The 105807-nt window shown below is 41.6% G+C and overlaps 9 protein-coding genes, 1 long non-coding RNA gene and 1 other non-coding gene across 20 annotated transcripts; 5 read left to right on the top strand and 6 right to left on the bottom strand.

The window, feature by feature from the left end:
- Positions 1-2266: 2266 nt before the first annotated feature.
- On the bottom strand, positions 2267-6918 carry LOC115159551 (interleukin-21 receptor). Its single transcript, XM_029709388.1, has 8 exons — positions 6733-6918; positions 5545-5689; positions 4999-5201; positions 3484-3644; positions 3230-3398; positions 3031-3118; positions 2843-2921; positions 2267-2749 (listed from the first exon to the last, which is right to left on the bottom strand). The coding sequence occupies exons 1-8, from the start codon at positions 6800-6802 to the stop codon at positions 2330-2332; spliced, it is 1335 nt and encodes a 444-aa protein (XP_029565248.1). The 5' UTR covers positions 6803-6918; the 3' UTR covers positions 2267-2329.
- An 8539-nt stretch (positions 6919-15457) lies between these two features.
- On the bottom strand, positions 15458-21965 carry si:dkey-220f10.4 (tubby protein). Its single transcript, XM_029709375.1, has 12 exons — positions 21684-21965; positions 21092-21248; positions 20584-20826; positions 20009-20161; positions 19234-19380; positions 17636-17805; positions 17237-17398; positions 16905-17017; positions 16611-16725; positions 16388-16486; positions 16035-16206; positions 15458-15774 (listed from the first exon to the last, which is right to left on the bottom strand). Exons 1-12 carry the CDS (start codon positions 21723-21725, stop codon positions 15641-15643), a joined length of 1707 nt encoding a protein of 568 aa, XP_029565235.1. The 5' UTR covers positions 21726-21965; the 3' UTR covers positions 15458-15640.
- LOC115163495 (small nucleolar RNA SNORA17) lies at positions 19700-19828 on the bottom strand. Its single transcript, XR_003869754.1, has one exon. It is a non-coding gene; the product is annotated as a small nucleolar RNA SNORA17 (small nucleolar RNA).
- A 422-nt stretch (positions 21966-22387) lies between the features above and the next one.
- On the top strand, positions 22388-36234 carry cfap119 (cilia and flagella associated protein 119). Of its 2 annotated transcripts, none has more exons than XM_029709351.1 (10): positions 22388-22614; positions 22830-22864; positions 22963-23028; positions 23103-23266; positions 23378-23448; positions 23604-23720; positions 23825-23903; positions 23994-24083; positions 24221-24377; positions 36034-36234. In XM_029709351.1, the coding sequence occupies exons 1-10, from the start codon at positions 22591-22593 to the stop codon at positions 36071-36073; spliced, it is 843 nt and encodes a 280-aa protein (XP_029565211.1). In that variant the 5' UTR covers positions 22388-22590; the 3' UTR covers positions 36074-36234. The 2 variants fall into 2 exon arrangements, with proteins under 2 accessions (XP_029565211.1, XP_029565219.1); XM_029709359.1 differs by lacking the exon at positions 36034-36234 and adding an exon at positions 26670-27196 and having other exon boundaries at positions 22393-22614.
- Positions 24552-45805, bottom strand: phkg2 (phosphorylase kinase, gamma 2 (testis)). 2 transcript variants are annotated; one of them, XM_029709338.1, is made up of 10 exons: positions 45591-45805; positions 42212-42320; positions 27271-27446; positions 27107-27161; positions 26910-26975; positions 26663-26826; positions 26430-26520; positions 26137-26290; positions 25831-25956; positions 24552-25643 (listed from the first exon to the last, which is right to left on the bottom strand). In XM_029709338.1, the coding sequence occupies exons 2-10, from the start codon at positions 42304-42306 to the stop codon at positions 25398-25400; spliced, it is 1173 nt and encodes a 390-aa protein (XP_029565198.1). In that variant the 5' UTR covers positions 42307-42320; positions 45591-45805; the 3' UTR covers positions 24552-25397. The 2 variants fall into 2 exon arrangements, with proteins under 2 accessions (XP_029565198.1, XP_029565188.1); XM_029709328.1 differs by having other exon boundaries at positions 45433-45604.
- A 239-nt stretch (positions 45806-46044) lies between these two features.
- On the top strand, positions 46045-59173 carry rnf40 (ring finger protein 40). 3 transcript variants are annotated; one of them, XM_029709316.1, is made up of 20 exons: positions 46045-46135; positions 48104-48252; positions 48348-48515; positions 48629-48854; positions 49130-49327; positions 49986-50107; positions 50280-50426; positions 50740-50814; positions 51040-51159; positions 52982-53161; positions 53829-53964; positions 54299-54420; positions 55321-55580; positions 56591-56708; positions 56899-57048; positions 57490-57702; positions 57985-58110; positions 58294-58434; positions 58673-58774; positions 58921-59173. In XM_029709316.1, the coding sequence occupies exons 2-20, from the start codon at positions 48115-48117 to the stop codon at positions 59095-59097; spliced, it is 2919 nt and encodes a 972-aa protein (XP_029565176.1). In that variant the 5' UTR covers positions 46045-46135; positions 48104-48114; the 3' UTR covers positions 59098-59173. The 3 variants fall into 3 exon arrangements, with proteins under 3 accessions (XP_029565176.1, XP_029565159.1, XP_029565168.1); XM_029709299.1 differs by having other exon boundaries at positions 46073-46178; positions 58921-59097; XM_029709308.1 differs by having other exon boundaries at positions 46134-46243; positions 58921-59097.
- Positions 59174-60423: 1250 nt separating this feature from the next.
- LOC115159502 (uncharacterized) lies at positions 60424-72327 on the top strand. Its single transcript, XR_003868899.1, has 5 exons — positions 60424-64626; positions 69247-69345; positions 69455-69598; positions 69769-69817; positions 70007-72327. It is a non-coding gene; the product is annotated as an uncharacterized LOC115159502 (long non-coding RNA).
- Positions 72328-72788: 461 nt separating this feature from the next.
- On the bottom strand, positions 72789-82734 carry znf646 (zinc finger protein 646). 4 transcript variants are annotated; one of them, XM_029709251.1, is made up of 4 exons: positions 82681-82734; positions 78290-81078; positions 76787-77914; positions 72789-76526 (listed from the first exon to the last, which is right to left on the bottom strand). In XM_029709251.1, the coding sequence occupies exons 2-4, from the start codon at positions 80872-80874 to the stop codon at positions 75626-75628; spliced, it is 4614 nt and encodes a 1537-aa protein (XP_029565111.1). In that variant the 5' UTR covers positions 80875-81078; positions 82681-82734; the 3' UTR covers positions 72789-75625. The 4 variants fall into 4 exon arrangements, with proteins under 4 accessions (XP_029565111.1, XP_029565094.1, XP_029565085.1 ...); XM_029709234.1 differs by lacking the exon at positions 82681-82734 and adding an exon at positions 81429-82626; XM_029709225.1 differs by lacking the exon at positions 82681-82734 and adding an exon at positions 82190-82626.
- On the top strand, positions 82672-86659 carry znf668 (zinc finger protein 668). Its single transcript, XM_029709266.1, has 2 exons — positions 82672-82978; positions 83597-86659. Exon 2 carries the CDS (start codon positions 83621-83623, stop codon positions 85592-85594), a length of 1974 nt encoding a protein of 657 aa, XP_029565126.1. The 5' UTR covers positions 82672-82978; positions 83597-83620; the 3' UTR covers positions 85595-86659.
- Positions 86660-87045: 386 nt separating this feature from the next.
- On the top strand, positions 87046-88235 carry gjz1 (gap junction protein zeta 1). The gene is made up of 2 exons (XM_029709279.1): positions 87046-87129; positions 87359-88235. The coding sequence occupies exon 2, from the start codon at positions 87401-87403 to the stop codon at positions 88106-88108; it is 708 nt and encodes a 235-aa protein (XP_029565139.1). The 5' UTR covers positions 87046-87129; positions 87359-87400; the 3' UTR covers positions 88109-88235.
- Positions 88236-90935: 2700 nt separating this feature from the next.
- Positions 90936-101557, bottom strand: LOC115159463 (circularly permutated Ras protein 1). 3 transcript variants are annotated; one of them, XM_029709194.1, is made up of 21 exons: positions 101453-101557; positions 97696-97801; positions 97103-97234; positions 96594-96830; positions 96296-96400; positions 96074-96148; positions 95836-95909; positions 95444-95623; positions 95140-95181; positions 94861-94950; positions 94472-94623; positions 94232-94313; positions 94007-94137; positions 93723-93807; positions 93465-93571; positions 93031-93149; positions 92806-92923; positions 92414-92554; positions 91891-91984; positions 91736-91765; positions 90936-91513 (listed from the first exon to the last, which is right to left on the bottom strand). In XM_029709194.1, exons 1-21 carry the CDS (start codon positions 101540-101542, stop codon positions 91424-91426), a joined length of 2280 nt encoding a protein of 759 aa, XP_029565054.1. In that variant the 5' UTR covers positions 101543-101557; the 3' UTR covers positions 90936-91423. The 3 variants fall into 3 exon arrangements, with proteins under 3 accessions (XP_029565054.1, XP_029565064.1, XP_029565073.1); XM_029709204.1 differs by lacking the exon at positions 101453-101557 and adding an exon at positions 97955-98027; XM_029709213.1 differs by lacking the exons at positions 90936-91513; positions 91736-91765 and having other exon boundaries at positions 91901-91984; positions 92414-92525.
- Positions 101558-105807: the final 4250 nt, after the last annotated feature.

Raw genomic sequence — 105807 nt, 5'->3', positions numbered from 1 at the left:
TTTAACACTTTTTTGGTTGCTACATGATTCCATATGTGTTATTACATAGTTTTGATGTCTTCACTATTATTCTACAATGTAGAAAATAGTAAAAATAAAGAAAAACCCTTGAATGAGTAAGTGTGTCAAAACGTTTGACTGGTTATATATATGTATATTTTTAGAGATGACTAATGTTACTGTCCCCACTACAACAAAAATATATATATTTTTTCCTTTAAACATCTAATTGAAATACTGTAGAAATCCATTAATTCCTATGGAGGACTGCTCTTATTAGGGAGTGGCAATATGGCCGACTGGTGGCTTCCAAGCCTCTCAATGACCAATACATGGCATCTGCTATCCAGGGTTTATATACATCATCGATTGAATTAGAGAAGTGTCTTGACCTGGGTTTTCGGTCCCAAACTCGGTCCCATCATGAAGCTTTGATTATTTTAATCAGGTGTGTAGTGCTGGGGCAAAAAGGTGCTGTGGGGGTTGGGTCATACATGGATCATTTATAGTACTAAAGGCCAAATTCAATATTTTAACAAATACATAGAAAAATATATATTATATATATATTTTTTTATTATATATATATATATATATATCTTTTTTTATGTATTTGTTAAAATATTGAATTTGGCCTTTACTACTATAGCCCATAGAAACGCATCAAATAACACATTCATAAATGGAAAAAAAGACAGTCAAAAAATGTATCATAAGGAATAGGGTTTTGAAGTGTCTGTCCTATATCTAGGAGATATAAGAAAGCTCAGGAAATATATATATATATATACTGAACAAAAATGTAAACACAACATGCAACAATTTCAATGATTTTACTGAGTTACAGTTCATATAAGGAAATCAGTCTTTTTAAATATATTCATTAGGCCCTAATCTATGGATTTCACATGACTGGGAAGGGGCACAGCCATGGGTGGGCCTCGGAAGGCATAGGCCCACCCACTGGGGAGCCAGGACCAGCTAATCAGAATGAGTTTTTCCTAACAAGACAGAAATTCTCCTCTTCATCAACTGTCCGGGTGGCTGGCCACAGACAATCCCACAGGTGAAGAAGCCAGATGTGAAGGTCCTGGGCTGGCGTGGTTACACATGGTCTGCGCATGTAACTCAAGGTTGGACATGCTGCCAAATTCTCTAAAATGACATTGGAGGCGGCTTATTGTAGAGAAATGAACATTAAATTCTCTAGCAACAGCTCTGGTGGACATTCCTACAGCCAGCATGCCAATTGCATGCTCCCTCAAAACTTGAGACATCTGTGGCAAAACAATTGTGTTGTGTGACAAAACTGCACATTTTAGAGTGGCCTTTTATTGTCCCAAGCACAAGGTGCACCTGTGTAATGATCATGCAGTTTAATCAGCTTCTTGATATGCCACACCTGTCAGGTGGGTGGATTATCTTGGCAAAGGAGGAATGCTAACAGGGATGTAAACAAATTTGTGCACAAATTTTGAGAGAAATAAGCTTTTTGTGCGTAAGGAAAATTTCTGGGATCCTTTATTTCAGCTCATGAAACATGGGATCAACACTTTATATGTGTCATTGTCATGTGTTTAGGTGGCAGGGAAGTCAGGCGCAGGAGAAACTAGCTTGGTGTAACTGGAGTAGTTTCATTATTATACAGCAAACTCCAAGAAACCAACGTACATAAAAATAAACATGGGTAAACATACCCGTCGCACACCTATACAAAATTCACGAACACATAACCACAAACAATCTCCGACAAGGACATGAGGGGAAACAGAGGGTTAAATACACAGCATGTAATTAATGGGATTGGAACCAGATGAGTAGGAAGACAAGACAAAACCAATGGAAAATGAAAAATGGATCAATGATGGCTAGAAGACCGGTGACGTCGACCGCCGAGCACCACCCGAACAAGGTGGGGCATCGACTTCGGTAGAAGTCGTGACAATATGTTGCATTTATATTTTTGTTCATTATATATAATATATGTTTGTTTTTTTTTACACATATTTAACCCCTTAATTTTGTTGGCACAAAACTACCTCCATATTTCCGTTCATTTGTATGGATTACCTTTAGATGAGTCTTGTGTCACTTGTGGGGGTAAACCATTCGCTTGCTACAGACGTTTTCGTGAGACGACTGATTTTCGGGATGTCTCCTGGTCTAACAGTGCTGTAGCTCTGCCAATTTCCACCGCAGATGTGGAAGGGAGACATGGGCGGATCTGGTGGATTGAGACGCAGCCCATACAAAAACATATCTCTAGCTTAAAGTGACGGATTTTGATGGGGATTTTGTATTATGTTGCTTAGATTGACGCACCGGTGCGTCAATAGATTCTAGGTGTAACTTCCTGACAATTCCCAGTGTCTGATAGGGTGCAGTAGTCACTGCAGCTGTACACGTTGCTGTACCAGGCACTCTCCCGCTCCAGAGATGTGGTGCTGTGCAGCCAACACCCCGAGTCTGCTTCGATGGTGCTCTCTGGCTCACTCAGAGACACACTTTTCAGTGGGCCTCTGGGTGCCAGGAGTGGTGACCCCAGAGATACAGCATAAGGAATGCCCAGGAAAAGCGCATCAGACGCTGGGTTAGACAGGTTGTCGCTGGGGCCCTCCTGGATCATGTGATGGGGCACCAGTGAGGAGTGGTCATCCAGGACCGGTATGGTCTCAGTCAGGGTGTCGATTCGCAAGGTTTCCTCTGTCTTGAGTAAGTCTGCCCCAGAGCCTGGGGTCACAACCCAGCTCTACAACCACAATAACCACAGAGTGTGTTAGTGTAATGTTCACGTCTCGTTGAGAAGTATTAATACATCAAGGGTGACATAAGACTTCCTTACCCTGAAGTCCCCCTCACAGTCAGCATAAAGGGACTGGAAGTATGGTGCTGGAGTTGGGATGAAGGTGGATTTATTCAACCTGCAATATATGAGAAGTTTCCACACCCCATGAATTACGTGATAAAACACATGCATCTGTTCTTCCACCCACTGTAAATGTCACCAAAGGTAAGGTAATCCAAACGTACCTTACAATTGGAATGTAGCACAGAATTAGCAGTACTGGAACCAGCACACATAAGATGGCAGTAAATGTGTTTGTTGGAAGTTCTCCGACTAAGGGGACAAAGAACATTGGAACAGCATTAGCCTGAAGAAACACAAAACAGGCAAGTAGTGGGCTCAAATTGTTCTGGTAAAGTTCCTAATGTCTTGACAGAACCATACCTTTTTGTGGGGGATCAGTCCTCCAATGAACCTCCGATGCCCATTCACTCCACTGGCCTTGAAACGGTTGTTGGTTGGGGATAGACCTCACGTTTACAGTGTACTCTGTGTCTGGCTCAAAATTTTCATTGTTCACTGAGATGTTAGTTGAGTGGCGAACTTCGACAACCTGTGGGGAAAAATACGAGGAAATAGAACCATTTATTCTCCGGCTTTATTTTAGAAACATCTTTAGCAGTATTTGAGTGTCTTACGTTGCCTTGGTGGCCACTTCTGTAGAACCAGAGTTGGTACTTCAGGTTGTCAGTCAGAAGATTGCCAAATTGTAAATACTTCTCATAGCTACTCATCCAGGTAACACGGTATTGACTTGACATCCGGTTGACGGTGAGATTGAATGGTGGATTGGGTTTGACTGGGGAGAGAAAGACACTTATGTCAAAGATTTGGGAGGAATTAAAGTGTCCACAAAAATAAAAGCTTCCCACGGCCGGTCTGCTCATTAGGCAGTATTAAGCGGTCGTCTACGGCAGCAGATTGACGAGGGCGGCATTTTCTGAGCTAAACTGACCAAGACGCACCTCCAACAACAACACATAAAATCTCACATAATTCTGCCCAAAAACAATAACAATTTATCTTATCCAGTGGCATATGGGCTTTTTAGGTGAGCGCTGATGCCGCCCTGTGATAAGCAGTGTCCATTCCTAGTGCGCCTATCCAGGGTGCTGTTGGAGAGACGCATCGCTGCGCCGCTCCACCAACGTTCCGCAAAAAAATTATCTAACATAAATCATGTAGCAGATATGGGATATGGTTGAAATAGTATGAAGCCTTTCCTTTAGCCTACAGGCTGGAGATAAAATGTATGACAATGTAATGAGATGGACACTTTTTACATCATGCAGGTTTCTCTGATCAAATAGCCTAACCTAAATGGTGCTCAATCAAATAAAAAAATGCGCTGTTATGTTAACAAACATCATATCCTACAAACAGGACAGGTCAAGGTAAAATGGACAATATGGAATGGACAACCACAACTGTTGTCCAAGAGTTTCACCCCATTGTCATGATCAGTGGTTTCAAGTTTGTATCCGTATCCAAACATAGACGTCTATAAATTACTTATTTTCAACTTTCATTCAGAACAAAAAATGAGCCTGATTCCAACATCCGGAAAATACATATTTTCAACGTCTGGAAAATAGTAATTTTCAACATCCGGAAAATAAGTATTTTCTACTTTTATTCAGAACCACAAAATTAACCTGATGTCATCAACGTGGAAAATATGTATTTTAAACATATGGAAAATACCTTTTCACTTTTCATTCAGAACCTAAAATGAACCTAACTTCAACGTCTGGAAAATACATCTTCATGACGTCTTTTCAACTTAATTTTGCTTACTGGGACCATTCTAGTTTTGGTGGGCAGCATTTTTTGGTCTAGCCTAGGGCGGCAGAATGGCAAGGACTGGCCGGTTATGATTTACTTTACAGTGCCATTATTACTGTGTAATGATTCCTGTACTTACAGTGTACCATGTACTGTAATTACTCATTATTATGCTGTAATTACAATACTTGTTATACTGTAATTACATTAGTAATTGCACAGTAATAATGGCACTGTAAAGTAAAGTGTTACCTAGCTTCCCAAACCAACAACTTCAGCAAGTAGCTATGCTTGTCAATTGAAGTTTGCATGTGAGTAGGCGTATCACAAAGTCCTGTTTGTATTGTAATACTGTAATAAGCACTTACTATGCTTTACTGGCATGTATTCCTTATCCAGCAAGGTGGCGGTTATATGTCCATTGCTTCTGTTGTGATAGAGAGTGATCTTAAAACTTGAAGTGTCAAAAAAAAATTCTGGCTCCTCATCAGGATCTGGATCAACAGCAGAATCTGGATGTGAAGTGTCCAATGAACAGGAGTAATAGCCATCGGTTTTCCTCAGCTTCCCACTGTGTAATGAGTGGAAGTGAACAGGAAAAAAATAAAGCAGGAATCAATATAAAGTTATAACATATCATTTACACACATTGCCTCAGTGTGTACTGTGTATACAGTGGTTCTTAACCTGGGGTACATGGCCAATCCACAGGGGGTCCTTGGGAAGACTAATAAGAGCATAGCCCACTGCTAAAATGCACATGAGGGGTTACTTAGTCAGTACTCCAGGCAGAGCAAATGTGGTAGGGGGGTAGACTAGGGGTACATTAACCAAAAAAGGTTGAGAACCACTATACTAATACATTTCAATTACTGTACTCAAATTTTAGCAATATGAAATAGTGGGGGTCTCACCCATCAAATACTGTCCCGAAAGTGAGGTCCTCAATGCGCAGCCAGTAAGATGACTGGTCTGTATGAGAAACCTCTGGCAGGATGCTCAGGGAACAGTTAATGGTGAACAGGTAATCACTTACACAGTCAAGGCTATGTTCATGACCTGGAAGAGTCCACATGAAATAAGCACTGAAAACACACAATGGTGCTTTACACCTGGGTTTCCCAAACTCAGTCCTGAGGCTCCCCCCTTGGTGCACGTTTAGTTTTTTGCCCTAGCACTATACAGCTGATTCAAATAATCAAAGCTTAATGATGACTTGGTTATTTGAGTAAGATGTGTAGTGCCAGGGCAAAAACCAAAACGTGCACCAAGGGGGGAGCCTCAGGACAGAGTTTGGGAAACCCTGCTACACTAACCACAATATCCTTATCTCGCACACCACAGAGAAATACGCCATTCACACATAAATTCAACATAATATGTCAAATATATAAATTCTATGTTTTGATGCATTGTAGGATTAAACAGAGATGTGATCAAATTAATACACCTCCTTATAAAGAAATACAAAATGTATTTAGCAAAGAATGAATTACATGTACGTTATATCGCATTTATTTCACACAGAATCCGTAATGGCTTGCAAACCATTACAGACTACACACAGACACCCTCAACTTACAATAGTCATCAGTCAATATGACATTTATTTGATAACCGAGCAAATTATGGTAATGTTTTGTTTCTCATATTTAAAGTTGATCATTTATTCTCCAAATTGTTTAACCGTAAACCCATGCCATTTATTGTTATATGCATTTTTTTTTTTAAACGACTTGCTCTTGTTCTTGATCAGTGGAACTAAACCTGACACAGGTGATGGTGATAAGTGAGTTAATTAACACAAAGTTTATAAAAAAGAAGCGAGTTCAGCAGGACACAACATTTTGGAATGTTCAGATAGAAATATGTTACGTAGAACAAACGTGCGTCTCTGACATGTAGAACAAAGGAATCATGTCTGCTCTATTCATGGCATTTCTGTCTGCGACATTCAACAACGTTCAGCAACTGAACGTGGCCCAGGTGTGTGCCAGTTTTTCAAAAGGGTATGTCTTGTAGTCTTCTGCTAATGTGGTGTTATACAAGCGTAGAACTGTTTATTAACTTAGATAAATGTTAATTGTAAATTAGGTGTTTACCTGTTGTGGTATAATTCCCATTCAGGCAGACGATACTGTAAGACAGGACACTGGTGAGGAGCAGCCACATACTTCTGTATTCCCTGGGACACGTCTGTTGTTAACATAGATCAGGTATGGCATTACGTTGCTCTACTTTGACCTGACCTGGTCTTGTACCAAATGAGCTTGACTAAGGTCTCTATGACAAAATAACTTGATGCCTGAAACTGAAAGTGGGAGGAGGATCCAGATTGTGACGTTATTCTGATAGCTATCACCCTCCGCTGTCATATGAGGTGGCGGAGTTTTTTTTTATATAAGAGCAGTTTGTGGGGGACTTGAAGAGTTGATTAAGTGGGTGGTGTGCTGTGTAACCGTCATTCAACTTTAAATAGATTCAACACTAACATACAGTGTAAAATGTGTAGAGCAAAAAGCTATTAGGTTGTCAGATGATTGACAGTTGCCTGCTTTAATTAAGAGTTTATCATCCACTTTGTTTAAATAATATCCATATTTAATTACATAAAAAAATGTTCTGTTGACCTTTGACATTTAGTTTGGTTATAATGATAATTAACTGTGCGATCTTTTTTTGTAGACAAGCCTGATATTCCTCTACTCTTGGTGGGAATTACGTAAGCAATAATAACATTGGTCATACTGTCTGTACTACTATATACTTACATTCAGTCTCTTACCAATAAACAAACTTCTGTAACTATCCATGGTAATTGCAGTGAGGGGAGTGTTCCTGTTCGAATGACTGTGATCTGTATCTTTAATCTATTCTTGTCACCACAGTATATTCAGTCTCTTCTTGCCGCTTCACTATCTCAGCCATCGTGCCACGCCAAGGCTGCTTGTTTGTGAAGATACAAAGATGATATTGGATAAAAAAAGCTTCACAAACCCGATGTGCCTTCTTAATAAGTGTACCATGATGGCACGCATGACGGTATCATCGGACATCTGACATCAGTTACATTGTACTAATGAGGACATAGTCATTAGTATAATCATCAAGGTTTCAGCCAAAAACTCATAATTGTGTATTTATATATTTTCATATGTATATGGCACTGGATAAGAGGAACGAGCACATATTGTAGTAGAAAGAAAGCTATAGAATAAGAAGGAGATGTTTGCGCTCTGTAGAGAGCGGGGATGTGTGAGTGAAATAGTGTGAGTAAATGGGTTTTTGAGGTGGTGCATGATTCTACACTGAACAAAAATATGAACCCAACATGTAAAGTGTTGGTCTCACGTTTCACGAGCTGAAATAAAAAATAAATATTTATTTTTATTTCACCTTAATTAAACCAGGTAGGCCAGTTGATAACAAGTTCTCATTTACAACTGCGACCTGGCCAAGGTAAAGCAAAGTAGTGCGACAAAAACAACAACACAGAGTTACACATGGAATAAACAAACGTACAGTCAATAACACAATATAAAAAAAAGATCTCCCTCGCCCTCCAGTTGGCAAATGTGACCATAATTCCATCCTCCTGATTCCTGCTTACAAGCAAAAATTAAAGCAGGATGCACCAGTGACTAGATCAATAAAAAAAAGTGGTCAGATGAAGCAGATGCTAAGCTACTGGACTGTTTTGCTAGCACAGACTGGAATATGTTCCGAGATTCCTCCGATGGCATTGAGGAGTAAACCACATCAGGCATTGGCTTCATCAATAAGTGCATCGATGACGTCATCCCCACAGTGACCGTACGTACATACCCCAACCAGAAGCCATGGGTTACAGGCAACATCCGCACTGAGCTAAAGGCTAGAGCTGCTGCTTTCAAGGAGCGGGACTCTAAACCTGAAGCTTATAAGAAATTCCGCTATGCCCTCCGACGAACCATCAAACAGGAAAAGCGTCAATACAAGACTAAGATCGAATTGTACTACACCGGCTCTGACGCTCGTCTTATGTGGCAGGGCTTGCAAACCATTACAGACTACAAAGGGAAGCACAGCCGAGAACTGCCCAGTGACACAAGCCTACCAGACAAGCTAAACAACGTTATATGCTCACTTCGAGGCAAATAACACTGAAACATGCATGAGAGCACCAGCTGTTCTGGAAGACGGTGTGATCACGCTCTCGGCAGCCGATGTGAGTAAGACCTTTAAACAGGTCAACATTCACAATGCCGCAGGGCCAGACGGATTACCAGGACGTGCACTGCGAGGATGCACTGACCAAATGGCAAGTGTCTTCACTGACATTTTCAACCTCTCCCTGTCTGAGTCTGTAATACCAACATGTTTTAAGCAGACCACCATAGTGCCTGTGCCAAAGAACACTAAAGTAACCTGCCTAAACGACTACCAACCCGTAGCACTCACGTCTGTAGCCATGAAGTGCTTTGAAAGGCTGGTCACGGCACACATCAACACCATTATCCCAGAAACCCGAGACCCAATCCAATTTGCATACCGCTCCAACAGATCCACAAAAGATGGAATCTCTATTGCACTCCACACGGCCCTTTCCCCCCTGGACAAAAGGAACACCTATGTGAGAATGCAATTCATTGACTACAGCTCAGCGTTCAACACCATTGTGCCCTCAAAGTTCATCAATAAGCTAAGGACTCTGGGACTAAACACCTCCCTCTGCAACTGGATCCTGGACTTCCTGACAGGTGGCCCCCAGGTGGTAAGGGTAGGTAATAACACATCCGCCACACTGATCCTCAACACAGGGGCCCCTCAGGGGTGCATGCTCAGTCCCCTCCTGTACTCCCTGTTCACTCATCACTGCATGGCCAGGCACGACTCTAACACCATCATTAAGTTTGCCGATGACACAACAGTGGTAGGCCTGATCAACAACAACGACAAGATAGCCTATAGGGAGGAGGTCAGAGACCTGGCCATGTGGTGCCAGGACAACAACCTCTTCCTCAACGTATTCAAGACAAAGGAGATTATTGTGGACTACAAGAAAAAGAGGACCTAGCACGCCCCCATTCTCATCGACAGGGCTGCAGTGGAGCAGGTTGAGAGCTTCAGGTTCCTTGGTGTCCACATCACCAACAAACTAACATGGTCAAAGCACATTAAGACAGTCGTGAAGAGGGCACGACAAAAGATATTCCCCCTCAGGAGACTGAAAAGATTTGGCATGGGTCCTCAGATCTTCAAAAGGTTCTACAGCTGTAACATTGAGAGTATCCTGACTGGTTGCATCACTGCCTGGTATGGCAACTGCTCAGCCTTCGACCGCAAGGCACTACAGAGTGTAGTGTGAATGGCCCAGTACATCACTGGGGCCAAGCTTCCTGCCATCCAGGACCTCTATACCAGGCAGTGTCAGAGGAAGGCCCTAAAAAGTTTCGAAGACTCCTGCCCACCTAGTTCTCTCTGCTACAGCACGGAAACGGTACCGGAGCGCCAAGTCTAGGTCCAGGAGGCTTCTAAACAGCTTCTACCCTCAAGCCATAAGACTCCTGAACACCTAATCAAATGGCTACCCAGACTATTTTAATTACTTGTTACTTTTATTTATTTTTCTTATCTGTATTTTTTTTAAACTGCATTACTGGTTAGGGGCTCGTAAGGAAGCATTTCACTGTAAGGTCTACACCTGTGGTATTCGGCCCATGTGACTAATAACATTTGATTTGATTATTTCTGGCACTCTCTTAGGTTCTTTCCCCAGTCAGTATTGTTACTGTGTTTATGCGTAGACTCTACTGTTATGCTGTCTCGTTCCATGTTTGTTGTTTTATTAAATGTTTCACCTGCACCTGCTTCTCGACTCTCAGCGTCTCCGTTACATTCATGATTAGAGCGCTTCTAAATGATTCAAATGTAAAAAATTTAAAATGACCCAGTTCTTCCATGACCTGCATACTCACCAGACATGTCCCCCATTGAGCATGTTTGGGGTGCTCTGGATCAACATGTAAGTTCCCGTTCCCGCCAATATCCAGCAACTTCGCACAGCCATTGAGGAGTAGTGGGACAACATTCCACAGGCCACAATCAACAGCCTGATCAACTCTATGCAAAGAAGATGTATCGTGCTGCATGAGGAAAATGGTAGTCATACCAGACACTGACTGGTTTCTGATTCATGCCCCTACTTTTTTTTTTACGGTATCTGTGACCAACAGATGCATATCTGTATTCCCAGTCATGTGAAATCAATAGATTAGGGCCTAATGAATTTATTTCCTTATATGAACTCAGTAAAATCTTTGAAATAGTTGCATGTTGCATAATTGATTTAGTTCAGTGTATATAGAAGATAAGTGCAGATACAGAGCTCCTGGTCATGTGGCTGAGTGACCTTTCTTCTGTGTCAAAGTTGGTCATATCTGACTATCATCGAGTTTGTATATACATATTGACACACATAGTGAACACATAATGACAGTGTTGTGCTAGTTCACCTGTTACATCACTGAGCTATCTAAAGAGTCATACTGTGTATATATAGAGTTGGGCCAATGCGGTTTCTGTCTGAGAGTTGCGAGCGAGCAACTTTCTCTTACACAGATGTTGCTAAGTGATAATTGATGCTTCCGCTTTGTGCTGTTTATTTCTGATCGTTTTTCAAAACCTATGAAGATGTCCAGTAAAGACAGATTTGTTGACACCACAACATAGTACAGACTTAGATACACATTATCCTGAATGCTAATCAATAACCTCATCTGCTAAATTCGCTGCTCGGTTTTGCTTGTTTACAACAGGTCATTTCATATGAAATGATCAGAGACGCTCTCGTATTGTTACGTCACCAACATTTTGTGAATAAAGACATTAACATGGCAGCCATTCTAAAACCTGGCCAAACTCTCTCCATATATGGCTGTGATCTAAACATGCGAATTGACTCCTTATTTTTAGGGACAAGAGTTTTTCCTGACCATGTGACCTCACCAGGAAAAACTCCTGTCCTAAAGTGTGAGAGATTAGTAATTGGCAATAATAGGTAATACACATTTTTATATTTATTTACAGGGAGGCAAGAAAAATAAACTAATATCCTCACTATACAGCAAGCAAACTGGGATAACTAATATTACTTGGGCCTAAATCATGGTAACCTAAGTTTGTGAGCAACTTTCACTAATCATGTGACAAGTTTGTGGCAGAAGAACAGTAGAGGTTATTAGGAAACACTTTTATCTCTCAAGAAGATGCTTATAAATGTCTTCAGTCATCATTGCCAATATTATTGTCAGTTCAGACTGAACATCATTGAGACAGGAAGTGTGTTTCTTTATTGAGAGGAAAGGCATCTTTTTACTGCGCAGACAACATCTAAAGTTAGTTTTGGTATAAGGTTTCACTCAGAAACAGAATAGATAGGCTACATCAGAAAACGTGTTTTGTGGTCAAATGAATTTACCACAGGGCTTAACTGTGGCCTATTCTTATATCTGTGAAACTCAATCGCTCTCTGCGTTCAGCAATACAGTAAGTGCTGAAAGCTTGACTGTTATCAGTATCGAAATTACTTTTGTAACTGTTGTGCAAGAGGAGAAATCGTGAGTCATTGGTTTTATCTACATCTGAATCTGTTGGATGTAGTGTTTTCATATCAGCAGTGAAGATTGGTATAATCATTAAGTTCTTTGACTAAAAGTATTTCCATCCTTGACTGCGATAAAGAGACCAAAAGGAGATAGTGGGGAGAGAAGATACTCACTTGCTGTACAAAAAACATCAACACAGAGTAATGGGTTTACAAGACGTTTTATACCATGGCTATAATTTAACACATTTAACACATTTGTCCCTAGAAATGTGTTCATTTACAGGTAGAAATGCATTCAACATCCACTGAAGTAGCTAGCAAGTTTACTAGATAGCTACAGTAGTTGCCTTGGTAACCAAACAAAACAGACTTGCTTGTTTAGCTCATTGGTTCCCAAACTGTGGGGCGCGCCCTGCCTTTTTTTAACGGAACTCATTCTGGCTTTAAATTTACTCTTGAAAGTTGTAATAGTAGAATGCACAAGGTGTAATTTTGAAATTGGGTAATGCATCATCAGTTTTCCTCTTGTCAAACCAGTCATTGCATACCTTAGAGAGCTATAATGTGTCAGAAATGTCCAGATCAACTAGCCCATGTCAGCTAACGTTTTTTAGCTAGGTTTTTTTAGACCATACATTTTGTTGTAATGTTTGAGTCAGTCAAATATCACATGAATGCACATTAGACATGGCAAAATATATAGAATTGCATGAAAATTAGCTTTAAAACTGCTAAATGTTCTCTGCATCCCATGAGAACATTTTTATAATTTCAGGAAATAGACTTCAAACTTGCAAAATGTTCTCTCCAACAACAAGAGGGGTGTGAATAGTTTGTGTCATGAACAGTGCTTGTGCCCATAGAAATAGACGTAGCGTGAAAATCGAATTCATCAATGCCAATAATGTTTTCAATTCGACTTTTGCTTTCAAAAGCTGCTCAAACATAGAACATGTAAGGATTAACTATAGCCATTGAACTCTACCGTGCTGATATTCCATGCATTACAGGAAAATAATGCACGCTCTAAATTGTACTTCAAGCCAATTAGAAACAAGTATTCAACAATGCCATAGTATAAAAAATATTAATCAACATGACAGTTTTATACATAAGTAAACATTCTATCAATAACAATTTATGGCAAATTTCACATCATTATCTTAAATATAGGCTCTGCAGCTTCAGGAATCCATACTAATTCCCCCCTGGTGGCACCGGTGCTACTTACATTTTCAGTTGCTGGCACCAGCCCATAATTTGGTCGTACCAAACTTTTGTTGCAGCATCACGCAATAGGAAACCAGCCATTTTAAAAAGACGTTCACAGTGCTACTGAGATGATATGATTCAGAAAATAACTTATTTCATCCAACATAAATGATTTAAAAAGCCTTTTGTGAACTAACGCTCGCACTTGACTCTTGTCCCTCATACTAGCTCTGACTTTGCTGATAGCTACTTTATTGAGGAAAAATGTATTTACTTACTATGACTGTGATACAGTATGTGGTTGTCCCACCTAGCTGTTTTAAGATGAATGCACTATCTGTAAGTCGCTCTGGATAAGAGCGTCTGCTAAATTACTAAAATGTCAACGGAAAATGGAACGTGATCAAGATATTTTGATGTGCACCCTAACCAGTGATTTTCATGAATGGGTTGACAATTCGTCTATTGTTGCTATATTTTACTCTCAAAATAGGGCTCCAGAACTGCAGATTTCTTTTGTTAAATAGATATACATTTGCTTACATCTATTGTGTGTACAAATATCACATAGGCTAATTAATTTGTAAACTCAAAATGCATTAGTTAGATAGCTAAATATAATATGCTGGTAGTTAGTTGTGTAATTGATTAATCTAACAGTAATTGTAATTTCCTAAAAACTTTGCAGCATACCCAATAATTTATATATAGGCCTATTCAATCACCGCCAATGGCAGATGCGTGCTTCCCGCACTCCACTCCGTATATCTCAAAGATATAGCCTACCAGATAGTTTGGTTAAAAAATGTGTTTAAACAGTCAATATTGAGAGTTGAGAAATAAATGTAATACCTTTCAGAAAGCTTAGACCCTCCTCTCTCCAACAGTCCCAACAGCTTCTAAACTTTTATTTTCCCGCAATTGAATTTTGAAATGTTACAAACAGAATGCATTTTGCTCTCCAACTAACCTACTTGGGAGCAGCAAGGGAGAAACAAGCACAGGGCAGAGCAGACAATTTCATTCAGGGATCAGAAAAATAGTGCAATTTAGATTTGACCAAATCATGGTTTTTGCCGCCCCCAAATATAACCTTTTGAGAGAAGTGAAGTGACCAGCTAGAAATGGCAGCTCGCACTGATGCAACCAATTAAAATGTAACTCGCAAAGCCAAGTCAAAACCCAGATAACAAATGTTGTTTCTGGGAACGTTTTGGGAAGGTTATTATTCTAAGAACCAAAGGAGAACCTTTAGGGAACGTTATGGAAACGTTCGCTGAGAAGATCTCAAAATGCGACTAAATGGTTGCAGTCTAGAGCCCTACTGCTGCCATGATACACTGAGTGTACAAAACATTAAGGACACCTGCTCTTTTCATGACATAGACTAACCATTTGAATCCAGGTGAAAGCTATAATTCCTTATTAATGTCACTTGTTAAATCCACTTCAATCAGTGTAGATGATTCCTGTGTGTATCAAGAATGGTCCACCACCCAAAGTTCATCCAGACAACTTGACACAACTGTGGGAAGCACTGGAGTCAGCATGGGCCAGCATCCCTGTTGAATGCTTTCGACACCTTGTAGAGTCCATGCCCCGACGAATTGAGGCTGTTCTGAGGGCAAAGGGGGTGGTGTTCCTAATGTTTGGTATACTCAGTGTATATTGCACATATGAGATTATGTGGAATGTAGAAGAAAATGAAATAAAATTGAATACGTTACACTTTTGATAATGTGGAGCGGAGCCTTCAGACTGCAATCAATATTAGATACATGAATTGGACATATTTCTTATACATATTTCTTATAAAAATGTTTCAGTTCAAATATGATCAAACAGCCTGCACAAAACAGGTATGCTGTGCAACACTGTCATTCTAGTGAAGTTACATCTACCAGACATCTAAGCACAATATATAATTCAGAGGAGCTAGTTGCTGTTTTTCCATTGTTTTTCAGATAACATTTAGGAATATGTGTTCCTTACTGAGGCTGAATCATAACCTATACTCAATGACGTTGATTAGTCGTTACATTTATTTCCCAAAATCTAAAAAATACTTTTTGTGATCTCAGATGTTGGAAAAATATCAAACACTTAACCAATACTACCTGGAATGCACATTGACAATTAATACTGTGATAGAACTGTAATGGTAAGCCGTTAAGGCTCTGCTTCTGCTTGATTGAGTTGTCCACATGGTATCACTCACAAGCCAGTTTGCCATCGAAGGAGGAGAGCGTGATGGCGAAGGCCTGCAGGGGACACATAGGGAAGCTATAGTCCATGGAGAATACGTCCTCTGCCACCCGACCAAACTGCATCACAATGTAGTCCTCTGGAAGGGAGTGTGGGGAGTTGGATAGCAGTACATTATAAAAGGGTTAGTTGGCATTGGAAGCGGGTGAATGAAGTGAATGATGAGCTATCATAGCTATGATATCATAGCTACACTATGCAACTTCTAACTTTATTCAAAGTAAGGCATTTTTAAGCCACTACATGCAGAAATATAAAAAGGGTATTCTAAGACAGTTTATAGCCAATCAGGCGGCCTAAAGCACCTCTATTTCTCAGCAAACAATGGCTCTATCTTACCGTTGTCAGGGTGAACGATTTGGAAGTTTTTGACGGAGGCCTGTGTGACGCGGCCGTGGAAATTGAGCACGTAGGACTGTGTCTGTTCGTTCCAGCTGGGGGACTTGTTCATGAGGCACACTAGGTTGTCAGTGTTACCATTCTCATAGCGGGAGAGCAGAGACTCTATATCCTGAGAGATAACAGTAGATGAAGGAGAAAGTGGTAAACAGACTGTCCGTACCATATCTTTATTTATATAGGTACTCATTCTATTCTCTTATTCTATTCTGCATCATATTTATTGGTTTAGTGGCCTGATGAATTTAGCCTTAGGTCTCAATCTCAGGAGTCTTAGGTCTCCATAAACATACACTTTTTGGGCGAATGCACACTCTCTCATCATTCTCCATCATGCCAGGAATAACCACCGTCATTTTCCTGGGGCCTTTGAAACCTAGAACATTCTTCTCCTGAAAGACAAAAATACAGAAGAGAAGGTCATCGTTATTGGTCGGATTTATTTTTCTCAGGAGGCAAAGGCCTGAAGTAAATTAAGGAAGTCGTTGTAAAGATGTAAAATTAAGTTTGACTCACATAACAGATTGCGGCAAGCTCTTGCCGAACTGACTCACACTCTTTGACGAAAGGCTTCTTCTCTGGGTTATCCCCGCCGTCAAACACTGTGAATTTGGTGCCTAGCACATTTGATCTGAAAGAGATTGATCGTACGATTTACATAGTACTGTGAAGTTAAGCAGAAGAACAGGACCGATGGACACAATAAATAAACAGACAGAATGGAAAAAAATACTAAACTAAATTATAAGTTGGTCACAATTTTTTTTTTTTTAAGTATGGTTGAACATAGATCGGCTGGGGGTTAGTTACCTTAGTTTGCCTATATAACTGTCTGTGTCTCTGGAAAGTTCTGTTGGATCAATGGAAATGAGATAATTGGAGGTTTTGCACTTCTTCCTCTTCCTGCCTGCCATTAAAAACACCTGAGAGAGGTAGAGAGAAAGAGGGGTATAAAGGGAGGATGAAGGGAGGAATCAAGAATGGACAATGAGAAAACAGCAGTTACATGAGTGCAATTATTCTGATGATCAAACTGCCATAAAGGCTGGCCAATCATATACAGCACAAGGAAAGACTTGCAACAAGAGCATTCACATTGGCCAGCCATATATTCCATTGAACATTTTCTTTAGTACCCTTACCCTCTTCCCATCCTCCTTCTCCATATGGAGATAATAAGTGGGGTACATTCCTTTCTCCACACCCCGCCTGTCCCGAGTGATTCTGCACTGGATTGTTGTATCTCTAGGGGCTGGATGCAGGGCAAATTTTTCAAGATCTTCAACTGAGACAGGAGTTGTCACCTGAGAGACAGAGACAGGAAGGAAATGGGAAGGGTAGGGAGAGGAAAGGAGAGAGAAGAAAGAGGAAGAGATAGGAGGAAAGATGTTGATCAAGGATTTTTTTCAGACATAAATCATCTGAATGAAAGAGACATTCATAAGGTAATGGCTACCATATCTAGATTAAAGGGAAAATGGTTCATTTCTAAAAGGGACAAACACTGGTCTTTTAGAGTGCTGTTTTTATCACACTCTTACTCTTCCAATGTTGTCGTCACTGTCTGAGGTGTCCTGCTGCCTGTAGTTGGAGTTAAGCAGTGCGAGATTGGCTTTGTCAGCTTTTTTTGTCTTTTTTGGAGTTTTCTCTTTTTTCTCTCTTTCAAGAATTTCATCTTCCTCCCTCTCATTGTCACTTATTTGGCACCTTGCTGTAGCAGTGGAAACAACATATTCAAAGTTATTTCATGTAAACAAAAATGAAACTCTTTGCAGTATACCGGTAGGTTAGTTTAGTTTATACCGGTAATTGTACACTGAACAAAAATATAAACACAACATTTGCTTCATGCAGCACGACACATCTCCTTTGCATAGAGTTGATCAGGCTGTTGATCGTGGCCTGTGGAATGTTGTCCCACTCCTCTTCAATGGCTGTGGGAAAATGCTGGATATTGGCAGGAACTGGAACACGCTGTCGTACACTTCAATCCAGAGCATCCCAAACATGCTCAATCGGTTACATGTCTAGTGAGTATGCAGGCCATGGAAGAACTGGGAAATATTCAGCTTACAGGAATCGTGTACAGATCCTTGAGACATGGGGCCATGCATTATCATGCTGAAACATGAGGTGATGGCGGAGGATGAATGGCACGACAATGGGCCTCAGAATCTCGTCACGATATCTCTGTGCATTCAAATTGCCATCGATAAAATGTAATTGTGTTCGTTGTATGTAGCTTATTGCTGCTCATACCATAACCCCACCACCACCATGGGGCACTCTGTTCACAACATTGACATCAGCAAACTGCTCGCCCACACAATGCCTTGCACCCTGTCTGCCATCTGCCCGGTACAGTTGAAACCAGGATTTATCCGTGAAGAACACACTTCTCCAGCGTGCCAGTGGCCATCGAAGGTGAGCGTTTGCCCACTGAAGTCGGTTACGACCCCAAACTGCAATCAGGTCAAGACCCTGGTGAGGACGACGAGCACGCAGATGAGCTTCCCTGAGACGGTTGCTGACAGTTTCTGCAGAAATTCTCGGTTGTGCAAACCCACAGTTTCATCAGCTGTCCGGGTGGCTGGTCTCAGCCGATCCGGCAGGTGAAGAAGCTGGATGTGGAGGTTCTGGTCTGGCGTGGTTACATGTAGTCTGCGGTTGTGAGGCTGGTTGGACGTACTGCCAAATTCTCTAAAATGACGTTGGAGGCGGCTTATGGTAGAGAAATGAACATTCAATTCTCTGGCAACAGCTGTTGTGGACATTCCTGCAGTCAGCATGCCAATTGTACTCTCTCTCAAAACTTAAGACATCTGTGGCATTGTGTTGTGTGAAAAAACTGCACATTTTAGAGTGGCTTTTTATTGTCCACAACACAAGGTGCACCTGTGTAATGATCATGCTATTTAATCAGCTTCTTGATATGCCACACCTGTCAGGTGGATGGATTATCTTGGCAAAGGAGAAATGCTCACTAACAGGGATGTAAACCAAATTTGAGAGAAATAAGCTTTTTGTGCGTATGGAACATTTCTGGGATCTTTTATTTCAGCTCATGAAACACGGGACCAAACCTTTACATGTTGCGTTTATATTTTTGTTCAGTATACCTTGCAAACGTATGACTCACATGTGTTGAGGTGTTGTTTTTTCTTGGGTGTTCCTGGGATGGGGCTTTTTGACCAATCCTTTCTCTCGCCATCACTGTCCCATTCTGGCGTCTCAAACTCTACTACTGAATCTATCTGAATGGCCGGAGACTTAGTGATAGTGTTTGCTGGAAATTGAGAGAAATATAAAAATATGGTAATGCTGAAAGGTAGTAATGAAATGTGTTATAAAATATTTTGTGTTGCTCTCATGTCTACTAGTTATTCACAGGAAACAGATAAAAGCAGCCAGATCTCTTATGCATTTACAGAACATGAAGAGAATGAGTTATACAGTACATGACTGCGGGTACTTTTTAAGGTTAGTCCAAGTGCATTGCTGCTAGTTCTAGAGTACATCAGTTTGACAGGATGACAACAAACGTGCTTGATCAATGGGTTATAGACATACACCTTGCCCTCCTGAAGAGGATCTGAATACCTGGGTCTATCTGGCTCGGTTCCGTACCCGATGCCCACTGAACAGGGCAGTCAGGCTATCGTGAGCCATTTACTGTTTGCCCTTTCATAGCACAACAGTGGCATTGGAGCCAAAGTTACGTCTCAAGGGGCAAGGCCTACAGATGCCTTTAGCTGTAACTCATATTCTTCTATAAAACACAAACCAATGATAAAGCCTTTAAAACCAAGCCTTCTGAGCAATCATTTGTAACCATGTCTGTGCAAATCTCAGATACGGTGGCAGAGGTTATCCATCACACAGTCAGCATGGTGTATGACATTTGTATCTCTTACCCTCTTGTTCATCAGTCTTGATTTTTCTCTCTTTACTTGGGGTGGGTCCTTTCAATTTGTCCTTCTTTGTTTTTTTCTCTCGCTTCTCCTTCTCTTTCTCCTTCTCTTTCTCCTTCTCTTTCTCCTCTCCCTTATCCTCATTCTGTTCCAACTCTAAAAGATTATAGACAGAATATATTTGTTTACTACATTTTGAGGAGGACCATCTTCCTCTTCCTCCTTGAGGAAGCCTCCTCTGACAAACACACACACACACACACACACACACACACACACACACACACACACACACACACACACACACACACACACACACACACACACACACACACACACACACACACACACACACACACACAGCAAACACACAGCAAAAATACACAACACACACACACGCACACGTGCGCGCACACACACACACACGTGCGCACACACATACACACACACACACACACACACGATATCCTGTGTGTGTGTGTGTGTGTGTGTGTGTGCGTTGTGTGTTTTTGCTGTGTGTGTGTGTGTGTATGTGTCTGTGTGTGTGTGTCGTATCTCATAGGATAAAATGATCTCACGTTTTGCTTGAGCCTTCTCCTTTTTCACACCTTTCTCTTTCTTCTCCTTCTCTTGCTTTTTCACTTCTGCTGGGCCTTCATTTTCTGTACTAAGTTTAGGCTTTGGCTGGCTGTCAATTTCCACGTCCATAGTTTTGGTGATGATGGGTTTCTCGGGGGGCATCTCATCTGTAACATCAGTGGTTTTTAGGCTGAGCTCTCCCAGAGTAATTTCCTCCAGTGGGTTATCATGGGCCTCTTCAGCTGAAGAGTATAACATGGCCATTACAAGTCAGACATACAGTACTAGATGGTTATTGGTTATTTTATGTACAACTAATAGTTCTCGCCTACATCTTGACAGAGGTTGTAACCATTCAACAATATTTTATTCTTGATACGAATGGTGTCAATATGGGGGCATGCATTTGGAAGGCTGATAATGTAGCCAACACAGTTGTATGACTGTTCTGTGGTTCAGTATACTGTATTGTGAGAGTACTATACATTGAGTGTTCATATCACCAACCATTTAATGAGTTGTTGCTCTGGGATTGAGTAATCAACAGGTCTGTGTCATCTGCTCCAGTCTTCTGCTTGCTTTTCTTGGGTCGAACGTCCCTATTGGCTGTGACCATTTGGGTATCGGCCCTCCTTCTCTGCTGCTTCTTCATCAAAAGGGAACGCTGAGGGAGATTCTGGGCTTAATCTTAATTCCAAGATTGCATCAAGGTTCTACCTCTCCATCAGGTTCAAAAACACAACAACCACTTGCATCACTTTTAAAAGAAGTTGACCCATTTCTTTGATTAGCCCATATGAAAGTGTAACTAAGAGTTAATTCTTATTGTAAGATTGTCATGTTTCATCTATTCTGCTAAATGTAACATATTACATTGTTTCAATATTCACAATTTAAACTACACATGATTTTCTTTCGAATAGGTTAAATTGAGGTTTATATAGACTAGTATCTAGAGAGACCTGTTGCTTTTATTTGGCATATACACTGGATCTGTACACCACACTTTTTTTGCCATTTGTCTTTATTACACAATATTGTCATGAATGTCAGTTTAGAGGAAGTCATCTGAATTATAGTATCATTTTGATTTCCTTACCTGATTGTCCAGCTTTAGTTGACGCAATTCTGGGTCCTCCATGGCTAAAGTAATTGTACTTAAATAAGACTCCAATAAGACCGCTAATGGCCGTCTGCTGAGGAGAAGATACCACACTATCTAATTAGATTTACCTGGACAAATGTGCAGCCTGCAGACAAATAATACAACTAATACGCACAGACAGATTCTCAACGTAAAAACACGAAACGTGTTTCATTCTATCTCTATCTCTCTCCGTCTGACATAAGCATATGCACCTGCATGCAACAGAAGGTAAAGTGGATTAAGAGGGATAATGTTCTTAAACTCCATGGCATAGCACATGCAGTATGGACTGGTGAGTGGTGACAGAGCTGACCAGTGACAAATAACATTGAGTCATTGAAAGAGTCATGTTTAATGTGTAAGAAGAAACATATATCCATAAAAAAAAACTTTTATAATGTGTCATGCATTTTATATATTATTTATTTCACATACATCTGCACGAAAAGTAGGCATATTAATTGATTGTATAGCCTATTATTAATTTGCTATAATGAAGCAAAGACATCCCTGTAGGCTATTGGTCTTCTATTTCTATGAGACTTCAAACAAATTACATTTTATTATTGAGAAACGAATTGTCAAACAAATTGCTACAGCACAGATGCAGCGAAAAGTATTTATTTCAAAGCTTTTGTGCTTGAATGTATTATAAGGGGGCTCATTATACTGTGCGCGCAACGCATTGGGAAATCTTTACTGTTGGTGCGCCACCAGAAAAATAAAAAAACGCTGTTGCTAGGACACGTTCGAGTAAACAAAAAAGTGTCATCTAGCATTTCTTTGCTGATGCAAATTAGTTTCAAATCGATTCATTCATCTACAATTTAGCTAATTGCAGTTATATTTAACCGGAGAAATGAAATTGGCTGGGAAAATAAAGGTAAGAGAGTGTCTGACCAACTAATGTTAGCTTTGCTAGCTAGCTAGCTGTCAACTGAAAGAGCTTGGACATTTAGCTTTCTAGGTACAGTAGCAAGCTAGCTAACTGTTAATGTAGCTGTATGCCCCGAATTCATTGCTATTCAATTGGGGGCATTTTTATTTCATTGCTATATTGTAGATACATTTTAATTAATTGAGTACTTTCTTTTATAGGAACCTGACCCCCTGAACCCCAAAGTCTTGCTATGGTAGGGGGGGCACATACAGCCGTATTCAAGATTTTTCTCCAAACTAACGTTATAGGCTTACACTTGGATTGAAATCCTCTATTTATGTGTGTTCACAGGGCAGATGTAAGTTACAGTAACATGGAGGAAATTGAAAACACCAAGGACATACCAGAGCTAGAGAGGTCTCTATCCTTGTTTGTGGCCACACACACACAGAATCCCTGACATTGTGGTTAACTGGTTACTTTTTACTCAGAACTCTATGCTGTGTGCTGGGAGTAAACATTGCTGAGCCGAGGAGGGGAGTCCTGCTGGAGCTCTATGTCCACACGGTGCTGTTCTGTAGAGAGAGCAACTTCAACAGGGAGCAGACGTCTGTCCTCCTCTCCATCGTCAAGAGCATGCATCAGGCTAACACTGGTAATTGGTTACTGCTCATAGTTTGGTCTTGTGCTGTTTTAGTAAGAGGAAGACAATTTTGTCAGCAGCATTGACTCTGCAATGTTAATAACTTTGCATTACTTTGTTCAGAAACTCCACTCAACAACATGGGCCATTGCTATGCATACTGCAGTGAACTTCTGCTCTGTCACTCTGTCAGGGTGAGTTTGTGTATCCGAAGAGGCAATACTGTTTATTCCCACATGTTCTATTTACTTCACAATCTCACCAATGTATGAATTGTAATTCAGTCTTGTGTTTTGGACATTTTCCATTTAAATTTCACCATTATTCTAATGTTTTCTACCTGCCACAGAGACCTCCCTTCAGTATCAGCCTGTTCAGCTCTGAGGAAGTGACCCAGATCTTGAAGTATCTCCTTAACACCTATTTTAGACATTACAATCTGTACAAGTACATATTCACCCCTCAGGTAATCTCCACACATTAGATATCTGGGAGGCATATATTTTTCTAAATAACACACACATTGATAAACTGTGACTTGAAGTTAGTGTTTTGCTCCTTGTCTCTTAGGTTAGATTGGATCTGTCTTTTTCCTACTCTGGCATGCCAGATGAAGACCCTGTCACTGAGACTGACGCAGTATCATCAGGTCAGTGTTATTGCGCAAGCTCTGAAATATCCACCGCACCCATGTGATCAGGGGAACAGTATGAATTCATGTTTTATCTGCGTGCACCAGATGGATACTGCAAGGAAAACAAGCCAGAGACTGCAGAAGGGGAGCAGCCCGTTGAAGCAATGAACACAGGGCCAGAGGTGGCTAATACAGGTATTACAAGGTTGCTCATGCAAGGCACCCATATAGACTAGAGAAATTGTGTTGTAACACGCCTGGTTCTAAATATGGACACTTCAGTTGCAACTTGTGAAATTTCCTGTTTGTAAAGTGTGTCTCTTCTCTATTAGATCCATCGCCCAAGTCAGAGTTGAGGACGATAATACAACAGGAAATGAGAGAGGAGATGATACATATGTCAAGGCAACTAGAGCAACGATTGAAGGAAAGTGCAGATCGGCTAAATAGCGCTCTGACTTCACTGGAGACCAATCTCCAAGGCAAAAAGTAAACATCAAAGCCTGATTTTTATCTATGCATTTCATTCTGTTCTTTTGCACTAAAACACGTTAGTCAAATTTGAGATCTAGGTTATTTGTGGGTGGGTGTCTGTCAGTAAAGAGGTTGATTGCGTAACCATGCTTTTGTTAACTCCTTTAACACAAAATCAACACACAAATATGACAAAGTAAATAGGTTACTTTTATTATCAATAAAACATTGGTCTTTCACAGTTGTACAATTATTGTACACCACTTATTGAGGAATACCATTTTAATTCAGGCAAAGGAACACTTACTTGAGTAAATCTCTAACTGGACTGAAAAGGAATGCTATTGGTTACATTAATTGTCGTATTGCACTAAACACCAAACACAGAAAGGAAACTAATCTGACTGGGGTAACAGTTATTTCATCATTTCCTATACCCTTAACTCAAACTATCAGTGGAAATTCTAAAACTATATTTGGAATGTTTAATGTTTCTTCTGCAATCACTAACTTTCCGCTATGTTATTTTAGATTCAGTAAGAATACATGATTGCTAAAATACAGGTTTAGGTAGCAAATAGAAGTAAACAATGAAAAAAGAATGTTATGTCAACTCAATAGAGAATGTCATAGCAATAAAAATGTTTACTTTTTCAAGCATTAACTGCACCATCGGTATGGATATATGTTCACCTTTTTTGCCCTATGTACACAATATAGTGCATTGAAGTGGCTTTGTCACTTTTGCTTCCTAAAACCATTGCCAGCTGATTTGAGTACTCTCAAAAAGCATTCACTTGGACCCTAGAATTAACATAAAATTCTCATCTCTGGATCCACATCGATCTCAAATCCACTTAACCATAAATAATAATGAGCCATTATTCGCATTAAGGCTAACATGTCACTGGATCATGAATTCCTCATCCTATGTAACGAGACATAGCATTCACAAGGACAAAATATGCACACCAAAATGTCAAACCTGTTAAACTACATAAAGCTAAGGCAGTTATTAGAACAAGTATGACCTTTTTAAGTTTCAAAGTCCTCTAAACCAAGAAGCATTATTTTAGCCGTATTCTGGAAGAGGGCAGCCCTGTTTTGCTGCTCCCCTTTCTTAACCCAGTGTCCATAGATCCTGAAGGCGCAGCCATCGATTAGTTTGCGCACTCCCTTCAAGGAGTAGGGGTCTCTGGCCAGGACCTCCCGCGTCAGTGGCCTGGCTCTGCGGTAGCGACAGTACATGCGGATACAGGCCAGCACACTCAGGATCAGTACCTACAGGAACAGGGAAAGGGATGTGTATTAAAACACACACACATTAATACTTCACAACATCCCAGAAGAGCCCCCATCTTCCAGTCAAAGCACGAATCCAATTGGATGCGACAGAAATCTAATTCTGTCTCAGCGGTTCATTTTACGGTCACTGGAGCCAAATAACACAAAATACATCGAAACTTACCCTGAATGTCTTCCGGGGACTGAAGTGACGCACCTCGTCCCTTTGGTACTGCCTAAAGAAGGAATGAGCCAAGGCTTGTTCAGCGTTGAGACGGACAATTGGGTCCACCACCAGCAACCTGGTAATCTAACAGTTGTGAAAGAGAGAACAAGAGAGAAGACCTAAAACAATGCCAGTCGGAGAAAGTGTATCAATGTTCATATTCAACATATTCTTTGATGACATATGGTATTAAAATCGACCTTGAAATATACAAAATCAGTCCATGAGTCATAGATAGGAACTAGAGACAGGATGAGGTCTCACCAGATCTTTGACGGTGTCAGACCTGTCATCCCACTCTGGGGAGCTGAACTGGTAACGGCCCTCCATGATCATTCTGAGCATCAGCAGCTGTTTGCGGTGCCAGAAGGGTGGAGAGCCAGCCAGCAGGGTGAACAGAATCACCCCACACGCCCAGCTAACACACAGAAAACCAGATGCACTTTCAGGAACAGAATCTTCACTGATTCATAAAATAGTTTGGTGCTCTTATATTATAAATAACAAAATGTTCTTAGGACTATCTGAATACTGATAGTGATCATTTTAAGACTTACAGGTCAACTTCCTTCCCATATCCCTGATGCGTCTCATCCATGGAGCATTTCAGGATTTCAGGTGCCAAATAACCTGGCGTCCCACAAAGCTCTAGCCGTTTGGAGAGAACAAAGAAAGCAATTACACATTTGAGCTATGTGGGCAATTAATGGATTATGTCTTCAACTTTTTATTTTGTTGATGAGAGTGTAAATCCAAAATACAGCGAGTTCATTTCATTCTTCCCTCTCACCTCTCAGATTCTTGCCTGGCTGAAGCTGGACAGAGAAGCCAAAGTCAGAGAGTTTGATGTGTCCCTGGTCATCCAGCAGAATGTTTTCAGGTTTCAGGTCCCGGTGAACTATGTTGAGGGAATGGAGGTACTGGACAGCTTCCAGAAGACATCGCATCATACACCTGAGAGAGAGAGAGAGAGAATTGAGAAGATCTGGAGTGCATTTCTGGCTTGGGTTATAACGGACCAAAACTTAGACACTCACCTAGTTTCCTTCTCACTGAGAGTGACCTTCTCTGTCAGATAGTCGAAAAGCTCTCCACTCCTCATGCTGCAAAAGGAACAATAACGATAGAAAACTCTGAGTAGGCGAAGACTACGAAAAGACAGGATAGTTAAAACTCAACACAAAACACAGTCACACATTTAATAATAAATGAGGCTATATAAATGCATACTTACAGGTCAAATACCAAAAATATGAAGGTTGTTGACTCATAGGAATCAATGAGAGTGACTTGGAGAAAGATAAATAAAAGTTTATCATTAGCATATTGCATTTCAAGAGACATGAGTAAGCTATTTTAATGCCCTTCGGTACATTGGTGATGGTAGTACAAACTCACTGATAGAGGAGTGTCCTTTGACCATGTTGAGAACCTGGATCTCCTTCAGTGTGGAGCTCTTCACCTCTTCCAGCTGCTGTGCGGTCATCTTCTCAGCTGTGATCTCTATAATCTTCACTGCCAACTCCTGCCCTGTGTGCTTGTGCACACATCTGCGCACCACACTACTCACACCTCTGCAAGGACAAAGAAATAGGTATGGTATGTAAATTCAAATTGGCTGAGTAGTCAGGCCAGTTGAGCCTGATCTGTGGTTGCCCCATGGGGCAATTATTATCATAATTTGTTACTGAAAACAACCAAATTGCACAACAAATGCTGTATTTTCAAGTAAAAGACAGACAAGTTATGGCATTGCTGTGTGTAAACAGCTACATTTTCTGGGCGAGTGATCATAATCTTCGGGCAACCAAAAAGTACTCCTGACTAAGGGGGGAGGAGGGAAATTGGCTTTTGTGATAGAGGCACCAAATTTCACACACAGCTAGGGCATGTCTAAATAAGTATTTTTGGCTATAGTCCCATCACAGATTTTGTCCATTCCCCCCTAGCAGCCATTTCCAAAATGGCTGCAAACCAGCTCCATAGATGGGTTGATAGTTTAGCAACAGAACCGACGCATGCACAACTACGGGGCAAAACAGACAGGGTTGGCTAAGAATGTTGACAACATGTAAACAATATTTAGTCTCCAACATTATTTGAAAACATAAATACATTTGCACAACGAGCATTTGTTGTCTATCAAATACATCTTAACAGGTTAGCTAGTAACTGAATTTTAGTCACCTTAGCATTGACATGAAATCAGTCAACACCTAAAAACAAGACATGGTATCATGAACAAGATTAAACTACAGTGCCTTCAGAAAGTATTCATACCCCCTGACTTACTCCACTACTCCACATTTTGTTGTGTTACAGCCTGAAATCAAAATGTATTAAATATATTTTTCCCCCCGTCACCCATCTACACACAATAGCCCATAATGACAAAGTGAAAACATGTTTTTAGAAATTGTTGTTAATTTATTGAAAATGAAATACAGAAATATCTAATATACATAAATATTCACACCCCTCAGTCAATACTTTGTAGAAGCACCTTTGGCAGCGATTACAGCTGTGAGTCTTTCTGGGTACGTCTCTAAGAGCTTTCCACACCTGGATTGTGCAACATTTGACCACTATTCTTTTCAAAATTCTTCAAGCTCTGTCAAATTGGTTGCAAGACAACCATTTTCAGGTCTTGCCATAGATTTTCAAGTAGATTTATGTCAAAAGTGTAACTCGGCCACTCAGAAACAACAACCTTCTTGGTAAGCAACTCCAGTGTAGATTTGGTGTTGTGTTTTAGGTTATTGTTCTGCTGAAAGGTGAATTCATCTCCCAGTGTCTGGTGGAAAGCAGACTGAACCAGGTTTTTCTCTAGGATTTTGACTGTGCTTAGCCATTAGTTTTTTTTTATCCTGAAAAACTCCCCAGTCCCTTTTTGATTTATTTTGATTTATTTAACTAGGCAAGTCAGTTAAGAACAAATTCTTATTTACAATGACGGCCTAACCCGGACAACGCTGGGCCAATTGTGCGCCACCCTATGGGACTCTCAATCACGGCCGGATGTTAAACAGCCTGGATTTGAACCAGGGACTGTAGTGACGCCTCTTGCACTGAGATGCAGTGCCTTAGGGCTCCCGAGTGGCGCAGTAGTCTAATGATTACAAGAATAGCCATAACATGATGCAGCCACCACTATGCTTCAAAATATGGAGAGTGGTACTCGGTAATGTGTTGGATTTTCCCCAAACATAACACTTTGTATTCAGAACAAAAAGTGAATTGCTTTGTTACATTCTTTTTTTTTTTTTTGTCATTTAGCAGACGCTCTTATCCAGAGCGACTTACAGTAGTGAATACATACATTTCATTTCATTTAATGGATTTTATTTTTATGTACTGGCCCCCCGTGGGAATTGAACCCACAACCCTGGCGTTGCACACACCATGCTGGCGTTGCAAACACCATGCTCTACCAACTGAGCCACAGGGATGGCTTAGTGCCTTGTTGCAAACAGGATGGATGTTTTTTATTCTGTACAAGCTTCCTTCTTTTCACTCTATCAATTACAGTGGCAAGAAAAAGTATATGAACCCTTTGGAATTACCTGGATTTCTGCATATAATTGGTCATAGATGAAAATCAGATCAAATTTTACGTCAGAACAATAGACAAACAGTCTGTTTAAACTAATAACACAAACAATTATACTTTTCATGTCTTTATTGAACACACCGTGTAAACATTCACAGTGCAGGGTGGGAAAAGTATGTGAACCCTTGGATTTAATAACTGGTTGACCCTCCTTTGGCAGCAATAACCCCAACCAAACGTTTTCTGTAGTTTCGGATCAGACCTGCACAACGGTCAGAAAGAATTTTGGACCATTCCTCTTTACAAAACTGATTCAGTTCAGCAATATTCTTGGGATGTCTGGTGTGATCTGTTCTCTTGAGGTCATGCCACAGCATCTCAATTGGGTTGAAGTCAGGACTCTGACTGGGACACTCCAGAAGGCGTATTTTCTTCTGTTGAAGCCGTTCTGTTGTTGATTTACTTCTGTGTTTTGGGTCGTTGTCCTGTTGCGTCACCCAACTTCTGTTGAGCTTCAATTGGCAGACAGCCTTACATTCTCCTGCAAAATGTCTTGATAAACTTGGAAATTCGTTTTTCCGCCGATGATAGCAAGTTATCCAGGTCCTGAGGCAGTAAAGCAGCCCCAAACCATGATGCTCCCTCCACCATACTTTACAGTGGGATAAGTTTTTGATGTTGGTGTGCTGTGCCTTTTTTTCTCCACACATAGTGTTGTGTGTTCCTTGCAAAGAACTCAACTGTAGTTTCATCTGTCCACAGAATATTTTGCCAGTAGCGCTGTGGAAAATCCAGGTGCACTTTTGTGAACTTCAGACGTGCAGCAATTTTTTTTGTACAGCAGTGGCTTATTCCGTGGTGTCCTCCCCCGAACACCATTCTTGTTTAGTGTTTTACATATCGTGAACTCGTCAGAGATGTTAACATGTTCCAGAGATTTCTGTAAGTCTTTAGCTGACACTCTAGGATTCTTCTTAACCTCATTGGGCATTCTGCGCTGTATTCTTGCAGTCATCTTTCCCTTACGGCCACTCCTAGGGAGAGTAGCAACAGTGCTGAACTTTCTCCATTTATAGACAATTTGTCTTACCGTGGACTGATGAACATCAACGCTTTTAGAGATACTTTTGTAACCCTTTCCTGCTATATGCAAGTCAACAATTCTTACTCTTACGTCTTCTGAGATCTCTTTTGTTCGAGGCATGGTTCACATCAGGCAATGCTTCTTGTGAATAGCAAACTCAAATTTTGTGAGTGTTATTTATAGGGCTAGGCAGCTCTAAACAACATATCCAATCTTGTCTCATTGATTGGACTCCAGGTTATCTGACTCCAATTAGTTTTTGGAGAAGTCATTAGCCTAGGGGTTCACATACTTTTTCCAACCTACACTGTGATTGTTTAAATGATGTATTCAATACAGACAACAAAAATACAATCATTTGTGTGTTATTAGTTTAAGCAGGCTGTGTTTGTCTATTGTTGTGACTTAGATGAAGATCAGATTACATTTTATGCAGAAATCCAAGTAATTCCAAAGGGTTCACATACTTTTTCTTGCTACTGTAGGTTAGTATTGTGGAGTAACTACAATGTTGTTGATCCAGCCTCAGCTTTCTCCCATCACAGCCATCCAACTCTGTAACTGTTTTAGTCACCATTGGCCTCATGGTGAAATCCCAGAGCGGTTTCCTTCCTCTCTGGCAACTGAGTTAAGAAGGACGCCTGTGACTTTGTAGTGATTGATTGATACACCATCCGAAGTGTAATTATAAACTTCACCATGCTCAAAGGGATATTCAATGTCTGCTTTTCTTTTTACCAATAGGTGCCCTTCTTTGCGAGCCATTGGAAAAAACCCCTGGTCTTTGTGGTTGAAACTGTGTTTGAAATTCACTGCTCGACTCAGGGTCCTTACAGATAATTGTATTTGTGGGGTGTTAGTCATTAAAAAAAAAAAAATCACATTAAACACTATTATTTAGCCTTGCCATAACAAAGGGGTTGAATAATTATTGACTCAACACATTTCAGCTTTTCATTTTTTATTCATTTGTAAAAATAAGAAAAACGGAATTTCACTTTGACATTATGGGGTATTGCGTGTAGGCCAGTGACAAAAAAAAAATCGAAATTGAATCCATTTTAAATTAAGGCTGTAATACAACAAAATGTGGACAAAGTCAAGGGGTGTGAATACTTTCTGAAGGCACTGTAGCTGAAACGAGCCACTTACGATTCCCCACATGGCAGTTTCTTGTCATTGTTACTAGCCATCTGGCCATCCAGAATCACAACTCACAGACTTATGCCCCACATTGTTTTCCTGACGTTGTCAGCTAACCTATCTATAGGTCCATATCGGACAGGAGTCATATGGCGCATCTCCATAAATAGCTACTTACAGCCCAATGATGGTTTCAAATGTGCAATATATGCATTCTTAAAATTTCAGTAAAAAAATGACTTTGAAATAGAAAAGGTGCCACAATTTACTGTTTTTTTGTAATGTTTTCATGCCTAGTTCCAATATTATACATGTAAAACAGTCTAAAAATGGTATAAGTGTTTCCTGAAGTCTGCTGATTACAATAATACATATGATTTTATGTACGGTTTTACATTTTGAAGAAATGTGACAGGAAAACGGTCCTGTACACATCACCAGGTAAAATCCCATAGGAATGCATTATATTCAGCAGTGAGATATGTAACTATGGGTTACAGTTTGTAACCCCAGTTGTCTGAAGGAGACATCGGACTTTGGGACACGCCCTTCTGCGTGTCATTCGCTGAAGCCTTATTCAATCATACCTAGGGCTGTTATGGTGACCTTAGTACCGCCACACCGGCAGTCACAAGTCATGACCGCAGTCAAATTCCACCTGACCGTTTAGTCACGCTAACTAGGCTTCTCGAAGTTCTGATGCTGCTGCTCATGGTCATTAGTAGCCTACCAAACTTGCTTACTGCCTGGTACTCAGCACTCTACTGTCCGTCTAATCACTCTGACGTCAATGCAAATGTTTTAGAAAATCTAATCAAACACTTCATGAGAGCCCATCAGCTCATGTTGCGCAACATTTCTATAGGCTATGCAATTGCGTGAGAAAAAAAAGTTGGCCTCTTCTAAAAAGAGCAGGATCCCATCAGCTTTCTATAGACTAGGCCTAGTATATTTATCTATTTACAACTTTTTCAAATCATAGTAACACACCTCATGTAGCCTAGCCCATAGGCCTATATGTTGATACGGTTTGTATCACAACTAAAGTGGCCAAATAACTTCTTAAAATTGAGTACTTTACAACCGTTGTAGAGCATACTGGCATACATAGGTGGTGCGCGAGTTTCAAGTTTGGGGAAGATACATTTTTATTAAATTATCTTTATAATAAAACATTAAATGCATAATTTAATTTGCGGTCCGTTTTGAGAATGGCGTTTTCCCCGCTAATTGATTGCATTTTGTAACATTCGCACTTAGTCTACGGTCATGTGCGCATTGCTGCGCTAATGTGAAAAAAATAGCCTAATAGTTTATCATTTTTAGCTAACGTTCTGATCAATGACCACTTTAACCGCAAAAGGCATGGATTTTTTTTTAGGGTGCATTACGGCCACACAAGGGGGATACCGCTGGGAAATTAATTGTCTTTAGGACCGCTGTTTTATTTTATTTATGACGTGTTTCAATTATTATTATAATAAAAAAATATGTAATTGTTGTACTGTATGCGTGTCTATAATTTTGTTCAATGTATGTAAGTTGTTTTGTCTAAAACTTTGTTCCCCCTGCTGCACTTGGACCAGGTCCCTCTTAAAAAAATAGATTTTATCTCAATGAGAAAAACCTGTATAAATAAGGTTAAATAAAAATAATAGCTTCATGCCACATTGGCTTCAGAAACCGCCAGAAGCTTCTGTTTACCACAGAAAGCATTTGATTATATCCGTTCTCCTCTACCTTTCCTGGCTGGCAAAGTATCAGGATGTTGAAAACTGAATCTGAATGCATCTGAGAAGTTGAATATGTGAAACTTTGAATCACCTGAAATTATGATTTGTAAACTTGATACACAGACAATAAATGCAATATCTACCATATTGAAACTGAATATACAGTACCGGTCCAAGGTTTGGACACATCTACTAATTCAAGGGGTTTACTTTATTTTTGACTATTTTCGACATTGTAAAATAATAGTGAAGCATCAAAACTATGAAATAACACATATGAAATCATGTAGTAACAAAAAAAGTGTTAAACAAATCAAAATATATTTTCCCAAGTAGCCACCTTTTGCCTTGACAGCTTTGCACACTCTTGGCATTCTCTCAACCAGCTTCACATGGAATGCTTTTCCAACAGTCTTGAAGGAGTTCCCACATATGCTGAGCACTTGTTGGCTGCTTTTCCTTCACTCTGCGGCCCAACTCATCCCAAATTGGGTTGAGGTCAGGTAATTGTGGAGGCCAGGTCATCTGATGCAGCACTCCATCACTCTCCTTCTTGATCAAATAGCTCTTACACAGCCTGGAGACGTGTTGGGTCATTGTCCTGTTGAAAAACAAATGATAACCCAAAACAAATGGGATGGCGTATTGCTGCAGAATGCTGTGGTAGCCATGCTGGTTAAGTGTGCTTTGAATTCTAAATAAATCACTGACATGGTCACCAGCAAAGCACCCCCCCCACCATCACATCTCCTCCTCCATGCTTCACGGTTGGAACCACACATATGGAGATCATGCATTCACCTACTCTGCATCTCACAAAGACATGGCGGTTGGAACCAAAATGTGGACTCATCAGACCAAAGGACACATTTCCACAGGTCTAATGTCCATTGCTTGTGTTTCTTGGCCCAAGCAAGTCTCTTCTTCTTATTGGTGTCCTTAAGTAGTTGTTTCTTTGCAGCAATTCAACCATGAAGGCCTGATTCAGGCAGTCTCCTCTGAACAGTTGATGCTGAGATGTGTCTGTTACTTAAACTCTGTGAAGCATTTTTTTTGGGCTGCAATTTCTGAGGCTGGTAACTGTAATGAAATTATCCTCTGCAGCAGAGGTAACTCTGGGTCTTCTTTTCCTGTGCAAAGCTGTCATCAAGGCAAAGGGTGGCTACTTTGAAGAATCTCAAATATAAAATATATTTGGATTTTTTAGACTTTATTGGTTACTACATGATTCCATGTGTCATTTCATAATTTTAATGTCTTAATTATTCTACAATGTAGAAAATAGTACAAATAAAGAAAAACCCTTGAATGAGTTGGTGTCCAAACTTTTGACTGGTACTGTATAAATATAGAATTTGAATATTAACTTGACATTTTAATGTATAAATTGAATACAATATTCATCTCAGTTTCAAATCATGAAATACAAGTTCATGAATTCAATTCGTGCATTAAACATTTAGAAATATTTCATTCAAATTTAATATCCTAAAATTTTTTTTTTTTTATACAATTCCCAGAGACCTGTATATAATGATGAGATTCTCATGTATCCACCCTAACAATGGGAGTTGTTGTCCCAAAGGCATGAAGGCAGGCGACAAGCTTAATAAACCAATAGAAACGTATTGGGCTTATTTTGGACAGAGTTTGGCGAGAGTGAAACCTCTCGCTTTGCCTCTTCCACACACACACACACACACACACACACACACACACACACACACACACTGAATGATCCCTTCTTCCTCTCTGACGAGATTTTAACTCGTTATTTGCATTTGAGGTTTGGTCTAACAGAATCAGTCATATGGCCACCAAAACACAGAGACATTATTTTGCTGTAATAGAGAAGTTAACTTTTCTAATGAGACCCTCAACTCCTCAAATTGCACACAGAGCAGACACTAGTAAAACAGAAAATTAAAACTCTGTTCTTTTGGCATGGCATTGCAGTACCACGTACCGGTAGCAGACTGTTCTTTTTTATTATCTCCAATTTCGTGGTATCCAAATTGGTAGTTACAGTCTTGTCTCATCGCTGCAATTCCCGTATGGACTCGGGAGAGGCGAAGGTCGAGAGCCATGCATCCTCCGAAACACACCCCAACCAAGCCGCACTGCTTCTTGACACAATGCCCACTTAACCCGGAAGCCAGCCACAACAATGTTTGATGCAGTGCCTTAGACCACTGCACCACTCGGGAGGCCCCCAAAGACTGTTATACTAGCTTTTTTTTTTTTTTTTAATGGCATTGACTGATCTTGTGGGAAAAGGAAGAGGAGCTTGAAGCAGGTGCTCAGCCAGGGAAGGCTCCACTGGAGGCAGGGCTGAAACATCCCGATGACTCCATGCTATGCATATCCAAGTGGGGGTAGACAGTCACCGGAGAAGGTGACTTAAATGGATCCACCTAGGAAGACTCCAACAATTTCACACAGTCTAGGTAGGCTGACAACACAGTCTGCATTGTCAGGCTGATGTGGAATTACCCAGAGAGGAGACTCCATTAATCCATCCTAGTATTCTTGCAAGGCGGGGGAGGCATAGGATACTCGACATCAAGTTTCGTGGCAGCACGTCCGATTGCCTCGAAGAAGGGGAGGTCAGCCATAGAGTTCTGCCCTACTTAAACTTTTTTCTTCCTCAGGGGCGTAATCCAACTCCTGGTCAAAGAGGGAGCTGCCTAATGCAGCAAGAGACATGCAGTCATCCTCATTTACGGATTTGTCAGAAAGGTGGACGGCTTCACCTTCCTCTGGGATTTGAGCAAGAACGAGGCCTGGGCAATGCTATCCACGTACTTTGCTCTAGCACAATGCGTACAGCTAATGGGGTTAACGAGAGCCGCCAAAGCTTGGTCCATACCGAGGCAGGTAGCACAGAACTGATGGGAATCATACTGGGACATATAATGGCTGTAATTGCCAGGAAAAGCTTTGCTAGGCTTGTGCTTCTTTCTCTCCCCATTGTTCTGTGCATTTGGACGGACAAAAGCGGATGGAACACGATGCTAACTCGATGGGGAAGTCGGGCAAGACACGAGGTATCGATAGCTGGAAGCCAAGTAAGCAGAAACAGAAAGCTTTATTTGCTAGGGGAGTGGGGAATAAAGACAGTCTTTATACTTACAGGTTAATGAAAGTAGCGTTAACAGGGGTACTAGCTAATTAGCTGGCTATCATCACCTGAGTGAAATTTTTGCAAATGTATAAAACAAATTGAATGGAAATATCACATTTACATAAGTATTCAGACCCTTTACTCAGTACTTTGCGGAAGCACCTTTGGCAACGAATACAGCCTCGAGTCTTCTTGGGTATGACGCTACATGCTACCTGTATTTGTGGAATTTCTCCAATTCTTCTCTGCAGATCCCCTCAAGCTCTGTCAGGTTGGATGGGGAGCATTGGTGCACAGCTATTTTCAGGTCTCTGAGTTTATTTACTTCCTGAGTAAGTACAGGTACCTCCCAGTGACAATATTGGTCTGTATCTGTGTGGCACTTTAGAACTGCAGCTGTCAAGCCTGTGGTGATTTACGATCTGACAAGAAATTGACAAAAGTGCGAACCCTGTGCCATTGGTAGGTTACAAAACTTTTTTTTACCCTTTCACATAATGAAAAATAGTTTAACACTTCATACGAAAGACATCAATGTAATGAGAAATGTCAAGATATAGTAGAGATGAGTGAGGAATAAGTGCAGATAGCTCAAATAAAAATGGAAATGAAAGTATCAATTGCCGAATTTAGGATTAGGAGTTTATCACAGAAACATGTGTTTGATTTATTTAATACCATTCCACTTATTCCGCTCCTGTGGAGTATATACAGTGCATTCGGAAAGTATTCAGACCCCTTCCCTTTTCCCACATTTTGTTACGTTACAACCTTATTCCAAAATAGATTAAAACAATAATAAATCCTCAATCTACCCCAATACCCCATAACGACAAAGCGAAAACAGGTTTTTAGAAGTGTTTGCATATATATATATATATATATATATATATATATATATATATATATATATATATATATATATATATATATATATTTATTTATTACACACACACACACACACTCAGAGCTAGAAAATTAAAAAAACACAATTTCAAATTTTGCTACATAAGACCGAATCGAGACGGTCCGTCACATTTGTGCATTTTTGGTTGGTTAACACGGGACCCACGAGTTCACTTTGATAGCCTAATCAATAACTTTAAGCAAATGGGGATTTCTTGGTTCTTTGAGGTACAATGCATTTTCAGATGAATACAAAAGTATTATGATTAAGTTTGGAGAATAAATCTTTAATATATAACCACTCATTTCGCAGAGCGTCACATCTATAAAGGTCCATTTTCTAAAGTATATATGAAAATGTTAATATTTTCATTATTGTTTTTGTGTGTAGCCAAGCCTTCCTTTGTCTGTTAATATTTTACCCTAAGACTTTCAGATTCACAGACTTGCCGATGTGTCTGTTCTTCCAAAAATGCCTGTCCATTTCCGTCACATCCATAATGCAAGTTTTGTTGTTCCGTTACTTCAAAGTAGTATTGCTTAGAACATTGTAATTTTGTGTTTACACAAAAATAGACATTAAAATTTCAATGTATGCTTGATAAGTCAATTCTGTGAGACATTGTGTGTTCAAATGTCACAAGGCTTTATTGACATAAATCTTTTTTTTTTATTCCATTGAGGCGGACATGCTTAATCCTTTTTTGCTGCAGTTTTTGGGCCCCCGATTGCGGAATCATTGACACATTTTTATCTGATGATTATATCTGGTGCTATCCCCAGGGTCTGGAAGGCGGCTCATATAAAAGGTGATGACCCTTGTGACCTTAATAACCCACCCTATTAAAAACATTCTTGCCAAGCTGAAATATTAGAATACTTGATTCAATCTCAGCTAAGATCTTTATTATCTATGAAACGTATTATAAATGTACATCAGTCAGGTTTGAGACCAGGTCATAGCACAATCTCTGCTGTATCCATGGTCATACATTATGTGCTTAATTGTATGGATAAAAGGCAACATTGTGCTGCCCTCTTCTTTGACCTGCCGAAGGCCATCGTTACTGTTGATCACTCACTGCAAATTTAGAGGCTTTTATCAATTGGCCTAGACCAGCCTGCATGTAACTTGGCTGTGTGAAACAAATTGAACTCAGTGTGTATCTACTGAGGGTGTTAAATCAGGTTTTCTGGACATAACAAAGAGGTGTCCCACAGGGGTCGATTCTTGGTCCAGTACTATTTACATTAACAATATTGGCATGTCTGTAAAAAAATAACCTGCACTTGTATGCTGACGATAGTGTCGTGTATGCTATTGCCCCCATGGTTGACCAGGCTCTTTCTGAACTGCAGTCTGTCTTCATGCTTTACAGAAAACCTTAATTGAACTGAAATTAGTATTGAATGCAGGTAAAACCAGGTTGTTTTCCAGAACACATACAAATGTCTCTGATGATTTAAATCTGTCCCAAAGCCAGTCCTGCGTTGTCTTGGCTGTGTGCTTAGGGTTGTTGTCCTGTTGGAAGGTGAACCTTCGCCCCAGTCGGAGGTCCTGAGTGCCCTGGAGTAGGTTTTCATCAAGGACCTCTCTGTACTTTACTCTGTTCACCTTTCCATCGATCCTGACTAGTCTCCCAGTCCCTGCCACTGAAAAACATCCCCACAGCATGATGCAGCGACCGCCATGCTTCACCGTAAGGTTGGTGCCAGGTTTCCTCCAGACGTGACACTTGGCATTCAGGCGAAAGCGTTCAATCTTGGGTTCATCAGACCAGAGAATCTTGTTTCTCATGGTCAGAGTCCTTTAGGTGCCTTTTGACAAACTCCAAGCAGGCTGTCATGTGCCTTTTACTGAAGAGTGGCTTCCGTCTGGCCACTCTACCATAAAGGCCTGATCCGCCGATTGCTCAGTTTGGCCGGTCGGCCAGCTCTAGGAAGAGTCTTGGTGGTTCCAAACTTTTTCTATTTAAGAATGATGGAGGCCACCGTGTTCTTGGGGACTTTCAATGCTGCAGAAATGTTTTGATACCCTTCCCCAGATCTCTGCCTCGACACAATCCTGTCTCTGAGCTCTATGGACAATTCCTTCGACCTCATGGCTTGGTTTTTGCTCTGACATGCACTGTCAACTGTGGGAATTTATATAGACAGGTGTGTGCCTTTCCAAATCATGTCCAATTCATTGAATTTACCACAGGTGGTCTCCAATCAAGTTGTAGAAACATCTTTATAAACATCTGATAAACATATTTATCAATTTGCTAAAATTTCTAAAAACCTGTTTTTGCTTTGTTATTATGGGGTACTTAGTGTAGATTGATGAGAAAACAATTATATTTAATACATTTTTAAACAAGGCTGTGATGTAACAAAATGTGGAAAAAGTCAAGGGGTCTGAATACTTCACGAATGCACTGCATGTGGTGCTTACACCCACAAAGCTCTGATTGGCATGTTAGGTGTAATTGAATAAGGCTTCAGCGAATGAAAAGCACGATGTGAGATGTCTAAACAGAGTGGACAGAAAGAGAACCCATTTGAACTAAATGCCTTTGTGAGACCATTCAACCTCTACAAACAGCAAGTAAAGGTCTAAATAATGACGTTTAGCTATAGTGCCAATGCAGATTTAACTTATTTTACTCTAAGGCACCAGTTTTGCAAAATGGCTGCTAACCAGCTCCAATGGACAGGATTCACATGGCCATATGTCATAAATAATTGGTACATAAAGCCCAATGATGGCTTAAAATGCTTGAGGTGGTGTGGAGAACAAGAAAATGGCCCAAGTATGCCAGATATATGTACCCTTTAAAATGTATGCAGAATAGTGGTCAAAAGGTGCCCTCAAATTGCCATTTTGTAATTTTCAACTGCTGGCTTACAATGTTCAGGGGGGGGTGACGGTTATGGAATTTGGGTTAATGGTTATTTGTCAGGCAAATTTCACCTTCACAGTTTTTTTATTTAACTAGGCAAGACAAATAACCGTTCAAATAAAATTAAGTTGTGCCGATTTTATCCTCTACTCTCTCTGCTACTGCGCTTGCTTTGCAGCAGTAGTAGCACATTGTGTTCTGTTGCCTAGCAACCGCAGGGAACAACTATAATGCAGTGGTCATGCTGTTGCAGTGCATCTACACATGCTTGAGTTCGCAAGCCTAGCATGGATCTCAAATTCGCTTTCCATCACTTTGTCTCGATTTCACATTCACTTTAGATGTCCACACTCATCAAGAATTTGGTAGTTGATTTCAGCAGAGATTGTGGCTTTTAGCATCGTTTTTTCATCTTTACAAACCGGATAAAATGTATAGCCAGAGCATCGCCATACCCTAGCTCAACACCAACACTTTAAAAACAGGCTACTAAAATCATTCCTATCCCAATTAAAGGGCAAATGCAGTCAAGCTGACTTTAGCACCATGTGGACGCCTGGGAGCGGAAGGGAAGGCTGTTTGTATGGCTGGCTGGCATTATGGGAGCGCATCGACGCAACTGCAGGGATCAGCGCACATTTTTCTCAAAACAGTGCAGAGATGGCTGTAGTAGACGGCTTTGGCTAGGTAACTGCTGTTTGACTTGACATTAAACCAAACTAGAGTGTTAATCCCAGTGCTGAGCTAGTGCATAGCAACTAATTCTTGTATGACGTGTTTGTAGAATGAGGTGAATTAAGCTACAGCAAGGTGATAATGGCTGGAGTCAATTCTGCTTGTTTTTGCAGTGCAGTAAATAAGCATCAATTTTATACAAATTCCTTGCAGGGTGTCACTTTGCCATACCCTAGGCTTATCTGAAATGATGTCACTGAGCCAGAGCACTGTGCATACGACGGATTAAGGTAGAAACGCAATTGTTAATAATTAACTTACACTACTGCTATTGGGTATATTCACGTAATATTTTCTAAAATGTATGCATTACAATTGTTATGGTTATTTTATTCACAGTCCTCATTCATAATCATTGGTTACACAACACCTGCTCTTCCCATGACAGACTGACCAGGTGAATCCAAGTGAAAGCTATGATCCCTTATTGATGTCACTTGTTAAATCCCCTTCAATCAGTGTAGATGAAGGGGAGGAGACAGGTTAAAGAAGGATTTTTAAACATTGAGACAATTAAAACATGGGATTGTATGTGTGTGCCATTCAAAGGGTAAATGGGCAAGACAAAATATATAAATGCCTTTAAATGGTGTATGGCAGTAGGTGCCAGGCGCATCCGTTTGCGTGCTTCAAGAACCGCAACGCTTTTATTGTGTTCTCAACACCATCTCAAACATTTTAAGCCATCACTGAGCTGTGTCTACCTATTACTGCTGCTAAATTGTAATTACTTCGCTACTATGGCCTATTTATTGCCTTACCTCCTCACGCCATTTGCACACACTGTATATAGACTTTCTTTTTTTTCTATTGTTTTATTGACTGTACGCTTGTTTATTCAATGTGTAACTCTGTGTTGTTGTTTGTGTCGCAATGCTTTGCTTTATCTTGGCCAGGTCGCAGTTGTAGATGAGAACTTGTTCTCAGCTAGCCTACCTGGTTAAATAAAAGGTGAAATAAAATAAAAATACATTTTAAAAAACTTCTGGAGATATGGCCATGTGACTCCTGGCCCCATGGAGCTGGTTGACCCCCAGGGGGTCAAATAAAAAAAATCTGCGATGGCACTATAGCCAAGAACACGTCTTAGGCCGTGTCCCCCTAAAATGTGACACTTAGCCGCTGGACTATAATGTGCTTAGGATCTATTCTTGTGTGAAGTGTGACTTAGCAACTCACCTGCCAATCACCTCTTTCGGGTCATATTTCTGGTAGAACTCCTTGGCTCCCACCCAGTCAGGTAGTTCATCTCCAATCACTATATCTCGAGTCATGGCGACAGCTTAATCTATAACATGATAAGAACATTACTGTAGTATTGCTACAGGACAGGATGCTCTGAGAGCTTTGACAAGATAATCAAATCTATCAAGGGTGACAGGCTACATTTAGCTTGAATTGATCTAATACACAACGAATTGGTATATTATATACAGCCTAAGACATTTGTGTGCAAACTCGTGTAAATGTTCCTTACAAACCAGAATGTTGAATAAAATGACACTTAAACGTACTCTACCGGTTGTCTGTGCTGTTTGGCCTTCTGCTACTTAAAATTTTAGACAAAATATCCACAGGAAAGTATGGTTTACCCAACTTTTTAGAGAGCAGGTAAATATACGGTTCTTTTGGCACCCAGGTAAAGTTAGTTTTATATTGGATATTCAGTTCTCTCATCAATAGCTATTGAACCAAGCATGCCATGACAATGAACATTTTATATTATGAATCAGGTGGGAATGGAGAACAATCCACACGTTTGAAGATTTAAATCTGAATATCCAATTTAAAAACACATTTTACCTAGCTGCCTAACACATATACCTACTGGCACTATAAAAAGTTGGGTAACCATACTTTCCTGTGGATATTTTGTCTCAAATTTCAAGCAGCAGAAGGACAAACAACCGGTAGAGTAAGTTTGGCTTGTAAAGAACATTTACATGATTTTGCACAAAAAATATATCAGGCTATATAACGTACCAGTCAAAAGTTTGGACACACCTAATCATTCCAGGGTTTTTCTTTAATGTTACTATTTTCTACATTGTAGAATAATAGTGAAGACATAACAACTATGAAATAACACATGTGGAATCATCTAGTAACCAAAAAAAGGTGTTAAACAAATGAAAATATATTTTATATTTCAGATTCTTCAAAGTAGCCACCCTTTGCCTTGATGATAGCTTTGCACACTGGTATTCTCTCAACCAGCTTCAAGAGGTAGTCACCTGGAATGGTTTTCAATTAACAGGTGTGCTTTGTTAAAAAGTTCATTTGTGCAATTTCTTTCCTTCTTAATGCGTTTGAGCCAATCAGTTGTCTTGTCACAAGGTAGGGGTGGTATACAGAAGATAGCCCTATTTGGTAAAAGACCAAGTCTATATTATGGCAAGAACAGCTCAAATAAGCAAAGAGAAACGACAGTCCATCATTACTTTAAGACATGATGGTCAGTCAATGTGGAACATTTCAAGAACTTTGTTTCTTGAAGTGCAGTCGCAAAAAAAAATTAAGTGCTATGATGAAACTGGCTCTCATGAGGACCGCCACAGGAAAGGAAGACCCAGAGTTACCTCTGCTGCAGAGGGTACGTTCATTAGAGTTACCAGCCTCAGATTGCAGCCCAAATAAATGCTTCACAGAGTTCAAGTAACTGACACATCTCAATATCAACTGTTCAGAGGAGACTGCGTGAATCAGGCCTTCATGGTCAAATTGCTGCAAAAAAACACTACTAAAGGACACCAATAAGAAGAAGAGACTTGCTTGGGCCAAGAAACACAAGCAATGGACATTAGACCGGTGGAAATCTGTCCTTTGGTATGATCAGTACAAATTTGTGATTTTTGGTTCTAACTGCCGTGTCTTTGTGAGACGCAGAGTAGATGAATGCATGATCTCTGCATGTGTGGTTCCCACTGTAAAGCGTGGAGGATGTGTTTTTCTGGTGACAGTCAGTGATTTATTCTGGTGACAGTCAGTGATTTAAAACGTCCAGAATTCAAGGCATACTTAACCAGCATGCCTACCACAGCATTCTGCGCCGATACGCCATCCCATCTGGTTTGCGCTTAGTGGGAATATCATTTTTTCCACCAACAAGACAATGACCCAACACACATCCAGGCTGTGTAAGGGCTATTTGACCAAGAAGGAAAGTGATGGAGTGCTGCATCAGATGACCTGGCCTCCACAATCACCCAGCCTCAACCAAATTGAGAAGGTTTGGGATGAGTTGGACCGCAGAGTGAAAGAAAAGCAGCCAACAAGTGCTCAGCATATGTGGGAACTCCAAGACTGTTGGAAAAGCATTCAAGGTGAAGCTGGTTGAGAGAATGCCAAGAGTGTGCACAGCTGTCATCAAGGCAAAGGGTGGCTACTTTGAAGAATCGAAAATAGATGTATTTGTTTAACACCTTTTGGGTTACTTCATGATTCCATGTGTTATTTCATAGTTTTGATGTCTTCACTATTATTATACAATGTAGAAAATAGTTAAAATAAAGAAAAACCCTTGAATGAGTAGGTGTGTCCAAACTTTTGACTGGTACTGTATATATACACACACCAATTAAATTGTCACTAGTCGAGTTTCTCAACTTCACGATATGTACAAGTACAGAAACGATGGAATTCAGCACCCATAGCCGGTGAAACTCAACTATTTATGACGAAGTTGAGCAGCAACTAGTTTGGACGGACTGGATCCCCGATGTCACATAAAATTACGTTTTTATTAAAAACTACAAGTTTCAATACCCCCCAAAATAGCCCACACTTACACACGACATTGTTCTATGTAATTGCGGTCTATTCTTTGGGTGCTGAAATCAATCGTTTTTTATTTAAAAAAAAAAGATTTAAATGTGATGCCGGAGATCCTGTCCGTCCACACTACTAGTCGCAGTTCAACTCCATCATAAATCGTGGAGTTGTGTTTAGTCGGCTACAACACCCAAAGAAAAGTTTGCATTTACAAAAAGACAAACATAGGTACAAGGAAAGCATTAAAGAATGGACATTTTTACAAGTATCGACTGACAGCGACTCGATGTAGTCGGACTCCAGCCAGCCCACACAACTCTATCGTATGTAGAGTTCGGTAAACTCAGCTAGGTTGCCACTTACTGTAGTTACCTCAAGCCGGATGATGTAGCTAGCCGGCGAGTGCAGAAACTTGGCAAAACATGTATGGCAATGCACCACCAGCAATTGACATAGCTACCTACTGGAGCTAGCTACACATAAGAAGACAACATATTTTCATGTTGACCGATTTGATCACAGCAAGGTTAACTAGCAGCTAACGTTAGCCATCAGCTAACGTTAGCTTAACTAGACATGTTTAACTAGCTGCACACGTTTAAATTGGTTCACGCGGTAACGTTACTTACCAAATGCGATCAAACTACAAGATTGATAGAAGATAAATAGTGTCGAGCATCCGACTGACAATACTACCAAACTGAAGGGCAACTATGTCATTGCAAATATTTCCAGGGTTTCTAACGTTAAGCTACCATCTTGATTGTTTACATTCTTACCTCCTTACCTTAACACATGAACAAAAATGGTTCTTCTTCAATGGGGTTTAACCACTGTTGGCATCCAATGTAAATGGTGCATTACCGCCACCATTTGGACGGAATATTGAATGAGAAAATACAAAAACATTGCGGGAAAACGACATCATACAAAATACCAAATTAGGCACGCCAACTATCAAAAAACGTCCAGCTGCATTCACAATGATTAAACTTTTCTTAGACTTCTTCTCCGCGAACAATTATTTATATACAACAATGCATATGAAGGGGCTGTAGACCGTAGTGCCATTATGAAGACGGAGTGAGGCGTGGCATGGACTAAACCGTATTTCACATAATTAATCGTATAACACAACGTTTGGATATTTATTGAATAATGGCAAAATGTGTACAGCATGCATTCTTTTAGGCATTTAGGTAACTATACAGTAAAAAAAAAACTGCGAGGAACTGACTACAGGACCTTTGATTTTGATTAAACAACTATCTCATCGGTACACTTACCGTGCCGTACAGGAAGCTGCTTAAATAATTGCTGTCGTCATCTCCGGTTAGTGACTATGTTTTACAAATTATTTTTTTATCTGGTGAAGGTTTGTGATATTTCGTAGTGATCTTGAAATAAAAACGTGTGATTGCATGTAGTAAACATTTCAAGGTGATTCGAGTACATATGCCGTATAACTGTAATTTGCTTGCCGGCTAACGTTAGCATTCATTACAATTAGCATTAGCCTGTTAGCTAGCTAGATTCTTTCAAACGTTAGCTATACTAGCTAGTAAAATATACACTGTATAAAAACGTATGAGGACACCCCTTCAAATTAGTGGATTCGGCTAATTCAGCCACACCGGTGTATAAAATCGAGCACATAGCCATGCAATCTTCATAGACAAACATTGGCAGTAGAATGGCCTTACTGAAGAGCTCAGTGACTTTCAATGTGGCACCGTCATAGGATCCCACCTTTCCTTCAAGTCCGTTAGTCAAAATTTCTGCACTGCTAGAACTACCCTGGTCAACTGTAAGTGCTGTTACTGTGAAATGAAAATGACTTAAGGGCAACAGTGGCTCAGCCTCGAATTGGTAGGCCACACAAGCTCACAGAACAGGAGTGCTGTAGTGCGTAAAAATCATTGCCTCTGGAAGCAATGTCAGCACAAGAACTGTTCCTCCGGAGCTTCATGGAATGGGTTTCCATGGCTGAGAAGCTGCACCCAATCCTAAGATCACCATACTCAATGCCAAGCGTCGGCTGGAGTGGTGTAAAGCTTGCAGCCATTGGACTCTGAAGCAGTGGAAACGTTCTCTGGAGTGATGAATCATGCTTCACCATCTTGGTTTGGCGGATGCCAGAAGAATGCTAACTGTAAAGTCTGGTGGAGGATGAATAATGGTCTGGGGCTGTTTTTCATGGTTCGGGCTAGGCCCCTTAATTCCAGTGAAGGGAAATCTACAGCATACAATGACATTCTAGACGATTCTGTGCTTCCAACTTTGTGGCAACAGTTTGGGGAAGGCCCTTTCCTGTTTCAGCATGACAATGGCCCCGTGCACAAATCGAGTTCCTTTCAGAAATGGTTTGTTGAGATCGGTGTGGAAGAACTTGACTGGTCTGCACAGAGCCCTGACCTCAACCCCATCGAACACCTTTGGGATGAATTGGAACGCAGACTGCGAGCCAGGCCTAATTGCCTGACCTCACAAATGCTCTTGTGGCTGAATGGAAGCAAGTCCCAGCCGCAATGTTCCAATACCTAGTGGAAAGCCTTCCCAGAGGAATGGAGGCTGTTATGGCAGCAAAGGGGGGGATCAACTCCATACTAATGCACATGCTTTTGGAATGAGATGTTCGATGAGCATGTGTCCACATACTTTTGGTCATGTAGTGTACGTTAAGCATGCAACTACCGCTATTTAGGTAGCTAACATGGATAGCTACTCTGCCAAGTTTTGAATGCCCACTTTGCAAGTTTACATATTCCACACTTCAGAAATGGAATAGCTAGCAAGTTAGCTAGCGGGACATTCTGGCCTTCATTGAATTGGCATATACAAATCTGAATTAATTTGCCAACTTAAGCAATTGTAAACAATCCACATCAATTATTTGTAGTTATATACCAGATAGTAGTTAGCTTCAGTAACATTTTCTAAATTTAACTTCACAAGTTGGTGACACAATGACAAAACCCTGGTGTTGACACGGGGAGATGATGTGGCTCAGTTGGTAGAGCATGGTGTTTGCAACGCCAGGGTTGTGGGTTCGATTCCCACGGGGGACCAGTACGCGGAAAAAACATTTTTTTTTATGAAATGTATGCATTCACTACTGTAAGTCGCTCTGGATAAGAGCGTCTGCTAAATGACTAAAATGTAGATGTACAAAAATGATTAGTCTTGTCATTATATCTCTTCGTTGAGTCCATAGGCAGCTGACAAATGAAGTTGTTCAAACGAAATGCCCCCTTTTCATCGGCTTTGTGTCCTAAAACAGCTGTCACGCTTTTGTTGCAGAAGCAACAACCATGTCTGGCACCGGGGGAGGGAAGCGAGCCTCAGGTGGGGACAGCTCCCCTGGTCCACCTGAGAAGAAGTGTAAAAAAGAGGAAAAGACCACCACCACTCTCATTGAGCCCATACGCATTGGGGGAGTGTCCTCTACGGTTAGTCGGCGTCTTTTTGTCACCCACAACTGGGTCTTAACCATACAGGAGGGATGATTTAATTGATCTAATTCATTATCACGTGACATCTGCAGGAGGAGATGGACATGAAGGTGATCCAGTTTAAGAACAAAAAGCTGAGTGAGCGTCTGGAGCAGAGGCAGACCATGGAGGATGAGCTGCGGGAGAAGATCGAGAAGCTGGAAAAGCGACAAGCTACTGACGATACCACACTGCTCATTGTGAATCGCTACTGGTCCCAGGTACGTACGTCCTACAATCATTTGCTGCCGTGAAGGAACATAGACATATTCTTAACTTAAAGTGTAAACCCACCCGCACATATACTCAATTACCCTCTTTCTCTAACTTCCAGTTGGAAGAAAATGTTCACGTCCTGCGCCAACGCATTGACCCCACGGTGGTCGACGCACCGCCCGCTACTCCTGTTTCTGCCCCTACCCCAATGGACGCGGATGGCATGGTGATCCCACCACCCCCTCCTTCAGCCCCACTCCCAGCGCCAGAACACGTGGAGCAACAGCCTCCACCACCCGACGGTATGGAGATAGCTCGTGAACCACAGCAGGACTCGACAACCGGTAAAGATGATTCCTGCTCTCTCTCAACCTTTTTTATCTACGCATATCTAGCCTCTGCTCAGAAGTAATGATACCTCTGAGTCCATTGCGTTGCCGCCGATAATAACTGGTGTGAGGTATGGCAACATCAAGCACTTAACCTTTCTATCACTTACGCCACATTTATATTGTCAATGCGTTGTAGGCCGTCTTTGTGAATAAGAATTTGTTCTCAACTGACTTGCCTAGTTAAATAAAAAACCCACATCCTAAGTCTTCTCATCCTGACTGTGTAGCCCCGCCACCCACTACTACCCTCAGTGAGAGTACCAAAGCCTTCCTCTCCACTTTGGACAACAGCAGTGAGGAGGAGCTCAGCCTGCAGTTGCGGGACAGGATGCAGTTCAGCAAGGAGGCCGCTGCCTGCATGGTCTGCGTCTTCGACAGGCTGCACAGCCGCATCGACGGCCTATGCGCCCAGATCCTGTCCGCGGGTAACTACTCAGACACGCTTATCATGACTCGGGAGTTTTTCACTTTCTGTTTGTAGCAACATGTGGGTTCTTCATTTGGCATAATTATGTGGAGGGGTTCCCAACTATGACATTCACTCTGGTGCCTAGTGTGACATTCGCCCTGGTGCCTAGTGTGACATTCTCCCTGGTGCCTAGTGTGACATTCACCCTGGTGCCTAGTGTGATATTCGCCCTGGTGCCTAGTGTGACATTCGCCCTGGTGCCTAGTGTGACATTCGCCCTGGTGCCTAGTGTGACATTCGCCCTGGTGCCTAGTGTGACATTCGCCCTGGTGCCTAGTGTGACATTCGCCCTGGTGCCTAGTGTGACATTCGCCCTGGTGCCTAGTGTGACATTCGCCCTGGTGCCTAGTGTGACATTCGCCCTGGTGCCTAGTGTGACATTCGCCCTGGTGCCTAGTGTGACATTCGCCCTGGTGCCTAGTGTGACATTCGCCCTGGTGCCTAGTGTGACATTCACCCTGGTGCCTAGTGTGACATTCACCCTGGTGCCTAGTGTGACATTCACGTTGATCTTGTGTTAAATTCCTGTAAGTCGCTTTGGATGGAAGCATCTGCTACGTGGCATATGTAATCACTAGTTGAGTAACCATAGTGACTGTGTTGTCTTTTGTCAGCGTGTGAGGATGACAGCCAGGAAGAGATGCTCCGTCTGAATCGTACTCTGCTAGAGGAGAATGGCAGACTGCAAGACCTGGCCTCCTCCCTGCAGGGTAGACACCACAAGATGTCTATGGAGGTACGTATTGGGAATGCCCACATCTCCATAGTGTCGTCTTTCAAGCTTTTGTATCCTCCTCAATGTGAATGTCTGCTAGTTCTCATCGGTGGTAATACATGGCGATTGTGTGGACTCATCCAGCCAATTTCAGAATCACATTTTTGCTCTCATCTCTACTCCTCTTTAACAGTACAACGAGCTTGTGGATAAGGTGACAAGCTCGGAGACCAAGGTGTCTGAGATGGAGACTGCTGTGGAGGATCTGCAGTGGGACATCGAGAAGCTCCGTAAGAGGGAACAGAAGCTCAACAAGCATCTGGCTGAGGCAATGGAGCAGGTGTGTAGTTTGTGTGCGTCGGTGGGTGTGTACTTAATTTACTTTGTGTGTGTAATGGAGCAGGTGTGTGTGTGTAGTTCTAGTGTCTTGTCATCGCTGATGTCACTGTGTGTGTGTGTGTGTGTGTGTGTGTGTGTGTGTGTGTGTGTGTGTGTGTGTGTGGGGGGGGGGGGGGGGTTGGTTATTGATGTCCTGCTGTATGTACATGGGTAAAATAATGTAACCACATCTATATAGCTATTGTAATATGCCTGGGTTAGTGTACTAATGTATGGGCCAAGTTCGCTAAATCATTTCTGATTGTTCTGTCCAGTTGACCTCGGGCTACTACACCACTGGCAGCTCAGGGGGGCTACCCGGTGGCCAGATCACCCTCAATATACAGAAGGTGAGTGCAGACTATTGTCCGACCATCCTATTGTCCAACCATCCTTGAGCTTCCCTTCCATCTTGTTTTGATACATTGTTGTTTCCAACCCTGTCATTTTTATTTGATTTATTAACCTTTATTTAACTAGGCAAGTCAGTTAAGAACAAATTCTTATTTACAATGACGACCTAGTGCCCAAAGTGATACAAATGAACTCCATATTGTAATTATTCTATCTGTTAGTTTGAGAGCCTGAATGCAGAGTTGGAGCAGAACCAGGAGCTGGCCAACAACCGCATGGCAGACCTGGAGAAACTACAGCAGGAGCTCCAGGAGGCTGTCAGGGAGAGCGAGAAACTCAAGGTACAACCGCATCCCCCCTCTGAGGGAATACAAGACAATACGCTGTGCATTCTGTTATGTCAGCTTAACAAAGGAGATGCTCACTATTCAGACAGTCATGAGTCAGATGTCATGTCAAGGATGATTATAATTGTAGAATAGACACAGGGGCTTCAGAAAATATTCATACCCCCTTGACTTTTTCCAAATGATGTTGTTACAGCCTAAATTCAACATTGATTAAAACATAAATATCACCCATCTATCTACACACTATCCCATAATGACAAAGTGAAAACATGTTTTCAAATTTATTCAAAATTCATTGACACTCCAAATTTAAACTCCGGTGCATCCAATTTCCTTTGATCATCCTTGAGCTGTCACTACAACTTGATTGGAGTTCACCTGTGGCCAATTCAATTGTTTGGACATGATTTAGTAAGAAACACACCTGTCTATATAAGGTCTCACAGTTGACAAAGCATGTCAGAGCAGAAGCTATACCATGAAGTCCAAGGAACTACCCATAGATCTCTGAGATAGAATTGTGATAAGGCATATATCTGGGGAAGGGTATAAAACAATTTCGACAGTGTTGAAAGTTTCCAAAAGCGCTGTGGTCTCCATCATTGGGAATATATGGTCGTTCGATCAAACTGCGCAACCTCAATGGAGGCGACCAAGAACCCAGTGACCACTCTGACAGAACTACAGAGTTCCTTCCTTGTCAGAAGGACAAGACTCTACAGCGCTTCACCAATCTGGGCTTTGATAAAAAGGCACATGACAGCACGCCTGGAATTTGCAAAAAGGCATGTGAAAGACTCTGAGAACATAAGGCAAACTATTCTTTGGTCTGATAAGACAAAAATGTAACTCTTTGGCCTGAATGCAAAGCACTATGTCTGGAGAAAACCAGGCACAACTCATCACCCATCTAACACCATCCCTACCGTGAAGCATGGTGGTGGCAGCATCATGCTATGGGGATGCTTTTCATTGGCAGGGACTGGGAGACTGGTAAGGATAGAGGGAACAATGAATTGAGCCAAATACTGGCAAATCCTTGATGAGAACCTGCTTCAGAGTGCAAACGACCTTAGACTGGGGCGAAGATTTATGTTCCAACAGGACAATGACCCCAAGCATAAAGCCAAAGCAATGCTGCAATGGCTTCAGAACAAAATGTGGAAATTGTTGGGTGTGTTTGGTTCTAAACAATGTTCCAAGTTTAACCCAGAATCTAACAGGTGGAACAGCTTAAGCCCAGACTTGAATCCCATTGAACATTTGTGGAAAGACTTGAAGATTGCTGTTCACCGCCGCTCCCCATCTAACTTAACAGATCTTGTGAAAATTTGCAAGGAACAATGGGAGGAAATCCCAAAATCCAGATGTGCAAAGCTGATACAGACATACAGATGACTCAAAGCTGTAATCGCTGCCAAAGGTTCTTCTACAAATCATTGACTCCGGTGTAAATTACAGATTTCTTTATTTCATTCTCAAGAAATTAGCAACATTTTCGAAAAATGTATTTTTACTTTGTCATTATGGGGTATTGTGTGTATTTTTTTTGAATTTGGGCTGTAACACAACAATGGGGAATAAGTCATGGGGTATGAATACTTTCATAAGGCACTAAACACTTAAAACAATTATAAACACTAACATTTTATGTTATGATCACTGAATGTATACTCTATGTCATTTCTTGGCCAATGTTCCTTTGTCTGTTTGCTCTATCCCAAATGAATTGCAGTCATTTAGTTTTTCACTATGTCCCAAGGTGTCTTACAGTGTATGGGGGGGTAATTCACTCACTTAACTCCCTTTTCAGTTGGACCTGAAAAATATTCCGGAGGATGTGGTGAAGGAGACCGCCGACTACAAGTGCTTGCAGTCCCAGTTCTCCCTGCTCTACAATGAGTCTTTGGGGGTGAAGACCCAGCTGGATGAGGCCCGGGCCCTGCTCCTCACCGCAAAGAACGCCCACCTCAGACAGATAGAGCACATGGAGGTCAGGAGCACTGGTTTTGCAGAGAGCGGCTATTTAGAAGGTTTTACTTGCAATGATTATGATCCATGGTTAATTTACCTCCCTTAGTTGAATGGACTGATTGTCGCTCTGCATAAAATAATCTGACAAATTACTAAAGTGTAGGAGGGAGCCACTGATTTTAAAGTAACAAACATTTCAGCATATCAGATCTGGGTTCAAATAGTATCCCCCCCACCCCTGCTTGGGGTACCAGATGTTTAGCAATTTTGGGACTATTCCATTGTTTCCAGTATGCCAGGGAAACTCAATCAAGTGCAGCTAAAGTATTTGAAAGAAAACAAATACTATTTGAACCCAGGTCTGGCAAGTATATCATGAATACACTAGGAATATATGTGGTTAGAAAGGTATTTTGTACAGCCCGGATTACAGAGGCCCGGGGAGCTGACTAGCTCTGCATTCCACAAGGGTATGTCATTGCCATGGCTACAGTGCCTTGTGTTTGGGCAAAACATGACCAATTTGGCGTAAGCAGAAACAGACAGGCTCTCTTTATATGCTTGGAAAGTGGATCGTGTCACACTCAGTAAAAACTGGCCAAAACTAGTCAGGACGTCAGAGGATTGGTGTGACGTTGCCGTTGGACTGCCGCCAACAAAAGCTGTGGCGTTTGTCATCTGTTCAGAGCGACGAGCTGTCCCTACAGAAGAAGCTCCGCACGGAGGTCATCCAGCTGGAAGACACGCTGGCCCAGGTGCGCAAGGAGTACGAGATGCTGCGCATCGAGTTTGAGCAGAACCTGGCGGCCAACGAGCAAGCAGGTAACGTCTCATCTCCACAACACCTCTCACTCCCGAGGCTTGTTTCTATCATTAACAGTTTCCCATAGAAAGCAAAAGTTTCTCCGTGAGAATCTTGAATGGATGATTGTCAGTCTTAATCCTTTTTCCCCTTCCCTCTAACCAAGGATGTTGACTGTGTTTGGGATGAATGTCCTATCCTGTTATCACTATCCATATTGCTCACTAGTTTGGCGATACTTCACAAGTTTAGCACACGCAGGCTACAGTCAGACAAGACAGCGGCTCTGACTGAAACGCACGGTCGTTGTTTCCTTATCAACCCTTCTGTCCACCTTTTTGATCTTTCCCTCAGGCCCAATCAACAGAGAGATGCGCCACCTCATCAGCAGCCTCCAGAACCACAACCACCAGCTGAAAGGTGACGTGCAGCGTTACAAGCGGAAGCTCCGAGAAACCCAGATGGAGATCAACAAGGTAGGGCGGCGGATCCTCTACTTGAGACCAATAGACATTCTTCTGAATATATATTTATACTTATATTAAATTAAATTCTGCGTATTTAATCAATATATGACCAGGTCAGGATAAACTCTGGACAAGAGTGCTGCTACCCGACCTGAGCCCGACAGGCCCCGACATTATACATCGGGTTAGGGCCGGGTAGGGCCAGTTTGTTTTCATCGGTAACAAGGGTACGGATGGCGCTTGGCTATCACTAACATTTTGAAGCTGAGCCACTTCCGTGTGCTCTGCAGCGCAGTATAGTCATATCTGACTAAGATAATAACATGGCGTCAGAAGTACTTCAACCTCGTCAAATATAAAACGGGAGAGATTATTTCACAGGAACTAATGGTCCTTGAGTTGTGTCGGAGTTTAGAGTGACGAAAAGTAGCAAACTGCTAACTGCTCTCTCGTGTCTCTTCGTTGAGCAGAGCAACCCAAGCGGATACGTTGCTATGGATACTTAGACTCAGAGCTTCAATGAGCTGAGTGCAGGGAGCAAGTGACAGATGGAGAGGAGCAGCTAATGGATTTACTAATGGAGGAAGTTATTTCTGGTTTCGGGCAGGGCCTTGAATTTGCCAGAATCAATCGACCTGGGTAGGGCCTGAATGTCGTGGGCATGGGTAGTGCTCGCTTAAAATTAATCCCCCTGCGGGGCTCTACTCTGGACCCTTATTATAGGCTAACTAGAACCTTGAGTTTGCCCTGGTGAGGCGGTTCGGTCATGTGGTTCAACAAAACTTGAGTTGCACAATACTTGGTTAATAGATGAGTATCAACGTGACTTATTTGAATCATGATATTTGCTATGAAAATCAGTGATCAACGCGATTGATGTCCCAAAACCATTTTCTGTCCCTTTGTCAGCTGCGGTGTCAGAGTGGTGACACCGGGCTTCTGTCGTTGGAGGAGCCGGTGAGCGACAGCCTGGAGGTGAAGAAAGAGGAGGATGAAGACCAAGAGGAGGAGGAGGAGAGGAGGAGGGAGCTGGAGAGACAGCGGGCCCGGGAGAGAGAGAGGGAGACTGAGAGGGAACGAGAGAGGGAGCGAGAAAGAGAGCGACAGCGCAGCGAGGAGTTGAAGAGGAAAGATTCGGACACCCTGAAGATGCTGAGGGCGGAACTTAAGTATGTTTTGTTTTTGGTTATAGAACCCACAACTCCCCTTTTCATATTATACTGAATAAAGTAGGGGCGTGCAGATCTGTTCATACTCGTATTTGTAATTCGATCCGTTTTATCACACTTGATACTCGTTATCAGATTTACTTGTGATCGGAAAACCTGGAAGTGACCTTTAAATGCCGGTAAAGCCTATACAGGAAGTGTGCATCACTGCACTATCACTCAGAGTGCATCTCAGAGCACATCGTTATGTTCCTTCACACATTGTTCAAAGTTAAGAAATTATCCTGACAGCTGAAAATGCATATGATTGACTGACTTAATCCTATTCAATTATCAACAAAATAGGCTAATATATAATGCATGGCTGGCTACTGCTGCCTGCATTTATTCCAGACCCAGATTTAGTTGAAAGTAATTTGCATGCCTCATATTTAAAAAAAAATAATAATAATAATAATAATTAAAATAAATAAACTTTCAAAAGGAGCAAAAATGTTCTCTCCCTACACTTGTGCCACAACATTTGTACAATGAAAATTAACTATCTGCATTTGTCATTTTCAAACGTGGAAATGCCTGGGCGAGGAAAAAATTATAATAGCAAGCATGGGCTTAGCTCGCGACATAACGACAAAGACAGCGGGAGCGGCAACTTGTTCTCATCCAGTTATGGCAGCAGGCTCAACCCACTCCCCGCCCGTTTCTTGACAGACAGCCAAACTAGCCAGTTGAGTAGTACTATTTATAGTACACAATGCTTCATTCACACTGTTTGAGAGTTGTGTGCTGGCAGCTGACAATGACTTTTTCCCCAATCACTGATAATTACAGAAAATACTCATCATATTCAGAAAATTCACCATATCTGTTAAGATACTCGTTTTGTCCGATTACTCGGCACACCCCTAAAATAAAATATACTCTCATATAGTAGAAGACCTTAACACATTGTCTTATTCTAAAGTTAGGTAATGCTAACTCTTCTACTGTTCGTTCTCCTTTCCCCTCAGGAAAGCCCAGGAGTCTCAGAAGGAGATGAAACTACTTTTGGACATGTACAAATCAGCTCCCAAAGAGCAGAGGGACAAAGTGCAGCTTATGGCAGCAGAGCGCAAGTCTAAAGCCGAGGTTATATTTAAAAAAAATCTAAAATCTCACATGTAAAGTTAAATGGTATTTGTTGGGTCCTGTTACTTTGTATTTCTTGTATTCTGTATAAAAAAATTGGAATTGCCTATAAAATCTTGGTCATAAATAAGTCAATTCATGTGCCTATGTTTCAGTCCATGTGTTACATCTAAATCCCCCTGCGTCCCAGGTGGATGAGTTGCGGGTGCGCGTTCGAGAGCTGGAGGAGAGGGAGAGGAAGGAGAGCAAGAAGCTGGCTGATGAGGACGCTCTCAGGAAGATCCGTGTGGCAGAGGAGACGATCGACCACCTACAGAAGAAGCTCACTGCCACCAAACAGGTACTGTATATCCACTACACATTCAAAACTGTTGCAGAGGTGTTGAATATGTTAAATATCACAATTGCAGTGGGTTTGCCTTGGCTTTGCCATTGCTTTTTTTTTTACCAGGGATTTCAATGGAATTTGATTTTCTTAAGGAATCTTGACGCCGATAAGTGAGGTGTTACGATTCAGGGGTATTTGAATTACATTAGATGTCATTGTGAAGTCAGTTGATACATGTTAGTTACAATTACATTGTGCGATCCATTCGGGATACATTGCAAGGTAACACTGTGTGACCTAATGTGTTTTCATCTGCCGTATTGTACCAGTTCTCTCTCTGAGATTTGACCTCAATTAAATGAAACTACATAACTAACAGTAAAAATAACATATCCAACTCTATTCCACCACCACCCCCCCCCCCCCCCCCCCGTACCGCTCCATTGTGTCCAGGAGGAGGAGGCCCTACTGAGTGAGATGGACGTGACGGGCCAGGCCTTTGAGGACATGCAGGAGCAGAACAGCCGGCTGATGCAGCAGCTGAGGGAGAAGGACGACGCCAACTTCAAGCTGATGTCGGAGCGCATCAAGTCCAACCAGATCTACAAGCTGCTGAGGGAGGAGAAGGAGGAGCTGGCTGACCAGGTGCTCACCTTCAAGACCCAGGTGAGAGAGACTGTGGAGGATGAACTGTCACTATCGTGTGTGTTTATCTTACAAAGCAGTGGATGTAAAACAGGTGCATAACTCATTTGGCAAGGGAGACTGTTTTATTTATTAAGAGACCCGTGGGTCAAAAAATAGCATATCTTGGGCTGCATGTTGTGCATCCCTGATGGCTATTGAAATAAAAAAAAAAAATTTGATAGTAGTCCTGATAATGCTTGTGTTTCTGAGCTAATGAGGAAACGGGTCTGATTGATTGGTTCCCCTTGCTGTCTGTCACAGGTGGAAGCCCAGTTATTGGTTGTACAGAAGCTGGAGGAGAAAGAGGGCATCCTCCAGAGCTCACTGACCAATCTGGAGAAAGAGTTGGGAGTTCGCATACAAGCACTAGAACTCAACAAGAGGAAGGTAGCAAAACAATACTACTTACAATTTTAAACTCCCCTTCTTCCACAGTTACCTTACCAGTACTACTACTCATAGTACTACTACTTTTACTATTGATATTGTAATAATAACACAAAAGGGAATAACAATACCACTGTTATTAAGGCCAATAGTATCTGAGTGTCTCTTGCCCCTCCATCTCAGGCGGTGGAGGCAGCCCAGCTGGCTGAGGACCTTAAAGTGCAGCTGGAACACACCCAGTCCAAGCTGAGGGAGATCCAGGTATCTGTGTCTGAGAACCGCAACGCCAGAGAGAGGGAGTTGGGCAACCTCAAAAGAGCGCAGGTACACACAACTACTGACAAGTCTGTCCTTCCTAGATATGTATCCTTTATTTAACCAGGTGAGTCTCATTTTAAACGTGAATATATATTTTTCCCCCGAGGGAGCTCTGATGTTAATTTGTCAAACCCCTAAAAGCCTTCGGGGGAATACAGTGGGAAGGGTCATTTTGAGTGTGAATGTTAACTGTAGGTTTAATCTAGGCTACTAAAGTATTCGACTGTGTCTGGCTGACTTATAGGAGGACCTGTCCAGGCTACGACGAAAGCTGGAGAAACAGAAGAAAGTGGAGGTGTACACTGATGCTGATGAGATCCTGCAGGAGGAGATCAACCAGTACAAGGTAATAAAAAAATACACACATCCTGGCGGAATGGCCTTGCTTTTGTTCGATCAATTACATGTGAGAAGGTTCACATGTTGCGGTATATGGGTGACCCTTTATTTTACAGCGTTAACTGTACGTTTTCTGTACTCCACACCTGGCAGGCGAAGCTGCGTTGTCCGTGCTGCAACACCCGCGACAAGGAGACGGTGCTCACCAAGTGTTTCCACGTTTTCTGCTACGAGTGTCTGAAGACGCGCTACGACACCCGACAAAGGAAGTGCCCCAAGTGCAACTGTGCCTTCGGTGCCAACGACTTCCACCGCATCTACATCACCTAACTGCTGAGGAAAAGAAGAGAACAGGGATAAGGGAGGGGAGGAAAAAAATAAATGGATGGAAGTGAGTGTGGTTGGAGAGCTTAGTTTTGTCTTTGCTTTTCGAAAGACTTTCTTATATTGCATCATTGCCGGTTGGTGCTAGTGACCAAACAGATAGTTGTGACTGAGTGAGAGTCTAAAAACCGAAGTGCACATACCAAGGTATTCTTTCATCTGGATACTCTGTTTTGTTTTTCTGTCACATCTTTGTTTTTGATCAGGTCTTGCCCATGTGGTAATTAACTTTTAACTAGGACGTTGTCGTGGCGCTGTATGATTTGTATACACTACCGTTAAAAGTTGGGGGTCACTTAGAAATGTCCTTGTTTTTGAAAGAAAAGCATTTTTTGGGGGGGGTCCATTTAAAATAACATCAAATTGATCAGAAATAGTGTACATATTGTTAATGTTGTAAATAACTATTGTAGCTGGAAACGGATGATTTAAAAAATATTATTATGGAATATCTACATATGCGTACAGAGGCCCATTATCAGCAACCATCACTCCTGTGCTCCAATGGCACGTTGTGTTAGCTAATCGAAGTTTATAATTTTAAAACGCTAATTGATCATTAGAAAACCCTTTTGCAATTATGTTAGCACAGCTGAAAACTGTCTGCTTAAAGAAGCAATAAAACTGGCCTTCTTTAGACTAGTTGAGTATCTGGAGCATCAGCATTTGTGGGTTCAATTACAGGCTCAAACTGGCCAGAAACAAAGCACTTTCTTCTGAAACTCATCAGTCTATTGTTCTGAGAAATTAAGACTATTCCATGCGAGAAATTGCCAAGAAACTGAAGATCTCGTACAACGCTGTGTACTACTCCCTTCCCAGAGCAGCGCAAACTGGCTCTAACCAGAATAGAAAGAGTGGGAGGCCCCGGTGAACAACTGAGCAAGAGGACAAGTACATTAGAGTGTCTAGTTTGAGAAACAGACGCCTCACAAGTCCTCAACTGGCAGCTTCATTAAATAGTACCCGCAAAACACCAGTCTCAATGTCAACAGTGACGAGGCGACTCCGGAATGCTGGCCTTCTAGGCAGAGTTGCAAAGAAAAAGCCATATCTCAGACTAGCCAATAAAAATAAAATATTAAGATGGCAAAAGAACACACACTGGACAGAGAATCTGCCTAGAAGGCCAGCATCCCGGAGTCGCCTCTTCACTGTTGACGTTGAGACTGGTGTTTTGCTGGTACTATTTAAAGAAGTCTGTTTCTCAAACTAGACACTCTAATGCGTCCAGCTACAATAGTCATTTACAACATTAACAATGTCTATACTGTATTTCTGATCAATTTGATGTTATTTTAATGGACAAAAAATGTGCTTTTCCTTTAAACAACAAGAACATTTCAAAGTGACCCCAAACCTTTGATCGGTAGTGTATATTGACTTCCCCAGAATCCTCCTTGAGAACACCTGTATGTGCTTGTTTCAGGTATTCTAAGAAAAGACCACTCAAGAACTGAGATTCAATCGCTGGATGCAAATCTAGTTGAGTTGTGTACAAATGCGACTCAATTCAGTAAAAATTGACTTTCTTTCATTATCGTAACGATCACGTTATGTTCTTGTGCAGAGATTTCACCAGATAATACTGCAGGGCTTGACATGAACTTTTTTTGCCACTTGTCCTTCAGACAAGTAGGACAGATTTGTTTTTTTGGTCAGAAAGCTCAAGTCACCAAAGGGTGATACTTAAAATTGTTGTATGATTCAAGGAACCACTTTACAATATAAAAATGACCATTGTTGCTACCGTATAGAGAATCAGACAAATGTAGGCTTCCCTCCGCCTATTGGCTTCTTTGCATATTCAGGCCTGTCTCAAAATAGAACACTGCCCCTTTTAGATGCACCTGGAGGATGATTGGCAATTCTTAAATAGCCCCAAAAAAATATTGCATTTACAATTCCAACCGAATACTTTTTGTCTTTAAATAATTGACAAATTTAATGAATCAGGGATCAAATGGCTACAGTAGGTTTCTTAAAATAACGGTAACTAACGAAGACGTGTTTATAACGTTGTACGGCTGAAATATTCACGTTTCAGTGGAGATTTATTGACCGCACTGTTCAATAAATGTGGAGAAAGAGTTAAGATGGAATGTCACCTTGTTAACGTCCAAAAGCGCAAGTCACTTCCCAGGCTCTTTCCATTTCACCTGAAACCCGAACATCCGGTTGTTGGGGGTTCAGCGGAGGCTACTATGAAGCTATTCTAAGATTTTAACGTCAGAATGACATGGTCAATGTTGAATAGAGGGGAATACCAGCTTTCCAATGGTGTTAGATTTATTCCTCAACTTCCAATAATAAATACATTTCAGATATGCTATCCCCAAAATAATCATTAGGTTGTGTTTATGAAGGTCTTGGCTAACATTAGACTATGATCATTTTTATTTATTATTTATTCTAAGAACACAGTAGCATTTTCATTCATTTATTTTGCTGTAGGCTATCTGTAAAAATGAGGGGAAAAAACCACAAAGCGCCACAATTGAAGTGTTACTTCATCACACAGAAACCCATTATAATTACGTTTTGGCAGGTCTTATATGGCCCGGTGCAATCCAAATTGTGTTTTTCCTGTGTTTTGTATCATTGTACAACAGCTGATGAAACAAACACTGTAAAAGTGTGAACAAAATTGATAAGTGTTATTTTCTGATAGTTCCTGGTTGAAAATACAATATACACAGGACCTTCAAATCAGCCTGTTTGCATGAGTTGGAGTTTCTGCTTGTCTGGTGACATCACCAGATGGGAAATTGGTTAATAAACCAATAACAAAGAGAGTTCCAAATCTCTCTGCTAATAACAGCAAGTTTTTCCCTCCCCACTTAGACCACTCCCAGACAGTCTTAACAAAAAATGTTGCTTGAGAAAGTTTCTTCCCAAAAATATTTTTGTTCATTTTTTAATGGAAAACTATTACAGTAAGGTACTTGTTACCCAGAAATGATTTGATATTGATATAAAAATTGCTGCACTGGACCTTTTTAAGAAAAAATGTGACTAAGAAAATGTATTTCAAAAGAACAGAGTAAGATATTTTCTGTTTTATTTTTTTACTAGAAGTTGTTGCTTTGTGGCCTCGGCTATGCTGCCGCCAGTACTCTGTGTGGAGTGCATGGAACAGCGTTTTTGGTTGGGAAAAGTTATATTTTGAAATAGAGCTCATCTCAGTTATTTGGCAAATAAAGGACATTCTGATAGATAATATAGATAAAACAATGTCCTGCATGAACCTGTAGGATGATTAGAAAATGCTGCTTTTTGGTTAAGCGTAGTTAATTACAAACGCTTCAATGTTTCTCTTTCTCTCCTCCGGCCCAAGCACATTGGCACACATGCAGGTGATTGATGGGCACAACATTACATTTCCAGGATTTTCATGCCCGTACGAACCTTGTTTGCTGACCAACAATTAGCTATAACTGGGCAAATAACTCACTAACCAGCAAGCAATATCAACAAATGTGCACATGTGGCTACAGATAGATCTGCTCAAAAGCACATTCAAATAACTTTTTTGATATTGTGATTATTATTTTTACATTTATTTTTTAACACAGATTCATCTTCTGCTTGTCTGACACTTATTTGTTTACTTGCCCCGGACAATCTGAAAGTCGAGCCTTACGATTGTCAATAGGAATCATTCGACACAAAGTTGGCAGTTTTTAGTTTGTCTCAGAATCAGCACAAAAAGGAGTGTTAAGTATCACCTTGGGCTAGATCTTCGTGCGTTAAGCCAGTTATGACCAATCCTGTTGCTACCACCTAGTGACTCAGTCACACAACATCTGCAGGTTTTAGTGCCTCATTACTGATGACATTTCAGTGGAATAGTCAGCTCATGAGTGTCATACTAAGTGGGCTGTCCCATCCAAGTCCTCCATGACTACTTTGTTTAAATGTTACTCGCACATTAGTCTCAAAACATCTGTTACAACCATATTCTGCCTTTTAATGGAACCTCTGAACACCATTTTCCTCTGTTCTGATGATTTTAACAGTATAATGAGAGCTTGGTAATGCGTTTGAAGTTAGCTCCTGTGAGAACCAAAATCATAACTGGCTTCAACAAACCACAGTGAGACTCTGGTGATCTAAAGTCAATGGCAAAAAAACATGTTATGTATCGGTTCAAAATAAGACCTCTATAATATTTTGATGTAATGTTGTGTCTGGGTATTTGGATTGGTATAAATGAGTAGAGAGTGTGGGCTCTGATTGTGTGATGTTATGAGCATACATGTCATTTGGAACATACAAGTGATCATTTTGTATTTCACAGTCTAGTGTTTTCCTAGTAAAAACTTGAACTTGTGCATCATGAGTTGAGTTGAATACATTTCCTCATCTTAGGGTTTTCTGACCTCTTCTAAACATTTTGGGAGGTCAATAATGAATGGGAAAGCATTTGATCTTGCTAAAAAAAAAAAGCAGAAGTATCAAATGTACACGAGTCTGTGAGTGTTGCAGTTCTGTTGTGCACCTAATATTTGGTTGCCCAATACTGTATATAGGAGGAGGGGTTTTGCGTTGTGTTTTTACAGATGTTGCTCCTTCCTGAGGATGGTTAAAAAAAAAGCACGCTCCTTTGACAGTCAAAGTGTTACATATGCATACAACCATATGACCATACAAAATAATATATACCATACATGTATACAACAAATATGAGAGAGCGAGAAAAAAATAAAATAAAAAAAACTGCAACAGTTACAGAACTCATGTGAACCAAGATGAGGATCCTCTTCTGTAATTGTATTAATTTCCCTGTAGTCTTTCTCAGAAAAATACAACTTTGCATCACAAAAGTTCCTCTTCTGTGAAGTTTTAAACAACCCTGAACGTATTCAACCCCAGTGTAAAGTGCTTTTCTTCACTGCTTATGGGATCCATATGCAACGGCCAGATACTTGTATTTTTTGGCAGTGCTCAGTGAATGACGTGACAGGCGTGGTAATAACAATGAGAACACAATTAATTCCAGATCTTTACAGACTTTGCCCTCCGAAGTTGTCTAAGGGAAAATCAAAAAGGGTGCGGTCGTGGTATTTTAGTTCTGCTGGTTGAAATATACATATTGTGAATGATCATTGACATTTTTCGCTTTACTACAATAAACGAAAGTAAAATGTTCTATCATTCTAAAGTGTTCTGCCTGTCCGGACGGCTGTGCTCTGCGCGCAGTACTCAGAATGTGAGTACAGTACATAGGAAATGACTCATAGGAGTTGAACTGTTAGCGTGGGTGTGTACTCTATTAAAACAAGGCTCAGACTACTCCGGGTGACTCATTGTGAGGCTAGCTTTTCCATGGTGAAAAACAAAACGGGCTTTTCATCAGATGAACTTTCGGGAATTTCGTTTATACAAGAACCATGGCTTCAAACATTATCTGTGCGCTTTGTGGACTTGTCATTGCGACTGTAGCGAACTTAAACGGCGTGAACGGGCAACAAAGTAAGTAAAATCCTTTTAATTTAACTTGTATGGATATAGATAAACTTGAATCATATTAAATATTATCCTTTGATCTATGTAAGGCAAAGACAAATGTTTATATCATTTTCGATCTCAATACTATATTTTAAATGCGAAGAAACGTTATTTTATCAAACTTTTAATCGCATGGGAATTCGTGTTTCATTGACCATCATGGAATCATCGCATGGCTACTCAAATGGAGTCTGATAGAAGAAAGGGTTGCTTATGGAGTTGCTTCCTCTACCAGCTGCCTTCTCACCGGTTCCGCATTCCAATCGCCTTATTTCACTCCATCCATGCCCATGGGTGAAAAGGACAGACCTGATTGACGGGACACTTATAGTTGGCAAATCATTATAATTTCTTTACTTTCTTGAGAGGTAAAAGTAAACTAAAATTGTGGACTCCAAAAATATGTATATTTTTAATGGTGACTTTGAACTTGACAATATAATTCTTCCCATTCCCAGCACAAGAATAATTCAATTATTGGGGTTATTTTCTAGGGTGGCTCTTATTGCTGAGTGGACATCAGACAAAACTGTATTATGTCTTAAATGCATGTGAGACTGTTTCATTATTGACCAGGGCAACAATATAGCTAATGCTGAAATGTTGTTTCATCCAGGCCCCAAGGGTGAATTTAGGATTTTGCAGGTGGTGATGCTGTCACTACCCAAAATGTGTTGATTGCTTATGTTCACACATCAATTTTAACATTACCAGTCCTGGAAGTCAGACACAGATGAGAATCCACAACACTTCCTGATAACATGCATAATCTGCTTCTTCATGAATAGTATCTTACCATGGAAACTCCAACTGATTGTTTGATACTGTAGATTTAATGCAAGCGTTGACTTGTCTCCAATTTCCTGCACACCTTTGTCTTACATCATTGTGTCACTCAGTTCTGACCTTTTATGGTATTTTTTCATTTAGTTTCAAAGCAGCTGATGGGCAATTCCACGGAACACCACTCAGACTCTGATTTTTCACTTTAAAATGTATGCCAAACAAAAGCAATTGATGCACAAGGACTACATTGAACGATTTACGTACAACATTTCACAAAAACACATTTACTGGAAGAACTGTGCAGATGCAAAGTTTGGTAACAGAATTACGGCAAACTTTCCTTCCGTTTTTTATGCGACCTAATTTTCAAAAAACTGTTAAATATCTGCTCTGAATTAAGATTCAAAGATATCTGCAGAACGAATGGGGTATCAGCTATTAGATGACACCTTGAGTTAGAAAAAAACTATTTTGGTTATTAAACTTTAGTAAGTGAAGTGGATTTACACCCGTTAACAGAATTATGGTAATGGTTTTATATCATGGGTCTGTACTACACAGAAATGCAGAATTCTGCATTCTGTTCATGTTGATGTATCCTGAAAAAGGTACACAAAGGTAGAAATACGCAATATCATCCTTTGCATATATGGGTAATATTCTACACACTAGCTATTATTCTAAAAAGATCCGCCCCCAAACAAGACCCAATTTGGTTGGTCCGGACCAGACCAAATCTGAACCAATCATAGACGTCCATGTTTCACAAGTTTGGACATCACAGTACAGCACAGTAAAGTACAGTAGAATACAGTAGAGTAAAGTATAGTTCAGTACAGTACATTATACTGTCCTCTACTCTAGTGTGCTCTACTGTACTATACTTCTCTTTACTGTAATCCACTGTGCTTTACTCTACTTCTCTTTACTGTACTGTAATCTACTGTAATCTACTGCGCTTAATTATACTCTACTTATCTTTGCTGTACTGTACTGTACTGTACTTCTCTGTACTCTATTCTACTGTACTGTACTGTACTGTCCAAACTTGTGAAACATAAACGTCTATGATTGGTTCAGATTTGGTCCGGTAACAAACCATTTTCTCAAAGTACATTGCTCATGTGGTTTATATGCTGAATTACAAAGTCACAAATCACTGGCTAGACCTCTAACCACTTGTGTGGCCTTCGAGCTCAAGGAAGAGGAAACTGTAGGCTTTATCTCATTGATACTTTACATCCCTTCAATGAGTGAAGATATTGACGTGGAAATGTCAAACCTGACAAGCAGTGTCAGAGTAACCCTAACTCTGAAAAGTAACAGGTTTTTCATCACATTATCTATGCTACGTGCTGTGATCACTACATTGAATATACCATCAGGCTTTATTCTTTACCGGGTTGAATTAACATTGCAGACCCTTTCTTCCATACTTAATCACCTTAGATATAAATTGACACATGCCTCTTCGAAATGAGTCTGGTACTGCTGTCTGTGGGTTCTCTAAAAGGATATGAGGTTTCCGGTGTAGTGTCTCTCAAGGGACATACTGTAGACATTTTCTATCCAGTCTATGTCATGTGTGTCTGTCAGTTCACTGCTGTTATGGTAATGTTTACTCCCAGTCTCACCACACCTTCTCTAGAAGTCAAACACACCAAAACAATTTCAGAACCTCATCTTGACACATCCTGCCATTCACACACAGCGTCTCACCATGCTTGTGCACGCAAAGCCAATGAGTAATGTTCATTTGCATATTAAGTGCATCAGTACGAGAAAATCAAAGGAATTCCCCAACTCATTTCATAAGAAGAGGAAACACACAGTTTCTCGGATCTTCTCTATTTCTTTGGACTTGATGTCATACGATTTCTTTATCATTGGGCAAAACAATTCCTTTCTCAGACCGCGGACTAAGTGCATACCTTTTTATTGGCAGGTTTTAAAAACATCTACAATAAGATAAATCATACTTACAGTGGGGGAAAAAAGTATTTGATCCCCTGCTGATTTTGTATGTTTGCCCACTTACAAAGAAATGATCAGTCTATAATTTTAATAGTAGGTTTATTTGAACAGTGAGAGACAGAATAACAACAAAAAAATCCAGAAAAACGCATGTCAAAAATGTTATAAAATGATTTGCATTTTAATGAGGGAAATAAGTATTTGACCCCTCTGCAAAACATGACTTTGTACTTGGTGGCAAAACCCTTGTTGGCAATCACAGAGGTCAGACGTTTCTTGTAGTGGGCCACCAGGTTTGCACACATCTCAGGAGGGATTTTGTCCCACTCCTCTTTGCAGATCTTCTCCAAGTCATTAAGGTTTCGAGGCTGACGTTTGGCAACTCGAACCTTCAGCTCCCTCCACAGATGTTCTATGGGATTAAGGTCTGGAGACTGGCTAGGCCACTCCAGGACCTTAATGCGCTTCTTCTTGAGCCACTCCTTTGTTGCCTTGGCCGTGTGTTTTGGGCCATTGTCATGCTGGAATACCCATCCACGACCCATTTTCAATGCCCTGGCTGAGGGAAGGAGGTTCTCACCCAAGATTTGACAGTACATGGCCCCGTCAAATGATGCGGTGAAGTTGTCCTGTCCCCTTAGCAGAAAAACACCCCCAAAGCATAATGTTTCCACCTCCATGTTTGACGGTGGAGATGGTGTTCTTGGGGTCAGAGGCAGCATTCCTCCTCCTCCAAACACGGCGAGTTGAGTTGATGCCAAAGAGCTCCATTTTGGTCTCATCTGACCACAACACTTTCACCAGTTGTCCTCTGAATCATTCAGATGTTCATTGGCAAACTTTAGACGGGCATGTATATGTATTCTTGAGCAGGGGGACTTGCAGGCGCTGCAGGATTTCAGTCCTTCACGGCGTAATGTGTTACCAATTGTTTTCTTGGTGACTATGGTCCCAGCTGCCTTGAGATCATTGACAAGATCCTCCCTTGTAGTTCTGGGCTGATTCCTCACCGTTCTCATGATCATTGCAACCCCACGAGGTGAGATCTTGCATGGAGCCCCAGGCCGAGGGATATTGACAGTTCTTTTGTGTTTCTTCCATTTGCGAATAATCGCACCAAATGTTGTCACCTTCTCACCAAGCTGCTTGGCGATGGTCTTATAGCCCATTCCAGCCTTGTGTAGGTCTACAATCTTGTCCCTGACATCCTTGGAGAGCTCTGTGGTCTTGGCCATGGTGGAGAGTTTGGAATCTGATTGATTGATTGCTTCTGTGGACAGGTGTCTTTTTTACAGGTAACAAGCTGCGGTTAGGAGCACTCCCTTTAAGAGTATGCTCCTAATCTCAGCTCGTTACCTGTATAAAAGACACCTGGGAGCCAGAAATCTTTCTGATTGAGAGGGGGTCAAATACTTATTTCCCTCATTAAAATGCAAATCATTTGATAACATTTTTGACATGCGTTTTTCTGGATTTTTTTGTTGTTATTCTGTCTCTCACTGTTCAAATAAACCTACCATTAAAATTATAGACTGATCATTTCTTTGTCAGTGGGCAAACGTACAAAATCAGCAGGGGATCAAATACTTTTTTCCCCCACTGGAGGTTGCTGTCTAAAGACTATTCAGGCAGATCCGTTGTTCTCATTGACCAATGTTGAAGGAAAATAATATATACTCTCTCTCTTCCAATAGTTCATTTGTTTTGGTGAGGTAGAGGAACATTTCCCAATGAGCAAATTGAGTCACAAATTGTTGTCATTCAGACGGGTAAAAGCTGTAAGAGAATTAAGCATTGTCTCTCCATTTTATGTTTTTCTCACAGACCTATGCAGTAGTTCAGAGTTCTGGAGTTCGGACATAGACCAATGCGTATCCTGCTCATCATGCAAGCAGTATCCAAAGACCCCTTCGTGTAACACTTGTAAGTCAAATCCTTAGCTAAGGAACATTCAACCTTTATATCTTCCAACTAAATCATGGAAATAACCAATGCTTAATTGTATGCCTTCGACCAATATGTCCCCTTTCAGGCACATTTACCAAGGAAAAATCTGATGTCTGGAGACTGGCAGCCATTTCCAGCTTCTCTGTGCTGGCAGTTATTCTGGTCGCTGCAGTATTGATCATTGGAGTCATGGTGCATCGACGCAAGGCACAGAAGAGGCCCCTTCGTGGTAGGGCTCAAGGCTACCATCTCATGATAAACTAACATTGTCAGTCATGAAACGTATTGTAGCACGATGATAGAGGCACACATATGTTTGTAGCATTAAGACACATTGACCTCTTTGGGTTTTGGTGAAAATACATCAAAGAAAAACGGCATCGTCTTCTTGTTCTGCAGAACCCATTGAAGAGACAACGGGACCTCTTTACCAAGCGTAAACATTTCAGTAAGTGTGCGTTCCTCACATTTGTTGATGTGTGACCAGTCGATGATAACGGCTGTCAATTATTATACCTTATTACATATGTAAGTAGCCTACATAAGTATACGTAAATATTTCTGTACGAGTTGTAATTATGTTTTGAAATAACGGGGATGTTAAGAGGGAATTAACTAACAAATCTCTCATCCTCAGCCTCATCTTCCTTCGGACATTGATGTGACAGAACCAAGGGAACATCTTTGGATGACCAACCGAAACAGAATCATTTTTGTACAATGGATTGTACTCTGACCACAGGGTATTATTTGAGTGGAGTTTGACCATTTAATTTATTATACTGTTAGTAAAGATGTGTTCACATACACTCAGTGTGTTACGGAACGGAGCTCTCACATAGAACTGTGTTAACTAGCGCTGTCAATCCCCTATCTTGTCTGCAGTCAGACTGTACTCTGAGGAAGACAATGTAGTTAGTAAAGAGTACCTCTCACAGCTCTTTTTGAAATGATGGCCTTTGAGTAGTGATGCCAGGTTGAGCTTGTGTAGATATTCCAATAATCTATCTATCGATAAGTAAGTTGTTCAATCAATAAGTAGTTTAAAAAACAGTAGTGAACATGAGACACATCTTGAATGATGTGGATGTCTAACCATTACTGTCAGTGCTTGAACACCTATTGTTTTATTGTAGCTTATTAGGATGAATACCAACTACCGAACTGCCTCGACTTGCCATCATCAGCAGGATAAAAGTGAATACAGCACAATTGTGCTTCCTGGGCCAGGTTTCACATACTGTACTTCTATAAGAGTAAAAGGTTTCTATTTAACATCCTCATGGTAATGAAAAGTAAAAGGGAAATGTTAGATTATAAATTCATGTTGGGCACATTTTGGCAATTTGAATGTACTTTGAGGGCAATTAATCCAGTCTGTGTTTCCATGTAGGAACTATATGCACTTAGAGCTACTTAGAGCTTGTTGTTTTTAACTCATCATTTTTAAAGGAGTAGAATTCTTTTAACAGTATTGTGCACTGTACTCTCTAGGATCTTCCAATCAAAAGAGGCAAAGGGGAAAATGAGTTAACTGATTATGAAACTGCGTATTGGACATTCTTACACAGGTCATTTTACCATTATACTGTAATATGTGTGTATGCCTTGCAAACTGTCGTGATGGAAAAGTTCAAGGTGGTCCAGAATTCCGTGGGAATGTGTTTGTATAGTTCAGGGATGGGCAACTTTGATGGGGGTGGGGGCCACAAAAAATCTGAACACATCATGAGGGGCCGCAGTTGTGCCGCCACCCAATTCTACACATTTCGCAATATGGTGGAGAGAAATGTTAGCAATTTTAATTATGATATCTTACTGAGACTGACTAACAAAATCAATGGGGGCCCCCCGGGTGGTAATTTGACCACGATTACTACAAGTTTAGATAGCTGGGCGCTAGGCTAATTTACCAATCTAAAAGATGTTAGCTGACATGGGCTAGTTGAGGAACGAGAAAAACTGCTGATGCACAAACAAATTTCTAAATCGCACCATGTGTATTCTACTATTCTAACTCTCAACAGTAAGTTGAGACCCTGACTAAGCCCTTCCGCCAGTTGCCAATCCCTGGTATAGTTTATATCGTTTCTTTCTTCTTTTTGCAATTAAATCCCTCCCCGATGGACACATAGGGAAACCTTAGCGTTCTGCTCTCCACAGTTGAAACAATAGAGATGAGTCAATGCTTGTGGGACATTTTTGTTTTTAAACACTATTAGACACTGACTGCCAACCCAGGAAGGAACATTGCAGTTTAGGGAAAAACAAACTGAACCCTATTGAAATGTATAACCATGGTATAACTGTGTACTCATCTTCAAACTAACTCAGAGCACAATTTTAGGGCTTGTGTGTCAGGATAATGTGGGTGGCTGAATATGACTTAATTCATATTACTGACAATATTACTTTCTTATCAATATTAAGTGGATATGTATACCAGCAGCAAGAAAAGGGTAATTGGACAATTTTTATACAGATACTGTTTTCATATCTATTTATTTTGAATGATATATTTTCTAATGTTTATAGTTACATGTGGTAACAGCTAAATGTATGAATAAATACTGACGAAGGGACCCCTGTAAAGTTGTTTGTAAAACCTCTGACACCAGCTGACCAATTAGATTTGTTACTGAGCAATCATTTAGGGCTCTATTCAATCTGTATCGGTGAAGTGGTACAGATTGTGCAATAGCAGTGTAAAAGTAATTTCAGATTGAGCCGTCATAAGCAGCATTTACCACGAATGCAGTCTCCGCTAACGCGGAAACATAGCCTTTAAATTTCAATGACGCCGTAACGCTAAACTTCCATATTTGGATTGAATATTGCCCTAGTGAATGTACTTTTGTCATCTGTTTGGGTTATGTACATGGGTTAGTGTAGTAATAAGCATTGTTACAAATGAACTGACTTTTGTGTGTTATATAGAATAAAATTATGAATCCCGTAGATTTATTGATGTATAAACTTTATGGCCTAGATTCAATTCGTAGCACAGAGCCATGCTATAGCACGATTGAAATTTAAAGGCAATAATCCCGCGGTCGCCTTCACCTTAAACGTTGCATATGTCAGCTCAATCGGAAATGTGTGCTATAACACAAACCTTCCGCTCTACGGATTGAATCTAGCAAAGTTGTTCAACAACTGTCCAAATGCACACATTTTGCACTCACTACAACCATTGCATGGATACAGGCTTTGGTTTGGAACCAGGTACTATTGTGTGTAGGAGACAGGGTTTGGTTTGGAACCAGGTACTATTGTGTGTAGGAAGCAGTACGTTTTGGAACCAGGTACTATTGTGTGTAGGAGACAGGTGTTGGTTTGGAACCAGGTTCTTCATGTTAAATAAATAATTTAAACCAAGTTTGAAAAGGACATGAACTCAAAAAATTACCAACACAATGTATTTTAAGTCATTTAATTTTAATAACTGATTTGTTAAGTTTCTAATTAGCTAAGTTCATAGTACTAACAAGTAAAAATCTACATTTCAAAGTGACAAAATATATACAAGGTTATATAAATAAAATATTTCAGACTTGAGTTTTCAAACACTAAATTCAAATCAAATGTGGCATATGCTTTTTATTATACTATAGCCAATTTAACAGTAACTTCATGTAAAGGAAATTCTTGCTATGAATGTACAGAGAACCCAGCTAATGTTTTATTTTAAATATTGACATAACTGTGGGAGATGCACATGACACATGTACAGAACAGGGGTAGTCATGTCAAAAAATGAGGCGTACATTAACAAGTGCCAGAAGAGATCATAGTAAATCTGACACCTTCCCACTTGCAAGGTTTAAACGGAGATCAACTGGTAACATTCTCTACACGCGGATCATTTAAAACGTTCACGGCTTAAAATACATGTTGCAATTTCATGTAATTGGGGTACGAGAGCCGAATTACAGAAATGAACCATAATGCATTTATTGCCAATCCAAATAACAAAAGAAAAGACTGTCTCCGTTTAGATGTTGGTAAGTCTGCCATCACCATGCAAGCTATTCTAAGTGTACAGTAGTTCTGACTTCTGCAGTAACCTTTTATGTGAGTTGTAGAATCTCTGTGTTAGGATAGCCATGTGGTTTGTCTTCTGAATCAAGTAATACAATTTAACCCAGTGGACAAGCATGTCAGATACAATAATGAGAAAAAAATGTTATCCACAAAATGGGAACTTACTAAAATAACATGTATTGGCAAAATGAGCACTAAACGTTTCTAAAATGGCAACCTATTGCTTACAATATTGGTAGAATGGGGAGAACAACTTGCATGCATCTCGACTGCTCACATGCAATTAGAATTTGAGGTGTTGGAAGCTGACGCCTTATTAACAATGTGCTCATGATACAGGCCTAGAGAACTATAAAAGTTGTAATTATTACAGTGTATTGTAGCTATATGCTATAATTTCTCTTAAATAAACTGTGAAAGCTTTAAATATCAGTTTCAGGAATTGGCAAGGCTCTTTGATGAGGTATTTTATACATCTTACCGGTCCCAGAAATATTTACAATTCATAATATATGAAATACAAAAGGCATAAAGAAAGCAAAGAAAAATACCTTGTGGTGTACTGATACAACACCCTCAAACAAAGGCCCTCTGCTGTTTTAAACCTAAAAAAGGGCCTCCGCTTCCTACTTGTGTTTTCCAAAACATTTGACATTACAGTGTGACTGAAAAATAACTGTTTTGTGTATGATAGGCACCTTATTGTTTTCTACACTTTCTGGTAGGAATAGTAAACCAAAGATAAACGTGTAATTATGTAAAGGTTAAGTTATGACCAGACACCAAACCATTTCACAAATAGTGGTGATCAACACCTGCTTCTTGATAAACGTAGCGGTCAACATGGTTAAAGTCAGCAACCAACGATATTGACTTTTCTAACACTTAAGCTCGCGTTAGGTTGAGTATTTAGAACAAGATTCCGTAGATTCATCTCCACCTTTTCAAAGTTATAAAAGAATCCAGAATACATGTCAACATAAATAAAATAACCATTAAAATGAGAGAAATAGGAGACTAGGATTTCACGGCACGATAATTCTACACTTTTGACTTATTTTAAGGACTAGCACTCAAACGTGTTTTTAGAAGTTTGAGAAGTCAAAAGCATGCGTATGGTATTGCAACATTCATGCAATTTTTAAAAGGGGGGGGGGGGATTATGGACAAAAGGCTACAATTCTTATTTTAACAAGACATGGGTGAGAAATGGCGCATGTAAAAAAGAAACAAGAAAGTCATGCCCAACCCAGACACCGATGATTATCTACAATGCTTTGCACATCAGATATTTTCCTTCTAAAGATGAAAAACCTGAGTGCTAGCAAGACCATTATCCTGGGCTTACGCATTCCTACCTGTATTGGAGTTGCACCAATTGAGAATAATGGAATTATAGATTGAGGAATTTCCATAGACGCTACATAGGATATTTCTTTAAAAAAAAGAGGTTCTCTTCACATGTTAACATTCATTGAAAACTGTGATCTATCAAAGTATACACAGAAAAATAAATCAAAAGAACAGGAATAAATTATTAAATACGTCCATTTAGCATACAATGCCTCAAACATGAACCCAAATACTATTAGCATTATTAAAACCATTTACTTGATTTCATGATTTCAGTAAATACCTTTGATATCATCCTCTGGGTAGGACTAGAGGTCATCTCCCTTACAGCGACAGGGTTGTCCTTATTGAAACCACATCACAAAAAGGTCAATTGACCACTTCTCTCTAACCTATGGCAACACTGAACAGGATTCAAGGGCAAATATACAGCCCACACTTTTGATGAGCACAGCAGAGAAATTAACCTACGGAGGCACAAAACACAGTAATAGATAGCAAGAGGAAATAAATCATGACCTATAGTCTTCACTCCTATAGCACTAAACGATTCAATGGCTTTGTGCAAACATTCAATCCAATCTGGGACTTTTTAGTGTCACAATCCCTACTAGAGGTAAGATCGGAATTCCTTCCACGAGTCCAAAAGTGTACGACCAAAACAAAACAAAATGTTTGTGAGGCAGCTTTGAAGAGCTCAGCATCAAGACTAAACGCTGTCTCTACTGGGGATTTGAGGAACACCCGTCACTTTACAATTACTGATAGGGGCCCATGGGAGACTAATATAAGAAGTATTCGACTCTACAATGGTCTGAGGGGTTGAAGAAAACCCTCACCTTTTGAATCCCGACTCGACTCAGAGAAAAGAGCCCATGTCCAAGTCCATGAAACTGTTAGCATCCATGCTGAAGGAGGACTCATAAACCTGGGCACCGCTCTGGTGCATCTTTTGGTGGTGGCGCAGATTTGACTTGCTGGAGAAGCTCTTGTCGCACAGCAGGCAGGAGAAAGGCTTCTCTTTGGTGTGCATCCTCCGGTGGCAGATGAGCTGGGTGGACACGCGGAAGGCCTTGCCGCACTCCAGGCACTGGTAGCGCTTGGGCTCCGTGTGGATGCGCCTGTGGTTCTTCAGGGCCATCAGGTTAGTGAACTCCTTCTGGCACACGGAGCAGAAGAAGGAGCCCGTTTTGTGGCTATTCTTGTGGTTGAGGAGGGAGCCGGCGTGGCGGTAGGTGCGGCCGCAGTGCTCGCACACGTGGCTCTTCACCCCTGTGCAGTGAGCCTCGTTGCTCTCCTGCTGGTCCTGAGGGTCGGGCATGCCGCCGTGCATGTGGGCAAACGCTGGTACCAGCTTGGGCATGCCCTGGATCCCCACGGGTTGGTCCAGTCCCGAGCCCCAACCTAGGTTGTCCTTTAATTGCATGCTGTGTTGTTGGTAATGCCCCTGGGCCCGGTGGTGCAGGTCCTGATGTTGCTGGTAGCTGGCCGGGTTGGGGAAGCTCTGATGGCAGGGGCTGCAGACCAGGGTGCGTTCCTTGGAGTGCACCTCCATGTGGCTCTGCAGGTGGGAGACGAGACAGAAGGTCTTGCCACAGTCTGGGCAGCAGTGGCGCTTCATCTGGGAGTGGACCTGGAGGGCGATGGGATCGGGGAAAGTCTGGAGGCACAAGGTACAGTGGTGGAGGTTTTCGGAGTGCGTCTTTTTATGGTTGAGCAGGGAGCCAGAGTGGCGGTACGAGCGTCCACACAGGTCACACCTGCAGTAGAGACATATTAAAATCCCTGTTCATGAAAATAATTTACGTTGGGCATTAATTGGCAAAGAAAACCTTGCTTTTACTAATACAATATAAACAGAGAAAATAATTACAGATTTACCCTAAAACTAAACATAAAACAAATAGCCATTAAAACCATGAAAACAGAAGGGAGAAGACTAAAAAAAGGGGATCATTCTAATAACATCCACGAAGAAGTAGGACTTACATAACGAGTTGATTATGAAACAGTAACTCACATGAAGCACTTGTCTCCACCACCATCTCTATGATAGCCGTCACCAGCTTTAGCCGAGTCATCCTGACCCCTGCTCTGGCAGCGGTGCCTCTTAAGCCCAGACTTGCCCTGGAAGCTCTTGCCACATTCTGGGCAGTTGAAGTAGCTGGCCACCCTGGTGTGGACCTTCTGGTGGTTATGGAGAATACTGGCCAGCCGAAACGCCTTCCCGCAGGTCAGGCAGACATGCTTCTTCTTCTGTGTGTGAATTCGTGTGTGGTTGCGTAACGCCATGGGGTTAGAGAAGGGCTTGGAGCAGAACGTGCAGCTGAAGTGGCCGGACTTATGGGTGTTTTTATGATTCAGGAGACTGCCTGCGTGGCGGTAGCTGCGATTGCAGATGTTGCAGGTGAACGGTCGCTCCTCTTTTTTCAAGGACGTGCTCGTTTGTCCATCACTGCCCTCTGATGAGTTTGCCAGTGACCCGCAGGTATGGGCTGTGAGCTGGTCTGCAGATACAAATGTCAGTCTGCACTGCTTACATCTAATGTTTCTAGCGCGTCTGCGACCACTTCCCCTGACCCCTCCAGGCATATCCTTTCGGAGGTGTGCGCAAATATGGTTGGACAACTGCTTCTTTCCCCTAAAGGCCTTACCACAGTGTTGGCAACTGTGCTTTTTAACTGAGAAGTGGATGCGCAGGTGGTTCTTCATAGCCAGTTGGTTGGAGTAGGTGTTGTTACAAACAGAACAGTAGTATTCACCCGTCTTGTGAGAGTTCTTGTGGTTGACCAGACTTCCTGCGTGCCGATACGTTCGCCCACATTGGTCACAGGAGTAGGGGCGAGGGTCGCCTGCCCCCTCTGATTTGACCTCAGTCTGAGACGCTGTCAGAGCCCCTTCCCCCACACTGGGTTTCTTTAGGTTGAGGGTTGGCCTACGCTTTCTGCGGGTGGTGGTGGCGGCTTGATTGGCAGGTGCATTTAACAAGTGCATTCCTCCCTCTGACCCGGTCCCATTCATTTGCATGAGGGCCTGAATCTGATTGTTGAGCTCCTGTATTTTGGCCTTGTTCTCCTTGTGAATTCTTAGGTGGTTCAATAGCTGCTTCTGTATCTTGAATGCCTTCCCACATTCATTGCATGTATGCCTAGACGAGGGGACAAAGAGAGAGGATAATCCTGTTTACAAAGCACAGAACATTTGAGCTTGAATGAAGTTATGACAAGACACAAAATACATCTATGGCAATAGCAATTTTATAGGCAATATATCCCTGGATTCTTTTACAAGTACATAAGCACTTGTAAAAAATGCTTGCTGTTAGGGCAGGGTCCAATCAACAGCAAATCCAACTATAACAATGTAATAACTAAACCTTGGTATGTTGCAGTACAAATTAATTGGGTCTACCGCATGTCTACAATGTAGCTTCTCTGGTAACATACATGATATGTCAAATAACATGGACACTTATCAGTAGAAGGCAACTTTTTCTGTGTTAGCAATTACGTTGAGCAAATACCTCTTAACGTCAAAGTGGGTCCTTTGATGGTTCTTAAGGGCCAGTAGATTGTAGAAGCGCTTCTGGCAAACCATGCAGCGGAATACTCCCATTTTGTGGGACTTTTTATGGTTGAGAAGGGAGCCAGCATGTCTGTATGCTCTTCCACACTGATCACACTTGTACTGGCGATCACCATTGTCTAAATCTGCTTTCATTGGTCCTAATTCTTTACCGTTGGCAGAGTTGCCCATTTCAGTTCTCTCATCACCAGATTCACTTTGCCCATTTGCTGTACATTGATGAGTCTCAAGATGATGGTAACTGGTGCAAAATGTACCACAATTTCCACAGATGATGCTGTCAACTTCCTCTTTGTGTCTAGCTCCATTACTATTGTCCATATGTACGTGTTTAGCGTCATCTGCCTGCGCTTTATGGTGCGAGAGCTGATGAGCAAGCATGTCCTGCTTCTTGGCAAAACTCTCTCCGCAAGTACTGCAGATCATCAGACCCCCATCCACCTGCTGTCTCTCTCCGGGGTCCTCTTCTTTTTCAGCCTCGATGGAGGACATGGAGGAAGGGCCAGAGCTTGTAGGAGTATCATGGGATTGAGTGTGGCCACGAAGATGACTCCTCAGAGCCCTCATGCTTGTGTAGCGGTTCCCACACACTGAGCATTGATAGAGCTCTCCGTCATCATCCTCCTCCTCCTCGCCATCACCACCATTTAACTGCTCCCCATTCATGACTTCATGGAAGTTGTGTTCACCAAAGTACCTTTGCCCAGGGCTGCCATTCAGTCCCTGGAATTTTATATGATCCCCTGGATTTCCCATGGAGCATTGGCCATTAGTGTCCTGGAAGGTTATGTTACTGTCGCAATCATTTGACATGGCCTCCTGCTGCTGTTGTAGCTGGGGGCATATGTGCGACTTGATCCCTGCGATGTCCGCAAATGTTTCGCCACAGTCGGCGCACATGTGCCTCTCCATCAGGTGTTCGTCGTGAGGTAGGTGCACAGTTCTTTCCTGAGGAAAGGTGGAGTCAAACTTCTCGTGGAATGATCCTCCATTGTCGTGTTCACCCTTGTTCTCCTGAGCGAGCGCCATCATACTGCTAGCATCACCATCCTGAGAGGAAAAGCAGGCCTGCTGGTTCTCCAGTGTCAGGGGCTCGGGAGACAGCCAGTCTCCTTCAGAGCTGAGGTTGAAGGAGGACGGATGGGCCCTGTGGATGCGGATGTGGCTGCGGAGGGCAGCCATGTGTGGGTAAGTCTTGCGGCAGATGGAACACTGGTAAATGCCCGTCTGATGAGAGCGCTTGTGGTTGATGAGGCTCCCTGCGTGCCGGTAGCTTTTGCCACAGACCTGGCACTTGAAGCGGCGCTCAACATTTTCTGTAACTGAGGACTGTTCTGCCTTCCCTAGAGCGTCAGCAGAAATCTCTGAATCCAAGATTGCGGGCTCTTGCTGAGTGTTCAAGGTGGATTCGTTACTGGAGTGGTCAGAGTATATTTGAACATCGTTGATCTGCTCCCCCTGATTATCCATCGATGGAGTATTGTTTAGAGGGGGTGAATGAAAGTTTGAGTCAGGAGAATGAGTGACACTATGGTCATAAGTGCCATGATAACCCTCAGATGAACCTTGAATGTGCCCAAATGACATAGAGGAAGAATTATGCATTTGGATGTGTTCCTGGAACTCATCATCATTAGGAAACATCACTTGACACAGGTGGCAGAAATGTACAGCAGCCTCCCTGTTTGAGGGGGAAAACTGCTCTTGTGCTGTGCCTGCGTAAGTGACTTCCGTGGAACGGGTGTCTGGCCCACTTCTGGACTTGTTATGGGTTCTCTGGTGACTATGGAGGGCAGCAAGATTATTGAACTGTTTGAAACAGATAGGGCACTCAAACATCCCTACTTGGTGAGACTTTTTATGATTGATCAGGCTTCCATGGTGTCTATATGACTTTTCACACTGATCACATTTGAAAGGTCGATCCCCTGCTTCGTCAGAGCCTAGGTTTTCACTGTAATTTGCTGAGATGGGGATAATCTCTGCCTCCTCCTGACTAAGGCCATCATCAGATATAATATCCATCCTTGTGTCTTGCTGGTCAGCCACCAAGACCAACTGCTCACGAAGGTCTTCATTATCATCAATTTCATCTCTATTCTCAATTGGAGAATATTCTGCAGCTGCCCTCCTACCGGCTCTCCTCTTTGACTGCCTGGATAGATGGACCTTTTGATGGGTGGCCAGCTGAGTAGCTAACCTAAAGGCCTTCCCACAATCCATGCAGGAGTACTTCTTCTGCGATGTGTGGATTCGCAGATGGCTCTTCAGGGCCAGAGGGTTTGAGAGCTTCCTAGCACATACTGGACATTGAAAAGAACCCAACTCGTGTGTTTTCTTATGGTTAGCGAGGCTACCTGCATGCCTGTAACCCCGCCCACATTCATCGCACTTGAACTTGCGATCTTCCTCTTGCTGGGAGTGACTATCCATGTGTTCCAGAAGGCTTGGCATGTTGGAACACACTATGCCACAGTGTTTGCAAGGGAAGCCTTTGGTCCTGCCAGGCTCTTGCATAGCCATTACAGGATAGTACTGCACATATTTGAGCAAGATAATTGAGGGGAAAATACATCAGATTCCCAGCTCCTCTGTATAACAAGAGCGTATCTATTGTACGGTCCAAATAGGAAGGCAACACAAGAATGCGATTGGATAATTTAGTACCACTCCATTGAATATTAATTTAATTTCTGGGGTAGAAAGGCTGCAGGTACACCATGAGGGCTGTGGAAAAAAATGTAAAACAGATCTGGTCATTTGGCATAATTTGCACAGTCAATGTATTATTTATTTAACTATGGGATAATCATGGCCTACTAATGCAATTGGCACAAACTTTTATTCAAAATGTAGTTTACTGATGCAACACCTGTATTATTTTTAATTAACATGTTAAAGGGGTCAGCGGGTAGCTTAGCGGTTAAGAGCGGTACGAAACCTTGTGCCGATTAGGTGAAACATCTGTCGATGTGCCCTTTGAGCAAGGAACTTAACTCTAATTGCTCCTGTAAGTCGCTCTGGACAAGAGCATCTGCTAAATGACTAAAATGTTAAAGGCTTGGTGTGAGACTTACTATTGAAACGAGGGTTTTGTCTCATCTGGAAGTATACAATTCAAGCAGGCAATGATACATTAGAGATGAAGTAGACCACATTGCTGTAAACTGGACAGTTGTGGTTTGAAACAAACACTTCAAATTATTACGAATTTTGAAGAACCATAGGGTAGTTTATCACAGATTGAAATATGGCTAATAAACAAGGCCTAATATAGTTAACTCCGCTCAAATATCGTGTTAATAAACTCTCCATTTGTCATATGCAGCTTCATACAGTGTACAGCAGCAATACTTTTCCTGTTTGGCCTAGCGACATAAAATGTCGTTAACCGAATTACCAATTGTCTTACTTATTTACATGCAATTTAAATGTATATATCAGAATTGTCTAAATTTAGGAATTTAACTAGTTTGTTACTTGTTGGCTAGCTCGGTCTCAAACTATCCCAAAAAGATTTTGTCCGATTCAAGTTGAAAGTGGCTAGCTAGCTAGCACACACAGCAATACCCTGACTAGCGCGCCAGCCAGCCGCATAGCTATGTCAATAATGTGGGAAAACACCACCTTGATCAAAACAACTTAAAATGTCAAATGGTTGAATTCCAGTAGCTACATTTCATGTGTTAGGTCAACACACGCACTGCTATGGAAAAGTTGTTGTTTTGCGAGCAATCCAATGCTGGATACAATAGCTGCTAGGTAACGTTAGCAAGTAGCATCATCATGCTTAGCTAGCTAAACAAACATTGCAGCAAAAAGCGATTCTCTGTTTTACCATCCATTTGATTCGTGCGTCCTGTCAAATATATTCTGTAGTTTCTGATGTAACCTATGACGTTTTAATCCAGGTCAATGTTTTTCCTCACCACAAAGCTAAAATGTTATTGATAATGGACAAGTCTTCTTCAATTGTCTTTTTTCCTCCTTCATTCCATTCCATTACACATTCTTCCTGCTCTTGTTGCTAGGAAACAGGATATGTGTACCACTAAAATAAGTCCCCCTTCGTCGTTCTGTCATACGCACATAACTGTGCGTTGTCTACAAAACTATTTGTGGATTTGTCATGTAAAATTATATGATGGACTGGTACGTAAACTGAAATTTAAAACACTTCTTAGGTGACTAAAACGTTTTCCATCCCAATTAGGCACTAGCTCATTCAAAAATTAACCCATCTGCGCGACATCAACCATCCATGCAAACATTTGGCAAAACAGGAGCGTGCTATTTAATTATTTTCCCTCTTAATAGAACACCTCTTACCTGCAGTTCTTCAAAATAAAGCCATTCATGCGGTTCTCCGACATCTTGCTAACTGTAAAATACACTACAGTTGGTCAAATATGAGAAAATCCATAAAGCCAACGTTTAATATTTACAAGAAATTGTGACCCACGCAAGTGCTGCACTGTTGCACGCTCGAGAATAGCACTCTCGTCATGGTCCTAAAGCCGTCCTCCTCCACCAGCACCAATCATAGGGCTTCACTGTAAACGCAGTTATTGGGGCTTCATATCTGGACACTTTAACTGATCCTTAATGCCCGAACGAAGATAAAAAGGTAAGCAATCGTTTTAATATTATAATACACATTTATTCCAAATACAGATGCGGGGCCATCTCATGCGAGGATGACCCCAGAGGGCGAATGAGCTTGTTCAGCCGGTCCTAAAGCCAGCCATTTTGAGTTTAGCACAAGTACGCTAAAATCGCTTCAATTGCCCATTTTTGTTGAATTATTGTCTCATGATATATGCACCCCAGTAATAATTTAACATGGAAAACGCACGTTATTTTTTTCAAAGAAATTAGATTTATTTGAGATTCGTGTTTTTCATGCCAACTTCCTTTATAACAAGCGTTTAGTTGAATTGTCCCTGAGGTCCTAATGCCAGCCATTTTGAGATTTACCCCTCCACATTATTAATGAAACGTTGCTTCACTAGTTTCCCTCTGCTACCTAAGTGCCTTTGTCATGTCCTCTCAGCCAGTACAAATTATATTTGAAAACATGATATAAATGATCTTGGATTTAGTTTTCAATCTGCTCACTATTTTATATGATTGTAAAATCATTACTGCCTACTGAACATTTCCCAAGCTTGATTAAGAAATGCATGACTGAATGTGTCATCTTCAGATTTACTTATGTCTTTTTCTTATATTCTAATTTCCTTAGCATCACAAGCATATAACTTAAAGGATGGCCTCTCCACAGCCTGGCAGCCCACCACCTACAGAGCAAGACACCCTCCTTGCTGAACCGAGTGAGGAGAGCAAAGAGCTGGAGGTAGAGGAGCCCCCTGTAAAAAAGAGAGGCAAAGGCAGACCTCCAAAGAAATCCAAGCATTCTTTCAAGTGCTCTGCCTGCCAGGAGGCTTTCAGTAGCCCCTTGGCTCTCCGGAGCCATAAGCTGTCTGCCCACAGTAAGGAGCAGCAGGAGCAAAAGCAGCACACATGCTCTCAGTGCAGCAAAACGTTCCACAGCAGAGCCCAGCTCTCCAAGCATCAGGTCTCTCACTCTGCTCAGCGCCCCTTTCAGTGCGATCAGTGTCACAAGGCTTACAAGACCCCAACGGAGCTACGCAACCACAGCCGCTCCCATACAGGGGAGAAGCCTTTTGTCTGCACCGAATGCGGCAAGACCTTCATGCAGGCCATATGCCTGCGTATTCACATGACGCAGCACAGCGGCGAGCGGCCATATTCCTGCCCCCATTGCTCCAAGAGCTACCCCACTCTGTCCAAGCTGAAGGTGCACCTGCGCTCTCACACGGGGGAGAAGCCCTATTTTTGTGCCGAGTGCGGGAAGAGCTTTGCCGACCCCTCTGTTTACCGGAAGCACAGGCGCAACCACCAGGGCCACCGGCCCTACTCCTGTGATAAGTGTGGGAAGACGTACACTGAGCTGAAAGACCTGAAGAACCATGAACGGTCTCACACAGGAGAGAAGCCCTACCTGTGTTCAGACTGCGGCAAGGCTTTCTCCCGTTCCTCCTCCCTGGCTTGTCACCTCCGCATTCACTCCCAGAGCAAACCCTACCAGTGTGAGCAGTGTGGCAAAGGCTTCACTCAGCTCTCCTCCTATCAGTCACACCTGCGCACTCACTCGGGTGAGAAGCCATTCCTCTGCCCGCAGTGTGGGAAGATGTTTTCAGACCCCTCCAGTTTCCGCCGGCACCAGAGGGCCCATTCAGGGTTCAAGCCCTACCCCTGTGACAAGTGTGCCAAGAGATTCCGGCAGCCTGCCGACCTGGCCGTGCATCAGCGGGTGCACTCCGGGCAACGGCCCTACAAGTGTCAGAGCTGCGACAAGGCGTTTGTGGCGTCCTGGGACCTGCGGCGTCACATGCTGGTGCACACAGGGCTGCGGCCCTTCTCCTGCACGGAGTGCGGCAAGTCCTTTGCCGAGCGCTCCAGTCTCAACAAGCACCGCAGGGTGCACTCTGGCGAGCGCCCATTCAAATGTGACCTGTGCTTCAAGTCGTTCGTGGTCTCCTCCAGCCTACGGAAGCACGAGCGCACTCACCTGGCTGAGAGGCCTGCGCTGCTACCGCAGCAGGCGGTACCTGAGACAGTTGCAGCAGTCTTCCTCGCTCACACCTCCCTCCCCCAGTTCTCCTGTTCACACTGTGACGTCACCTTTGGGACCTGGGAGGAGGTTCAGGCCCATGAGGCTCTTCACACCGTCTCCCCTCTTTCCACCACCGTGGCCCCCCTACCCATGGGCCCACACGTATGCGCCACCTGCCGGGAGGAGTTTGTACTGCTGTCTGACCTGCAAGCCCACGAGAAGATGCACCCCAAACCGCGACCCCACGTCTGCGACAGCTGCGGCAAAGGTTTCCTCAACAAAGCCGGGTTGCGGAAACACCAGCGGATCCACTCGACCAACCGCAACCACGTCTGCCCCCACTGTAGCAAAGCCTTTCTGTTTGCCGCCTACCTCCGCAAGCACTTACGCACCCACCGCGACCCACTGCCCACCTTCCCCCTCTCTGACACACACATTGCACACACAGAGCCTCTTCCCTCGCCACCTCCACCCATTGAAGTTTCCTCGTCTACTCTTGAACCTGGTGCAATTTGTCTGACTATACCGGTGACGATTCCAGTGACTGTCCCTGTGACCTTTCAGACCACGCCCATGTATATCGATAAGGAAGACCAACTCTGAAAAGACCATAACTGTTTGTGTTGAATGAATTATGACTCAACAGCCAGATGCCTTGAATATTTTTAACAATAGTATGGTTAAAAGATGGCTTAATTCCCATCCTTAAACAAAGGTTATTGATAGCTTATTGATAACAATTTGAAATAATGAGACTTTTCACTTTAAATTGCCCTCAACTGTCTTGTGTGTAGGATGACATGTATTTGTGATTTAAAATGTGCTATTTATGCTATATAATGTACATTATGTTTTATACTATACAAAACCTGACATCTGTCATCAACTTATTTCATATTTCATAATCATGATTTGTTCATAAGAATGTATTGTTTTGTGTCATAGGCTGAGTAGACCAAATATTAGGAACACCTTCCTAATATTGAGTTGCACCACCCCGTTTGCCCTCAGAACAGTCTCAATTTGTCAGCCATGGACTCTACAAGGTGTCGAAAGCGTTTCACAGGGTATGCTGGTCCATGATGACTCCAATGTTTTCCACAGTTGTGTCAAGTCGGCTGGATGTCCTTTGGGTGGTGGACCATTCTTGATAGAAACGAGAAACTGTGGAGAGTGAAAAACCCAGCAGTTTTTTCAGTTGACAAACCGGTACACCTCACACCTACTATGTTCAAAGACAACTTAAATATTTTGTCTTGCCCATTCACCCTCTGAATGGCACACATACACAATCCATGTCTCAAGGCTTAAAAATCATTCTTTAACATGTCTCCTCCCCTTCATCTTCACTGATTAAAGTGGATTTAGCAAGTGACATCAATAAGGGATCATAGGTTTCACCTAGATCCACTTGGTCAGTCTGTCATGGAAAGTGCAGGTGTTCTTAATGTTTTGTGAACTCAGTGTATATTGATTAGTGTGTAGGCTAAGCTACTAATCTTAATTCCACGGTTAGGTCATTTATGTCTAAACATAGGCTATAACATTGTTCGAGTCATGATATTAAGTCATGTTTTTTTTTCCATGGACTGTTGGGTATTTTGATTTCTATTCAGTTCTCATAATTATTGCGATGGAATATGTAAGTAAACAATTTACTTAATAGCATTCATGGACTGAAGTTGCTTTCTTGTGAAATGGCTGTTTTTAAGAAAAACCTGAATGCCTAAATTGACCTGTCGGAGAAGAATCATCATGCCTTATGCCTAATAATATGCAATTACATATGACATAGGTTCAGGGTGTATGATAACATCATTACAGTTAGACTCAAATACATATAATAGTTGCCTATTGTATCATCAAAAGCATGATGATAACAGAGAACCATATTTTCAACCAAAACACCTTACACACAGACTTATACAAACAATAGTTTAAAAAGGGAGGGTCACTGAGGGACAAACAATAGTTTAAAAAGGGAGGGTCACTGAGGGACATAGAGAAGTACCATTGGGTTGAGTCAGCAGAATAAAAGGTGAGACATGGTAACACTGATGTTGATGACAATGCCATTTTACAACCTAATAAAAGGTTTTCAACAGACATACTATGAAGTTCATGGAAATGACTTAACGGTAAGTTGGCATCTCCTATTATTACAGCAGCGTTATGTCAAATACACCAGGGAAAAGTGGTGAAATTAAAGTATAGTTGTAAGCATGTTTTAATATTTACGGTAATCTTACAACATTTCTTATAACGTTGAATATTATTGTTGACCAAAATTTTTTTTATTGCTCTGCAATGCAAATATGTGAACATGAATCCACATTGCCCGATGTGGTACCTTTCTTCTCTTGCTAGATCACTGCTACAGTAGTTTCATAACAAAGACGAGCAGAAATAATGGCAGCCATCGTAACAGGGCTCATCCCAATCCTCCGCACGGCAGTGGACACCACTACCACCTATAAGTGCCGCTCGCTGTGGTTTGGCTTCCTCTGCATGCGCCTGGTGGTTCTGTTTGTGGCCGAGATGCCCTGGTTCAAGCTGGACGCGGACTTCAGCTGTAACACCACCCAGGACTTGTGCACCCGAGGCTGCTTCAATCAACACTTTGACAAGCCTGTCATGGTGGCCTGGAACTTCTTCTTCATCCTCCTCGTCATGTCTGTCCTCCTCATGGAGCTCTTTGCCTCCCACCTCCGCTCCGCTGCCCAGAAGAGGAGCTCCCGGCAGAGGAATACTACGGGGGAGTTGGAGGCCCAGGGGAAGAGTGCCAGTGTGGGTGAATCTGAACCCCCAGGGAAGATGGTGATTGACCTCCACAAAGACAGGGGCACTGTGGGCTTCTACCTGCTCAGCACCGTGCTGCGTATTATGGTGGAGGTCTGGTTTGTCTATGTGCTTCTGTCCTGGAACCTACCTAAAGTAGGTGAAGGACCATTCAAGTGTAAGTCAGCTATCTGCCCAGAGATACATATTTGCTTGGTGAGGGCGGCACCAGAGAAACGTATGTCTATCTATGCTTTAGCCTCTGTTTCAGGCCTGGTCATTGCAACTTCCGTCTTGTTCTGTTTGTACTCTATTTTCCACTACCTCTGTAAATTTTGAGACTGCAGGGAACCCACACGGGACCTTTTTAACTATAAATGTCTAATGTGTAGGTGTAACATTGGATTTACGGTTTTCTTTTTTTATCATGGGTCATGTTTGTGCCAGCTTAAAAGGCTAATAATGCTAAATAATCTGTCCGCAGTTTTTACTGTTCAAACGATGCTGATGGGTGTAGAAACACCTATCTGATGGTGTGTCTGAGTCAGGCATTTGTAGTGCTTTCTGGTCAGGGTGAAAATACATGCTTAGCTAGAGAGGGAGTGTTACAGTGCCTTCAGAAAGTATTCACACCACTTGACTTTTTCCACGTTTTGTTGTGTTACAGCCTGAATTTGAAATGGATTAAATTTAGATTTTTTTGTCACTGGCCTAAACACAATACCTCATAATATCGAAGTGAAATTATGTTTTTAAAATTTGACAAATGAATAAAAAATTAAAAGCTGAAATGTCTTGAGTCAATTTGTACTCAACCCCCTTGTTAGGGCAAGTCTAAATATGTGCAGGCGTAAATTTTTTATTGGCAAGTCACATAAGTTGCATGGACTCACTCTGTGTGCAATAATAGTGTTTAACATAATTTTTCAATGACCACCTCATCTCTGTACCCCACACATTCAATTATCTGTAATGTCCCTCAGTCGAGCAGTGAATTTCAAACACAGATTCAACCACAAAGACCAGGGATGTTTTCCAATGCCTCGCAAAGAAGGGCACCTATTGGTAGATGGGTCAAAATAAAAAAAGCAGACAATGAATATCTCTTTGAGCATGAAGTTATTAATTACACTTTGGATGGTGTCAATACACCCAGTCACTACAAAGATCCAGGCATCCTTCCTAACTCAGTTGCCGGAGAGGAAGGAAACCGCTCAGGGATATCACCATGAGGCCAAAGGTGACTTTAAAACGGTTACAGATTGAATTGCTGTGATCGGAGAAAACTTAGGATGGATCAACAACGTTGTAGTTACTCCACAATACCACCCTAATTCACAGAGGGAAAATAAGGAAGAAGGAAGGAAGCCTGTACAGAGTACAAATATTCAAAAACATGCATCCTGTTTGCAACAAGGCACTAACGTAATACAGCAAAAGAAATTGGCAAAGCAATTCACTTTTTGTCCTAAATACAAAGTGTTAGAGTGCATTCGTATTTAGACCCCTTGACTTTCTCTACATTTTGTTACCTTACAGCCTTATTCTGAAATGGATTAAATCAAACATTTTCTCAACAATCTACACACAATACCCCATAATGACAAAGCGGAAAACAGGCTTTTTGAATATTTAACAAATGTAAAAAAAACAAAAAACAGAAATACCTTATTTACATAAGTATTTAGACCCACTCAACATTGAACTCAGGTGCATCCTGTTTCCATTGATCATCCTTGAGCTGTTTCTACAACTTGATTGGAGTCCACCTGTGGTAAATTCAATTGATTGAACATGATTTGGAAAGGCACACACCTGTCTATACAAGGTCTCACAGTTGACAGTGCATGTCAGAGCAAAAGCCATAAGGTTGAAGGAATTGTCCGTAGAGCTCCGAGACAAGATTGTGTTGAGGCACAGATCTGGGGAAGGGTACCAAAACATTTCTCTAGCATTGAAGGTCCCCAAGAACACAATGGCTTCCATCATTCTTAAATGGAAGAAGAGGGAGAAGGGCCTTGGTCAGGGAGGTGACCAAGAACCTGATGGTCACTCTGACAGAGCTCCAGAGTTCCTTTGTGGAGATAGGAGAACTTTCCAGAAGGACAACCATCTCTGCAGCACTCCACCAATCAGGCCTTTATGTTAGAGTGGCCAGACAGAAACCATTCCTCTGTAAAAGGCAGATGACAGCCCGCTTAGAGTTTGCCAAAAGGCACCTAAATGACTCTCTGACCATGAGAAACAAGATTCTCTGGTCTGATGAAACCAAGATTGAACTCTTTCGCCTAAATGCCAATTGTCATGTCTGGAGGAAACCTGCCACCATCCCTACGGTGAAGCATGGTGGTGGCAGCATCATGCTGTGGGGATGTTTTTCAGGGGCAGGAACTGGAAGACTAGTCAGGCCTGAGGGAAAGATGAACGGAGCAAAGTACAGAGAGATCCTTGATGAAAACCTGTTCCCGAGCGCTCAGGAACTCAGACTGGGGCGAAGGTTCACCTTCCAACAGGACAACGACCCTAAGCACACAGCCAAGACAACGTAGGATTGGCTTCGGGACAAGTCTCTGAATGTCCTTGAGTGGCCCAGCCAGAGCCTGGACTTGGAACCCGATCAAACATCCCTGGAAAGACCTGAAAATAGCTGTGCATCAACGCTCCCCATCCAACCTGATAGCTTGAGAGGAACTGTAGAGAAGAATGGGAGAAACTCCCCAAATACAGGTGTGCCAAGCTTGTAGCGTCATACCCAAGAAGACTCAAGGCTGTAATTGCTGCAAAAGGTGCTTCAACAAAGTACTAAGTAAAGGGTCTGCTTTCCTCCAGACACTGGGAGATGAATTTACCTTTCAGCAGGACAATAACCTGAAACACAACACCAAATCTACACTGGAGTTGTTTACCAAGAAGAAAGTGAATGTCCCTGAGTGGCCGAGTTACAGTTGACTTAAATCTACTTGAAAATCTATGGCAAGACCTGAAAATGGTTGTCTAACAATCATCAACGACCAATTTGACAGAGCTTGAAGAATTTTGAAAAGAATAATGGGCAAATGTTGCACAATCCAGGTATGGAAATCTCTTAGAGTTACCCAGAAAGATTCACAGCTGTAATCGCTGCCAAAGGAGCTTCAACAAAGTATTTACTCAGGGGTGTGAATACTTATGTAAATTAGATATGTATTTATTTCATTTTCAAAACATCTGCAACATTTTCTAAGAACATGTTTTCAGTTTGTCATTATGGGGTATTGTGTGTAGATGGGTAATATCGAATGAATACATTTTGAGTGTAACACAACAAATTGTGGGATAAGTCAAGGGGATAAGTCAACTACATTCTGAAGGCACTGTAGGTACAAACCCATTTCACTTGCTATGTGCCATCGCAGTTCTGACATGACGTTCTGACAGTGTACATAGATAAGAACAGGAGCAAGTTTTTATTATTTCTTTGGAAAAGTTGTTTTTACAAATAGAATGAACAAGTACAATATCGACAGTTAATGCTATTTTAAATAATATATCTCCAGATGTAGCATTTTTGTTAGATACATTAATTAGTCAGACTTGTGCATAAATAGGCCTCCCCAGAAGTTAGTAGAACTTGAATAACTTCCAAGGATATCAGGCATAGCCAGTAGCTACCAATCAGTGTTGGTGTTTTTCCTTCAGTGAAATAGGCCTCCTGTTGCTGTTCTTCATGCTGTACAGCAGTGCAGCACCCATGTCCGTTAGAGACTGAAGCGGAGAGAGATATGAAGGAGGGAGATTAGCAGGGGAGACCAGTGGAAGTTAGGGGGCATATTTGGATAGGAGCTTGAGATTGCGAAGGTAAAATAGCATGATTTGTGTATCTGAATTGTACGCTAGATATTACCATAGAGGCAATTGTAGTCGGGGTGAAAATATGTTGTAATGTTCATATCAGGGTTCTATATCGATGGATATGTTTTACATTACCTGCAGTGTATCAGAACGTATGGATTGTCTCTAAGATGGAAAAAAACAAACATTGGCAATTAGTCTTCAATTAAACAGAATGTATTAAAGAATGCACCAGCATCTTACACAGTTTCTCTTTCACAATCGTCTCAATACTGCACACACAGACCTACCCTTGTGTAGTTTTGTAGGCTGTTGTGTATAGGGTCCATGGTTTTAAGCCATTTTGAATAAATAATTTTGTCTTCTGCACTTCTATCATACTCTCTGAAAAGGTAACAAAAGACAAGCATGTTGTCACGTATACACGAATACAAGTTGACAAATGCCTATGTACAGCAGAATTGACCAGCCAACACACAAGCACAAACGTGCGCATGCTCATACACACATTCGCACGCTCGCTCACCCACACACACAAAAACAGGCCTTGTTCACTCATGTGAATCCGGCTGTCAGTCTCACTCACTAATTAGCGCCCATTCTGAGGCTCTGCCTCCACACACACACGCGGGCACGCACACACACACACACACACGCAGGCACACACACACACACACACACACACACACACACACACACACACACACACACACACACACACACACACACACACACACACACACACACACACACACACACACACACACACACGTTTTGCTGTCCGTCAACCTTCTCACTAAATCATTCACTCACAGGGCTCTCTCCACCAGTTCCCTCTGTGTCTCCCCCTCACTCTTTGCGTCTTGGAAGCGGCCCCTGACAGCTAGAGCGGCGCTGGCCTGGGATGAGTTGAGCTGAATGATGGCTAGAAACAGAGAGGAGAGAACCACTGAGCTAAGAGGGAGAGGAGAGAGGGTTACAGTGTTAGGTTACTATCATGACTCCTAACATGGTTGTCATCATCATTATTCTCCTATCAAATTGTTTTGCAAATGGAGTGGATTGTGATGTCTAAACACATTTCTATAATTCTTTGACTTTAACTAGTCTTTCTGGTAGATAAACTGTTAACAAAAGGCATTTCTGAATACACATGTCATGAACGCTGGAAACCGCTTGAGTGAGTTTTGGACGTGTCCCATTACCTGTCATCCGTCACCTCTTTATCAGCAGTCAGCACTCTGAGCATACTGTGTCCATCCTTCTGTCTGTATCTCAGCTGCAGCTGAACAGACACACGGCCACCTGCCACTGGGGCTGACACTAAACGTCAGGGAAAGAAAAAAAGATTACAAATGTATTCCTCTGTGAACTTGGTCCCCAATCCTTAAATCTTTGACTGGTCCTCCTGCTCATCCCTCTGTTCTCACCCTCTCCCTGTGAGCCGTGTTGCCTCGCTCCAAATTGAAAGGTGATTTCTGTGTCTGATGCCACATTGCCCACCTCTCTGGTCACCCTGTTCCCAGCCTCTCTCTCTCCTTTCACACACCTGGCGGAAGAGCGAATGAGGGCGAGAGATGAAGCCCTTTTCCAGTCAAATCAGGGACCTCTGTTCAAATGTGTCGCTGGTGTGACAGTGCTAGATTTGCCATTTACAATTTATGATTGTCAATTCACCCCAAAAAATGATTGAGGATGAGCATGCAACTGGGGTTCCTAAGCATTTACACCACTTAATGTTAAATACTGATGGTGACGTACATACACATTATGAATGCATTATACATATACAAACATCTACCCACACACATATACTATATTTGAAAATACACATGAATATACAGATGTTTAATTCAATACTTACAGAGTTGGGGGGAGCAGCAAAGTGACACTACAGTGTGTCGCTATCGTCGTGTTCTCTATAATCTCCTCAAATTCAGTGTATAGTTCATGTGGACTTGCTATCACCACCTAGGGGGAAAGGATGACACGTACAGTACCATATTAAAAGACACATATTGAGCAATGGACTCTGATCACATAAGGGCCAAATAGGATTGTAGCTCAATGACACACACAGCACAAAGGAGAGTAGTGCAAGATTATTTATTGTATCACACACCTTTCCTCTTGTGCGGTCTGCTAGTCTCCCCAGCTCATCAAGTCTGCAGTCTGTCCCCTCGATAGCCAACACTGATACTGTCACCCTAGGAGAGAAAGGGTTACATACTGTAAGCGCTTGCTTATAATATTCAATAACTGAAAATCACTTGTGTTAACACCTAAAAGGCTATCAACATGGTCTGTAGGAAAATGAGCCATTTCAAGGTAAAATAGGTTCTCCACTGTGATGCTCAAATAGAAGTGAACATGTAGCTAGTGAAGACAGTACAGAGTTGCACCGACCCCTGGCTAGCAGCGTACTCCCCCAGGTCGTGGTAGAAGATAGTGGAGGAGAGGCAAGGTCGAGCATCAGTGCCCTCCACCTCCAGATTCCCCAGGTCTGTGTTGGCCTTTCCATCTGTGCAGATGATCACCTGGGAAGAGGGCAATACATTCTATTGGTACTACATCATAAGCAAAACAGATACAGTATGTATTCAGAGCACTGGAACTATGGGACTGACTGACCTTTGACCCTGGTTGCCGAGAAGCCATCGCTATGGCTACAAGAGAAGCCGGACCTAAAGCCGTGGCACCACTCTCAGACAATCTTTTAATGAAAAGAGGAAGTGACAACATACCGTTATTTAATTAAAATATTACTTCATTGGACCAGTTTGAATGAGTCCATGGCTTATTTGCTCTTGGACCACATGGGCCCTTGAATTAAAAGGTAGAGTTTGTTTTTATTGCCCCTTTCAACATCACCCTAGAATCTCTCTCTGTAGACAGTCCCTGGTCCTGGAGAGGGGGGGTGGGCTGGGGAAGCTGAACGCTGCTTCCTTAAGGTATTCACCGTCAATCAACTCCGCACCCAGCAAAAAACGTGAGGTGAACTCGTCATATCCATGCAGAGTCACCTGTCAAGACAAACACCAGTGGGTGATCTTAAGATGCAGATCAAAACAACTTCAGATTAACACCCAACTATTGGACGAATGCATCCAAATATTGAATCCAAATCAGTGAATTTGGAATGTCACACACAAAACATAGATTTGATACCTACAGCCCCCCCCCCCCAAAAAAAAAAGTTTATGTAAAAGAGCATGAAAACACACTTTCATTAGATATGACAAATGGGTGTAATATTGAACCTGATTGTTGAACGTGATGAGTCCTACTCGCATGTGTGGTTGTGTTTCACTCAGCTTCCGAACACTCTGTAACACTGCTTCCTGAACAAACTGGTTTAAAATCCGCATTGGTTTATCATTACCAGCATTTACACAACCACAGACCATGATCAATTCTAGCAAAGCAAATGATTGTGAATCTGCCACTGCATATTTCATTTACTGGTAGTTACTACGAACATCACAATATCTCACAAATGTAGCCACTTATGCCCATTTAAATAATCAAAGATGGTTGACCTGAAGACGTGACCTGTAGATTGGCTGTTTTCCTTCCAACACCTGGCACAACGAAAAAGAGAGAATTTCACTGCTCATCTCAATCTCCCAAAGAGGGTTGTAGTCAGTATATACTGTGGCCAGTATAATGGTCAGAAATACAGCTTCAACCAGCACTGAATGTGAAACTACTTAAAACAGAAAAATATGGATTTTACAGAACAAAATTGATTATAGAGGTATCCCTATCACATGTATTCTAATCTAACCGTACAGAGCCTGGGGAGAACACTAACAAATAACACTAATGGTCTTGTGTTCAAACCTGGGAGGTGATACTCATGGACGCTGAGATGTCGATACAGAACAGGAGCAGTGTGTCTGTAAGGGTCAGGGCCTTGTCACCAGGGGTCAACAGAAAGACACTGTCCTGGCAACCGAGACAGGTGGCAGATGAGGAGGTAGGTGGTTCCAATGATGACTGGCAAAAATAACAGACATTCACCTGTAGAGCAACAGAGGGATGATGGAAATGCACTTGTTTGAAAGAAATTGTACCTTCAGTAGTCATGAATTACAATAAGTAGTAGGTATAGCTTCATTGAGATTGATTGTAGGTCTACCACTATTGTTGAATAATTTGGAAGGCATGAAGTTATTATTTTGTATCATATTGCGTAGGATTCATGTTCAAGACAGTGTGAAAGGTCAAACTACCACATTGTCATACAAGGAGTCCAGCACAGAGCCACACTGGGAGCAGCAGGTGGGCTCTCCCTCTATGGTGAACACTGTGATTGGACACACGTTGGTCAACACAGACAAGCAAGTTAGACTGTGACATACCGAGAGACAGTATAAAAGTCAGGAATATCACACAGAGAGACAGTGAAAAGTCAGGTCAAAGGCATTGAGTATCATATACCAAACATTATCTCAGGAATAGTCCACTAACCGTTTTCCTCTGATATCAGCTTCCCCAAACTGACTAGGATCACATTTGGATTCCCCACCAATGGTTCCCTTGATCCTGTGTAGTAAATGGTCATTAGTAGTTGCAATTGTGTTTTGTATCTTTATTTATGACGCCTACATTTTTGCTTTTCAATGAAGAATTATCTAATGAACTGTGAAGATACTGTATACTAATGGATGTCCATAATGAAACAGGATTTACTGGAGGATGAAAAGGAAGACTTCGAGGAGGAGAAAGAATCAGGCAACAGAACTAGGTATTCTGGACAGGACCTCATAAAGGAAGGTCTTGGTGGCAAGGCTGGAGCTAGAAGTAGAGAGAATCATGTTTTTCAACTCTGGTTGTAGTCATAATCTTCATCACATCTTTATCATCACATGCAAGACTGCTTGTTTTGTTGGCATCTTAAGATGTGAATTGCATGAATGGTGGTATGGTCTGACAATACTAGCTTTGAGCCTAACAATGAATGTCTCTTGACAGGACATTAACCAGTCACCTGACTTCTGTGCAGATCCACTGCTGCTGGTGGTGTTTGGATGCTTCATCTCTTCCCCACTGCCTTCTGGGATATTGTATGAGTAGTCTGGATCCCATGGATAACTCCCAATGTCTGGATCCTCCTTTGGAATGTCATAGGTCAGCCTCTGGCTATTGGAAGGGAGAAGGGAAGGTGGGCCTGGGATTGGCTGGAGGCAAGCAGGCGATTGAGATCGCATGAATGGGGGGAGCAGAGCTGGGGAAGGTGGAAATGGACACAATGTTAGCCACAGTCTCAAGAGTTCATTCATGACTTTTGAGACACTGAAATTGAACTGTATATCCTAAAAAGGACATTATACATTGAATTCCCCAGTACACTGATGCTAGGCAAACCTCTCCATTGAGCTGTTTGAGATGTGAGCTGTTGGGGCGAGCTGTGAGCTGTTGGAACATTCCCTCCTTTTCTAAGATGGAAGGCTGAATTCTCATACAATGGCAAAGGGTTGGGAGCTGTCTTCACCTCACCATTTTTAAAACATTTCTCGGTGATTCTCTGTTCTGGAGAGTGGTGTTGTTGTTTTTGTAGTTCTGGGGAGGGTGCTGGAGGAGGAGGGGGAGGACTGCGGGGACGGATTCTGTTTGGGGGAGGAAGGAGAGCTGGGAGAGATGAGAGACAGAACATTGTTAATGTTAATGTCTACTACACAAGATTCATTAATGAACTGGCAGGACAGTGTTTGGGCAGCAACGGGCATTCGGACAGGACGGGGATTCACTGACAGGACATTCACTGACAGGACATTCACTGACAGGACATTCACTGACTGGGCATTCACTGATAGGACATTCACTGACAGGACATTCACTGACAGGACATTCACTGACAGGGCATTCACTGACAGGACATTCACTGACAGGACATTCACTGACAGGACATTCACTGACAGGACATTCACTGACAGGACTTTAACTGACAGGACATTCACTGACAGGACTTTAACTGACAGGACATTCACTGACAGGACTTTAACTGACAGGACGATGTTTGAGCAGCAACGAGCATTCGGACAATGTTAGCAAGATTTCATTTGAAGTGTGTCTGAAAAATTATAACTCACCTGAACGTTTAACTGCAATTGGGGTTTTCGTTTGGACTTCCCTCTGATAGGTTGATGGAGGGACATAAACAAACCCACAGGCAAACTCCATTGGTGGTCCTACCACCTAAGCAGGGATAATCAACTAGATTCAGCCACAGGCCAATGATCAGGATGCAGGAACATAATTACAAATAATTTGTACACTGCAAATTGACCGCAAGAAGACCAAACAGATACGATATTTGACTAAAACATAATAATTTCAAACCTTACTTACATTTGTATATGATCACATACATCTCTATTATGCATGTAAAAGCTTTGGAACTTGGAGCTGATTTGCTGGTGTTTTTACAGTCTTTTATGTCCAACAATAAAAAAAATCCCCTCAGCAGCCTTCACTGAGATATACATATATACAGTACCAGTCAAAACTTTGGACACACCTAGTCATTCAAGGGTTTTTCTACATTGTAGAATAATAGTGAAGACATCAAAACTATAAAATAACACATATGGAATCATGTAGTAATCAAAAAAGTCTAAAACAAATCAAAATATAGCCATCAATAAAAAACAAACCAAAACACACAAAAAACACTTTCACTTCACTTTTCCCCCCTCCTTTGCACACTCTTGGCATTCGCTCAACCAGTTTCATGAGGTAGTCACCTGGAATGCATTTCAATTAACAGGTGTGCCTTGTTAAAAGTTCATGTGTGGAATTTATTTCTTTCTTAATGCATTTGAGCCAATCAGTTGTGTTGTGACAAGGTATGGGGTGGTATACAGCACTATTTGTTAAGTCCCTATTATGGCAAGAACAGCTCAAATAAGCAAAGAGAAACGACAGTCCGTCATTACTTCAAGACATGTAGGTCAGTCAGTTTCTTCAAGTGCAGTTGCAAAAATTATCAAGCACTATGATGAAACTGGCTCTCATGAGGACTGCCACAGGAAAGGAAGACCCAGAGTTACTTCTGCTGCAGAGGATAAGTTCATTAGAGTTAACTAGGTGAATGGATGATCTGCGCATGTGTGGTTCCCACAGTGAGGCATGGAGGAGGAGGTGTGATGGTGTGTGGGTGCTTTGCTGGTGACAATGTTGGGATTTATTTAGAATTCAAGGGACACTTAACCAGCATGGCTACCACATCATTCTGTAGCGATACACCATCCCATATGGTTTGCGATTAGTGGGACTATAACTTGTTTTTCAACAGGACAATGACCCAAAACCCACCTCCAGGCTGTGTAAGGGCTATTTGACCAAGAAGGAGAGCGATGGAGTGCTGCATCAGATGATCTGGCCTGCACAATCCCCTGACATCAACTGAATTCAGATGAGTTGGACCACAGAGTGAAGGAAAAGCAGCCAGCAAGTGTTCAGCATATGTGGGAACTCCAAGACTGTTGGAAAAGCATTCCTTATGAAGCTGGTTGAGAGAATGCCAAGAGTGTGCAAAGCTGTCATCAAGGCAAAGGGTGGCTACTTTGAAGAATCTCAAATATAAAATACATTTTGATTTGTTTAACACTTATTTGGTAATATCATGATTCCATATGTGTTATTTCATAGTTTTGATGTCTTTGGCAGCAATTACAGCTGTAAGTATTTCTGGGTAAGTCTCTAAGAGCTCTGCACACCTGGATTGCACAATATTTGCACAATGTTATTACAAAAATTCTTCATGTTCTGTCAAGTTGATTATCGATCGTTGCTAGACAACTCTTTTCAAGTCTTGCCAAAGATTTTGAGACGATTTAAGTCAAAACTATAACTCGGCCACTCAAGAACATTCAATGTCATCTTGGTATGAAACTCCAGTATATATTTGGCCTTGTGTTTTAGGTTATTGTCCTGCTGAAAGGTGAATTTGTCTCCCAGTGTCTGTTGGAAAGCAGACTGAACCAGGTTTTCCTCTAGGATTTTGCCTGTGCTTAGCTCTATTCCGTTTATTTTTATCCAAAAAAAGTCCCTAGTCCTTGCCAATGACAAGCATACTCTTAAAATGATGCAGCCACGGCCATTATAGAAAATATGAAGAGTGGTACTCAGTGATGTGTTGTGTTGGATTTGTCCCAAACATAATGCTTTGTATTCAGGACATAAAGTTAATTTCTTTGCCACATATTTTGTAGTTTTACTTTAGCACCTAATTGCAAACAGGATGCATATTTTGGAATATTTTTTATTCAGTACAGGCTTCCTTTTTTTCACTCTGTCAATTAGTGATTTTTCACTCTGTCAATTAGATTTCTCCTATCACAGCCATTAAACTGTGTAACTGTTTTAAAGTCACCATTGGCGGTTTCCTTCCTCTCTGGCAACTGAGTTAGGAAGGACGCCTGTATCTTTATAGCGACTGGTTTTATTGATACACCATCCAAAGTGTAATTAATAACTTTACCATGCCTTGGTTTTTGTTGTTGAATCTGTGTTTGAAATGCAATGCTCGACTGACGGACCTTACAGATAATTGCATGTGTGGGGTACAGGGATGAGGTAGTCATTAAAAAATCATGTTGAACTCTATTATTGCCTCCCGAGTGACGCAGCGGTCTAAGGCACTGCATTGCAGTGCATTGCAGAGGTGTCACTACAGACCCGGGTTCAATCCCAGGGTGTGTCACAGCAGGCCATGACCGGGAGACCCATGAAGTGTCGCACAAGGGGAGGGTTTGGACGGCCAGGATTTCTTCGTCCCATTGCGTTCTAGCAAGTCCTTGTGGCAGGCCGGGCGCCTGCAAGCTGAATCCAGTCACCAGCTGGATGGTGTTTCCTCTGACACATTGGTGTGGCTGGCTTCCAGGTTAAGTGAGCAGTGTGTCAAGAAGGAGTGCGGCTTGGCAGGGTCGAGTTTCGGAGGACGCATGGCCCTTGACCTTCGTCTCTCCCGAGTCCGTAGGGGAGTTGCAGCGATGGGACAAGACTGTAACTACCAATTGGATGTCATGAAATTGAGGAGAAAAAGGGGTAAAAGTAAAAAAAAACGTTTTTACTCTTAATGCACACAGAATGAGTCAATGCAACTTATTATGTGACTTGTTAATACATTTTTTACTCCTGAACTTATTTAGGCTTGCCATAACAAAGTGGTTGAATAGTTATTGACTCAAGATCTTTCAGCTTTTCATTTTTTTATTAATTTGTAAAACTTTTGAAAAACATAATTCCGCTTTAACATTATGGTGTATTGTGTGTAAGCCAGTGACAAAATATCTCAATTTAATCCATTTTAAATTCAGGCTGTAACACAACAAAATGTGGGAAAAGTGAAAAGGTGTTAATACTTTCTGAAGGTACTATATATACAGAAAACTTGGGGTGCCAAATAAAATCATAGCGGGCCAAATTTGGCCACCGGGCCGCCAGTTGGGGTTCCCTAACCTAAGGTAAGGACATGGACATTAAAACACATCAAACCAGTCATCAGGATGTAGACACTTCTATCACATTGTCAAACTCTTATTTCTAAGCCTTTGTATGTCATTGTGATCTTGAATAAGTCTTAATTTATTGCATCCGGTGCAAGCAATTTACAATTAGATTACAACACTGATGCAAACACACCCATAGGATTATGGACTTCAGTCCCTGACAATGCTATCACTGTCCATGCAGTAGTACCAGTCAAGCTCCAGAAGATATATTGGTAACACAGTAACTAATGTTAACACAGCTCTGTGGAAAGAATGGTCAAGTACAGGACAAGATACATTGACATTGCATTCAATGAGAGCTTACTCCGTCATACAAACGAGTCTTACTTACGTATGCAAAGCCTTGTGAACAGTGACGGTTCAAACTTGAGTTACTCCCAGTCTGAAGTGTTAGGAGTGAGTGAGTGATGACATCACTCATTCTCTATTATAATGTAAAAAAAACCTGTTTAACAAGTTTGTCCAATGGAGTGTATACATAATGTAACATGGAATGGAAACAAACACACACACAGCACTGTGCACAGTCAGTGTGGAGATTGCAGTGGACATTGCGTTGTTCCACCTTGTGAATATTCATGTTTGTAAAAGTTTATGTTCAGGGAGGGAATCAGCACAGATCATTTACATTTACATTTAAGTCATTTAGCAGACGCTCTTATCCAGAGCGACTTACAAATTGGTGCATTCACCTTAAGATATCCAGTGGAACAACCACTTTACAATAGTGCATCTAAATCTTTGGGGGGGGGGGGGTTAGAAGGATTACTTTATCCTATCCCAGGTATTCCTTAAAGAGGTGGGGTTTCAGGTGTCTCCGGAAGGTGGTGATTGACTCCGCTGTCCTGGCGTCGTGAGGGAGCTTGTTCCACCATTGGGGTGCCAGAGCAGCGAACAGTTTTGACTGGGCTGATCAGACAGGTTTGAACATTGACACAACACATACAGCACCAATCAAAAGTTTGGACACCTCATTCCAGGGTTTTTCTTCTTTTTTTGTATTTTCTCCATTGTAGAATAATAATGAAGACATCAAAACTATGAAATAACACATATGGAATCATGTAGTAACCAAAAAAGTGTTAAAAATATATTTTATATTTGAGATTCTTCAAAGTAGCCACCTTTTGCCTTGATTAAAGCTTTGCACAATCTTGGCATTCACTCAACCAGCTTCACAAGGTAGTCACCTGGAATGCATTTCAATGAACAGGTGTGTCTTGTTAAAAGTTCATTTGTGGAATTTATTTCCTTCTTAATGCGTTCGAACCAATCAGTTGTGTTGTGACAAGGTAGGGGTTATATACAGAAGATAGCCCTATTTGGTAAAAGACCAAGTCCATATTATGGCAAGAACAGTTCAAATAAGCAAAGAGAAACAACAGTCCATCATTACTTTAACCTGTTAGGGCTAGGGGGCAGTATTTACACGGCCGGATAAAAAACGTACCCGATTTAATCTGGTTATTACTACTGCCCAGAAACTAGAATATGCATATAATTATTGGCTTTGGATAGAAAACACCCTAAAGTTTCTAAAACTGTTTGAATGGTGTCTGTGAGTATAACAGAACTCATATGGCAGGCAAAAACCTGAGAAGATTCCAAACAAGAAGTACCCTCTCTGACCATTCCTTGGGCTTCTTGGCTCTGTTTAAAGAAAATTTAGGATCTTTGCTGTAACGTGACAATTCCTACGGCTCCCATAGGCTTTCAGAACCCGGGAAAAAGCTGAATGATGTAATTCCAGCCGCTGGCTGAAAAACTTTAGCGCCTTGGTTAAGTGGTCTATCAGAGGACCATCAGACTGAGGCTCGTGCACGAGGGGATCCCATGTTTTTATTTTCTCTCTCTTTGAACGTAAACACGCTTTCCCGGTCAGAATATTATCGCTTTTTTACGAGAAAAATGGCATAAAAATTGATTTTAAACAGCGGTTGACATGCTTCAAAGTACGGTAATGGAATATTTAGATTGTTTTTGTCACGAAACGCGTCGGGCGCGTAACCCTTATTTACCCTTTCGGATAGTGTCTTGAACGCACAAACAAAACGCCGCTATTTGGATATAACTATGGATTATTTGGGACCAAACCAACATTTGTTATTGAAGTAGAAGTTCTGGGAGTGCATTCTGACGAAGAACAGCAAAGGTAATAACATTTTTCTTATAGTAAATCTGACTTTGGTGAGGGCTAAACTTGGTGGGTGTGTAAATAGCTAGCCCTGTGATGCCGGGCTATCTACTCAGAATATTGCAAAATGTGCTTTCACCGAAAAGCTATTTTAAAATCGGACATAGCGAGTGCATAGAGGAGTTCTGTATCTATAATTCTTAAAATAATTGTTATGTTTTTTGTGAACGTTTATCGTGAGTAATTTAGTACATTTTTAGTAAATTCACCGGAAGTTTGTGGGGGGTATGCTAGTTCTGAACGTCACATGCTAATGTAAAAAGCTGGTTTTTGATATAAATATGAACTTGATTGAACAAAACATGCATGTATTGTATAACAGAATGTCCTAGGTGTGTCATCTGATGAAGATCATCAAAGGTTAGTGCTGCATTTAGCTGTGGTTTGGGTTTATGTGACATTATATGCTAGCTTGAAAAATGGGTGTCTGATTATTTCTGGCTGGGTACTCTGCTGACATAATCTAATGTTTTGCTTTCGTTGTAAAGCCTTTTTGAAATCGGACAGTGTGGTTAGATTAACGAGAGTCTTGTCTTTAAAATGGTGTAAAATAGTAATATGTTTGAAAAATTGAAGTAATAGCATTTCTAAGGTATTTGAATAACGCGCCACAGGATTCCACTGGCTGTTACGTAGGTGGGACGATTTCGTTCCACCGACCCTAGAGAGGTTAAGACATGAAGGTCAGTCAATACAGAACATGTCAAGAATTTTAGAAATTTTCTTCAAGTGCAGTCGCAAAAACCATCAAGCGCTATGATGAAACTGGCTCTCATGAGGACCGCCACAGGAAAGGAAGACCCAGAGTTACCTCTGCTGCAGAAGATAAGTTAATTAGAGTTACCAGCCTCAGAAATTGCAGCCCAAATAAATGCTTCACAGAGTTCAAGTAACTGACACATCTCAACATCAACTGGTCAGAGGAGACTGCGTGAATCCGGCCTTCGTGGTCAAATTGCTGCAAAGAAACCACTACTAAAGGACACCAATAACATCAACTTTTTCACATTACGCTTTTTTGTTGGGGCAGGATAATTAACGAAAAGGCAACTGGAATGAACTTTGATCGCTTTTGTTCGAATTTTTACATAGCAAAATGTGACAATTATTTTGCATGCAACAAGAGGTACCGGATCCGGCCAAATAGGTTCCGGAACAAAACAGTCCAAAACGGAGAGGTGCCGGATCCTGTTCCGGCAGGATTCGGCTCAAATTAAGCACTGCTCACTACCAAGTTCCAAACTGCCTCTGGAAGCAACGTCAGTACAATAACTGTTCGTCGGGAGCTTCATGAAATGGGTTTCCATGGCCGAGCAGCTGCACACAAGCCTAAGATCACCATGTGCAATGCCAAGCGTTGGCTGGAGTGGTGTAAAGCTCGCCTCCATTGGACTCTGGAGCAGAGGAATCTTGTTCTCTAGAATGATGAATCACGCTTCACCATCTGGCAGTCCGACAGACAAATCTGAGTTTGGCGGATGCCAGGATAACACTTATTTTTTTCTTGTGCATTTTGCTATGTTGCTATTTGCCTCATGACTCCTGCATACTTTGCTGACTACAAACATTCTTTACCCAACCGTGGGACAGACTTTTTTGTATTCATGTTACCTGATGAAATTGCTGTACAATATGATCTTGTTGCCATCTGATGCACATTCAGATGTCATAAATCAGCACTGCAGAGCTCTCCCTGTCCTCTGCCGTGCCTTGATTGTATTACTGTTGATGATATCTGGAAATGTGCATGTACACCCTGGCCCATCTACTGTGCTAGCCCCAATTCTGACTTGTACTCTGATATCTGCTTCACTGATTTCTGTTCTCGTAAAAGCCTGGGTTTTCTGCACGTTAACACTAGAAGCTTATTACCTAAAATGGATCAATTGAAAGTGTGGGTTCACAACTCCAATTCAGATGTGTTGGTCATTACTGAGACGTGATTAAGGAAGAGTGTTTTGAATGCTGATGTTAACCTTTCTGGTTATAACCTTTTTCGGCAAGACAGATCTTCCAAAGGTGGGGGAGTGGCAATCTTTACCAAGGTTCACCTTCAGTGCTTGGCTGTCTCCATCAAGTCTATCCCCAAACAATTTGATTCGCTGGTTTTAAGCATTAAACTTTCAAATAGCTCTTTGTTGATAGTTGCTGGGTACTATCGTCCTCCATCAGCACCGGCCTGTACCCTACCTGCCCTAAGCTCTCTCCTGGCCCCTTACACTAAGTCTGAATTTGTCCTGCTTGGTGACAAAAACTGTGACATGCTTAAACCACCTGGCCAAGTACTAAAGCAATGGGACTCCCTAAATCCTTCTCAGATTATTACCAATCCTAGGTATGACTGCAAACACCCAGAAAAGGCTACTCTCCTCGATGTTATCCTCACAAATAATCCTGATAGGTATCAGTCTGGTGTTTTCTGTAATGACCTTAGTGATCACTGTTTTACAGCCTGTGTTCATAATGGCTGCTCAGTAAAACGACCTGTCCTG

Source organism: Salmo trutta, chromosome 2 (genome assembly GCF_901001165.1).
Source record: "Salmo trutta chromosome 2, fSalTru1.1, whole genome shotgun sequence".
Lineage (NCBI taxonomy): Eukaryota > Metazoa > Chordata > Actinopteri > Salmoniformes > Salmonidae > Salmo > Salmo trutta.
The sequence above is the reverse complement of the archived record's forward strand: the minus strand, read 5'-3'. Positions and strand labels throughout refer to the sequence as shown.

Excerpts from the sequence above, each read along its gene's own strand:
- LOC115159551 (XM_029709388.1), bottom strand. The coding sequence starts at position 6,802 with ATGTGGCTGCTCCTCACCAGTGTCCTGTCTTACAGTATCGTCTGCCTG. Across the intron at positions 3,645-4,998 it reads ATACATGCCAGTAAAGCATA|TCAAACCCAATCCACCATTC; the intron begins GTAAGTGCTTAT and ends TTCTCTCCCCAG. Across the intron at positions 2,750-2,842 it reads ACTGTGAGGGGGACTTCAGG|AGCTGGGTTGTGACCCCAGG; the intron begins GTAAGGAAGTCT and ends TTGTGGTTGTAG.
- si:dkey-220f10.4 (XM_029709375.1), bottom strand. The coding sequence starts at position 21,725 with ATGGAGGACCCAGAATTGCGTCAACTAAAGCTGGACAATCAG. Across the intron at positions 19,381-20,008 it reads CAAGACTGATGAACAAGAGG|CAAACACTATCACTAAGTCT; the intron begins GTAAGAGATACA and ends CTCAATTTCCAG. Across the intron at positions 17,018-17,236 it reads AGAAGGAGGATGGGAAGAGG|GTGTTTTTAATGGCAGGCAG; the intron begins GTAAGGGTACTA and ends TACCTCTCTCAG.
- cfap119 (XM_029709351.1), top strand. The coding sequence starts at position 22,591 with ATGAAATTGGCTGGGAAAATAAAG. Across the intron at positions 23,267-23,377 it reads CATGCATCAGGCTAACACTG|AAACTCCACTCAACAACATG; the intron begins GTAATTGGTTAC and ends TACTTTGTTCAG. Across the intron at positions 24,378-36,033 it reads ACCAATCTCCAAGGCAAAAA|GGGCGTAATCCAACTCCTGG; the intron begins GTAAACATCAAA and ends TTTCTTCCTCAG.
- phkg2 (XM_029709338.1), bottom strand. The coding sequence starts at position 42,306 with ATGACTCGAGATATAGTGATTGGAGATGAACTACCTGACTGGGTGGGA. Across the intron at positions 27,447-42,211 it reads CCGAAAGAGGTGATTGGCAG|AGGTGTGAGTAGTGTGGTGC; the intron begins GTGAGTTGCTAA and ends TTGTCCTTGCAG. Across the intron at positions 26,827-26,909 it reads CTCAGTGAGAAGGAAACTAG|GTGTATGATGCGATGTCTTC; the intron begins GTGAGTGTCTAA and ends TCTCTCTCTCAG.
- rnf40 (XM_029709316.1), top strand. The coding sequence starts at position 48,115 with ATGTCTGGCACCGGGGGAGGGAAGCGAGCCTCAGGTGGGGACAGCTCC. Across the intron at positions 50,108-50,279 it reads ACCACAAGATGTCTATGGAG|TACAACGAGCTTGTGGATAA; the intron begins GTACGTATTGGG and ends CCTCTTTAACAG. Across the intron at positions 51,160-52,981 it reads GGGAGAGCGAGAAACTCAAG|TTGGACCTGAAAAATATTCC; the intron begins GTACAACCGCAT and ends CTCCCTTTTCAG.
- znf646 (XM_029709251.1), bottom strand. The coding sequence starts at position 80,874 with ATGGCTATGCAAGAGCCTGGCAGGACCAAAGGCTTCCCTTGCAAACAC. Across the intron at positions 77,915-78,289 it reads ACCCACTTTGACGTTAAGAG|GCATACATGCAATGAATGTG; the intron begins GTATTTGCTCAA and ends CCCCTCGTCTAG. Across the intron at positions 76,527-76,786 it reads GGTGGAGACAAGTGCTTCAT|GTGTGACCTGTGTGGACGCT; the intron begins GTGAGTTACTGT and ends TCTCTACTGCAG.
- znf668 (XM_029709266.1), top strand. The coding sequence starts at position 83,621 with ATGGCCTCTCCACAGCCTGGCAGCCCACCACCTACAGAGCAAGACACC.
- gjz1 (XM_029709279.1), top strand. The coding sequence starts at position 87,401 with ATGGCAGCCATCGTAACAGGGCTCATCCCAATCCTCCGCACGGCAGTG.
- LOC115159463 (XM_029709194.1), bottom strand. The coding sequence starts at position 101,542 with ATGAGTGATGTCATCACTCACTCACTCCTAACACTTCAGACTGGGAGT. Across the intron at positions 95,182-95,443 it reads CCATGAGTATCACCTCCCAG|GTGTTGGAAGGAAAACAGCC; the intron begins GTTTGAACACAA and ends TCGTTGTGCCAG. Across the intron at positions 91,514-91,735 it reads TACGTTCTGATACACTGCAG|TCTCTAACGGACATGGGTGC; the intron begins GTAATGTAAAAC and ends TCTCCGCTTCAG.